The sequence below is a fragment of the Alligator mississippiensis genome, chromosome 4, assembly GCF_030867095.1.
Source record: "Alligator mississippiensis isolate rAllMis1 chromosome 4, rAllMis1, whole genome shotgun sequence".
Lineage (NCBI taxonomy): Eukaryota > Metazoa > Chordata > Crocodylia > Alligatoridae > Alligator > Alligator mississippiensis.
In genome coordinates this window covers 5,433,471-5,572,723 of record NC_081827.1, presented here as the reverse complement: position 1 = coordinate 5,572,723, position 139,253 = coordinate 5,433,471, and the positions used below count along the sequence as shown (strand labels likewise).

At 48.6% G+C, this 139,253-nt stretch overlaps 7 protein-coding genes and 2 non-coding genes across 15 annotated transcripts in view; 5 read left to right on the top strand and 4 right to left on the bottom strand.

The window, feature by feature from the left end:
- The window catches only part of LOC106737473 (carboxypeptidase A1), a 23,016-nt gene extending 22,378 nt beyond the window's left edge, over window positions 1–638 (bottom strand). For both annotated transcript variants that reach the window (XM_019487675.2, XM_019487676.2), the window contains exon 1: window positions 465–638. The gene's annotated coding sequence lies outside the window, so the exon portion shown is untranslated. The remainder of the gene's footprint in view (window positions 1–464) is intronic.
- Window positions 639–5,890: 5,252 nt separating this feature from the next.
- On the top strand, window positions 5,891–5,962 carry TRNAH-GUG (transfer RNA histidin (anticodon GUG)). The gene has a single exon. It is a non-coding gene; the product is annotated as a tRNA-His (tRNA).
- Window positions 5,963–11,918: 5,956 nt separating this feature from the next.
- Window positions 11,919–11,990, top strand: TRNAH-GUG (transfer RNA histidin (anticodon GUG)). Its single transcript has one exon. It is a non-coding gene; the product is annotated as a tRNA-His (tRNA).
- Window positions 11,991–12,740: 750 nt separating this feature from the next.
- On the bottom strand, window positions 12,741–28,222 carry LOC102563587 (carboxypeptidase A2). The gene is made up of 11 exons (XM_014607519.3): window positions 27,462–28,222; window positions 23,886–23,967; window positions 22,629–22,763; window positions 21,633–21,731; window positions 20,183–20,284; window positions 17,294–17,395; window positions 16,596–16,706; window positions 15,920–16,010; window positions 14,733–14,932; window positions 13,555–13,639; window positions 12,741–13,049 (listed from the first exon to the last, which is right to left on the bottom strand). Exons 1-11 carry the CDS (start codon window positions 27,524–27,526, stop codon window positions 12,862–12,864), a joined length of 1,260 nt encoding a protein of 419 aa, XP_014463005.1. The 5' UTR covers window positions 27,527–28,222; the 3' UTR covers window positions 12,741–12,861.
- Window positions 28,223–28,273: 51 nt separating this feature from the next.
- On the bottom strand, window positions 28,274–36,132 carry SSMEM1 (serine rich single-pass membrane protein 1). The gene is made up of 3 exons (XM_019487639.2): window positions 31,735–36,132; window positions 30,572–30,632; window positions 28,274–28,889 (listed from the first exon to the last, which is right to left on the bottom strand). The coding sequence occupies exons 1-3, from the start codon at window positions 31,927–31,929 to the stop codon at window positions 28,423–28,425; spliced, it is 723 nt and encodes a 240-aa protein (XP_019343184.1). The 5' UTR covers window positions 31,930–36,132; the 3' UTR covers window positions 28,274–28,422.
- Window positions 36,132–58,796, top strand: TMEM209 (transmembrane protein 209). Of its 2 annotated transcripts, none has more exons than XM_006265135.4 (15): window positions 36,132–36,424; window positions 38,367–38,506; window positions 38,622–38,680; window positions 39,949–40,080; window positions 42,636–42,871; window positions 43,493–43,697; window positions 45,787–45,962; window positions 47,455–47,526; window positions 49,503–49,599; window positions 50,799–50,924; window positions 51,442–51,539; window positions 54,037–54,151; window positions 54,261–54,358; window positions 55,739–55,812; window positions 56,680–58,796. In XM_006265135.4, the coding sequence occupies exons 2-15, from the start codon at window positions 38,370–38,372 to the stop codon at window positions 56,732–56,734; spliced, it is 1,680 nt and encodes a 559-aa protein (XP_006265197.1). In that variant the 5' UTR covers window positions 36,132–36,424; window positions 38,367–38,369; the 3' UTR covers window positions 56,735–58,796. The 2 variants fall into 2 exon arrangements, with proteins under 2 accessions (XP_006265197.1, XP_059581699.1); XM_059725716.1 differs by lacking the exon at window positions 36,132–36,424 and adding an exon at window positions 37,006–37,228.
- A 4,558-nt stretch (window positions 58,797–63,354) lies between these two features.
- On the top strand, window positions 63,355–78,452 carry LOC102566137 (uncharacterized). Of its 4 annotated transcripts, none has more exons than XM_006265144.4 (20): window positions 63,355–63,468; window positions 64,294–64,449; window positions 65,439–65,566; window positions 67,267–67,375; window positions 68,478–68,594; window positions 68,934–69,001; window positions 69,172–69,318; window positions 69,604–69,789; window positions 69,964–70,066; window positions 70,686–70,827; window positions 71,207–71,390; window positions 71,656–71,755; window positions 72,691–72,809; window positions 72,885–72,922; window positions 73,491–73,603; window positions 74,196–74,344; window positions 74,658–74,752; window positions 75,609–75,687; window positions 77,189–77,297; window positions 77,837–78,452. In XM_006265144.4, the coding sequence occupies exons 1-20, from the start codon at window positions 63,414–63,416 to the stop codon at window positions 77,908–77,910; spliced, it is 2,271 nt and encodes a 756-aa protein (XP_006265206.2). In that variant the 5' UTR covers window positions 63,355–63,413; the 3' UTR covers window positions 77,911–78,452. The 4 variants fall into 4 exon arrangements, with proteins under 4 accessions (XP_006265206.2, XP_059581696.1, XP_059581697.1 ...); XM_059725713.1 differs by having other exon boundaries at window positions 74,154–74,344; XM_059725714.1 differs by having other exon boundaries at window positions 74,154–74,344; window positions 75,589–75,687; window positions 77,837–77,925.
- Window positions 78,453–82,399: 3,947 nt separating this feature from the next.
- Window positions 82,400–118,930, bottom strand: KLHDC10 (kelch domain containing 10). 2 transcript variants are annotated; one of them, XR_002090284.2, is made up of 10 exons: window positions 118,705–118,930; window positions 97,599–97,820; window positions 96,765–96,919; window positions 94,873–95,021; window positions 93,213–93,297; window positions 92,221–92,287; window positions 91,373–91,420; window positions 89,109–89,248; window positions 86,844–87,728; window positions 82,400–86,386 (listed from the first exon to the last, which is right to left on the bottom strand). XR_002090284.2 is itself a non-coding variant. In XM_019487640.2 (9 exons), exons 1-9 carry the CDS (start codon window positions 118,853–118,855, stop codon window positions 87,519–87,521), a joined length of 1,227 nt encoding a protein of 408 aa, XP_019343185.1. In that variant the 5' UTR covers window positions 118,856–118,930; the 3' UTR covers window positions 82,400–87,518. The 2 variants fall into 2 exon arrangements, 1 of the variants encoding a protein (XP_019343185.1); XM_019487640.2 differs by having other exon boundaries at window positions 82,400–87,728.
- A 50-nt stretch (window positions 118,931–118,980) lies between these two features.
- ZC3HC1 (zinc finger C3HC-type containing 1) lies at window positions 118,981–137,515 on the top strand. Its single transcript, XM_014607573.3, has 10 exons — window positions 118,981–120,766; window positions 124,657–124,768; window positions 124,987–125,137; window positions 128,628–128,711; window positions 129,540–129,667; window positions 131,107–131,264; window positions 133,071–133,314; window positions 134,839–135,045; window positions 135,921–136,127; window positions 137,051–137,515. Exons 1-10 carry the CDS (start codon window positions 120,525–120,527, stop codon window positions 137,114–137,116), a joined length of 1,599 nt encoding a protein of 532 aa, XP_014463059.2. The 5' UTR covers window positions 118,981–120,524; the 3' UTR covers window positions 137,117–137,515.
- The last annotated feature ends 1,738 nt before the right edge of the window (window positions 137,516–139,253 follow it).

Here is a 139,253-nt window from a genome sequence, read left to right as displayed (position 1 = left end):
GAGACAGATACACTTGATGAATAGAGACAGGTTTGGAGAATGCAGTAAAAGCCAAGTAGAGAGACAGATATAGGGAAGTCTTGTCTTGTTAGACAAAAAAAATCTTTGATCTAGTAGTGAATGCCCCTGTATACCTAATGTCCCACCTGCATCCTATGTAAGCACCATCCTAATGTTCCTCAAGTCTGAAAAAATATTTTGTTCTTCCTTAAGATCTGAATCTACCTTTCAGTCCAACCTGGAGACAGAGTAAGTAACCCGCAGCTGCTGGGAGCCCTGGAGGATGCAGAAATAAGTCTGTTCAATGTTGATTTATGCAAATAAGACCTTCTTTGATTTAGCAGTGAATGTACTTATCTACCAAATGTGCCACCTGCTTCCTATCCAGGCACCAGCCTAATGTCCTTCAAATGTGAAACAAAATATTTTACCTTTCAGTCCAATCTGGAGACAGAGAAACTCACCAGCTGCTGAAGCCCTGGCGGATGCAGAGATAAGCCTGTTCAATGTTGATTGATGAACATGGGTAGGAAACATGCACCCTTGATCCTTTGGTGCCTCTGGTCCATGACCGTGAGCTCCCCTCAGAAATGTTCTTGGCCCTGGAGAAACCAGTTCGCTGATTAATAAAACAGGCAATGCCTTTGATGTACTTACTAGTCCTCCTAGGAATGCAGTGTGTCCAGGAAGTGTAGCACCTGAAGAGGCAGCCTGGGTGGGGTCAGGAGGAACTTCCTAGTGTGGGAGCCAAGCAACAAAGCTAGACCCTATAGACCCTTGTGAGGACAGTATAGTACATTTACTGTAAATAGTTCTTAAAGTGTTGTTTCCATGTGGCAAGCTTCGCCAAGATATTACACTGCCCACCAGTGGTGCTGGGAGACTGGTTTTATGTTCACAGGTGTGTGGGAACAGGGCAGGCTGCCTGCCAGCCAGGTATCTTCATTTTATAATTGCTTTCTGGACTAAGGGGAAACATGATGACCACTAAGGTGGTTTTCCTAGTCGCTGGGGATATCCACTTTTCTGGCAAGGGGCAGTACCCGGGTGGAGGTAATGCATAGTTAACCTCCCACTTTCATTTCCAGTGGGAAGATCTTGGTTTTACTCCCACTTTATGGAAATGGCAGACTCCTCCCTAGCTTGCTCCCGTGGCCGTAAGGCTGAGGGCAAGCAAAACTCGGGGTCATCTGAACCCTAAGCCTCTGGCCTTGGGCTTGCACATAGGATGCTTGCCAAAGGAAGCATCCTAAGCCCCAGGTGCGGGTGGAGGATGTTTGCTGGTAGCAGGGCCACATACGCTTCTTGAATGACTCATGGATTTGGACTTGATTTGGCTGATTTGGCTTGGAACATGAACAATTTTCCTTAATTAAAAAAAAAAAAATCGGGACTAAATTCAGTTCTGGTGCAAAGGATGACAACTTCATTGGACCTAGGCTGGGAGTTGGTCCTTTGTTTTTCAGTCCTCCAGGAGGGTTGAAGGTACGCTGTAATGTGTGACATTATTTAAAAATACCATCCTTACCCACCTTTCTAATATCTTTGGAAAAGTATAAAAGCAGGACTACATTTTTAATTTGAATGGACGTTTCCCTGTCTATGCCCTGTGCTTAGTTGTCACTTCCAGGCTCCCGTGCCTCAGCACAATACTAAGACTTATATGCAGAGATAGGCAGCTAGCAAGGCATCTCAAGGCATCTTTAACATCAAAAAAGGCACAAGGTCCTGACGCTTGAGCTGAAGGAGTGGGGAAGACGACCTGTTTCTACTGACTTTCTTTAAATTACACCTTGGCTATTGATCCCTTTGACATCAAGCCTCTTATAAAGGTTTGACTTTATGCATTTAAGTCTGGGGCCTACTTTGCGGTGGGTGGTGTTTTATACCCAGCTCTCAAAAGGGATGAGAATGCAGGCTGCAAAATGAAGATTTCCCACCTGTTTTTCTCCTGTTTAAACGTTTTGTTCGGGTGACTGTGGAAACAAAACATCAACACAAGAGGAATACACAGCAATTGCATCTACTTGAAGCAATTACATCTTTACAAAGGAAATAATGTATAAGAATTGTGGTAGATTATCACCTCTACTATCAGCATAGTGGTAAAGGTAAATATAATATTCAGTAATATTCATATAGGTAAATATAACATTCAGTTATATTCATATAGGTAAATACAATATTCATATAGGTAAATACAATATTCAGTAATATGAATTAATGGTCAAAGAATCTGGACAGAGCTTCCAGCTTACAGGCTGGTGAATTTTTAACCTCTGCATCAGTCAGGAATAAAACCCATATTTTTTAAATATTTATCCCTCTTTGGCATGGCAGCATTTTTCTAGTAATCTGACCTGATTGTGGGACATCAGTTAGCACGCAACAATTTCAGTGGTATGGGAGAGGGTATGTGATTCCTTCTACCTTTGACCAACTATCTATCAACTCAAACAAGACGGATATTAACTTTTCATGCTGCACAAAGTAAACTTCCTTTTCTGGGGCATCCAATAGACATTGCCAATGGATCCACAGTGATATCATCACAAAAGTTATTATTCTGGTCACTTTGCTCGAGGCACCTGTCTTTCCCCTGACTCATGAAACGACCCTGCAGCCAGAAGTCAGTTAAAATCCTTTCTAAAAGAGTACAGATGTTGACATCAGTGTCCTACCGTGTGTCAGTGGAGGGTGCGCCAACAGGTACATCCTTTTGGAGACAGATTTGCCCGGGCATCTCTAGAGGCAGGCTGGGGGTCAGGTTAGCCTGTCCTCTCTGGTGTGGCCCCATTTGGAACAAGGGCTGAGTTCCCAGGCTCCTATGCAGAGCTATGGTAAGACACATGCATCATTTCTGGAAATAGCTGTTTAGGAAATGTCCCTGTGCTTCAGAAAGAGTTATCTGCACTACACTGCACATTGGTTAGACGCTGCAGAGGATATTTGCATTCTGGCCTCCTGCCATTTTGCTTGTAGAAGCTGTCGTCCTACCTTCACTGATGTGCAGCATGGCCAGAGCTGGCAAGCATGTGAATCACTCCAAACCAAAAGCAGCTGCATTTCTGGTTTAGATGCAGTCTGTGAAGTCTTACTCTGGTCAGTAGCAGCCTTAGGGGAGGGCAGACCAGGAGACCACCTGGGGCCCTGCACTTTAGTGGGCCCCAATATTCTCCGCTCCAGTTGCAATAAAAAATTAATTACACTGAATATTTGTGGGGTGTAGGTTGTGGGGTGTAGGTTGTATACACTGAATATTTGTATTATTCATATTGTATTAAGATACTTTCATTGCAGTTTCATGGAGAGGGCAAAGTGAAAATGAAATCAAAAATCTTTGACTTGTTTCTAGGTCATCCAAATGAAGCCTCGAAGGGGCCCCAAATGACTCTCTTGCCCCAGGTCCCAACAGCCCTAAGGCCACCACTGCATATGGTGATTTCTTCTGGGTGAAGGGCTTTATTGGAATGGAAGAAAATATTCTGCAGACAGGTTATGCTTAACTCCAACTGTCTGTAAGCACATGGAGGGACCCCAAAAACTTGGCATAATGGTAGTGTATTTTTTTCAGCAGTGAACATGCGGGTTCCTGAGTGCTGATCTGGGCTGCATGTTGTATCCTAGCTCTTTGAAAGTTCAGAAGAGATCTGCACGTTTTTGTTTCCTGTATTGCATTTCTTTCTGTAGGAGGGCTGAGAGAGGCTGTTAGCCATGCAAAGCAGCGATCAGGCAGAAGGCAGGGCAGGGAGGCACTTTGTAGACTAACTTAGGAAGAACTTTCTGATGTGGAGGGTGGTCATGCATCAGGACAGGCTAACTTGAGAAGTTGGGGAATTTCAATCCCTGGGAATTTTCAAGAATAAGTTAGACACTTGGCTGGGATGAGCTCGGGATGTTTTTAATTAGGGAAGATTCTGCCTTTAGCAAGAGGCTGGACTACATGACCTGATCTGATCCCTTCCAGCCCTACTTTCCTATGATCCCTATGATTATTGATGCCAGACAGAGTCTAGATTATTCTAGACGTACCTTGTTCATGTATTTGGAGAGTCCAGCAGAAGGCATCAAAAGTGGTGGGGGGCTGGGGGGCATGACGGGTGAGGAGAGGCTGAGGGAACTGGTCTAATTTAGTCTGGAGAAGAGAAGACGGAGGGGGATTGAACAGCAGCCTTCAGCTCCCTGCAGGGGGGCTTCAAAGAGGATGGAGCTGGACTGTTCTCAGTGGGGGCAGATGACAGGACAAGGAGCAATGGGCTCAAGTTGCAGGAAGGGAAACTGAGGTTGGATATTAGGAAGAATTTTCTCACTAGGAGGGTGGTAAAGGACTGGAGCAGGCTCCCCAGAGAGGTGGTGGCATCTCCATCCTTGGAGGTTTTGAAGACCCAGATAAACAAAGCCTTGGCTGGGATGATGTAGTTGGGGCTGGTTCTGCTTGGAGCAGGGCATTGGACCAGATGTGACCTCCAGAGGACCCTTCCAGCCCTCATTTTCTATGATTTTTCTTAAAGCATCCACTGCTTACTGCTGCTGGAGATGGGCTATTGTGGTAGATGTAACTATGGTCTGACCCCATATGTTCTTAGTTGACAATGCAGGTACTCAACAGCACTGGAAACAAGTCAGTGTTGCAACAGGATATCCACATTTAGAAAACACTTGTAAATAGGGGCTATAACCACTCCATGCTTCAGTTTTCCTATCTGTAACAAGAGTTTTGTGTGAACCGATTAGTGCTGGTTGCAGGGAGTTTTGTATGTGTTAGAGTAACTGCTAACTTGTCATTCTGTTGAATTAAAAGGGCCTCGTTAGTCCCTATCTGAAACAGTGCCTGCGGAGTCGATTATTAGCACATTTGAGAAATAGTCCTGCCCTGGCACAAGAGATGGTGCTACATCAGCGAAGTCATAGTTCTGAAGCGAGGGTAGAGACATTTTATTATATTTATTTATTAGAAGAAGGAGGAACTCAAGAAAACCTAACTAGGATCAGAGAGAAAGTACAAACCAGAGCTCCTAGCATAGTTAGAAATACTTTTTTCCTATTAGCGATGGGTATTTAACAGTTGGGGAGGACAAAACTAAAAATCTGGGTGCAGGGTTGCCAATAGAGAGGTTAGTTGATATTATCCTTTGTGGAAGTGGCTTGGCTGGTCACTTATGCTGTAAGTACAGGTTACATGATAGACACTCCCTTCTCTCCAAAGCAAATCTTTCCCAACCACTATGAATAGTTAGTAGCGCCCTCCTGTCACGTAGCAATGCTCTCACAACCCTTGCCTCTATCCTAATGCAGATCCTTCGACTGGTCTCCTCAGCTGTTTGGTAAAGGGCCTGGATTTTTTTCATAGAATCGTAGAAAACTAGGACTGGAAGGGAACTCAGGAGATCATCTAATGTAACCCCTTGCTCCAGGCAGGAGCATCCCTGACTAAGCCATCCCAGGCAAGTGTCTGTCTTACCTGCTCTTAAAAGCTTCCAAGGTGAAAGATTTCACAGATCTCTGGGTAGCTTGTTCCAATGCTTGACCACCATCATAATCAGAAAGTTCTTGCTAATATTCAACTTAAATTTCCCTTGCTGCGATTTAAGACAATTGGTCCTTGTCCTATCTCCTGTGGTCATAGAGAATACTCTATCCCCATCTTCCATGTAACCATGCTTCCGGTACTTGAAGAAAGTTAACAAATCCCCTTTTCAGTCTTTTTTTCCAGACTAAACAATCCACATTTTCAGCCTTTCCTCATAAGTCATGTTTCCCAGGTCTCAACTCATTTTTGTTGCTCTCCACTAGATTCTTTCGAATTTTTCCACATCTTTCTTGAAGCCCGGAGCCCAAAACTGGTCACAATACTCCAGATGAGACTTCACCAGCGTGGCCCCAGTAGCTTGCCGTGATCGTATAGTGGTTAGTACTCTGCGTTGTGGCCGCAGCAACCTCGGTTCGAATCCGAGTCACGGCATCTCCTTGCAAGCAGTAGTACGGCAGGGGGTTGAGCTTTTCCTTCTGACCCTAGAATCTATGAATCTATGAATGGAGTGGGAGAATCACTTCCCTTGATTTGCAAGTGATACCCAGTACGCTATTGGCTTTTTTGCAGCAAAAGCATACTGTTGGCTCTTGTTCTGCTTTTCATCCACTGTAACCCCTGGTCTCTTTCTGCAGTACTTCAGCCTAGTTGGTCTATCCCCAGTCTGTACTTGTGCATGTGATACCTCCGTCCCAAGTACAGGACTTTGCACATGTCCTTATTGAATTTCATTTGAATGATTTCAGACCAGTTCATCTAGGTTATTCTGAGTCCTATCCCACCCTCCAGTGTCTACAATTCCTCACAACTTGGTATCATCTGGAAATGTGGTAAGCACACACGCAGGCCCATCATGCTATAATTAATAAAGATATTAAACAAGACCCAGGGCACACCTCGGGTAATGCCACTCAATACCTCATTGCAAATGAACATTGAGCCATTGATGACTACTTGTTGAACATAACCAACCACTTATGTATCTACCTTACAGTCCTTTCACATAGACTGTATTTCCTTAGCTTACTAATAAGAACGTTGTGGGAGACAATGCCTTGCTGAAAAGAAGGTATGTGACATCCACTGATGGCCTAGTCCTAAAATTTGTGTCACTGTGTAAGAAAGTTTATAGGTACAAATGCCAAAGTCAGGACAAAATGATGTGCAACTAGAGATCTTTATGTACCGACGCAGTAGTTTGAATGTACAAAGCGTTTAATACCATTTTGACTACAATGCTATATCCGTACAGATTTCTCTAACATATCAAAGGACTAAGATTTTTGGGTTCCCTTCCCTTCTTCTAATACGGATGGTCTCTCACATGTTCCATGATAGACTTCAGACCCAGCCAGGTCTCTTCTGCAGTTGGGATGATTTGATCAGCTGGCAGAAGGAAACCATAACGACCTGTGTCTCGCAACTCAAAGGCAAAAGAATACTTGATGCCAAAATCGTAGCTCCAGTCAATGCTGCCTCCACTGGCTTGATCTGAGAGCGAGAGAGAGAGAGAGTGAGAGAGAGAAACCTCAATGAGTAGATACTATATTGAAATGGTCTGTATCTGTGTCCACCTCTACCAACTAATGAGTGATATCTATCTGAGCTGAGAGTGCTTAGTACCATGTCTGGCCCTATACAAAGAAGTGAAACAGTTTAGTAGGTTTGCATGTGCATGGCAGCTACTGTACTATCATCAGCTTCATGATGGTAACACAGATATGGAACAGGCATTAGGTCTACCTGAGGTGGATCAAGTCAGGTTGATCGGTCAAAGACTCAAGAGTAGCATTCTTACATTAGTGTAGGGGGTTGGACCAGATGATCCTTGAGATCCCTTTCAACACCATGATTCTGTCTGACTGATGGTGTGATCCATTCAATGCACCGTTACACAGGGGGACCTTTTAGTGTGTTGAAGTCCCCACCTGAAGGAGTGGGGAGTGGACCCTTCCCTCAGCATAACCCAGCAAACCCTGAATTGCTAAATACTTACAGATAGTTGAGCATATGGTCCCCACTTTAAAGCTGGTGCCATGCAGGGAAGTCAGAGCATTGGCAGCAGCTTTCCCCACGGTATCCTAGAGGGGAAGAAGCATGGATGATTAAGAGAGAAGGTTTACTAAAAAGATGAAATGTTCAAACTAAAAAAAGGAAGTGTTTCACCATCCTGAACATCATTTAAAGAAGATCCAAACTGATTGATAGCCTACCCCCAGCCCACCAAAACATACTTATTTCTTAACTGCTGTCTAGCTGAATAGTAAAGCACTCACAACACCTATCATATATTAGGATTCGAGTTGCAGGCAGACTGAATCATAGGAATGACCATATTCGATCTTTCGGTAGTTCATCCAGTTCAATATGCAGTTAGCAGTGGCTTTAGAAGGAGATGCAACAAAGCCCCATAGTCAGTTATGGAATAATCTGAAGTTTCTTCCTCACTTCCAACAGCTATTGCTCAGTTTATGTGAGAAACACAATTTCTTCAACTACAAAAAGGATTTGTTCAAGTACAAAAAAGGTTTGTTGTGAAGAGGAGGGTGATCGACTATTCTTTGTGTCCACACAGGACAGGAAAAGAAGTAATGGTCTTAAATTGCTGCAAGGGAAATTAATGTTAGATATTAGGAAGAACTTTCTACCTCTAAGGGTGGCTCAGCACTGGAACAGATTACCTAGAGAGGCTGCAGAATCTCCATTCTTGGACGTTTTTAAGTGCAGGTTAGACAACTGCTTCTCTGGGATGGTTTAAACAGGGGTGATTCTGCCTTGAACAGGAGATGGGACTAGATGACCTCCACAGGTCCCTCCCAGCCCTAGTTTTCTATGATTATGTGATTAATTGATATTCACTTGATTAACAAAATTAATATTATTTTTATCCTTTTTATAATGGTCAGTGTTTTTGTAATGCAGGAAGATGAGACAGGAAGGAAGTGTGGACTAGATCAGGAATGTGTTACTGTACTGGGTGGGAATGCTTCCTATTTATATATGACTAAGAATTTCTAGACATTGCCAATGGATCCACAGTGATATCATCACAAAAGTTATTATTCTGGTCACTTTGCTCGAGGCACCTGTCTTTCCCCTGACTCATGAAACGACCCTGCAGCCAGAAGTCAGTTAAAATCCTTTCTAAAAGAGTACAGATGTTGACATCAGTGTCCTACCGTGTGTCAGTGGAGGGTGCGCCATGGGGTACATCCTTTTGGAGACAGATTTGCCCGGGCATCTCTAGAGGCAGGCTGGGGGTCGGGTTAGCCTATCCTCTCTGGTGTGGCCCCATTTGGAACAAGGGCTGAGTTCCCAGGCTCCTATGCAGAGCTATGGTAAGACACATGCATCATTTCTGGAAATAGCTGTTTAGGAAATGTCCCTGTGCTTCAGAAAGAGTTATCTGCACTACACTGCACATTGGTTAGACACTGCAGAGGATATTTGCATTCTGGCCTCCTGCCATTTTGCTTGTAGAAGCTGTCGTCCTACCTTCACTGATGTGCAGCATGGCCAGAGCTGGCAAGCATGTGAATCACTCCAAACCAAAAGCAGCTGCATTTCTGGTTTAGATGCAGTCTGTGAAGTCTTACTCTGGTCAGTAGCAGCCTTAGGGGAGGGCAGACCAGGAGACCACCTGGGGCCCTGCACTTTAGTGGGCCCCAATATTCTCCGCTCCAGTTGCAATAAAAAATTAATTACACTGAATATTTGTGGGGTGTAGGTTGTGGGGTGTAGGTTGTATACACTGAATATTTGTATTATTCATATTGTATTAAGATACTTTCATTGCAGTTTCATGGAGAGGGCAAAGTGAAAATGAAATCAAAAATCTTTGACTTGTTTCTAGGTCATCCAAATGAAGCCTCGAAGGGGCCCCAAATGACTCTCTTGCCCCAGGTCCCAACAGCCCTAAGGCCACCACTGCATATGGTGATTTCTTCTGGGTGAAGGGCTTTATTGGAATGGAAGAAAATATTCTGCAGACAGGTTATGCTTAACTCCAACTGTCTGTAAGCACATGGAGGGACCCCAAAAACTTGGCATAATGGTAGTGTATTTTTTTCAGCAGTGAACATGCGGGTTCCTGAGTGCTGATCTGGGCTGCATGTTGTATCCTAGCTCTTTGAAAGTTCAGAAGAGATCTGCACGTTTTTGTTTCCTGTATTGCATTTCTTTCTGTAGGAGGGCTGAGAGAGGCTGTTAGCCATGCAAAGCAGCGATCAGGCAGAAGGCAGGGCAGGGAGGCACTTTGTAGACTAACTTAGGAAGAACTTTCTGATGTGGAGGGTGGTCATGCATCAGGACAGGCTAACTTGAGAAGTTGGGGAATTTCAATCCCTGGGAATTTTCAAGAATAAGTTAGACACTTGGCTGGGATGAGCTCGGGATGTTTTTAATTAGGGAAGATTCTGCCTTTAGCAAGAGGCTGGACTACATGACCTGATCTGATCCCTTCCAGCCCTACTTTCCTATGATCCCTATGATTATTGATGCCAGACAGAGTCTAGATTATTCTAGACGTACCTTGTTCATGTATTTGGAGAGTCCAGCAGAAGGCATCAAAAGTGGTGGGGGGCTGGGGGGCATGACGGGTGAGGAGAGGCTGAGGGAACTGGTCTAATTTAGTCTGGAGAAGAGAAGACGGAGGGGGATTGAACAGCAGCCTTCAGCTCCCTGCAGGGGGGCTTCAAAGAGGATGGAGCTGGACTGTTCTCAGTGGGGGCAGATGACAGGACAAGGAGCAATGGGCTCAAGTTGCAGGAAGGGAAACTGAGGTTGGATATTAGGAAGAATTTTCTCACTAGGAGGGTGGTAAAGGACTGGAGCAGGCTCCCCAGAGAGGTGGTGGCATCTCCATCCTTGGAGGTTTTGAAGACCCAGATAAACAAAGCCTTGGCTGGGATGATGTAGTTGGGGCTGGTTCTGCTTGGAGCAGGGCATTGGACCAGATGTGACCTCCAGAGGACCCTTCCAGCCCTCATTTTCTATGATTTTTCTTAAAGCATCCACTGCTTACTGCTGCTGGAGATGGGCTATTGTGGTAGATGTAACTATGGTCTGACCCCATATGTTCTTAGTTGACAATGCAGGTACTCAACAGCACTGGAAACAAGTCAGTGTTGCAACAGGATATCCACATTTAGAAAACACTTGTAAATAGGGGCTATAACCACTCCATGCTTCAGTTTTCCTATCTGTAACAAGAGTTTTGTGTGAACCGATTAGTGCTGGTTGCAGGGAGTTTTGTATGTGTTAGAGTAACTGCTAACTTGTCATTCTGTTGAATTAAAAGGGCCTCGTTAGTCCCTATCTGAAACAGTGCCTGCGGAGTCGATTATTAGCACATTTGAGAAATAGTCCTGCCCTGGCACAAGAGATGGTGCTACATCAGCGAAGTCATAGTTCTGAAGCGAGGGTAGAGACATTTTATTATATTTATTTATTAGAAGAAGGAGGAACTCAAGAAAACCTAACTAGGATCAGAGAGAAAGTACAAACCAGAGCTCCTAGCATAGTTAGAAATACTTTTTTCCTATTAGCGATGGGTATTTAACAGTTGGGGAGGACAAAACTAAAAATCTGGGTGCAGGGTTGCCAATAGAGAGGTTAGTTGATATTATCCTTTGTGGAAGTGGCTTGGCTGGTCACTTATGCTGTAAGTACAGGTTACATGATAGACACTCCCTTCTCTCCAAAGCAAATCTTTCCCAACCACTATGAATAGTTAGTAGCGCCCTCCTGTCACGTAGCAATGCTCTCACAACCCTTGCCTCTATCCTAATGCAGATCCTTCGACTGGTCTCCTCAGCTGTTTGGTAAAGGGCCTGGATTTTTTTCATAGAATCGTAGAAAACTAGGACTGGAAGGGAACTCAGGAGATCATCTAATGTAACCCCTTGCTCCAGGCAGGAGCATCCCTGACTAAGCCATCCCAGGCAAGTGTCTGTCTTACCTGCTCTTAAAAGCTTCCAAGGTGAAAGATTTCACAGATCTCTGGGTAGCTTGTTCCAATGCTTGACCACCATCATAATCAGAAAGTTCTTGCTAATATTCAACTTAAATTTCCCTTGCTGCGATTTAAGACAATTGGTCCTTGTCCTATCTCCTGTGGTCATAGAGAATACTCTATCCCCATCTTCCATGTAACCATGCTTCCGGTACTTGAAGAAAGTTAACAAATCCCCTTTTCAGTCTTTTTTTCCAGACTAAACAATCCACATTTTCAGCCTTTCCTCATAAGTCATGTTTCCCAGGTCTCAACTCATTTTTGTTGCTCTCCACTAGATTCTTTCGAATTTTTCCACATCTTTCTTGAAGCCCGGAGCCCAAAACTGGTCACAATACTCCAGATGAGACTTCACCAGCGTGGCCCCAGTAGCTTGCCGTGATCGTATAGTGGTTAGTACTCTGCGTTGTGGCCGCAGCAACCTCGGTTCGAATCCGAGTCACGGCATCACCTTGCAACCAGTAGTACGGCAGGGGGTTGAGCTTTTCCTTCTGACCCTAAAATCTATGAATCTATGAATGGAGTGGGAGAATCACTTCCCTTGATTTGCAAGTGATGCCCAGTACGCTATTGGCTTTTTTGCAGCAAAAGCATACTGTTGGCTCTTGTTCTGCTTTTCATCCACTGTAACCCCTGGTCTCTTTCTGCAGTACTTCAGCCTAGTTGGTCTATCCCCAGTCTGTACTTGTGCATGTGATACCTCCGTCCCAAGTACAGGACTTTGCATATGTCCTTATTGAATTTCATTTGAATGATTTCAGACCAGTTCATCTAGGTTATTCTGAGTCCTATCCCACCCTCCAGTGTCTACAATTCCTCACAACTTGGTATCATCTGGAAATGTGGTAAGCACACACGCAGGCCCATCATGCTATAATTAATAAAGATATTAAACAAGACCCAGGGCACACCTCGGGTAATGCCACTCAATACCTCATTGCAAATGAACATTGAGCCATTGATGACTACTTGTTGAACATAACCAACCACTTATGTATCTACCTTACAGTCCTTTCACATAGACTGTATTTCCTTAGCTTACTAATAAGAACGTTGTGGGAGACAATGCCTTGCTGAAAAGAAGGTATGTGACATCCACTGATGGCCTAGTCCTAAAATTTGTGTCACTGTGTAAGAAAGTTTATAGGTACAAATGCCAAAGTCAGGACAAAATGATGTGCAACTAGAGATCTTTATGTACCGACGCAGTAGTTTGAATGTACAAAGGGTTTAATACCATTTTGACTACAATGCTATATCCGTACAGATTTCTCTAACATATCAAAGGACTAAGATTTTTGGGTTCCCTTCCCTTCTTCTAATATGGATGGTCTCTCACATGTTCCATGATAGACTTCAGACCCAGCCAGGTCTCTTCTGCAGTTGGGATGATTTGATCAGCTGGCAGAAGGAAACCATAACGACCTGTGTCTCGCAACTCAAAGGCAAAAGAGTACTTGATGCCAAAATCGTAGCTCCAGTCAATGCTGCCTCCACTGGCTTGATCTGAGAGCGAGAGAGAGAGAGAGTGAGAGAGAGAAACCTCACTGAGTAGATACTATATTGAAATAGTCTGTATCTGTGTCCACCTCTACCAACTAATGAGTGATATCTATCTGAGCTGAGAGTGCTTAGTACCATGTCTGGCCCTATACAAAGAAGTGAAACAGTTTAGCAGGTTTGCATGTGCATGGCAGCTACTGTACTATCATCAGCTTCATGATGGTAACACAGATATGGAACAGGCATTAGGTCTACCTGAGGTGGATCAAGTCAGGTTGATCGGTCAAAGACTCAAGAGTAGCATTCTTACATTAGTGTAGGGGGTTGGACCAGATGATCCTTGAGATCCCTTTCAACACCATGATTCTGTCTGACTGATGGTGTGATCCATTCAATGCACCGTTACACAGGGGGACCTTTTAGTGTGTTGAAGTCCCCACCTGAAGGAGTGGGGAGTGGACCCTTCCCTCAGCATAACCCAGCAAACCCTGAATTGCTAAATACTTACAGATAGTTGAGCATATGGTCCCCACTTTAAAGCTGGTGCCATGCAGGGAAGTCAGAGCATTGGCAGCAGCTTTCCCCACAGTATCCTAGAGGGGAAGAAGCAAGGATGATTAAGAGAGAAGGTTTATTAAAAAGATGAAATGTTCAAACTAAAAAAAGGGAGTGTTTCACCATCCTGAACATCATTTAAAGAAGATCCAAACTGATTGATAGCCTACCCCCAGCCCACCAAAACATACTTATTTCTTAACTGCTGTCTAGCTGAATAGTAAAGCACTCACAACACCTATCATATATTAGGATTCGAGTTGCAGGCAGACTGAATCATAGGAATGACCATATTCGATCTTTCGGTAGTTCATCCAGTTCAATATGCAGTTAGCAGTGGCTTTAGAAGGAGATGCAACAAAGCCCCATAGTCAGTTATGGAATAATCTGAAGTTTCTTCCTCACTTCCAAAAGCTATTGCTCAGTTTATGTGAGAAACACAATTTCTTCAACTACAAAAAGGATTTGTTCAAGTACAAAAAAGGTTTGTTGTGAAGAGGAGGGTGATCGACTATTCTTTGTGTCCACACAGGACAGGAAAAGAAGTAATGGTCTTAAATTGCTGCAAGGGAAATTAATGTTAGATATTAGGAAGAACTTTCTACCTCTAAGGGTGGCTCAGCACTGGAACAGATTACCTAGAGAGGCTGCAGAATCTCCATTCTTGGACGTTTTTAAGTGCAGGTTAGACAACTGCTTCTCTGGGATGGTTTAAACAGGGGTGATTCTGCCTTGAACAGGAGATGGGACTAGATGACCTCCACAGGTCCCTCCCAGCCCTAGTTTTCTATGATTATGTGATTAATTGATATTCACTTGATTAACAAAATTAATATTATTTTTATCCTTTTTATAATGGTCAGTGTTTTTGTAATGCAGGAAGATGAGACAGGAAGGAAGTGTGGACTAGATCAGGAATGTGTTACTGTACTGGGTGGGAATGCTTCCTATTTATATATGACTAAGAATTTCCTTTTTTAAAGACATTTTGTGGTGCGACATTTTCATTTCAGTTATATTTTCAGCCCATACTTTCTGTTTTGATGACTTCACATTAGCACTTGATTAACACTTATATGTACAGAACGATATAAGAGGAAGGCTTAGGATCAAGAAGCGGTTGTATCTCACCAGCTCTCTGTAATCAGCTGGTTCGGTGCACTTATACCCATAGGGATACATCAGGAGCTGGGAGTAACTGTGGATGGTGAGGAAGGCTTTGATGTTTCCATGGTTCTTGATAAAATCTACAATAGATTTTACTTCCACTTCAGAGTTGGCATGGGGTCCACGGTAGGAGTCAGAACAGCGTTGATCACTGGATCCCGGACCTGTTGGTGAAAGAAGGAGCCAAAAGGCTAACTTGTAAAACCAGAATGCAAGGGGATTCAAAACAGACTGACACAAAGCTGGAGTTTGCCAGGTATCTTCAGCAAGATAGCTAAAATCAGGTCTGCTGTAGAGGAAATACAGAGTATACTGGTAGTTGCTACAAAAACATTTACACAGAGTAAGAGTGAGTTAGAGACATATGGTTATAACTCACGGATAATTCAAACACACTTTTTCTCATGGCCAATCAAGCAATAAGAAATTCCTTTTATGAGATAGCTATCACATTTTAAAATGTTTATTTCTGCCTTCTTTATGATGTTGACTCGGCTTCTCATCTCAGTTACATAACTGTATACCTGGAATACTTCCACTGGCTTCAGCAAAATCACCTTGGATTTATACTAGTATAATAAAGATTAGCATGTGATCCACTAACTTTTAAGCAAGCAGCAACATATGATTTGCTAATTTTCCCTGTCACAGTGGGTGCAGAAATACAAATAGAAAAATAAATACATTTGGAAATACTTGATCTTATCCATCTAATTGTATTTAAAAAATAACAATAGAAACCCTCCAAGTCAATATATTCAGTACTAAAAATAATGTATTCACCTGAATCCCTATTGGCCATGCTAATGGGATCAGCAACTTGTGAATATGCAGCAGAACTCAAGCTGGATTGCACTGAAGCAGAGTTGGACCACACTAAGTAAACCCCCTAAACCTAGTAGATTTGTTAAATGCTCTTCCTAGCCTGGCATACTCAAAACATTCAGCTGTATGATTTTTTATTTCTGGGATTGCCTTCCTGTGAGATGAGGAATCTATTTAAAAGGAAGGGAAGTAGCTTCCATAGTAAAAACTGGGGCTGATCCTGCTTGGGGCAGGGGGTTGGACTAGATGTGACCTCCTGAGGTCCCTTCAACCCTCATTTTCTATGATTCTGTGATTCTGTCTGTAAAAGAAAATTCTGCTTCTACCTCCAAAGCCTGCATCCCAATTCCTGTTTGGATCAACTCCAACACAAAAACTCCCAGCAGCCTTGGAGCGTGTCTTCCGCCACATACGGTTCTAAAACAGAGACACCCTGATTTCAAAAGGAGCAACAGGTGTCAATTATATCACATTTTCTAATCAGAAATAGTTGTCATTCATCTATAAGGGATGGGCCAAAGGAAACAGTGGAAGCACTAGTGAATGTATGGTAGGACACAATGGTGGGTTTTTTTTTGTGACCCCCCTCTTGTGTGATTCATAATAAAATATGTGTTCGCTGAACGTGTTTTCCTACATGGAAACTTTATATTTATGAGGAGGCTTAGGAGATCGTCTCACAGCCCCCCAAATCACCCCATTCACTTTGGAGATGGAAATACAGTTACACTGGGTGCGTCCACACATTCATTAATAAGCCATAGTTACTGCGCATTAAGTATAGTACTTGGATAACCAAGTACTAAATCAATTTGCAGTAACTGGTGCTATTGCACAGTAGTGCTGGTCCATGGGTTTTTACAGATGTTAACTGCACAGTAGCCTAATACTACTGTACAGTAGAGTATTAGCATGGGGTTTACCTGGCACACTACTGTGCAGCATTATTAGGGTATTGCACAGTTAGCGTCTTATGTAGATGCACCTACTGTGATTACTCACCTTGGTATGAGAGTAAACATATCCATCAGGGTTTGTGACAACCAACAGGAAAATATCCATTGTGTCTAGCAGAGAGGTGATAGATGGATCAGTCCCATACTCAGATGCAATCTAAGTGGAGACAAAAGTACATTCCAATATGATTATAACACTAGTTTCTTCTCCTTTATGTATACCCAGTCAAAATTATGTACCAGGGCTGGACTGCACAGGGTTGGAGTTGTGAACTCAGCAACATTTCATCGGGGCCTTAGAAATTTTTAGCAGAATTCAGGCTGTTGTTTAAAACAAATTGGATTTTTTTGGCCTTTCTTTTAGCAAAGATAACTGTCCCAGTGCAAGGCTCTTTCCATGAGTCTTCAGGCTGAAACAAAGACTCTGAGAGATGTGAACTTTCCCCATTCACCTCAGTGAAACCTGATGATGACAAATAAGGAGAAGCACTTGAAAAGTCATTCTCTCATTCGCAGTACCCAATCTCCAGTATTTTGTTCTGACTGTGTCTATTGTCTATGTCCTACAAATGTGAAGAGGTAGTACTTCAAATGGAGAAATGAGAATCAAGATTCCAGGATAATATTCCTACACTCTTGCTTGAAAGATGGGTACAAGTAAGTTTTTCTTTCAAACATAGGTATCAATGGGTAGTAGTCAGCACCCCTTCCAAACAAAACAAAGTCAATTGTGTCGGAAATGACCTTTTGAGCTGTCCACAGTGCTGTGGCCTGGGTGACCCACTCTCGGGCATGGATACCAGCATCAAGCCAAATAGCGGGACGGTCAGGTCCTCCAGTGCTGAACTGCCAAATGAAAGTAAACTTTAAGATCATTCACTAGCATGTGTCCTCCATCCCCCACAGTAACATTCTTTCTTTCTTTTTGTATCTGAACTATTTGAAATGACTGACAACAAACAGGTCTGACTGGAGTTGCATGGTATTAGATTAAGGTAATAGAATAAAGAATCAGACTCAGTGATGTCACTTTATACCACTAATGTTTAATTTGCCACATTTTAGAAGTTCACTCTCATTACATCAGCTTTCTGTCCTCTTCTATGCCTGTAGATCAGTGATTCTCAACCTATTTGCCATAGTGGGCCACATTTGCAGCTCTCAATGTCTTATGTGGGCCACACCCACACAACTTAGTTCCTGGGTGTGTCTACACGTGCATTAGACCCGGGAGCAGTTTACTCCCCAGCAGGCATCTACATGTGTAGAGAAGCGGGAGCAGATTTGCTGCTAATGGCAGCAAACAGCTCTCACTTCCTGGGGCCCTGCAATGGGCTCCTGCTACTGCCAGGGGGAGCTCTACCTGCCCCTTCGGTGCTCACCCAGGGGCTGGCAGGGAGAACGGGGCCAGGAGACAGCTATCTCCTAGCCAGGGCTGAGACATTGCTCCCTGCCCTGGGGGGCTGCCTGCTGCAGAGGAGGGGACAATGTCCCTGGGCCCCAGCAGCAGGGAGCTCCCAGCCCCAGCTTCCTGAATGGGACAGGGGACTTGGAAAGAGCTGCAGGGGCGGGGCAGGTCCCAGCCCCCTGCCTTGATCTGCTGGTGGAGCAGCTAGCAGGGATTCCCCACCCAGCTGAGGGCTCACTACTATCATCCGATCAGGCCATGGGGCTGGGACCTGCCCCTGACTGGAACAGTTCCCAGCTCCCACTCTGCAATCGCGGGGCAGGGGCTGGAGAGCTTGTTCCCTGCTCAGCTCCATGATGACACAGCTGGGTGGGGAACAGACTAGAGAACCTGTTCCCCGCCCAGCTCCGCAATCATGGGCCAGAGTAGGGAACAGGATCCCCATCCCCTGCCAGCAGGGAGCTCCCAGTGCCAGCTCTGTGACCATGGACCCAGCGCTGGGAGATAAGGATAAAGATCCTGAGAGATAGGGATAAGGAGATAGGGATCTCCCAGCACTGGCCCCATGACATTGGAACTGGTGCTGTGAGATAAGGATCTCCCAGCCCCCGATCACGATCTTGGAGCAGGGGGGCTTCGAGCTCCCTGCTGCAAGGGCAGAGGGACATAGTCCTTTCCCAGGCTCTGATGGCGGAGCCCACCCTAGCAGCAGGCAGCTCCGGAGGGCAGGGAGCAATCTCCCACCCCCTGGTGGCCAGCTGACTGGGAGCAGATTTACTCCCAGCCTACAAGAGCACTACTGCACAGTTAGTAATTGCAAGTAAATTTGCTACTTGCATTTGCAGGTAGCAAATTTACTTGTGATTAGCAAGGTTTACTGCGCAGTAAGCACGTGTAGACACACATATTTACAGTCAACTACGCTACTGTACTTTGCAGTAAAGTGTCTTGTGTAGATGCATCCCCTGTGCATCTATTTAAAAATTGTTTTAATAGGATGCCACATGGGCCGCAGCAGAGGGCTGATTGGGCCACATGCAGCCCATGGTCTGTGGGTTGAGAAGCACTGCTGTAGATGAACATATTGGCTAAGTACAGAAAGTCAAAAAGCTTGAGGCTGACTTGATTCAATCCTTGCAGGTTAATCTAAACTGCATAAATTGAACTGATAAGCAAGTAAACAGACATGCATTTTTGATTCTGGAAATGGAGCCACATGCCTGCAATGGCCCAGGCCAGAAGCCAGGGTGCGCTAGAGCATGCTTACCTGCTTGGATGGAGCAGACAGTTTGGGCCAAGCTGTGAATGGGACTTTGCAGGGGAGATGCAAAGCATCCTGGGATGCTGGGGGACTGAGAGTTAACTTGACTCTGGAGAGCATTTCAATAAACTGATTTAACCTAAATCAGTTAAGTCTGATACTGAATCTATCCAGGTTCATCTTAAACCAGTTTCAGCCATTTTGAAAGTGGTTTATATGCACTGAATTTCTGTTGTGTTACAGACTTGAACGGGTTTCTGATCACTTATACTGATTTATGTGTCATTTCTGTCCCTAGCCACCTTCATCAATCCAAAATGGCTGCATTATTAATAATTGTTATTAGGCATCCATAATCCTCCAAAAATTGAAAGTATGCATAATTGCTCTAAATGATGGTATGTGGTTGGTTATGTGCCACATAAGAACTAAGCAAGCAGCTCTGTCTCAGGCACTGCAGTGGCTTTCCCTTTTGGGCTTGGGTAAACTGGGAAAGCTCATTTGTTAGTTTAACCTGACAAATAATTAGTCTGGTTCTTTCCTGTTTGGTGCAAACCAAGCATCATATTTTTCATAGTGCTGCAAACCCTGACGTATAAAATCATTTACAGATTCCAGAGCATATTTTTACCAGAATCAGAGTCTTGGCATAGTGTCTTAGCCAAATTTCAGCACAAGTAATCCAGTTTAATCTCCCTAAGTCTCTCTGCACTAGCAGTGGGCAAAAGTTATTCTTAACTTCTTATCTCAGAAAGTATCAGTGAGTGTTGCTTATCTCTGCCAAAGAACTGCCTCATTTATTTTCTGAGGTGGCTTCAGTTTAGGAGTGGGTGAAGTGATCTCTCTCATACATAAAAATATACAGAGATGGACAGAGGCAGACATGCGCTTTGGGGAAGTTTTGGATTGCACGGGATTAAAGGAGTGTAATAACATTATTATTATCTCTGCATAGGAAAAGTACCTTGAGCACATACAAGGGCCGCTTTTCATAAGACTCTCCAATCTGGAGTTTGCTCACAAGACCGTGGTACTCAGCTGCAAGATCATCCATTGCTGTGTAAATCTAAAATGGAAAGGAACAGTAAAGTAATCAAGAGAGTTGTATTGTACGGATGCCTCTTAAAATACTTTTTCACCTTTGGCCTTCATCATTCAGGCCAGCTTCCAGTCTCATACCCCTGACTTCAGTGCAGCCAGTGCTGCTGCTCATTCCTACATCCAAAAAACAATGCCACGTCCTCAAACTCTGTTTACTTCAGGTACTAGTTCAAAATTGCTCTTCCCATTTCTTAGAACTTCCTGATGATTCAAGAGCTTTGTCTCCACTGCACTTGCTGCTTTCTGCCTCTGGATATTTCTCCATTCACTTTCTACTCTCTTCTGGAAACACCTCTCCTGTTCCTTATATGGCTGCATTTTTTCTTTCCTTCTGTTGATTGTCTATCATCTTTGATGCCAACATTTTCTAATTCTTCAGAGCATTTTGAGATGTAGTTTATCTTGAATAATCCACATAAAAAGCACTTTGCTCTGTGTACTTTTGAGAAGGGGATCCCCTCATTATCAACCCCTTTGCTTTTCCACTTCTGCCCTCCAAAGCTCTGTTTCACAAGAGGCATCCTCCTTAGCTGAGAAAGACTAGGATCAGCTCCTCCAGAGCTCAACAGCGTCACTCTTTGTTAGCCAGAGTGAGGTTCCTGTATGGTACTGTATGGTGTCACGTGTCCCAAGCCAAAGGTGTAAGCCTTCATTCCTGGGGTAGTGTGCCAGCTCTAGATTGATCATTAAAGCAATTTAAGTCAGTGTCACAGAAGAAAACTGTACGAAGTCATTTTTCTCACGCACTTAGTGGGTCTAATGCTAATCTCAGTCATGCCAAGATAAAGCTGCAGTTATTCTACAAATCATTGGAGCTACACTGGTGAAAAAACAGCTCAAGTGAGATCAAAATGAACCCCTTTGTAACTGGAAGAGAATGTATACCTAGAGTTCAAACTGTATAAAATAAGGGTGGGTTATATGCCACTTAATAGCTGTCTATCACAAAACAAATCTAATACAGGAGCCCACTTTTGCATACTGTAGCCACACAGTAACTGCAGCAACAGGTTAGGCCACATTTACCCAGGAATCCAGGTTCCTGCAGCACCAGAAGAGAGCACTTAATGGGATTAGTCCTAGCCTAATAGTGTAGGAGCCCAGGTCATAAAAAAAATCCTGCAAGCCTGAATTAAGATGCTCTGATAGAAGTAAGTGGAAACCAGAGGCTGGAATAACAAGGGTTCTTCAGGTCAGCAATGAGGATTACTGGCAGAGGTTGTGAAGCAGATAAAACATGTCTGAGTGGAATAGCTGGCAAAAGGAGGAGAGAATACACGCTCTTCCCAAAAGGGTGAACTTGAACTACTTACGGATTCTAAGGAATGATAAGCTCCATAGTTGAAATTACTGTTACTACGTTCCCTTCGTTGGTTGGAGATCATCTCTTGCTTTTCTTCATTTAGTATACCCTAAAACAAACCATCCAAATTTAGGAAAAAAGCTGGGGGTTTTGGCAGGAATATAATCAAGTGTCAACCTTGGGACATTCCACAAAACCTCTTATCAACAATCCCAGGTACTACCCACAACTGCAGAATAGCTGTTTCTGCTGAATTCATCTATAAAACAGATAACATCATTGGTGTTTAAATCACGAGTTTAGGTTTTAGACCCACATTCACGATGAATGAAGTTAGTGTTGGCAGGTCTGGAAAAGCAGCATGTTGCTACTGCAGAGAGTTAATAGCTAGTTAGATCTTAGGTTGGAACTGCTCCTTTAGGAGTTAGGGTTGTCAGCCCTCCAGGTTTGCCCTGCAGTCTCCAAGACTTAGATATAAATCTCCGGGAGATTGCTGAGGGTCAGCTGGGAGATAAATGATAGGGCATTCATTAAAATAAACATTAAATGTTATACAGTAGTCATGGGGATTTTAAAATGTAATAATAATATACATTTGCCTTCCTGACATAAAGTCGGCGCACCATGATTGGTATACCCAAGCATGTGGGCACGTTCACATTGTGTGTTGCGGCCACACTGGCGTTCTGGAAACCTCCCAGAATAGATCCAGAGTTGGCAATCCTATTACAGGTCCCTCAGTTCTGTCCCCAATGAAGAGATTTTTTTTCATATGCTGCTGTTGGGCTGTCATGGTTTGACAGGTGCCAACATCATTCTTAAGAAAACTGGTTAAGTTATGAATAACCTAGTGCATAGTCTACAAAGAACAGGAAAGGGACAGCTGTCCGTATGAAGGTAAGAACTTTGACCAGATCCTGCAGTACACAGAGCTACAGGTTGTGAGATCAGGAGTTGTTTTTTACAAGATTTCAGGATAAATCATGCATCAATGAAGTTTTTCTACCTGCACATCTTCAATCAGAATAGAGTACTTGATATCGTGGTACCCCAGGAAGGCTCTGACTGCTTGGAGGCTGCCAAAGGGGACTCGGATATCCACAGGAAGCGCTGGGTTCGAGGGGTGCAGCCAGAAATCAAGCTGAAGAGAATAAAAAACAGTCAGGCAGTCATTTTTCTTAAATATTTCTTAAAGCCTTCAAGACTGACAAGGTTCTTCGGGTAAATCTGATCTCTTTTATTAGACCAACTCAAATAGTTGGAAAAAATTTTCTTTGCAAGCTTTTGGGAACAAAAACCCTTCGTCAGGTTGATGAAGAGTGTTTGTATCCGAAAGCTTGCAAAGAATTTTTTTTCCAACTATATGAATTGGTCTAATAAAATATATTGGATTTACCCAAAGAAACTTGCCTACCCATGTCCTTAGACCAACACAGCTACAACCTATACCCCTTAAAGCCTTGAATGCATTTGACTCTTAGTTAGCTTGTATCATTCCACATTTACAGCATAATCCATTATCTGCCTCTCAAATGATTATATAAATAATAGTTCATTTGGCCTCACAACACCCTTGTTACAGGTTAATGTTCTTGTCTTCATGTCACATGGAGAAGAAAGCTTCAAAGAGAAATTAAAGCCAGCATTTTAATTAACTTCCACCGCATATAAGAAATATTGAATCCCAAATCTGACTACTCTATTTTCTCCTTCCCAGCACCAGCTTTAAAAAAGCTCCATATATACTATGCAACACGAAACACTTTACTTTTGCTTCTTTTACGTTCCTGCATGCTTTATTTTGCATATATACTATGCCAATTAATGCACTAGACTGAGTTTAAATAAATAATGGTGATAATTTGTCAATGGTGATGAAATCTATAAACCTTATTATTTTATGCTGGACTTGCTTTTTTTCAAAACACAAAAAAGATAACTAATTCAATCTCATGACACCACTAAGAGACAAAGAAATTATTATTACTCTCATTTAAAAATGAGGGAACTGAAGCATAGGGGCTTAAAGTGACTTGCTTAAGGTTAGGGGAGATGTGACATAGTCTTATTCCTGGTTCCCAAGCAGGTGCGATGAGGACTACATTGAACCTCTTCTAGTTCAATACTTATTACTTTTTTATTTTTTTGGCAATGCAGCCCATATTATGGTATGCCCTTTCCAAACCTAAAAGGAAGCACAGTCATGCTCTGCAGAACATATTTTGTAACATTAAAAATGCCTGGGGCAGATCTAATGACACACCTGAAGATGTTCCAGTGTTTCCAGCAGCTGTAACTTGTCAATCTGGTCATCACTGCTTGCCCTAATTCGAAGAACCTGGTCTCTATTTAAAAAAAAAACAAACAGAAAAAACCACCATATTCATAGTTTATGGGAAACAGACAAAATTTAACTAACTTGATATCATTCTTTATGAGATTATATGGCAAAAGCATTGATATACCTCGCTATCCTAAAAGCAACCAGGACTTGTGGTAGAGGTGATATCTTTTATTAGACCAAATAGATTTTTGCAAAAAAAAAAAAAATCTTTAATTGCAAGCTTTTTTTTTTTTTTTTTGCAAAAATTGAGTTGGTCTAATAAAAGATATCACCTCTACCACAAGTCCTGGTTGCTTTTTTCCTCTAGACTAATACGGTTACAATATGGATATATAGCTTTTTAAGAGGCATTTGACAGTACCACACAATAGCTTGATTTAAAATACTACAAAACTGACATGACTCCTCTTAAATGGATTAAAAAGGAGGCAACTAATAGGTCTCTTAATTGTAAAGGAGGAATAGTCATTGGACAGGTGTGTTTTTAGTGATGTTCTTCAGGAATCAATTTTTTTTGGCCCTCCACTATTTACAATTTTTATCAATGACCTGAAAGCAAGTATTTAAATAATTCCTGATAAAATTCACAGATGAAACAAGCACAGGGAAGAGTGTTATATTAAGAAGAATGCAAATCACTGAAATAGAGTGGTCTGAATTACCTAATACGTTTGGCACAAGCAAACAAGATATTTTTCAATGTAGAAAAATGTACAATGAATCACAATAGAAATAGAAAATGTCAGCCATACTTACAGGGTAAGGAACTCGGTTCTGGAAAGCAGCAGCCTTCAGAAAAACTGAAGGATCAGTATGAAAGTGAGTTCCAAGCATACTGCTATAGCCTTATTTCTGATTTGATAGCTATTGGGACAATTTACCAAGGGCTGTGATGGATTCACCACCCCTGGAAATGTTTCTATCCAGATCAGATCTTTATTGAAAGGCATAATCCAGTTTAATCACAGCTACTGGATGTGAAGCAGGAATCAATTCAAGGAAGTCCCGTGGGCTGTGCTATGCAGAAGCCAGACTTGAGCTCTTCTGACCTTAAAAATCTATTAAAATCAGCTCTCAGGTATGCTGCTACATATATTGTAGTCCTTTATTATTTTGAGGGAGGTATTTGTTATATGTGGAGGTTTGTTCACTGGCCTCTGGTGTCTATGTCCCACATCCTAGTGAACAAATACCACATTTTCCACCATATTCTATTCAGGTTCCTATGTACTCAGAGAGATTTTGGAGCAATACACCTGGAGAAGATACATTTTAATTTACATTTTAATTTATTCACACATTTTCTATGTGAATACATCTATTAAACTTAGTTTCATGAGATTATTGTCGTTGCTGCCCTCACTGGGTGTTATTGATGTGTTGTCAGGGCTGAAATTTCAGGGACTGCTGTACTGGCAAAAAGTCATGGCCAGGAGATCCCAACACCAGTCTTGTCTTAAAGAATGACCACAGGCTCAGCTTGGTGGCAAAGGCACAGCCCTAATACACTTGTGATCTGACACACTGCGTGTATGCCCGTGACAAGGTATTGGCACACCACCATGTAGGCTTTCCTAGGCCAGTGCAAAGTTCCCATAATTTCTAATGATCCTTTTATACAGTGATCAAAACAAATGACATATTACATTCCACTAATATCTTGAATATCTTGAACCGCTTTGTACCATGGGCTTGTTCAACATCCAGACCTTGTGTTCCTGTTTCAGGTTTATCATCCCAGTACTGGACTATTCTATACCTTGTACAGCCATCTCCTCCTCATCTCCCGACAGGAGTGCACATCTGGCCCACATGCCAAATTTTGCTTATGTGAGGAGTTCAGGCATTAGTCAGGTCCACTGATCAGGCCTACTCTGGCCAAAGTCTTTAGCAGAGCCTTTGTGTGAGCAATATGCATACTGATGATCAACATTTCAGTGAAGCCTACAGAGATATTTTCAATACAAATTGCTTAGTACATTCCTAAAAAAAGATTAAAGATTGATACAAAAAAAAAGATTCTTCAATGAAACTAGCAAGAAAAAAAATGAACTGGTTATGCAATCTTCATGCTTGAAAAATGTGGCTAAATCTGAATTTTGCAAAGGTCTGGGACTGAAAGGAACAGGCAGGTAGCAGACTGAGTGCAAACACAGACTGGTTTTTGTTAAAAGTTTTGCTCAAAGATCACAAACCTTCAGCTCAATCCTGGGGGCAAGTTTGAGTGAGCTTGAGACAGATCATAATTTTTTGTTAAAACGACATGAAACTTGGTAGATTCAATTAAGTTTAACGTTTTTTCTCTGCCTTACTAGAATTTCAACCCCCACTCCCTTCCCCCCTCCCCTCCAAATAACCAAAACTCAAGGGGCTGTGAATAAGAGATGGTCCTGGATCAATAAACTGAACCTTAACACCCCTGTGCACTGAAATGAAATTCTAATTGCTTCATTGGAAATTGCTTCTGTTTCTAGAAAGAGCTGGGTCAAATACACAGAACTGAACGTTATGCGTTGTTGTGTTGTTCAGATCCAGGTCCAGATCCAGCCTTTTGAGGCTTATCCCTCCATGCAGTAAGGTAAAGCAAAAGCCTTAGCAAGCTTGAAAGTTCAGGAAATTTGGATCCGTACCCAAACTCTATGGACTACACCCATTTCTCTTGTGAACTCTGATTAAAACAAAATAAAAGCTTTCTTTCAGACTCTTAAACACCAAAACCATCATGTTTTCTAGTGTGTATCTAAATACATTATATGGCTTTTAGTCCTTTTGAAAAACTGGGAGCATGTCCACACATTCATGAATGCGCCTTAGCTACTGTGCATTAAGTTTAGCACCTCTACTATGAGGTACTACATAAAGCTGCATTAACCTGTGCTCATGCACAGTAGCAAAGGCGAATGAGTTTTTTGTGACATTTAATACCCAGTAGACTAATTCTACTGCGCATTAGCATGGTTTCTGCTGTGACATTAATGCACAATAGAATAGTCCATTGTGCATTAAGGTATCTCATGTAGACGTGCCCTGGGTGTCACAACTGTTTCATGATCCCAGTGGAAGTGTTTACATGTCGCCGTACAGCAACATAGCGATGTGCTACATCGCCATATGGCGTGCTACAGTGACATAGCAATCACGTGGGTCTACACATGATCGCCAGCTATGTCACCGTTGTGGTAACGTAGCTGGTAAATCTAACCGTGTGCCACCCGTACACTGCAATACAGGCGGCTACTGCACCATGTTTTAGTACTTCCCCCAAGCGAGTACAGCACAGTACAAACATCGCCATACAGCGATGTGTAGACATGCCCTCGGAGTAAAAGGTGAGGTGCGCAGGAAGGACGGAGATGATATTTTGCAAAAGCTGATCAATAATGAAAAGCAAAGCACGTGCCCTAAACTGACTGCATTAACTAAGAGTCTGGAACAAGGAAAAAATTCTGAAAAACATGTCCTCTGAAACAGATCTTCTACTAAAATATAACTCACCCAGAAAATGTTTCCATGCACCCTGCAGCCCCAAGGAGAGCGCTGACGAACAACAGCAGCCTCATGTTAGAAGGACTAACCAGAAACAGGAGATTGGTGGTCTAGAAAGCTTGTATTTATATGGGCTTCTCTTCCCGGAAAGTGATATCTGAATCCCCATATGAATAAATTCCCACATATATCATAACTCTCAAGGTCATGCACAGATAGGGACGTAATTTCTCCTCTCAGGATATTTACCATTCTGTCACGCTGAGCTAAAGTGACCCCAGTGGACGCCCACAAAGGTCCCTCCTCCCCAAGAAGAGATTCACATTGGCAGAAGGAGATTTCCACGAATGAAGCTGAGAGCAGCTTAACTCCTATTGGAGATACACAGGAGCTCCACCAGCAGGCTCGGCAAGAACTGCTCACTTCTGGCATTGTATTGGTATCTAACAGCCCCCTAGGGTGGCATTTTAACAGTATAAACTGTTCAATTTGCCCAGGCCCCCCACCCCCTGTCCATTGCCGTAATGTTTAATGGGGTTGTCCAATGAAGAATAGGAGTATTAACCTCTGTACAAGGTCCCCAAAAGTCAAATTCCACTGCCATGGTCCTCTATCAGTGACAGAGGTTGCAGCCAACGTGCCCCACTTTACTCAGGTACATCAGCAGAGCCTCTGCCATCACCTTTGCTCCACAATTAATATGTCCCATTGTATTTAAGATGGAGGAACTCTGTTCTTCCCACTGTGGAAAGAGATGTATTTAACCAAGCCATGCCTAGTAAAGCCATTTATATTTTTAAATAAATGCCCTTACACATACATCAGTCAGTATATTGTGCTGGGCACATTTATTGTCTGTAGCCAAATTTTATTGAAATGACTCCCTCAGTGTTATGTTTTCACCTAGATTCTGTCCCTCTAATGGATTCAATCAAGTAAGGGCCCAAATAAAACTCAGAAATTAAGCATATCATGTGCTAATTCCCCAGTAGCAGTTCTCTTCTCGTGGGTTACCCTTCCCAGGAAGAGATGAGACAGGATGGAAGAAATGTTGGGACAGCCATTGCCTTGTCCTCTTGGCTTTGCAGTGAAGACAGGGCTGTTCCCTGATCCAAGGGTCCCCCACATTCCTTTGCTTCTGCCCTGTCTTTTTCTGCCGACGGCTGTCGGTGCTGGGGATGTTTTCCGTCTCACTCTCCTTCCAGGAGGATGCACCTGAGTTCCAGTCCTCGCTGTCTGTGTCCGAGGAGTGGCTGTCAGGGATGTTCAGCTGGCTGAGCTTTGTGAAAAACCTCTCTGGCCTCCCTTCTAAGGGGTACCCGGCTGTAGGTACCTCTGAAAACAGGGCAGGCTTTTTGTTCTTCCAGCTGAAAAACTTGCTGACAAAGTCCCAGAGGCTGAACTTGCAGTGACGCATACAGCTGGATTCCCTGGGAACTAACGCGAGACAGAAAAAAACAGCTTAACTGCACTGTAACCATCACTGACCCTTACTTGTAATGTCTTCAGTTTTCCTACCTTTGAAGGCATAGCGAAGCATGGGGGAAGGCAAAACTGATGCAAAAATATGTCCTCAGAGACAACAGTAGGTACACAGGGTGAGAACAACATCCCGATAGCTCAGAACACATTAGACAGTGCTTCCCTTGAGAAGCCTTGAGATCTAATCCTAATTTGTCCTGCTTTGCTTTAAAGCCGCTGCTTTCTGTGATGGGTCTTCAGGCAGCTTCAAATAGGTCTTCTCCCATTGATACGACCCAATGCTACCCATCACTTTCACACTAAAAGGAAGGCGAAGGTATGGATGGATCCTATCTGTATTGATGTGCAACAATTGCCCCATTGGTATGAACCATCTCCTTCAAACCCCTACACCACAATTTATAAGAGTACAGCAAAGACGCACAATGCAACACACAGACTACACATTGATGGCCCTGGACTTTATGGATTTTGGGGGCTAAACCCATGCTGTTCTATGGGAAGCAAACTCTCCTCCTCTTCTTTTTGAAAGAGTCAGGCATCATGAACTTCTGGTAGAAAGCGGACAACATCACAAGAGAATTTGCAGTTTTCAGTGTGGAAAATAACCCAGGTAGAGAGGACAATTTGGCCTAGAGTTTATATTCTTCAACGTTTTTCTACTGAATTTTTAAAATGATTAACCCTCCTCTTGCTTTATTGCTTTATGACACACAAAAAATAAGAGCAATGCTGCAGCTCCCTTCATCATTTGTGGTATACATCTTGAGGATTCAGAGATTGCTAACCTGTGCTGGCAGACATCAACTAGTCTCAGGGCAGGCCGGCCAGGGGCCGCTTGTTCTGTATTAGTAAAGATGATGCACATGAGTCCAGGGGAAGAAGGAAGGACACAGAGTCCACACACAATCCTCACTGTGGCAAAATGGCAGAAGAAAGGTGTCTCAAATGAGAACCATGAAGAAGCAGCATTGCCGTGTAAAAAGTAAAGCTTTGTATGCATCTTGCAAACCAAATTTAAATAGTTTGTTGCATCTTTCGGAGTCCCTTCTCTATCTGCAGACAGCCTGGAGGTGTATAACCCAATACAGTCAATGGTATCTGCAGGTAAATTTGGCAAGTTCTATATGAGCGAATTGGTGTCTAACCCAGAGGAAGGTATTGTGGAGGCTATAGGATGACCAACAACCCATCTGTAAGAAAACAACGAGTCCTACGCAAGCAGTCTCGTGTAGTCTAATTCTCTTTTCCAGGAACGAGACTAGTACATTCATATAACCCCTGCTTTAAGATTAAGTTCCTGTAACCACAATTGCTTTTACATTGACCTTCCTTTTCTTATCATTGTTGCTCTTATTTGGACTCTTTCTGTTTTATCACAACTTTTCAATAGTGAGATGCCCACATCTGCATGCACTGAGGAAAATTCTCCTCTTATCATGCCAGTGAAAATGAGGGGCATTACTTTTGGGGTTTAAATGAGAGATTTCACCTATTATTTCAAATGGGGCCTCAGTGATGCAGCATACATTACTCTTTAAAGATTAAAAGCACCTCTCTAGAGATCACATTTACTTCTTAAGCATTAGTCCCCTTGTTTCAAACACTTTTGGAAGCTTTGTAGAATGCGTATTTACCATCTGGGTTGCTAGTCCACTTGTCAGAAGACAGTTCTTCATCTTCATTTCTCTCGCTAATCTGTTTCACGAAAACATGAATAAATGTCATGGATTTATAAATGGTGCCTACTTGGTAGATAATGTATAACGCCGTTTCTAAAAATATTTGCAAGCTAGTGACAAGTGCCATCCTGATTTCCCACGGGATTGAATTCTACTGTCCATAGAATTGGTTAGCTCCGGCAGCAGTGGCACAAAAAACATTGCCTGATGGCTGTACCTCAATTGTGTCTGCCATGGCTGTTCCTCTATGACACACTGTGGCATTTGCCCTCTTGGAGGGGCACAAAAGGTTCCTGGGGGAGAGGGCGTGCAAGGAAGGGCAATATGAGCAGTGTGATTGTTGTGTGTGCACAAAAGCATCAAATTAAATTTAGCAGCTGGGGCACGGGGCACAAGAGCATGTAGGTTTACTACGGTGGGATATAAATCCAAAAAGTTGGGGAAACGCTGCTCTAGAAGAAGCTTGCCAGTAATAGGAAGAGAATTAAAAGGCTCTTTTCAGCTGAGACTTCCAATAAGAAGAATGATGAGTGCTCTGATCCTGTGAAACCCCAAACTCATTTTGTACAGGCTAGCAGATAATTTATGTCTTTTGTTCCAAAGCTGAGATAGACCTGAATCAGGTATGCAGGTGAAGGGCTGTCTCTCACTAATTCCTGGAGCCATCCAATTAAACTCCCCACTGTCACAACTCAATTTATTATTGGCTACCAATGATTAACTAATAATGATATAAACACATTAATTTTATAAGAAAAAATAAGAGCGTTTCAGCTATCCCTGATGCAGCTTTTATATATGTGTCCATTCTCTTTAGTGGCTTGTTGCAATGCCATTAGTATGGAAGGAGTAGAGATTTTGTCTATGATGTATAAAAATCATCAGCAGCACGTTGGGACTGGGATCCTCGTTCTGATCTCCCTTCACACCATGTGATAGGTGCCAGTCCTATACCATTGTATCAACAATAATAATATCTACTTAAGATTATTAGCTCTTTGGGCCTGGATAATCTCTTTGTGATCTGAGAGCATATGACCTTCAAAGGAGTCCTGATCCTTGGCTCAAGCCTATAGGAGTTTGCACAATAAAAATAGTGAATAAAATAATAACCTTACCCAAATATAAACACGGTAGATGAGAGTTATAACCACAATCCCAATGCAATAGGAAAGCAGGATTTGCCCTACAACTCCATAAAAGCCGTCAGCATCCTCGTCGTGCTCCTTGTAATCTTGTTCTTGGTTGGGGTTGGCATCTAGAGGGCTTTTATGCAAATAAAGCCACGAAAAAGAAAGAAATGAAAATCCCATTCAGTTTAGTTGATTAAAGCAGAGGACAGTAGTGTTCCTTCTCATAGGACAGGGGATTAAAGAGGTTAAGATGCAACGTAGTGCCTTGGTAACCTATTGTTGACACTGACTTGTCTTGGAAGCTGTAACAGGAAGTGGTCAGAATACGTTAATGACATCGTCCTCAGAACCATGGTAACATGGATGGCTGGTCTAAGCACAAAGAAAGCTTGCTGGACAATCTTGTGAAATTGCATGTTTCCCATACTTTATTTTTAGGTCTTTTTGGCCTGGACTGTATTAGGCTGAGCGCTCTCAGTTCCTCCTGGGGGCCCTGGGAGCACAAAGTATTCAGCATCTTATAAGACTGGACTCATCATTTTCCAGGCAAATTCTTTTTTCCATGTTGTGCTTCTGTTGCTTTAGTTGCAATGGTTGAGAAAGGGCCAAAAGGGCCAAAAGTTGTAATGGTTGGGAAAGGGCCAAAAGAGCCAAAACAACTGAAAACTTCTGATTACACAAGATACTGCCCAGTGAGCTGGTTTTACAGTTCTAGCCTTTGCCCACCACCTCTTCTCCTTCTTTCCTTACTTTGGGCCATGATGTCTTCTTACTATGTGCTTACTGTGGCCAGCCTTTTGTAAAGGCTCAGTTCAATGGACAGCTTCCTCCAGGTGCAAATTTGCTGCTGTCTTTACCTGCATCTCAAACAAACTGAGGAAAAGGACACTCAATAAATAAGCAGGAAGTAAGGGAAGAATTGAGCATGGTTCCATTCCATAATACTCCAGCTAAATCAGTTAATCCAATGATATTCACTCTGCTATGCAGCTGCTGCTCCTTTCTTTAGTTAAAGTCCTTTCTTTAGTAAGCTAGCACAGCTGTCCCTGCACAGTATGTGTACTCTGGCCAGGTGCTGTTCTGAATCCCTCTGCTCAGCTCTTCTGTAAGTTGTAGTCTTAGTCTTCCAGTTCTTAACCTGCATTTCTCACCTTAAAAATACTGCATTGTGTCAAGATATCACAATATCACTGTTAGGATAATACAACATTGTCAAAGCAGTACAATGTTGAACCAATGCATCATAAGGTCCCATCAGTGCTTCACTCTGCTGCATGGAAAGTCATGTTGTTTTAATAGCACCATACTGTACCATCAATACATCACCCGTTCATCCTGTCATATGGGAACATCCTTATATCACAGGGAATGATGATGCTATAAACTTATACAACTTTATCCTTGTATCAGTGCTTCAGTTCAAAACATGAAGTTGCACCAATGTAAAACAGCATCGAGTGTCTCTTCTTAGACCAACATGGCTACAACCAAAAACCCAGCACCAGTGGAGTTGCAATTCTGCGTGGTCAAAATGGCATGGATTCAGATGACCATGCTATTGTGTATTGTCCACGCCCTGTACCGAAATGGTGCTGGTATCACTGCTGGGTGGAAACAAGCATGCTACAAGCCAATGAGTAAAACTCGATTTGTTATATTCAAGGCCTAACTTACAATCCAGCAAACTCAAGAGGGCTAATGTCTCTATATATATAAAGGGCTTAGTCCATCTGTCTGTGTGTCTGCCTGTTCATAACACTCTTTAAATGTGAATAGCTTGAAAACTGTGAGAGAGAGAACATTTGTGTCTTCAGAGAAATTTCTTTGCTAAACCTTAGCATTTGTTTAGTGACCACGTCAGGACGATCCCAACTTCCAGAATTGGGAAAAAAGTCAGGGGCCAGGGCTGTTTCTACTGAGCTCCTCCTGGGAGGGTGCCAGGAGCCTGGCGAGGTAGGGACAGCTGAGGAAGGGGCCAGCTGAGGAAAAGCAGGAGCCGGGCAGAGGTGCAAGGCAGTGGGGAAGCAGCAGCAGCCCTGTCCTGAGCCCCAAGCAGGGAAGGAGGCACCCGGGGGCAGCATGGAGCCAGCACCAGGGTGTGGGCAGCTCTTGCGAGGCACGAAACTCACCTGCCCTTGCCCTTGCCCAGCAAAGAGGTGCTCAAGCGGTGGCAGCATAAGTGAGTACACCTCCAGCAAGTGCAGGAAGGGATTGGTATCTTCAAATGTTCAGCCTATTTTATTTAAGTTTTATAAATATTTAATTTATTTAATAAATATAAAAAGTAAAATCTATGTGTTTTTATTTGAAATCCATCCGTCATTCTCGACGGGCAATTCACCAGTACATCAAAAATGGTTAAAGTCAGATAAGACAAAAGCAAATTAAGTTACTTTTGAGATATAGGTGTCATAACCGATATTTTACTTCCTGTCTGAGACTTCCACTTGTTCCTATTTTTACTTTCCTTTATAATCTGACTTACATGTGAGCAATCCCTTCTCTTTGAGAGCTTTTTGCACTGTTCTGCATCATACAGCACTGAAACAATACACAACCCATGGCACCTAGAAGTGCAAGGATAACTTAAATATCACTTCTCAACAGGTGTATGGTCTGCTGCTTTGTGGCATGGTCACACTGGAGCTCTGCTGTATTCCTGATATCCGGCCAACCGGTCACGCTACGGCATAACAACATCAACAACATATCGCTAACTTCACAATGGTGTGTTACTTCATGGTGCGGGGGGATGACATGGTGGTGGTGTTCCAATGTATCATTAACATTATATTACATTATATACATATATAATGTAATAATGTAGAATGTATGTATCATGTATAATGTCTACTGATGGGACCTGATGATGCATTAAACTAACATAATGTATTAACATTATATACTGACTGGAACATCGATCAATATACAGATGGTCCTCGACTTACAACGTTTCGACTTACAACGTTTCGCACTTATGTTTCTAAATTGACACCGTTTCAACTTTCTGACGTCAGTTTCGACTTTACAACGCTTGATCCGACGCCACGCCACGTCAGCGAACAAGTTCGCTGCATCGCCCATCTCCCTGGAGAACATCTGTCCAAACTTCCTTGGACGCTTTCTTTAAGAAAGCGGATGATATTCCAGAGAAGACTCCAGCCAAGAAAAGTCCAGCCAAGAACCCTTCAAAAAGTCCAGCCAAGTCACCTCAAAGAAGTCCTTCCAAATCAATATGATTGCTATTTACAATATAAATATATTAATGTAGCTATATTACTCCTCTATAATTGACTGAGTACAAAATTCCTGGTTATTTTTGGTGAAAATAGGGTGTCAGGGCTTGGTTCAGGAACCAATCCCCCATTTATAACATTGTTTCCTATGGGAAAATCGGTTCCGAGTTGCAACGTGTCAACTGAAGACGCCGTTTTCAGGAACCGATTGCATCGTAAGTCCGAGGACTGCCTGTCTACTGCTCCCAAAGACTTGGCCAAAGCATCGGTCGGAGCAGGCCTGCCCTGCAAACCTGACCGATGCCGAACTCCTTACGTGTAGCAAAACTCGGCACGTGGGCCAGGTGGGCGCTCCTGCCGGAAGATGGAAGGAGGAGCTGGCCGTACAAGGTGTAGGACAGTCCCGTTTCAGGACGATAAGGCTGGAACGGAAACGCCCAGATCAGGACAGGAAACAAGCCCGTTGTACGGGACGCTTGGAGACGTTCGAGATCCAGGTGGACGGCGATAGGGAAGGTGTTTCGATCGCTGTGTCAAAGGAGGGCTGGAAACTGCGTGGTATTGCGCTGACCGCCTCGTCACAGGTACGCCGGGCCCGATGGACTTCTTTGGCCAAAATGTAGTAGAGTTGCGCTCGTGGACATCAAACCTGGCTGAATCTTTGCCTGCGGTTAAGACGAGATTGGCGGTGGGATCTCGTGGCCGCGACGTTCGCCGGCACGGCCGTTCCTGAGACTTCAACGCTGGCGGCACATCAACCGCGCGTGAGGAGGACGACAGCGACGAGGACACTGATAACACCCGGCGACACGGGGTAACGTGCCCCCACGCCAGCACGTCCTTCGTCAATGCGACTTGCCGTGCGAGGGGCGGTAATATCACAGCCTCCCACCACGCTACGTGGCGGGGGGGCCTCAGGGACCGATAACAGCCCGCCGATACGTTGGCCCGTGACATGATTACGTCATAGGGAGGCGGTCACGGATGTCACGTTGACGTATGGCACGGTGACATCACAGTCCGCGCCACGTTGCTGATGTCATGTCAACGCATGTGCTGGGCCACTGCAACAAGGCCGTTTCCCTACCACGTTGGCATGACCAGGTGCCACGGGAACGTCCCCGTCGCTGTCACCACGCCACTGACGTCACGTTGACGTCATCGCAACGACAGCTGTGTCCCTGAGGGAAAGCCGCCCCGCCCACCCAACTCTCCTCACGCCCATTCTCCCGCCAAAACGGCCAGGGGCAACGGTGAAAGGCGGAGACCAATGGCTTCCGCGCGACCTCATCGCCCGCCGCCCCGCCCCCGTCTCTATAGCTGCCAAGCCCCACCTCCCCGCTAGGCGTGATCGTCATTTCCGGCAGGCGCGAAAGTTCGCGCAGGCGCTGTGGCGGCGGGAGCCGGGCGCCGGCCGTTGGGCGCCTCACGTGGGCGGGGTGAGTGTTGGGGGGCTTCTGTCTGCCGCCCCCCCTTCCCCTGGCTGGGGGGGCCGTACCACTAGAGGGCGGGGTTGGGGCTGGATGGGCCGTACCAATAGTGGGGGCTGGGGCTGTACCAATAGTGGGGGCTGGGGCTGCGTGGGCCGTACCACTGGGGGAGCTGGGGCTGAATGGGCTGTACCAATAGTGGGGGCTGGGTGGGCCGTACCATTGGAGGGTCTGGCTCCCTCTGTGGGGGCTGGATGGGCTATACCAATGAAGGGTCTGGCTCTCTGGGGGTGGATGGGCCGTACCCATGAGGGGTCTGGCTCTCTTTGGGGGTGGATGGGCTGTACCAATGGGGAGGTCTGGCTCTTTCTGGGGGTGGATGGGCCGTACCCATGAGGGGGTCTGGCTCTCTTTAGGGGTGGATGGGCTGTACCAATGGGGGGGTCTGGCTCTCTTTGGGGATGGATGGGCCGTACCAATGGGGGGGTCTGGCTCTCTTTGGGGATGGATGGGCCGTACCAATGGGGGGGTCTGGCTCCCTCTGAGGTCAGTTGGCTGCTACCATAGCCCCCTCTCTTGGGGGTGTCCCCTGCTTGGCTTGGCAGCAGCTCGCAGGCAGGGCTGGGGGCTCCGAGCGCGAGTCCTGCCATGCACGCAGCCCCCGTGCCCTGTTCGGACGCCCAGGGCAGGGCATTCACATAGCTCCCGGGTCTGCACTGGCTGCACTTTAGAAGAGCAGGAGCGATCCTGGGCTCGCACTCAGCAACACCGCCCGTCTGACGAGCTCCCTGGCCACGGAAAGCAGGAGACGGGGTTAGAGGAAGCTGGGGCTGCCGTGCTAGGGTCCGGACTGCCCGCGAAGTGCCCAGAAGATACCGATAGTACTAAAAAAAAGGATCACCCCGATGCTGTGCGATGCTAGCATCCGGGGGTTTTGCAGCTGAGCTGCGACTAGCGCGATTCTGCGCGGCGGGCGCGCTCCCCGAGTCTTCTCCACCTCGGTGTAGGAGCCCGGCAAGCGTTTCGGGAGATGATGGTGGAGGAAGGGTGGTGACTGGTTCGGTGACGGGGGTAGCGACAATGACAATAATACTTGGAATAGAGAAATCCCATCCTTTGAAAAGGAAAAAACTGTTATCATCATAGACGCTATGAGCTACAGGTCAAGCTTTTGAGGGTATTGCAGCGATTTTAGGAGCGAAGTCTGCATTACAAACGTTTGCGTCCATTAAAGGGAAAGGGAACGCTTTGTGCAGGAGGGCTGCAGGGTCCTGCCAGGTCTCTCCTTTCCGTGACTCCCCAGGGGTTAGGGAATACAAAATCCTTGTCTTTCCCTCATGAAAGGATGCTGTCGTTTGGTCCCCGCTGTCTTTCCTGCCCACATGCAGGGGGGCTGGACCCGATGATCTGTAAGGTCCTATCCAGCCCCTAACGACTATGAAACTATCTGTCCAGTGTCCTGAACAGCTGCTTAATTCTTATGACTCCCCCCATCCCCATACTTTATTCCCTAAAAAACAGGGGAAGAACTTTTTATAAAGCAAGTCTGTGAAGCGGAAAGCAAATTTGTAGACGTTTGATACCGTGAGTCTCATTCTGCTATTTTACCCCAGTACAAATGGAGAATGACTGTCTCTTAATTGGGGTGAGATCGAAATCCAGCCCTCCATCCTGTTACGTAGCGTCTTTCTTTACAAGCAATTTGTGAAAGTAGCACCGTACTGCAGCCATAATGAGTAGGAAATGTTCACGGTAGGGACCACTTCAAAAAGATTTGATATTTTTAGCCCAAAAAGTAGGTACAGAGTTCAGTTTACCAGTTAACGTTTAGAAGGAAAATCTCTAAATGGGATTCGCCAAGGCATGTTTTTGTTTAATTGGGTATTGAAGGAGATGCTCTGCATACTTAGCTACACTCCTGTGGGCTTTCCTTGTGCTTCTCTTACTACAGACGATGAACAACGAACAAAGTCCAGCGACTTCCCTCATTGACAGAACCATCAAGATGAGAAGGGAGACAGAAGCCCGGAAAGTGGTCTTGGCCTGGGGGCTCCTTAATGTATCAGTTGCTGGCATGATTTATACTGAAATGTAAGTTTATTGCAACAGTTAATGCAAACAAATAAAGCAGTCATTATGTCTTCCTACATATTTCCATGTGGTTGGGCTCAAAGAAATTTTATCTCAATTTGTTTTTCTCTTTTAGGACTGGAAAACTGATAAGCTCATATTATAACATTACATACTGGCCACTGTGGTATATTGGTAAGGAATTACATTGTGGTTTCTTTCTTGTGTGGGAGAACAGTATCTAAATTGCGTTTTCACCCTTTATCTTCAGCTTTCCTGTCTGTATTTGTTGTGGGGGGGTTTTAAGCCAGCTTTTTTGGTTATATAGACACCTGACTGTGATCCACTGTGGACATGGAAAATAATCTGGGGTTCTCTCCCAACTCCTAAGTGGTGGATGACTGGACATGTATCAATTGTCTTTAGTGTGCCATGTAAAAATATGGCAGATTACAGCTGAAAAGGCTAATCTGGTAATTAATATTAAGTTAATGTGAGGTGAAGCTTTTGTGAAGCAAGAGACTAGAGTTGCGTTGCTGCTATTGTACTATAGGTATGGATAGTATTTCACAAGAGTAGCAAAACAAAGTTTCTGCCTTAAGACAATTAAAATATAAATTAGCCATCCAGAAGGGGAGCAGAGAATCAGATATTAGTGATAGACTATTTAACAAAATGTATGGTTTGAGAAGTATGATACCCAGAACGCACAATAACACACAGTAATCCACAGATGCATCACAAGCAGGTCCAGGGAGGTGATCCTCCCCATCTATATGACACTGGTCAGGCTGCAGTTGGAGTACTGCATCCAATTCTGGGCGCCGCACTTCAGGAGGGATGTGGACAGCATGGAGAGGGTCCAGAGGAGGCCACCCGCATGGTCAGGGGCAGCAGGGCAGGCCCTACGAGGAGAGGCGACGGGACCTGAACCTGTTCAGGCTCCACAAGAGGAGGCTGAGAGGGGATCTGGTGGCCGTCTGTAAACTGGCCAAGGGAGACCAGCAGGCAGTGGGAGAGTCCCTGTTCCCCCAAGCACTACTGGGAGTAACAAGGCATAATGGCCATAAGCTGACAGACAGCAGATTCAGGCTGGATATCAGGAAGCGATACTTCACAGTCAGGGCGGCTAGGATCTGGAACCAACTTCCAAGGGAAGTGGTGCTCGCTTCTACCCTGGGGGTCTTCAGAAGGAGGCTAAATAGACACCTTGCCAGGGTCGCTTGACCCCAGCATCCTTTCCTGCCCATGGCAGGGGGGTCAGACTTGATGATCTACTCAGATCTGCTTCCGACCCTACCAACTATGAAACTTTTGACATGGTAATGCCCCTAATAATGGAGCTGAAAAATAACATAGAACGTCAATAAAATGAGGACTTTTTTTCATGAACTGCATTTTCTAAAAGATGGAACTATTTTTTTCAAATAATATTTGGGTTTTTTTTTTAAATGTTGTTCCAGAACTTGCACTTGCATCTCTGTTCAGCTTGAATGCCCTGTTCGATTTCTGGAGGTATTTCAAATACACTGTGGCACCAACCAACTTGGTTATGAGTCCTGGGCAGCAAACCCTTCTTGGACTTCAGAATGCATGTAGGTATAACAGCTATGCTTTGCAATGGTATCTGCAAGTGAGTTTCTTAATGTTAGACCTTCTGAAAAGACTTGATTGTGGATCTCGGCTGACCACGGTCCTCTAAAACAAGCTTCACAAAAACATACGATAGCTAGAAGGGCAAAGCGATGCATTAAATACTCTCTCAAGTGCAGAAGTGCCAAGCTGAAATGCTGTTCTAGCTTCCCTCTCTGTGATAATCAGTAAAGTACATTAGGCGAAACAGAATGAAGATTCAAAACGTCAAGAAGTGCTTTGATTAGTTTATAGGTAACTTCAGGGGAAGAAAATACTAGGTACAAATGCTCTCTGTTATCTAGCAGAGAAAGGCCTAGCAAGAACTAATGACTAGAAATTGAAGCCAGGTAAATTCATACTAGAAATAAGGTACACTTTTAACAATGAGGCTGACCAGCCATTGGAACAAACTAGTGAGGGGGAGAGGTGCATCTCATGATGTCTTGAAATGGATTTCTTTCCAGATTGATATACCTTGTTTGTACACTCAAAATGGGAATAACGGAGTGAATATATGTAGCTTATATTATGCAGAGGTTAGACTAATTGATCGAATGATCTTTATTGCCTTAACATCTGTTAATTTATATTGGCGTGTCTAATGTCTACAAGCGAATGCATGTATTTCAGTGATTCATAATGTGTCTTCCAACTGGCCAGGGTTTTAGCAACGAGCAGGAGGATTATACGTAGTCAGGGTGAAGCAAAAAAGGCAAAAGAAGAGGTGGGTTTGTGTTGGGACATAGACAACCAATGAAAGATGCTCCAACTTTGTGATAGACGACGTGGGGCAGAGGTTGGGAATCTGTGGCCTGAACTGTCAGGTGATTGTATCTGGCCCACGAAGCCAAGAGGTTGGCAGCAATGTATGGGGAGGTGGCAGCAGTTTGACTGCAGTGTAGGGTGCAGAGGGGAGCAGCAGTGGCTGCCAGCTCAAATGTGGCAGTCTGCCTTTGATCTAGCGCCATTAATTTCGTCTGCTGTTACTAATAGGTTGCTGACCCCTACCCCAGTCTAGGGCATGGTAACAATTTGTGTGAAGCTGGAGGGAGTAGATTTAAATCATGGTAACTTGCCAGTAGGTAAAATACCCACTGCAGAAGGAAACCTTAATATTAAATTGTAAAACTGAAAATGTAAAAAGCAGTTTCTTTATAAAATATTTTTCAGTTTCTAAACAAACCTCTAAAATTAGAAGAACCTGATGAGAGAAGTTTAGTTAATGCAGAATGCTGGTTTTCCAGTCTGACTGGAAGGAACTCTTCACATTGAAAGGACTTCGTAGTAACAATTAGTATATACAGTTAAAAATAATGTAATTTGTATAACTTCTCTAAACCACAAAGAAAGCATGTTCCACATGTGTTTGAAACTTTTGGAGGTAGTGCATATAAATATTGTTATTAAGATGTCCTTAAAAAGGAAAATTTCCCGATAGTGAAATGTTCTGCCATTTCTTTGACAAACGTAACCTACAGTAGAGAAGTTTTAATACCAGATAGATTCTAAATTGGATCAGACAAAGTGGAATCTAAAACATCTTTTGCTGCTCATAGGCATAAAACAAGAGTTTTAAAAGAATAGGATTAGAACTGGCAGGTGAGAATGAGCAATACTCCTGTGTTGGCCAAAGGGAAGGACTGATTGTGGTCTCGTTATTTGTGGTGTTATTTATATATTCTGCTCTGTTTATAAAGTGCCGAGAAACCCCAGCTCAAACGGGACACTTGTAGACCTCGACTGTATTCTGACATTCAGTAGCATAGTTCCTGACTTGATTTTCTTTCAGTCTGAACAGATGTGATAAAGAGCAGAAGAGAAGTGTTTTCATCAACATTTTGCAGATAGGGAACTGACTGAGATGAAGTGTTTGCCCAAGGTTTTGTTTTGCAGGGAGTTCTGCAGAGCTTAGCCCAGGTCTCTCTCTACCTGACTCTATCCATTCTTTTCCCTGATTTCTTGGCTGGGGCTTTGCTACCCCCGTAGGGGCAAAGTATGACACTTTTAAATCTTGGTTTTTTTGGAGGGGTTGTTGTTGGGTTTTTTTGTTTTGGTTTGTTTTTTCTTTCGGGGGGGAGGTTGGCCCAGTCTCAATATTAAGTGGACTCTGGTCCAGAAGCTGCCCCTCCCCCAGCCCCATGTTCCTTAGTGCAGGAAACCCTCACTATTTGCGGGTTCAGCATTCGTGGTTTCAGATATTCGTGAATGCCAAACCTGCTTCCTAAATGCACTTAAGAGCTCCGCGCTTGCTGCTGCCGGGCTCCTGCCGTCGCCAGAGCAGCCGTGCCCCCCACCAGCCACCGGGAGCACCGAGTTCAAGAACGCAGACGGCATTCATGAGCACAGTGCCTGATTCATGGATTTCACCATTCATGGGGGATATGAGAATGTATCCCCCATGAATGGCAAGGGTCTCCGGAGGTATTGTGAAGAAATAACAACACTTAACTGAGACAAAAAAGGAATCCAGGCTGCTACTCCTTCCTTACTGATTCTGCTTTTCTTCTTACTGCAGCAGTACAAACAACTCCTCCACGAGAGCTGGTAGCAAAGAAAATCCCTCCTTCTACGCCTTCTCCTCCAATCCAGGGTCAGAGTGTGCTGAGTTACAGCCCATCCCGTTCACCCAGTGCCAGCCCAAAATTCACTGGTTGCATCACTGGATATAGTCCTCAGCTACATTCTCTGGCGGGCAGTAGCGGTTCCTACAGCGCTGTTGTGACCTACTCGCCAGGTAGCAACTATAGTAAGGTAATAACTATGAGGGCTCTTGTTGGAAGAAGTTGGAATTTACTTGTTAGACCAGGGGTGGGCAAAATGCAGCCTGCGGGCCAGATGCAGCCTGCCAGGCCATTCTATCCGGCCCATGGGGCCCTTAAAACATTTAGAAAATTAATATTTATTTTTATTAATATTAATACAATTATAATCCTGGGCTGCCTGTCATGTGGCCCTCAATGGCTTGGCACAACTCAGTAAGCGGCCCTCTACCCAAAATAATTGTCCACCCCTGTGTTAGATTCTTGTAATGTACACTGTGGAACATGATTTTTGAATTGCCTAGATCCTTGTATATTTACACATTTTGCAAGAATGGAAATAGTATTCTGAGTTGAGTCACCCATTCTTCTTGATAACATTTTATATGCTTTTACACCATCTAACATGAAGTATGGCTCAGAATTTAAAGAAAACACCTGAAACCTAAAAAAAAATATGGAAGCCAAAGTAGCATCTAGTTTAGTAGCAGTTACCACTGCAATGACAACTTAGATAAATGGATGTGTAGATCAATAACTTGAATTTCTAACCAAAGTTAATTAGGATTCCAATCTTGTAAAATGGCACAATCGTGCGTTCTGTTTCGTACAGGCATCTGGCTTCAGTCCCTCTCCTACTGGGTCGCCGTACCCCACCAGCATTGGACCAGTAGAAAGCAGTGGGCTGAGGTCTCGGTACCGTTCTTCACCAACACTATACAACTCCCCTACTGGCAAAGAAGACTACATGACAGAACTAAAATCATTAGACAGCTTCCTTCGAAGTGAAGAGGAGAAACAGCATCGAGTTCAGCTGGGTAAATAAATGACTGCAATGTTTCATAGATTCGCTCATAGATGTTAGGGGCTGGAAGGGACCTCTCTAGATCATCAGATCCAGCACCCCTGTGCTTGGGCAGGAAAGACTGCTGGGATCAGGTGACCCCAGCAAGGTGAGCATCGAGGCATTTTTTGAAGATATCCAGAGTAGGTGATTATACCACTTGGTGTGGCTCCCCAAATTCCATGGCACACCTGTTCACGTGTGACAGCATACATGGGGTTGGGAAACGCTGTTCTAGCAATTTATGACCATTAGTCCTAGTCTTCCCCTGGGGAGCCCTGGTAACCAGATGTTCTCCCAGTCCCTGATATGAGCCCTTTATATATTGATGGGCTGCCACCAAGTCCCCTCTGAGTCTTCTCTTCTCCATGCTAAACAGGCCCATGTGTCTCAGCCCCTCATTGTATGGCCTGCTGTCCATGCCTCTAACCATACGCATAGCCCTCCTTTGGACTTTTTCAAACTTCTCCATATCCTTCCTGAAGTGTGTGTGGTGCCCAGAACTGGACACAGTACTCCAGCTGTGGCCTCATCAAGACTGAGGAAAGTGGGAGGATGATCTCTTTCGTCTTGTGTGAGATGCATCAGTAGATGTATGCCAGTGTTTTGTTTGCTTTGCTGGCTACGGCATCATATTAGTGGCTCATGCTCATTGTATGGTCTGTCAAGACCCCCAGGTCTGTTTTGGTTGTGGTGCTGGTAAGTGTAGCACTGCTGAGCCTGTAAGTGTGTTGTGGGTTGTTTCTCCCCAGGTGGAGCACCTTACACTTTTAAGTGTTGAACGTCATCAGGTTTTGATCTTCCCACCTTGCAAACCTGTCCAGCCTGTATCCCCAGCTTATCCTCTAGTGTGACTGCAGTCCCCCATAATTTGGTGTCATCTGCCAACTTTGCCAGTCCACTTTTAACACCTGTGTCCAAATCATTAATGAACATGTTAAAAAGCACTGGTCCAAGTACTGAACCCTGAGGAATGCCACTAGTCACCAAGCGCCATGTTGACTCAGTTCCATCTATTATTACTTTCTGGGTCCTACCTTGGAGCCATCTCCCTAGCCACCAAACCATTGAGTTATCAAGGCTGCGGTTCTCCAATTTTACCATGAGCATGTCACGGGAGACCAAGTGAACGGCTTTTTTGAAGTCCCAAGTATATGATGTCAACCTCATCTCCCTTATCCAGGCGACGTGTTACCTGATCATAGAAGGAAATAAGGTTGGTCAGGCATGACCTGCCCACAACAGGGATTGAGGTCAAACTGATTGGCCTGTAATTCCCTGGATCCTCCTTCCTTCCCTTCTTGGACTTGGGCACCACACTGGCCCTCTTCCAGTCTTCTGGAACCTCTCCCAAGTGCCACAAATTCTCAAATAGTTTTGCCATGGGTCATGTGATGACGTTAGCCAATTCTTTCTGCACTCTTGGGTGCAATTCGTCCAGTCCTGCTGACATTTAAATGTCCAGCCTCTCTAGAAGTTCCCTCACGAGATCTTCATCAACTGTTGGTGGGTGATCACCTCCACCTGGATCATCCTGTATCCTGTCAAGCAGCGTAGCACCCTTGGATTGGTGGAACACTGACCACGAAGTAATCGTTTAGGAGTTTGGATTTCTCTTAGGTGTCAGTTGACAGCTGTCCCATTTTGTTCAGCAGGGGTCCAGTGTTTCCCTTATTTTTTCTCTGACTTCCTACGTATCTGAAGAAGGACTTTTTGTTGTTCTTAAACAGTATTTATTTAGTGGTGGAAAAAGACGTAAAGAGCTATGTCTAGTAGGTATTCCAGCTCTTCTCGTGTATATCAGATAGATGCCAGTATTAGCGCAATCAACTCAAGCCATTGATACATACCTGCCTTCTTAACAGCTCTCTCAGGGTGCTTTTTGAAGTCTGATGAAGAATGAAGTCTTCCACTGAATAGATTAGAGGTGAAGCAAAGCTCAGTGAATTCTGCAGCCCTCTGCAGTACAGAAACTTGGGGAAACTTTTCTAAAGAATTTCTCTTCGCAAAGTTTGTTTGGCAGTAAACAGTCACTAACTATTTGTTTCCGGGGATAATTTCAGGGAGTTCAGATTCCAGCTCTCCTTCAAGCAGTCCGACATTCTGGAACTACAGCCGTTCCATGGGAGATTATGCACAGATTCTGAGGAAGTTCCAGTACCAGCTGGCCTGCAGGTCTCAAGCTCCATCAGCACACAAAGATGAAGCCGACATGAGTTCTAAACAGGCTGCAGAAGAGGTATATAGAAAACTGAAGGGAACCAGTAGGGGAAAAGATACAATTATGAACTTTAAAATAAATATACAAAGGCTTGGATATAACTCACGTTTATGAGGTTGGAAAAATGCCATAGTACTGAACTGGCATTATATAGCTCAGGGTGTTGGTTGGATCCACCCTGCATAGCCATTCTGCAGGCCACTGGGTGTTTGGGGACATTGCCTGCTGCAGAATCTGGGACCCTTGGGGCCCAGTGGAAAGGGTAGATGACAACAGGAGGGTGAGCGAGGGCTGATGCAGCCCCATTTGCCACTGACCCCATTGCCACCCCGTGTTGCAGCAGCCACACCGTGCTCCATGTCCCATGCAGAGATAGCACAGAGAGCATGCAGTGGAAATTGTAGCTTTGGTTCTGGCATGAGAAGCATGGTAAAAACCATAGCTGCATCGCGGACCCTGTGCTGGACTCGGAGATGCTGCTGCTGTTTGCACCATGGTCCAGATCCTGGCCTATGGTGCAAGGTAAGTTTGCCACCCCGATACAATTCATAAGAAAGCTTTCTTTATGTGCACCAAACTCAAATGCGAGCAGCTTATTTTGGAAATATGTTTGCCAGTAGAAAGCAACGCTGCTTTATACGGGGTAAAGTAAATAAAAATGGACTCCTGACTTAGCACATCAGGATAACTGCCATGGGAAATTTATATTCATTTTGCAGGAAGTAGTGGAAGTCAGTAAACGCCCTTTGCCTTTTAACCCTTAACCATTTTGACCAGATCTTCACAAATATACTAACTGCATAGTAATATAAAATAAAACTTACTGCCTAGCTTTTTGAGACTAGCAGTTAAACGTCATCTTCATAATTCCTGTTGTTGAATAACTTTTGTCTGCCATTTTATACTATGGATAATTTTTTTGATTTATAAGTGTCCTCTTAACTGGTATGTAGTATCTGAAGAAGCTAAACGTACAGCAGAAGTCTTGCATACATATACACTCACAGAATTCTGAGAAACAAGTATACTGCACATAAGAAATTAATTTATAATTGGGTCAGATAATAAAATTGTCATCCCTTTTCTCTACTTCAAACATTGATTCCTTTCCATCAAGATGCATCGTTTAGAAATCCTACTAGCTTAGACCAATTTTATACTAATACGTGTAGCTAAAGGAATTGAAATAGTGCACTTAGATTTAGTACATTTAAGTTAGTTATACAATTCACATAATATATGAAATGTGTCTATATATCTATATCTATCTATAGATAATGCGTCTCTGATTTGAGTAGTCTATAAGGTGCATCTCTACCCTACCTTCTCCCTTACCATATATCCTGTGGTGTATGACCATTCTAAAACCTCCAAGGTTTAATGTTTGTTGTAATGAATTTTAAAGATTGCCTAGCTCCTTTAAAAAGACAAACAAACCCTTCTTGGTATTCAGTCATTTTTTGAGACCTTTGCAATAAGGCTTTTACATTCTGTAACTCTTTTTGCATAGGTTTGGGCAAGGGTAATGATGAATCGACAACTGCTTGATCACATGGACTCCTGGACGGCTAAATTCAGAAATGTAAGTATTAGCATTGCTCTTTAGAGACTAAAGCTTCAGTGCTTTTCCCTTGTTTCTACAGAACTCCCCTTTAGTAAAAGTGAGCAAATCAGCATTTGCACAATTTTAATAGGAATCAACTTGATAGATTTTAATAATAACTTAATGATCTTTGATTCTGAAGAAAACTATTGCTTTTGATTTGAATGTATTATATGAGAATAGGTACTGCAAAATGGAAAAATACCAAGCTGCCACAGATGCTAGGAATAATTCCAGAGTGTGTTTGAGGATTAGTCTGTGCTCACACAAGTACAGACTAACATGCAGCATACTTGCAAGACAGCTGCTAAGGCACACGTTCAACCTGAACTCGTGCACTTATGACTTCTCTGTTTTGATGACATCCTGAAAACTTCAGATTGTAAAGTTCAGCCACGTTTGAGTTACAAACAGAAAGATCTTAAAATGCAGTGAAAACGGTCAGACTTGTTTTTCCTCTTCCTCAACTCAAACCGATGACTCAGTTTTCCTCAAATATTACAAAATTGTTCACCTAGACTCACCATAAGCTTGGAAAATTCCAGCCCAAAGGTTGACTTTTTCCAAAAGTTCAAAACAGCTGAAAAATGCTAAAATCCAAATATAATAGCACAGTGCTGTAGCAAATGCAGATTTAGTTGCACTTTAATGTAAAATAAATAACCTACTGTCAGTTTGCAGCTTGTTGTAGATCACAGCATCCGTGAGGAATGTCGTTTTTAAGCCAGTTAGAAGAGCAGTAAAAACTAAGTAAACATTATTTGATGGAAGAATAGATTGAGTCAGGAGAAGACAGGGCTATGGGAGGATTTGATAGTCTTCAAAGACAGAAAGTGTTGTTTTAAAGAGGATGATGATCAACTATGGGTTTAAATTTCAACAAGAGAAATTGAGGTTGGATATTAGAAAGAATTTTCTCACTGTGTGGGTGGTTAAGCACTGGAACAGATTATATAGAGAAGTTGTGGAGTTCCCATCATTGGAAGTCTTTTAGATGCAGGTCATAACTATTTGGCTAGGATGGTTTACAAGCCGATGTTCCTGCTTTGAGGAGGAGATGGACTGAATGACTTCTGAGATCCCTTCCAGCCTTTTTTTTTCCATATTTTTATGATTATGATGAATATCCTCCATATTCAGTGGTGGATAATGACGTGCAGATGCTGAGGAAGTGTGGCTGATCCGTTGGTCTTGAATCCCATCAGCACGCAAGTATCATAAATGAAATTCCTTCAGAGCACTTCTTCCTTCAAAACAGATGTCAATTTATGCTTTCACATGTCCATAACTTACCTGTTCATGGATGACTTTCTGCATGTTCATAGCATCTGAGCTGTATTAATAAGAGCATCACTTGCAAACCAAGGGAAATGATCCTGCTGCTGCATTTGGTACTGAGGATGCCTCACTTGGAATACTGTGTCTAGTCTTAGGCACTGCAATTTACTTTGGATATTAGGAGGGACTGTCTCACTATGCGGGTGGTCAAGCATTGGAGCAGACTAACTAGAGAGCTTGTGGAATCTCCATTCTTGAAAGATTTAAGAGCAGCTTAGATAAACACTCATCTAGGATGATGCAGGGATGGTCCTGCCTTGAACAGGGAATTGACTAGATGGCCTCCAGAGGTCCCTTCCAGCCCTACTTTCTGTCGTTTTATGATCTCTTCCAGCTATCCAAAAAGCCTCTATCTTGATCTAGAGATGTTCTCTAGTCTAGATGTTTCTCGTTGAACTTGGACACTTTTTAGAAGGGACTAAATAGTTGTTCAAGCCCCTACCTTAAAGTGATGCTCCACTAATACAATAACATTATTTTTTGCCCTCTTAGTTGCATTTATTGTTCACCCTCTTACTTGCAGTCTTCCCAGTAATGAAGATACTGCTTTGAGTAAGCTAGCATCTCATAGGTATTCTTGTTGCTTCTGACCTTTTCACTGTCTCTGTTTCTCCTAGTGGATTAATGAGACTATCTTAGTGCCACTTGTACAAGAGATTGATTCTGTGAGCACTCAGCTGAGAAGAATGGGATGTCCAGAGTTGCAGATTGGAGGTATAGATATGCTGCAATTCACTTGGTTTGGCTTCCTTGATTACATGGGGTAAGAGCCACCCCACCCTCCCACAAAGCATCCTCCCATTGTACCATGCCACGCTGCACTACGGGCCCTGAAACCCCCAACTGCCAGCTCCCTGGCCCCTACAGAGTGGAAGCTGGAGGAAGATGGTGAGCCTGGAGCCCCTGGCAAAAGCAGCAGCTGGAACAGTTGGGGAATAGTGCCCAGGTGGGGGCCCATGGACCACAATTTAGCCCCTCAGGGGCTGTGCGTTGGACACCCGTGCCTTATAGTAGCTATATTTGGGGCAGTCTGCTTGTGTATATAGTCTTACTCTTTGGGCTCTTTGCAGGAAAGCTGCACTGTGCTTCATATAAGGCAGGAGTTGGCAACATATGGCGGTGGGCTGGATCTGGCCCACGGAGCCTGTATCCAGCTCATGGAGCCTCAGGGTTTTGCCTGTGTGCACACTGGGGCTGGGCAGCTTCCAGCTGTGTCAGGACTGCTACAGCTTCTCCCCCTTCCCCCAGCTGCAGCACAGGCATGGCTTCCAGCCAGCTGGGAGCTACTTGCAGCTGGGACGCAGAGGTGGGGGCAGGAGGGGAGCAGGGAGAAGTGGCAGAGGCATGGATGGATCCAGTTTGCAGCTGTTTGGCCCCAGAGCAGCTCCCCATCCAGCTGGAAGCTTTACGTGCAATGCAGCTGGGGAGCAGGGGGTGAGAGAAGGAGCAGCACAGCCCTGCCTCTAGCTGCCTGGCCCTGCCGCTGATGTGCTGCCAAGGCCACCCAGCCCATGTTTTAAATGTCAAACAGTCATCTCTTAACCAGTGGCTCCTTGTACTGTGTACTGGGCTGTACTTAGACTCTCCAAGCCCTTTGCAAAAGGCACCGTCTTCCTTTACATTCACAGTGTCTAGCAGTTTTTGTAAGCCATGAAAACATAAAGGACAACACAACAACAAATCTTGCTCCCATTGAAGTTAGTTCCCTGGGAACAGAATTGGGCATTCAGGTAACATGAGTAATCAGTCATACAGTGTGCCAGTTATTCTTGGGACCTGTCCCCACAGTGCAACAAGCAAGCTAGCTGAAGAAGATCCTGCCTCTTGGTAACTGTTATTACCTGGGTAAAGGAGCCTGTTCAGTGTTTTGCAGCAGCCAGAGATCACGTGTGCCGTCTCTTTTTGTCTTCCAGAAGCCAGCATTAGCAGTCTGAAACAAGCAGCTCTCGTTAAAGCTCCACTTATCCCCACACTGAACGCTATAGTGCCGTACCTGGACCTTACTCCAAACCAGGAGTATTTGGTAGAAAGGATCAAAGGTAATTTGTCATCGTGCAGACTTAAAAATGTGCTTTGTCATAATTTCCCTGTGTCAAGTATTAGTGATTATCATGTCTGTCAGCAACATTTGAACTTGAGTCTCAGCAGGTAGATGAAAGAGGCTGCTTTTCTAATAGCAGAAGTAGGAAGTGGAAAATAAATTTCTACTTTTTTTTTATCCTGATTTAATGGCAGGCGATCTTCACGTAACTTTCAATATGCTCTAAAAACAGCTTTGCCTCATTCACCTTTTGCATGTGTGCTTTGAATACTTGTTGGATTTAATTTTTTTCATTACCTTTTCCTACCCTGCCTTAATTGCAAGTAAAATTAAGTTGCCAATTTATGTGTCTTTGAAAATCTAGTGAAGACTTTTAAAAATCTTACTGTACAAGTGTGGTAGTTGTTTGTATTGTTGTACAGGACCATAGGTGGTGCATGGTATCTAATACTGACATCAGAGGTTGCTTCCTTTAACTTCTTGCCCTGTGATAACTTCATACCTTTTTCCTTTAGAGCTTTCTCAAGGAGGCTGCATGAGTTCATTTTGTTGGAATAGAGGTGGGGACTTCAAAGGCCGTAAATGGGATACAGATTTGCCCACGGACTCTGCTGTAAGTTTGCACAGTTTGGCTTGGTATGATGTTAGCTGTTAAAATGCATTATTTTGCGGCGCCAGTGGTAAGAATAGGAGGCAGAGATGCAGTATGCAGATCCTAAATCCCACTTGCTTTGTGTGGCTAGTCCCATTGCACTCCATGGGATTACATAGGAGAATAATGTAAACTGGATGTAGCCCCAGATAGACCATGAAAATGCTATTGCATATCTTAATCCAGTGTCAATTCCTTATTTAGATGCAGCTGAAAATCCAGTCAGAGAGTTGTGTGGGGTCCAAGCCTGACTCATTCTGTCTCCAGTACAGCAGCTGTTTTACCACACTGAGAAACAATTAATGATTAAGTAAAACTTCTGCATTCAAATAACTCCTGGTACAAGGAAAGCCCTTCATCTTGATTAAATGACTAATTCCCTTCACCAGAGCAGGTGGCAAATTAAACAGAGTTGAGAAAATAATAAATGTGGATTAAGTGGACTCTCTGCCTCATGGCCATTAGTTGAATTGTTTGCTGTGAAAATCTGTGAGAACAGCTCAGAGAAGGAATACATCTCCTAGTGAAAGAAGGACTTGGAGTGCTGCTCCGCCCAGTCGTCTGAAACATTTTTCATCATAAATGACACGTACACGAAAATTCAAATGAAGCAGCTCAAAGGTGGGAGAGGGGCACCAAATACTCTAAGACGTAGAAAATAAGGTTTACAGGATGAGATTTTAAGGTGCTCAACTTCTTCAGCATGTTGAGTAGAAGGCTATGAAATGATTTTAATCACTTTGTAGAGGTACCCACACCTGGAGCAGAGATGAGGTAGCAGGAGGCTTTTTCACCTCGCTGAGAAAAGCATGAAATATATGTTTGAATGCTGGACAGAGTCATCCCAGGGAAAGGGCTGGATTTCTTAGCTACACAGGTTATTAAGCAGCGGAACAGCCATGACTTTCTAAGTCTTTCAACCGAATTTATAGATAGCTTTTTAAAAGATACACCTTAATCCATCTTCTGGGAGAAATTCACAGCCAGAGTGTACAAGGGAAGCAGGCCACATGGCTGTGATTGCCAGAAAGGACCAGCTGTCAGTCTTGTTCTTGATGGGCCTTGAGAAAAGAGTAGTGTGCATTGCCCAGTGTGCTTATTAATGCCTGGAGCTTTGCAATAGGACGGCAATTAATAACGGATTCCAGGTTTTCCGGGTGTTAAACCGCTCTCTGCAGGGGGAAAGAAAATTCATCCCTCCACCCCATTACACAACAGGCCAGATATGTTCTGCTACTTTTTTTCTTTCTTTGAAGCATCAGGGTTTGACCACATTTTGCTTATGAATTCAGGGTCATACAGATCATCTTGGAGATGTTTTGCCTTCCTCTAACATGGGGGATGGGTCACATGCTGGGATCATCTGGCATACCCTGCCGTTGCCGGAGCACCTTGATGGCACTTTGGTTTCTCCTATCCTCTGCCTCTGGGAGGCAGTTCAGTCGGCTGAGGATTGAATTGCTTTTGTCTGACTGAAGCCTTTTAGCTTAATATAGGTCTATATAGGTGAAATGTAAGCATCCAACTAGATGCTGCAGTGGTCCCTTCTGACCTTAAACCCCTGTGGCAGTGAGTTAAAAATACTTGTCAGAGAATTGACCCACTGAATACAACCTGAATACAAAAAATCACTACTAGCTCTCTGACCCGAATCTGCAAGGGAAGATGCTTTACACCCATGCCCTGAACCAAGTGGGAATCTGCCAGCTATCAAGGGGAAGCCCTCGTTGACACAAGGCCAGAAGAATCCTGGAACTCAGCCTGTCTTTTCTTTCCAATACAAATCAGAGGAGATTTGCATTGAAGAGACTGTCATGAAGTCCTAAATATCTTGTCAGTCTAAACATCTCGCTTCATATGTAGACACCCAAACGAGTTACTAGTCTAAAAATATAGTGAAAATTTAAAAAGGAAGGAGCCACTGGTTCTAGTAATCTTCCTCGGGGAAAGGGTAGAGTTGATCAGATTGCCAGGCTTTTTTTTGCAAAACACTTGCCTCCAGGAGTTTACAGAAGTGCAGTTGTTTTAGCTCTGTCTGCGTAAAGGACACCCTGACAAACGGTGATGGAAGGGGGTTGAAATAAATGAGTGATTTGTGGTCAGTATTTGCTACTGAGTTTTGAGATGCCAATATGAAAACACCGTACACGTGAACCTGGGCGTAGCACCTGACATACAGAAGTGATCTGTCCCCATTGTGACCGATATTTCGTTCAGAAGGCAAATGAAACTCAACATCTTGCTTCAATATTCAGCCCCATGCAGTACCTTGGTTTAAATGCTAGATTGTCTTGCCCCTTTGAAATTTGCCTGGTTAAATCACAATTGCAGTAAAGCCACCCACTGGCAGATTCTTTAATTAGTAAATGAGCCTATTAAAGATTAATCACTTTGTTGTTGCACTTAGCTCTACAGTCTCATGGGCGCAACATTGTGTATTTTTGCTTTTTCCTCCCAGATCATTATGCACGTATTCTGCACTTACCTTGACTCCAGGCTGCCACCTCATCCTAAGTATCCTGATGGCAAAACGTTTACCTCTCAACACTTCGTTCAAACACCAGATAAGCCAGGTATTGGCGTTCTTGTATGGCTTGTATCCATTTGCATAGGTGGCATTTACTGCTTGAAGCATGATGTAACGCTCAAGTCCATGTTTTCTCTCAAACTTTTCCTTCACAGACATTTCCAATGAGAATGTGTTTTGCATCTACCAAAGCAGCATCAACCCTCCCCACTATGAGCTTATCTACCAGCGCCATGTCTACAACCTGCCCAAGGTCTGAACATGTTGGCTTTCTTCTGATACTCAAGAAGACCATGCGCTAGCTGAACACCGGCTCAGGGATTGGCAACCCCTTGCACACATGCCAGAGCATGGTGCGCACAGGCATTTTGGTTGGCACGTGCGCCTTGGGGCAGACTGCAAGGAAGAGGCCGGGGCTGCAGTGCCACAACAAGGATTGGGCCCCTTGTAGCTCCCCCACCATCCTCTTGGAGGCACGCGTACCCCCACTGCTGGCAACAAGAAGAGCTGGGGCTCTGCAAACCCCAGAGCAGCTGCTTGCACCCTTGCTGCCACCTGCCACGAGCAGCCTGGGATCCATGGCAAGCAGCAGGGGCCTGTCCAGAGCCACACCAGCTGTGGCAGATAGCTGGGATGCTGCAAGCTTCTGCCCCAGGGTCCATGGAGCCCTGGCCCAGTTTGTTGCTAGCAGCAGGTGCATGCATATCTGGTTCAGATGGGAGGGAGCTGTGAGGGGCCTGATGCTTGTTGTGGCAGCACAGTCCTGCATGCACCCTGAGGCATGCACCCACCGCTGGCAATGAGCCAGGCCAGGGCTTCACGGCCCCTGGTGCAGCTGCTTGTACCTCCCAGCTGCCTGCTGGAGCCAGCCCCAGGCTCTGGGCAGGCCCCTACATCTTCAAGTAGTGGTTGCGGGTGTTACTGGCACTCTGGCCAAAAATGTTGCCACCCCTTGCTCTAGCTGATCTTAGCTACTATATTTTATTGATTAGTCAATTTTATTGAGTAGGGAACTTGTCTTTGGACTATCTGAGAGCTTAGCACAGAACAAAAATATGACCATGATCTAATGCTAGCATGTGGCTTATTACTAAAATGTGCTATTAACATGAAGTGCCTGAGTAAAGTACCTGAGTGATACCTTCCCCTGTTACACATAGATTATTAAAGGAATATGTTTAAAACAGGTAGCTAAACCAGTGTTCTGTTCTGATTCCCTGGTGGCTGCCTCTTAATTGCAGGGGCTAGCGCTGGGGAAACGTCTCGTTAAGCTGAACCTCTGCTACATGTTCATAAATGCAGTCTGACCAAACCTGGGACCCTTGTAGAAAGGAATGAAAATTGTTTCAGCCTTTAAAATAAATGAAGGTCATAATCCTCCCTACAAGATAATTTCATGTGGTGTTTACCTAAGTGGAACAAGTGAACAGCATCTCAAAACTAACTTGATTCCTGGAGGTTTGCTTTGACAAAGATACCCCAAATGCCATTTTGTAACAGTGCAGGGCACCGCTATGCCGAAACTTCGGACAGGAAACGAAAGTTGTTAAATTAGAAATTAGGCAGAGTGCTCAGGCTGAATATTTTATATGTGACATAATCTTCACCCTCTCTTCTCCTTCTGTGGATTCAGGGCAGAAACAATATGTTCCATACCTTGCTAATGTTCCTGTACATCATAAAGACAAAAGAATCTGGAATGCTTGGGTAGGTATTGAGTGCTGTTTCCCTGCATCTCATGCAGACTCTGAACAGAAACTTTTCAAGCTCCCAAAAAGCAGTTTAGCTCAAGCTCCTGCATCAGCAATCTGTAATCATCATTGACTCCAGTCAGAGAACACTGAGCATCCGTTTTCTTTCTGCCTCTCCCGACATTGCTGGCTATCCCCCCCGAGCTTATGTTATAAAGCTCAACCTAATTTAAAATGTGCATTTCTAACAGTAATACAGATATTTTGTTCTTCTTTTCCAAGCATCAGATTAAGACAAGGGCCTCCTTTGATCTTGGGTCTAAATCTGTACCTCCAGAGCCTGCCTCCATTTTCACTTAGTTTCCAGCGACTGTTAAAAGTTTGCCGTTCAGGATGACCTCTTCAAACACAAGAGCTCTGAACTGAACTGCCATGGAGAAAATTCAGCTTCTTTCTTCCAGAAAAGATTAATTCATGGCAGAGACTGAAATATGCTACTTAGAAGCATAAGGGAGCTGGTTTTTACCAAGCAAGTTAACTTCCTACAGAAATCTGGGATAGGAAATCTTAAGTTTGGGGAGTCCTAAAGAGTGCCAAATGGATTAAGCAAGGACAATTAGCTCCTCTTTGAAATAAAAGTAGACTTTTTACTTAAAAACTTCTTAAATTCATGCAGGCATTCATGTGCATAACAAAAAAAACCGAGTTTTCTGCTGCTTCAGTGTATGGTGGAGCCTGCTAGGGAACGCTGTCTTCTGCGTACTAAATGACCGGCTACCTCTGCCCTGAAATAAATGTAATTTATAGATAAGCATGGTTATTGTCATTGCTCAGGTATCTCTGTTTTTGGATTTATATCTTTTATTATCATCTCTCTTTACAGGCGAGTAAACCTTGGCTTATCAGGAGTGAATGTTTTGTGGATTTTTGGGGAATAATACCTCTGTTTGCTGTAGCTGGCCTCCAGCTTAAATGTAAGAAACACCTCTGCCTCTGCGAAGATAACTGAGCAGCTGAAATACACTCGTTGCCTTGAACATAGACTTGCTGTGGGACAAAATTCTTACTTATCTCTGCTTTGTGGACAGAGGAGATGTTTACATTTCATATTTTGTTCTTGTGAGAATATACTTTTTTTTTTTTTTTTAAATAATTTGAGCGTGGAAGTGCTCCAAGTCGCTGTGATTCCACATCCGATGCCTCGATACCAGTTCCTGCCTTGAAGAAACACACTTGACAAGCCTCAACCGTTCTTTTAACTGAGGTGCTTTTCAGAGCTCATTGCTGTGGCTACTTCAGTTAGATACAGCCTCCACACCAGCAATTACACCGTGTGAAGGCAGGATCCTGCAGTGCGCCTGGGACCGCCCAGCTACGGGTGTACATTGCTGCTGATTTCTACGACGGTGCAAATGCAAGATCCACGAGCTCCAGGGGAGGCCGCATGGTAACCAGATTTCTCACGTGCTCAAGATGTTCAGAGAATCTGTTTGTTAATTAACATCTTTATCATATCTTATCAGAGAGGTTCATGGCCACCCTCGCAGGTGCCCCCGTATGCAGGATTTTTCTAAGACCGCCACATTTCTAAGGTGACTGCCCTGGAGAGAGAAATGAAAGGAAGCCTCACACCTAACTCACTAGTCAGGCTTCACTGGTTTGGATTGCTCTCAAAAGAACTGAGGTGCCTTTTAAACTTGACTTTTTTTTTTTTTTCTTTTGAGTGCAGTGACACCTGACTTGAGCGCAGATGCTGTGGTACCCCAGCTTCGTTTACTTTTTTTAAACTTTTTTTAAAATTTTTTTTTTTTTTTTTAAAGCTCTCACACTGGGGTTTCGGCTACTAATCCTTGATTTTTTTTTTCAAGGATATTTCTCTGAGATGTAAAAACCAGTCTGGAATGGAAAGGGGTCTCTTACGTGCTTCAGGGCACTTTAGGATGCTTACATGAGGATATTCCTAGGAGCTCAGGTGCACATTCTGGTCCCAGTTGATCTTCGTTGCTGGGAATTTCTCTTTAACCGACAGAAATGGGCACAGCTTGGCTGGGAAATGGTCACAAAGCCTCCTGGTGTTCCCTCCTCTGGTGCTGAGAGTGATCGCCTACAAGCAAGAATCAAACTGGCGACTTGATCTCCTGTCTTGCTTTTGGGTGCCACATCACCTGGTTGGATCATCAAATCAGCACCCATGTCATGTGCAAGATCTGCTCCCTTTAGAAGCTTATATGATGATGGATGGGGATATCCTGGCTTTGGACATAACCCAACGTGGTGTTCAACAGTTATCTAAGCAGTTGTGCATAATGCAAGCTAATTGCTTGTTAGAAAACCAGTTTGGAAAAACAACAGGTGCTTAAATGTGTGTCATGGTGTGTTCCTAAAGCCATTGAAATTCCTGGTGAAACAGGAAGTTTTAAAAATGTGTAGTTTTTAACTCTTTTTATATTAGGGAGGATGTATTTCAGAAACCCTCTGGGAGGGGTCTTCATTCACTCCTCTGAAGTGCGAGTTTATAACAGGTGTGCCCGCTTAGTTTTACCCATCAGCTCACGCTGGCCAGGAAATCCGGGCATTTTAATGTCACTCCAAAGTGCAAAAACACTGAAATCCTGCCAAAAATATTCATCCAGGGTTCATTAAATGTGCTGCCTGGATAGACATGTGCAGAGCATACAAAACCTGAATGAGCTGTACTGTGACTTCATGTTCCTTGTACCATGTTTCCATTTTTGTATGAACTGGATTGCCTGCGTACACAAGCAGTTAGAAAGAACAGCGTTGGCATTTTCCCAGTGCTCAGTCTTGTTACCGTTCACTTATTGTTTTGGGCAGACACCTGGCGTTTTTTGGCATCAGCTGGATCCCTGTTTGTTGTGGGGCCTACAAGTTGTTGCACACAATACTTTTGCCAAAAAGTTAGGATCATTACTTGGAGATCAGACTGTTAAGAAAATGTTTGATTCAGTGCCTATATTAAACGGGGCTGCCTTGTTTAAACACTTGTGTGGTTTTTGTGCGTGTTGATGAATTGTGGACTTATTCCCCCTGTCATGCCATTTACTGTCAGATTTGCATGAGAGTTGATCTGCAGTAACAAACCATTGACCTTCAGTGCGATGGGCTGCATGGCTCCAGTACCGGAGTGCGGGTAGCACATTTTAGTTAGGACCGATAACAGAACTGATGAAATTTGGGGCCTATGTATTGGAAACCTTTTGCAAAGGTTTTGTACAAAGCGAAGGGGGTATATTGTAGTGAGTTGAACCAGTAAAGTGACTTCATGTAGCCCACTTTGCTTCCTGGTTTAACTTAATAAAATAAAGGCCTCATGCAGTAACATGCATCTGAGGGTAGAGAGTAGTTTTAACATTCACCTTCCATCCTGGAGGATGGCACAGCCAGCAGCATTCGGTGGCTGCAGTTTTAAAGCATCTAGTGTAAAAACATTTGGTGGGTTCCTTTGAACCTGGAGATTATTTCTGCTCCTCCTATGGCTACTGAATAGTTTTGTACAAGGGCTACGCTGCTGAAAGCAGAACTCCTCAGTCGTTCAGGTTTTAAACCCAAATAAAACAACTTCACCCAAACAAGTTCTTTACACAGGTATATCAGGGCTGACACCTTGTCCCTGAGATGTCTTCTTGAAGGCAAGAAAACAAACTAGTGTGAAAAAATACAGAAAATAAAGGACGTTTGTGATCCAAGGTGTAAGGGAAGATGCCCCGGTTTTTATAACACTTGCCACTGGTCCCCTGGAAGTGCCTGCTACCTGCAGAACAGTGACTGCTCTAACACTAGCGCTTGGTTTTGTCAGTAAAGGTTTCCTGCTGCAAGGTGCAGCACTGAACATAAAGAGCTTAAACTACTGTAGTGACTTGCAGCCGCAAACTTGATTTGAAGGCAAGAGGGTGTGGCCATCCTCCGAGTCCATCTCCCCCCTCCCCATGTTAAATGGGGGGAAAAAAACCCTTGCCTTGGAACTGAGCAAATACAATATGAACAGGACATCGTCTTAGTTACACACGTGGTTCCCCTCCAGTTCCTAGTGAATGGGTGTCCAGCCCCAAAGTAAATGCATCTTGGCTCTTTGGCAGTCACCTCAGGAAAAGAAGGCCAACACAAGAATGGCTTTGGGACAAATTTACGTCCTTTGCGTGGTCTCCTTCACCTCGCGTCTCAAGATCTTTGCCCATGATGCAGCTGTAGCCACCTGCTATCTAACACAGGCTCGGGTTGTATTAAGCACTGCTGCTGTATTAAACACTGCATGCGTTAAACACTGCTCGTCTTCCTAGGCTGAGCTGCCTGGAGGGCTGGCTCTGTCTCGTACGTTTGAAAAACACCTTGCCTTGGAAAGCCAAACAACCAGACATCCCCGTGACCTAAGATGGAGCGGGGTTCTGCGCTGTTTAGTGCCTTTGCTGTGAATAAAGCCTCCAACTCCAGTAGGAGAAACACATCTCACGTGCACGCTGACTGCTTCATTCAAAATGTATCTCACTGCGTCCTGACAGCCTGTCCCAACGGTTGGCCCGCACTTAAAATACTTTGTTCACCTCTTACTGAGCCATGTTCAAAACCTTTGCTCCTGTCTTCCCTTCGCATTGGGAAGAGACAGTATTCCTGCTATCCGCTCGCGCAAAGTTAAAGAAGGGAAACAGTGGGTGCATCTACACGTTCAGTAATGCGCAGTGCCTGTTGGGCATTCAATGTACTTGCAAAAAGAAGTAATAAATGCGCAGTAGGCTGCCCTACTGCACATTAGTGCGGTCATGTTTTGTTTGTAATGGTTAATGCGCAGTAGACTAATGCGCATTAGTGTAATAGTTTTTGCTGTGCTGTGCAGCCAACCAGTCTATGTGCATTAAGTGTCTCATAGTTTCTAGGATCAGAAGGGACCTGAACAGATCTTTAAGTCTGACCCCCTGCCCTGGGCAGGAACAAGTGCTGGGATCATAATACCCCAGCCAGATATCTACCCAACCTCCTCTCGAAGACCCCCAAGGTCATGTAGAGTGACCCCTACACTCACCTACAGTGTTTTGTCTTTGTCCAGGATTTAATCCCTTTGAAAGGAAAACATCTGCTAATAATACACCTGTTTTTTCACTCTAAACATGTTTCCTTCTAAGAAAGTCTATCTAGATGGTCTTATTCACCAGCCAATTTCTGGTATCACTACTGGACTTACTAGACAGTATTCAGTGGGCACGTCTACAAGAGACACTAAATGCGCAGTAGGCTCATTCTAGTGCGCATTAGTGCATCATGGCAAAAGCTGTGCTATTGCACTAATGTGCAGTAGAATGAGTCTAGTGTGCACTAGCATCACTACAAAGGTGTGCACCAGTGCTACTGTGCAGTAGTTCAGTAGAGTTAGTCCCTGTTTTATCCCAGAGTTAGTACCTGTTATCACAGGTACTAAATGTGCCATAATTATGGCACATTAATGCACATGTAGACATGCCCAGTGTCCCATGCTTATACTACCTGTAAATGTTTTCCCCCAAATCATTCATTTTTTTCCTGACTCAGCAGTGGCATCCACACGCAGTCTGGATTGCACATGGAAAGCCGTTCTGTTTTTTCGAGAGGGCTGTAGCATACGTTGGAATAGAAAAATTGAATCTGTCCCTGTAAATGTGAGGACAATCAACCCTGGTTGGAGCCATGAAATACTCTTAGTAATATGCAGCCGCGGTGTAGAGCTATACATGCCTCTCCACGGATTGCATGGACCAAACGTATCCCTTGCTTTGAGTCACACTACTGATGAGCTTGCCCCCGCCTGCTCCATCAGAGCTGTGACCAGAGGAAGGAGTGACGGCAACAGGGATCCCTGGCTGCCTGCGGCCCCCTCTGTAGTGCTGCTAAGCCGTGATACGGCATTACAGCCAGCCCCAAAAGAGCTGCCATATCCCAGCCGGTCTATAGTCTGACACTGCTTAGCATCCATAGCTCGCGTGTTGGAAGCAGCAGGCCCCGTTGGCCCTGTGAAATTCCAGGTGGCAGAAGAGTAAAAAATCATAACCTTCTCGATGGCCACAGATTTGCTACGGTACAGGCTCCACCTGCTGAAACCCAGAGGCAAGATGATGTCGCCACCGCTGCATCGACCGCTCTGCTCTTGCGTTGTCCCTTTCTTCTTGTCTGGCCACATTGGGAACGATCCCTCTTTGCTCGGCGCATCGCGTAGGGCTCTGGTTGGACGGTAGCAGCGTGATTATTAACAATCAAGTCTCACGTTTCAATAAGATGAAGGAGTTGAGACCTGAATCATGGCTCTGCTTCCCTCCTTTTTCCTCCGCATGGCAGACCTTGCATTTATTTTCTGTCTCCCCCCACATTTTGCACCAGGATTTGGAACTAGGTAACATCTGAGTTGGCTCATACCCCACCCGACATGCGCTGTTGGCAACCCAGGTGAAGGAGGTGTTTAAAATCCAGGGTACGTGTCTGCTCTGTTCCCTCTTGTAGTTCAGCACGCTCAAGTCTCATCCCAAAGACCAGAGACAGGAAAGAGGGGTATCCTTTGATCCTCTGCCACTGATCCCCATTGCAAAGAAGGAGGAAACAGATATTTTTATGATCAGCAAAACAGTGGAGAGAGACACTGTGGCATGAATCCTGCATGTTGATTTGTAGGTTAAAATGGCTGGAGGATTTTATGGCTCAATGGGTGTGCCTACAGGAGATGTTTAATGTGCAGTAGCCTAATAACACTGTGCAGTAGTGTGCTGGACAAAAACCGTGCTAATGCACTACTGCACAATAGTATTAGGTTACTGCACAGTAGGTGTCACTAAAAACCGTGCACCAGTGCTACTGCTCAGTAACCGGACTTACTGTGTATTCAGTTAGTACTTCATTACACAAGCACTAAATTAAATGCACAGTAACGACAGCGCATTAACGAACGCGTAGCCGTGCTCACTGCGCATTCATGAACGTCAGGTGCTCGCTGCGATCAGACGTGAGCGTGTTAGGAGTTCGGGCCAATGCTGCACCAGACCGAAATGCATCCCCACCCTGCCTGGGAGAAGCACGCAAGGTTAGCATGATCTAACATGCTATCCATGAGTATTGTTAAAGAGTCAGACCTGGGAGCCTGGTTTTCATGGCCTCTTCTGCAGCAGACGCAGGTGACCCAAGCCCGGGGTAGCAAGGGGCTGCTGGGCTGGTGGGGGCTGCCCCCGCTGTCCTGTAATCCCTTTCCTGCTTGTCCTCCCAGTTGTTTCCCCCACGGACTCCCAGCCCTGGCAGCTCCAGCATTTAGAAACATCCAACGCCCAGCCCGAGCTCCTTCATCACCAGTCACGTCCTTTTGCTCGGCCCAGAGACCTGGTGGGGGGGTGCTCATTGCCCCCCTCCCCCGCTGCTGCCTCCCCAGCCCGGTGTCTGCATCACGCATGCGGTGGCTGGCGTGCAGACACCCCCTTGCAGCGGGGACGCGCGCCCTGGCTCTCCCCGGCGCGGCGCTGCGGAGCGGAGCGGAGCGGAGGACGCGCCCCAGCTGTGCGGGCCAGGGCGGGATGCGCCGCCTTTAAAGCGCGCCGCGCGCCCGCCTGCCCGTCTCGTGTATCGCGGTGCGGAGCGGAGCGGAGCGGAGCAGCCATGGGCAGCGCAGCAGAGCCCGGGCGGCGGCGGCGCTACACGCACGGGGCTTTCGGTGAGTGCGGGCCCGGGGCAGCCCCGCTCCGCTCCGCTCCCGGGGCAAGGCGGGCTCTTGCAACCTGGCAGTGTCCCCGGGGCTGGGAGCCGCACGGGTGCTGCCCGGCCCCTGGGGAGAGAGGGGGTGCCAGGCGTGGGGCTCGGGGGTGAGCACCAGCAGTGCTTGGGCTTGCTGGGCAAGCCGGGCTTGAGCCCCCCTGCAGAAAAAACCCCGTCGGGTTGTGCTCCCTTTGTCTACAGGGGGATAAGAGCGGTCTCTCTGCTGCAAGGATGATGCCAGCTGTGTGAGGTCTCTGGGGTCACCCAGACTCGGTGGCACTGCCTGGAAGGGGGCTCGGGGCACCCCGGCGGACAGGCCCCACTTGCTCTAGGCCGTTCCTGCCGGTTTCTAACTGTGCGCTCCTCCTCCTCTCACCCCCCTGCAAGGCATCCCAAACAAACCAGGGGGATTTCACTTACTTGGTAGTGGTTTGAGCAGCTCGGGTCCTCCCTGCTTGGACTGCCAGCCGGCCCCGGACTAGATGGACGGGGAAACTCCTGCTGGAAGCAGGGTCGGCCTTGTCCGGACCAGCCGAAGCATTGCTTCCACGCTCCCCTTCTGGCCGGAGGCATCTGCTTGGATGCTATAAGCAGGCAGGGTTATAAAAACAGGGCTCGAGCCCTAGTGCAGTGAAGTAGGTGCTTGGTCAGGAGTAGCAGCCAGGTGTTTGGCTTGTCTTCCTTCCAGCTACAGGTCGGACCGCGGCTGGGGTGGAAGAGGCTGTAACCGCCACATCCCTGTCGCGGTGCGGGGGTGACTCTCCCTCGCTGTGTCCTTTTGCAGACTTCCCGAGGGAATTTGACCACAAGCCTGATGACCACCGGAGGGGGTCACTCTGCGACCGGCAGTGTGCGGCCATCAACAACATGCAGGGCGACCTTGGGGACATGCACTCGGGGTCTCATCAGCACAGCATCATGACGCCCAGGATCCTGCCAGGTACGCGGAGGAGGGAGTGGGCTACAGGTGCCTCATGTGCCATGCTGGGGGGACACGGTCCCTGCTCCGGTCACTGCTGACTGTCCAGAGCCCACCGTGGGACTTGTTGGAAGCGGAGAGGGCTCCGTCTCTTCTGCTGGGGTCACACCAAGAAGCAGCCTGGGTGCTTGGGTCTTTGGTTTGGCCGCTGCCTGGCAGGTGTGGCCCCTGGGAGCCCAAGCCAGGAGATCCTGTGGTGGTAGTGGCAGCAGTGCTAGCATGGCAAGGCTTCCTTGTGATCGTGGCTCTACTGGGGATTACGCTATGACCCTTCAGCAGGACAGTGATGAAGTGCAGTTCAGTAGGTGCCAGGGCCGTGCCCCCACCTCCTCTCTCTGCTACTCCTTTGTGGGATTGCTGCCCTCCTCGGTGTGGATGAAGGGGGCATTGATCTAACAAGCTAGAAATGCATGTGGTGGTGATGCCCTTCCTCCACCCATTTCTCTTTCCCCTCTGGATTATGTTACCGTTTGACTTAAACCGTGGCTCTCGGGTGTCCTCGGTTCAATGCTCTTTCCCCATCTGGCGGGCACCCAGAAGGGGACCCAAGCCATCCTGCCCTGCTCCGGAGGCCCCAAAGCCGGTTGCTCCATCAGGTGTGAGCTGTTAGCAAGGCTGTTGTCTTGCCAACCCGAAGGAGGGTGATTCTCAGACTTTGCTATGGTGCAGACCTTGTTTCCATGAGAAACCTGGGTCTTGTAGGAACCACAGGACTGTTCGCAGTAGTTTGTTTTCCCAAAAGCCTGCCCTCCGTCCCTCTCCCGGGTCTGTGGAGAGGGCTGGTTCCACTCCTGCCTTCCTCCACCTCTCTGACGTGGAGCCAGGACGGGGCTGTTTTGTGCTGTCGGTGGGATCCCAAGTACTGCAAAACCACTGGGTTGCAAGGTGTGGCTGTGCAATCCTGGCTAGCCAGGGGTAGGTCATAACTGGGTACCTTTTCTCCCCCGCAGTGATCTCCACGCCAGCCTGCTGCCAGCAGCTATCGGACGAGTTGCCCATCTGCGACAGCTGCCCCTTGAAAACGACCATCACGGCAGAAAATGAGGTGGAAGCCGCCAAGCTCTCCAACAACTACAAGGTCAGCTTGGGCTCGTGGCTGCTGGTCCCACTGTCCTGACCCATCCTTTCTGACTTGGATGTGCCTGTGCACCTCTGCTCTCTGGGGCAGGGCCCTTTCCTTGCTGCACCGTTGTTGCTCTGATCCTCTGCAGGGGGGTAGCACTGGGTGCCCGGAGCCTTGGTTTTTTTTAAGCAAATGCTTTGCCCCAGAGGTGAGAGCAGACTCTGGGTCTGCACTAGATACTCAGGACCAGTGACGGGGCTTGGCTTTGCAGTATAACCTGGGCACAGTTGCTACCAGTGTTTTGCACTCCAGCTGGATGTAGTGATGACAGGGCTGTAACACACTGAACCTGGCCCCTGCTATGCTGTGAAGATTAGCAGATGGGTGATGGGTATCTGGCTACAAACACAGGTGCCAATAATCAACCTGATTGAGCTTGGGGCATTACACTAACGCACCTCTGGGTTGTCCTTGTGTGGCCCTCCTAATGTCTTGCTTCATGTGGAGTTGGACTCCTTAACTTCTACAAGCTGCTGCCTGGTTTAATTGGTGGGATGTGGCAGAGGAAGCTGCTGGCAAATAGATGAGCTGCTTTGATGGGAGAAGTGCAAACATTTGAAGTGATCAAGCTGGGATGGGAGACCAAATAAGCTGGGGACTGGAGCCTGGGACTGGAGAACTGAATACCAGCTGTTGCCCATGTTTTGTGCCCATAGTAGAGTCCCTCTTGCAGTCTGATTTGTAGCTAGCTCCCTGGGGGGGTGTGAGAGGCTGGGATGGGCCAGGAAGTGCTGTTAACCCTCCTGCAGGTGGGAAAATCTGAGGTCCCAAAGGACTAAGCAACTTCCCCAGGTGCTCTTGGAAACTGAGCTTGTTTCAGACCTCTCACTGGCTTTGTTTTACCCAAACCAAGATGCAAATTGCTGATCCTTTGAAGCGGAACAGCCTGAGCACTTTTGCAGGGAAAGCTCCTTCCCGGGGTCCTGGAAGGAGATAACACTTCACTCCAGCCTGTGAGGCAGGGCTGCTCCTGCTTTCTGAGCATTAGCTGGCTTTCAAATTGCAGTTTCCTCTTAACCATGAAGAGGATGTGAAGAGATGGCCTCTCATCCAGGCTGAGTAGGAAAGAAACCTGAGGCTTCCTGTGGGAGAGGTGGAGTTGCTCCAATCTGATGCAATGGGGACTTCATAAAACCACTCCTGATAGCTGGCTGCTGATGGTCATTGGGCCTCTTGCTGTCTCCACAATCCTTGGAGTTGCATGGGCCAGCTGCAAGCTCTGCTTTTAATCCCAGCTGTATCCCCATCTCTCTAAAGCAGGCCTGGAGGTCCAAGACCCAGACTCAAAATAGCTCGAGCAGCTCCTCCACTACCTGCTGCATGCATGCATGCATGCATGCATGTCTGAGCAGCCCTTAGCTGGACAACCCTGCACTGTTCATGCACAAACCCTGAGGAGCAGCACCCCATGGCATGGTTGATGCCTGGCCTCCTTCCCCTGCTCTGTCCCTATAGGTAGGACATGTCCTAGGTGGGGGGTACCAGTGGTGACACCCCATGTGCTGAACTTGGGGCTTTGCTTGGTGGCACAAATGCTGTCCCCCTGCCGTGAAGCCATGTGCCAGACTCCTGCCTAGTGCTAAAGCAGTGACAGGTGTGGCCTGCAATCGCACGGACCTGACTGCATGTTGTGTGACCCACTGTCTCCCGAACAGTTTGGCTTCAAGAAGTGGAAGAGTCACGTGACGGCCCGGCCCTGGGCAGACCGCTCGGAGATCGTGAAGGAGCTCTACTCGGACCTGAATGTCATCAAGAGCTCGAGAGGTATGCAGTATTGTAGCTGGGGCTGGTCCTGCTTGGAGCAGGGGGCTGGACTAGATGTGACCTCCTGTGGTCCCTTCCCACCCTTGTTTTTTCTGATTGGTTTAGAAAAAAAAAAAAAAAAAAAAAAGACTGGGTTGCCACTGATCTGCCCAGCATGCAGCAAGCTTTCTGGCATGGTGGGTGGGAGAAGTCCTAAATCTGCCCCCCAGGATTACTAGAAGCCTAGAGACTTGAGGGAGAAGGGGATCCCTGTGTACCAGCCAGGGGGACTGAGCTGCCTGGCCTGCACATGTGTGGTCTGTCATCCCTCCCTGGAAAGGGAGGGAAGGGAGAAGTACTCTTCTCCCCCCACAAAGGAGGCTTGAAACTAAAGGTGTCTCTTGCATGATGGAAAATGAAGATTGCAAAGAAGTGACTGAACAGCAAAGCGGATGTACTTCCCAGGGTCTTGTCTATTGGCAACCCACCGCTTGGGCACAGCAGTTATCATTTGTGGATGTAACAGGCAGCTTGAACTAAGTGTGGGTCTTGGCCCAGCTTCCAGCAGGTCCTAGACCTGGAGCAGAGATGTATGGGTGGAGAGGCTGGGTAGAAACTTGGCCCATGGGGATCTTGCAGCGGTGGTAGGGGCTGCTAGGGGCTTGGAGCATGCTTGATGCCTACTAGGCTAGGATGGGACCAGGGGAGCTCTCCTCCTACGTCCTGACTCCTTGCAAGGCTGAGAGCCTTCCTCCCTTGCTGCCCATGGCTGCAGGGAGCATTGCTCCACCTGGCAGTGGAAGAGCTTTGAGCAGCTGCAAATGCTAGAGCTGGCTGTCTTCCCTCAAGACGACCCTGCACTGGGATCGCATCGGGACCCCTCTTAGCTCTGTAGCTAGAAGCATCTTAAACAGTGACTGTCCTGCAGAGGTGGCTCCTTCCTTCCACAGGGGATGGGTCTTGTGTGGGTGCAGAGCACGCTTCTGGGTCCCCCAGCCCAGCAGCATGCGCGCTGTGTGCACGTTGCACTCTGGTCTCTGGGGCTACGACCATCCTGAAATGCAGCCTGCTCCCAAACCAGCCAGGATGGGTGTCCTCACCCCCTCATGTCCCTTCTCACCAGGCTCCACAGTCACCTGTGGGAACATCTTCTACCTGCTGCTGTTTGGATGGTGGCTGTCTCTCGTCTACCTCCTGGTTGCTGCTGTGATGTTCCTCTCTGTGGTTGCAGCTCCATACGGTATGGCCTGCAGAGACTCGTGATAATGGTCTGGGTCCTAGTTTTTACCCCACAGCCAGGGCACATCTGACATGCTGACCTCCAGCCAGCAAAGGAAACGATAGTGGATTCCAGCAACCCTCGTGTTGTTGGTTTTTCCCCCTTCTCCAAGTTCCTCCCATAGAGGTGGGAAGTCCCAACGCCAGACCTCTGCTAGCTGCAGAAGCTCTTTGAATTGCAGCTCTGGCCCCTGCCCTGCTCCCCCAAGCAGCAGCATCAACTGCAGGGGTGCCGAGCCCACAGCTTAGCCCTTCCTGATGCTGGAGCAGTCCCAGGGCTGACTGCTGTCTCTCCCTGTAGGAAAGCTGTGCTGGGACCTGGCGGGCTATTTCTTCTGGCCCTTTGGGAAAGTGATCCAGAAAGTGGAGGTGAGTTGGATGAGAGCTGCCTGCTCTGGGGCAGGGTCCTTTTGGCCCAGCCCCTGACTTCTTTAGGTCTTTATTCCGACTCCCCTGGGTGCAGCAGCCGAGTCCTCTCCCATGCGGGCCCTCCTGTGTGCGGCTCTTTCTGAGCGGCCCTGCTGTCCTCCCATCTCCAGGCTGACCCCCCTCTGAGGAAGTGCAACACCCTGTTCAACAAGTGCACGGTCATCTCGGAAGTGAGCAACCCCAAGGAGAGCACCCCCTTGCTCCCCCAGCACAACGTGGGGCAGGGGCTGGCAGGCGACGCTGATGCCACATACTGGGTAAGGCTCCTGCCTGGCTGGGCACTGTCCCTGCATCATGCTGGAGGGAGAAGATGACCCTTGGGAGTGGTTGGGGAGTCTGTTTTTGGGGGGGCCACCAGCACAAACCCAAATGAGGACTGTGGTGGTCAACAGTGTCCTCTGGCTACAGCCTCCCCGTTGCAGGGGCCAGGCTGTATCGCACTGCTATAAGCTGTGCCGGCTGTCTTTAGCTGGGAGGAATATGGGGTGCTGAGCTGTCCCCTGGGTACCGGTATGGACCGGCCTTGCTCTGCTCTTCCCCAGCATCGTACCGACACCTACGTCTGGCTCTTGCTGGGCTACCCATTCCTCGCCGTCGCCCACAGTCTGGTCTGCTTCATCTCCTGGCTCCTCGTGTTCATCATCCCCATCGCCAAGATGAATGCACGGACAGTGACTCGGATCCTGCTCCTGCCCCCAGAGCAGGTGCACGTCCAGCGCGTGAGGAAGGTGGGTCGCTCCAGCCTGCCCCTCCTAAGGGGACCGGGTGAGGGCTGGTGTCCAGAGGCAGTGTCCCGTTGGGTGCCAGCACTCCCAGTACTCTGCTTCTCCCTTGTACTGGAGGGGTTGGGCAGGAAGGACTTGGAGCAAAGAAATGACCCAAAGGCTTCTGCCCCCACTCAGACTGAGGTGCCGCTGGATGCAGAAGTGATTCTGTGCTGCTACCGTGCCGTGAACGCTTACTACTACAAATATGCCGTGGACGGGATCAACGTCTTCGCTGTCAGTATCCTTGAACCGGCGGCTGCCCCTGGCTCGGGGCAGTGTCACGGGTTGGGCGGCTCTGAGCTGAGATGACGGCGCGGGGGAGAGAGAAGATGCTGGGAACAAATGCAGGAATCATCCCTAAGGCAGGGCGAGTTGAGCTTTCTTGGTCCTTGGTGGCTGCTGGGCATCGGTCACTGGCTCCCGGTCCTTGTTCTCGACCTGGCAGGGAGCTCGTGGACAATGGACCCACTGATTGCTGCTTAACCAGGCTGGTCGGGGATCTTCCAGCATCTCTGAACTAATTGGTGGAGGGCAGGCAGGGTATGATGGGGCGGTGGGGGTAGATCCCTAGGTGGGGGAAATGCGAATGGGGTTTATCTGAAGCATCCTCTTCTGCCAGTGCTGGAGATCAGGTTTGACCCCGTACAGCACTTAAAGGGAATTTCACCCCACTGAAGGTCTGTAGGAGCATAAAACGCCTCACCAGGGGCCTAGGCCAAGTGCACCAGGACATGGCAAGGTAAAGCAGGGACATGGCTTGCAGGCTGGGAGGGGTGGGTGGAGATCGAACCTCCTCGAGCTGGAGGCTGTCCAGCACTTGCCAGCAGCAGGCTGCCCCTTGACCAGCTCTGCTGCAGACCTGCTGCCCCTGGTGATCGTGACCCTGGTGCTGGGCTACGTCGACAGCCACAACCGCTTCATCAGCTCCCCTGTGAAGTTCACGCTCTCGCTGCTCTCCATCATGCCCCTCTCCTACTACATCGGCATGGCCATTGCCAGGTAAGCAAGACCGTCCTTGCTGCTCTGATGGGTTGAGGGCAGCCACGATTCCTGCATCACCCTGAACCACTGTAGTAGTGTAATAGTTAAGTCTTAAGGCTCCTGACTTTTTTGTGTGTTGGTATTTCTCCCCTCCCCTACTGGACACGGCGGGTCTAGATTGGCTTGGGATGGAAAGGCCAGTTGCATTGCTGTCGACCATGATGGGCAAGCGGCTCCCAAAACCAAATGGGACTTTGCCCTTCAGTACGAGGGGTGGGATCCACATGGCTGTTGCCCTTGAAGGTGGGCAGAAACTTCTCACCTGGGTGCAGCGGTCCTCCCAGAGCCCATCCTGGCACAGCCTCTCCAAGCTGAGGTCCGTCTCTGTGTGCTTCAGTATTTCAGCGCAGAGTAACTTTGCAGTGGGGGCCGTGGTGAACGCCACGTTCGGCTCCATCACCGAGCTGACCTTCTACATCACGGCCCTTATCAAGGGCACCCGCGAGGGGAACAAGTGCTACGAGGAGATCGTGAAGGCGGCCTTGACGGGGACCCTGGTGGGCTGTGTCCTCTTTGTCCCGGTGAGTCTGGCTGGAAGCCCCGCGGCTCAGTCCTGTTCTCCGCTTGCTCTGTGTCCGTCTGATCCTCGTGACGTCTGCTTCTGCCTCAGTGTAAATCTCTCCCACTTGCCTTCCTTGGTCTCCTCCTCGTGGGAATGGTCTCCCATCCCAGTGACAACTTGGGGGCAGGGGGAGAAGGACTCTCTAGGCCACGAGCTTTCAAGGGACTTGGCTTACTATGACCCAAGAGCTCGGTAGTGATAACACATCCTCTGTTTCCTCCCAGGGCTTGTGCATGGTGATTGGGGGCATCAAACACCAGGAGCAGAAATTCAACAGCAGGTCGGCAGGCGTCAGCTCAGCCCTGCTCTTCCTCTCTGTGGGAGGTAAGGTGTGGAAACCTGGTGCAGGAAGGAGGGGGCAATGGCTTGGATATCTTGGCTGTACCAGGTCGTGGCCTTCGCGATGACCCATGGGTCTTGCAAGACCCATCGCAGGGTGGGAGCAGCACTTGAGCATCTATTAACAGCCTCTCTTTTGTAGAAGCAGGGTGTTGGCTGCTGAGGTCCCCTGCTTTTTACCTGGGGCAGGGGCAGGTGCAATGTCTTGTGTTGTATCGGGATTGACAGTAGCTTTGGGAAGACTACATGGACTTCCACAGGATGGTGTGGACAGGGCTGATGCTGTCAGGCAGGGGTTTAGACCAAATGGGATCTCTGGAGGTCCCTTCCAGCTGACTTGTCCATGAAGCCCATCATGGGACCCTTCCCTGGTGTGTTCAGGCTGGCTCTAGGTCCTCCTCTACATCAGATCTGTTCCTGTCCCCATGTCGAGAGGCTCAGGGGTGCCTCCTTGGTGGTACCATTCGCTATTGCAGGAGCCTCCCTGCATCTCTGGAAACGACTTAGATTTAGGAACAGCATTCAGTCCATGCCATGGGGGAATGCAGCACCTGACCGTGACGGGGCATGGGGATGGGCAGACTCCCAGCGCCCAACTTCCCTGCAGGCCAGATGCTTGAAAGGAGTGTGGCTTTACCTTGGTGCTCGGAGTAACCCCAGCAGCCGGGCTGAGGAGGCCTCTTCCCGCAGCTCGCTGCTCTGCAGGGACTCGAGGAAAAGCCCTGTGCCTGCTGGAGGCCCTGAGGGCTCTCGCTGGGCTCAAACTGGTGTAGCCGGATAGCCGTAGGCAAACCTGTGTTAACCAAGAAGCTGAGCAGAGGCCAGCAGGCCACGGGGCCCCTTGCCCACGGTGCTGGGGTTGGGTTGGGGGGTCTCTGCCTCGGATGAGCACCCTTCTGACCCTTGCGCTGCCACCACAGGTGTCTTTGCCCCGACGCTCTTCTCCAAAGTCTATGGGAGGCTGGTTTGCGGTGAATGCCAGAACATCACACACAACCCCCTGGGGCACTACCTGTGCCAGAACTGCCACTTCGACCTGGTAAGTCGAATGGGGAGCAGCAAGGTGCGTTGTCGTGTCGTTTCCACCTCCCCTGACTCCTGGTCTTTCTTGCAGATGGCAAACAACGGCACCCTCTACTACAGCCACGTTCAGTAAGTGCCCACGAGCATGGAGGACCTGGTGGGCAGGGGGGAGGGCAGTCCTACCAGATCCAGGAGGCAGCTGCTTGCGCAGCTCTGCTCCAAGGCTTGTCGCACCACCAGCAACACTGGGCTCCCCCCTTGGGCTTAGTGCCCTGGAGAAGACCCCATGGGCTTTGCATGGACCCATGGTTTCCACAGGACTGCCCCCTTCCTTGCACTGCTGTGGATGGTGCTGGCTGCCCCTACACACTTGCCTTTGTTGCTGCTGTGCCCAGCACTGGCCTGCAGCATCCCCTTGCTGGGCCCGCTCTGAGCCGTGTGCTCCCCGTGATGCTGCAGTCCTGCTGCATCCGGTACCAGCCTTGCCTTGACGGCCGAGTCGTCTGGGGGACTCTGAAGGACCAGTGATGGGTCCAGCCTGTGACCTCCCCTTGCTGCCAAGATGGGTCTGGGGTGAAAGGGATGCTCGTAGCCCACAATGAAGCCGAGGCTCTGGTTTAGGATGCTGGGAGCCGGCTGCCCCCACCCCGGAGCGGTTTGTTTTTTGGGGCTCTGTCTAGCCTGTGATGTGTTGCAGGCCCCTGGTGTACACGGTGTCACTCCTGCTCCCGGTCGCCTACCTCATTGGTCTCTGCTTCACTCTGAAGACTCACTGCCACATCTACGACATTCACATCAGCGACTGCCACAGTAAGTCCCTGCCGGGGTGGTCTGGGCAGAGGGGGCCGTGTGCTCCCGGGACTGGCTGGTGCCTGGGGACAAGACTGGTTCTTGGCTCGGTCCACGGGTGAGATGCTTAACCCTGTTAGCCAAGTAGAGCCCCTCTATAGGGAGGGGAAATGGATGGCTCCCCTCCTTCTGCAGCTAATGATGGGGGTAAAACTAGCTGGCCTGGGCTGAGGGGGCACTAGAGGATATAATGCATGAGCTGCGGGGGGGGATTCTTCTGCCCTCCTTCCCCTCCCACCCCAGCAGCAAGAAACAGGAAACTTGGCATGAACCAGCTTGGATAGAAGGGATTTGACTGGCATCCCTGTGCCGAGAGCCTGGGTAGGGCATGGGTGATCAGCTCCTGGAGCAGAAATCTAGCTGCCCCATCCAGGCCTGACCCTGGGGTACAAGCTGGTACTGATGGGGCTGCTGGCTGGGTGTGCGCACTCCCACGGCCAAAGGGAGGTGAGCAGATAGATGCCACCATGACACAATATCCTGGCTGAGCCCAGGGGTGACTCTTTTTGAGACCCATCCTGGATCACTTGCTTCCTTGCTCTTTTTCCCCCAGTGCCTGGTCACCATCACAGTGCTGTGGTCCACTGGTCCCGCTGGAGGGCCCTGGTCATCCTCCTGCTCTCCACCTTGTGCATGTCTGCCTGCGCCGACCTGGCCACGGAGCACATCAGCCCCATCCTCACCAGTTCCACCGTCTCTCAGGTAAGGAGCCGTCTGGCACCGAACAACCCTCTGTGGATCCCAGTTGGAGGATGCTGTGATACTCAGGCTTGAGGCTTGCACCAAATCTTGCCTCCAACAACCAGGCTGCTGCTGCTGCTGTCCCAAGGGGTGCACACAATGAGCCTTGCAAGGCTGGAATCAAGCAGTGTCCCTGTCACGAACCAGCTGCCAGATCTGCGGTGGCTCTTCCCCCATCAGGAATATATTCGGAGCTCTATCGAGTGCGCGGGAGGGGACGGGTACCTGCTGGCTCTGTCTTGGCTAACTCTCTCGCTCTGTCCCCTCTCCACAGTACTTCATTGGGGTGACTGTCCTGGCCATGGTGCCAGAGCTCCCAGAGATAGTCAACGGGATCCAGTTTGCCCTGCAGAACAACCTGAGCTTGAGGTGAGTGCCCAAGGCTGACCCTGGTCTGGCTCTTGCAGCCTGTATGAAATAGCTGAGACCTGTCTGCTACTAGACAAGCAGAGGCTGAACCACGCACCCTAGATGGATGCCCACCTCTCTCGGAAGTACGGCATAGTGCTGGATGCTCCTAGCTTGGGTTGAAGTGGGGGCATCAATCTGCCCCAACTCATCCCTTCCTGCTTGACTGTATGTTGGAGGTATTTAGCTCTCTACATGGGGCACCTGCTTTGGATAAGCTTCTTGAGGAGCTATCTGCTTTGCATGGGCCTGGTTCAGCAGGGTGGCTGCCGTCTTCCTCGAGTGCTAATAGGCAGTACGTGGATGCTGGGTCGAAGAACAGGCTCAGCGGCAGTCTTGGAGAGGATCTGGGAAGGACCCATGGGCCTGGCATGAGGCACTACTGAGCACATTGCCAGAGCCACGTTGGGGTGGGGAGGGCATCTTTGGGCACTTGCCTTTGCTGGGAGGAAGGTGCTTGGAGTTCAGCACTTGCATGGCTAAGGTGCCTGTGTTGATGGGTCCTGTGCCCAGAGATGTGGCCACTACAGCATCCAGGGAATGGGACAAGTGCAGTCTCCTGCTGCTGGGCTCTGTCAAACCCTTGTGCTGTCCCATACAGGAAGGGAATGAAGCTTTGTGGATTTGGGGCCCTCTTCTCTCGTTCTCCGTAGCTGTCATGGACTGCCTAAAGCAAACGAGACATGACCCAAAGCTGGTCTGTGCTCAAGACCAGTGAAATGCCAGCACCCTAGTCCAACAGTGTGGAGGGGGGGAAGGTAGCAGGGGTGTACAGACTTGTGTACATTCATGTGTAGTGACGGTCTTCTCTGCCTAGCATCGAGATTGGGAACTGCATCGCTGTCCAGGTCTGCATGCTCCAGATCCCCATCCTGGTGCTCTTCACAATCTTCTATGTGAGTCATGAAGCTGGAGCCAGAGCAGGGCACTAGACTGTCGTGGTGCTGAGTGGTGTCACCTGCTCTGCACAGGCCATGGAGCCTGGGGGCAAAGCCCCTGAGGCTGCAGGTGCCCATGGGACAACTGGCCAGTGGTGTTGTCTAGCACTGGTGAAAGATACTGGGCTGCATGCTCTCTTGTAGAGCAGCATCAGGTGAGGGCAAGGTGGGGCTCCCCACTGACACCTCTGTTGGAGGGATGACTGCTGTTCTCCAGTCTCCCACACAACTGTCTAGCTGGACAACACAATTGGAGGACTTGCTAACTTTAATGCCCTCAAATTGTTTTAAAGGGCCTCAGCTAGAATGCAGACGGGTGATGCTTGTAGCTGCAGGCACCTCGTCCTCCGAATCAGGGTGGAAAAAGTCTCTTCCTTGGCCTTCTTGAGACCTGAGGAAACCAGGCTGCAGGAGCTCATGTCGAACGCTGAGGGGTTTGGGTTGGAGATCTCAACCCAAACCCCTCTTGCAGTGGGCAGAAAACAACAGGATGCAGTTCAGCAAGGAGAGATGCAAAGTGCTGCACCTAGGGAGGAAAAATGTCCAGCACACCTACAGCCTAGGGAATGACCTGCTTGGTGGCACAGAGGTGGAAAGGGATGTTGGAGTCCTAGTGGACTCCAAGATGAACACGAGTCGGCAGTGTGACGAAGCCATCAGAAACGCCAATGGCACTTTATCGTGCATCAGCAGATGCATGACGAATAGGTCCAAGGAGGTGATACTTCCCCTCTATCGGGCGCTGGTCAGACCGCAGTTGGAGTACTGTGTGCAATTCTGGGCGCCGCACTTCAAAAAGGATGCGGATAACCTGGAGAGGGTCCAGAGAAGGGCAACTCGTATAGTCAAGGGCCTGCAGACCAAGCCCTACGAGGAGAGACTAGAGAACCTGGACCTTTTCAGCCTCCGCAAGAGAAGGTTGAGAGGCGACCTTGTGGCTGCCTATAAGTTCATCACGGGGGTACAGAAGGGAATTGGTGAGGATTTATTCACCAAGGCACCCCCGGGGGTTACAAGAAACAATGGCCACAAGCTAGCAGAGAGCAGATTTAGATTGGACATTAGGAAGAACTTCTTCACAGTTCGAGTGGCCAAGGTCTGGAACGGGCTCCCAAGGGAGGTGGTGCTCTTCCCTACCCTGGGGGTCTTCAAGAGGAGGTTAGACGAGTATCTAGCTGGGGTCATCTAGACGCAGCACTCTTTCCTGCTTATGCAGGGGGTCAGACTCGATGATCTATTGAGGTCCCTTCCGACCCTAACATCTATGAATCTCCTCCTCCACTGTGCCCAGCTCTGCTCATCTGTCATCTTCCACTTGCCGTGGGTGGGCAGAGAACGGAGACGGGCTGGGTTTGTTCCTCTGAACTTGCAGTGATGCTGACTTTTTTTTTTTTTAATCCTTGCTGAGCACACCATTGCTGGCAGCCAAGGAGACTAACTGCTCTCTGCCCTCCCACAGCCCACTGGTTTCATACTGGTCTTCAGTGACCTCCACGTCTATGCCAGCATGTTCAGTGTGGTCCTCATGAACTACATCTTCATGGATGGCAAGTGTGACTACTTCCAAGGTAACAGCCCTCTCCTCCATGGTGTCCTAGTGCTTCCAGCTCCTTTTCAGCCTTTTTTACTATTACTCAAGACTTCCTTCAGTGCCCCAGGCCTGATAACACAATGCTGTACTTGTTTGGGGTTTTTTTGAAGATTTAACCTACAAATGCTCCTTGATCTAAACTGATTTTGGCTTTTCTTGCTTGCTAAAAGATGAATTGGATTACCCAGCTACAAACCAGATCTGCCTCCTTTTTAAATCGGTAGACTGCAGAACTTTAATCCCAGCTAACCATGTCAATCATGGTAGAGAGCAGCTCTTTCAGCAGACGGGTACCATCTGACCTGGTATCATCTACCTCGCAAATGGGCTTTCACTGGTACTTGTAGATACAAGGCACAAAAGTTAGTGATCCAGGTCTGGATCCTACACCAAGCAAACTGGCTTGTCCATCTAGTGAAATAATATATCAGCCTGTCGGAGGCACAGGCTTTCCCCAGGGAAGGATGGGATCCTGTCACCTTCCACTCCTAACCATTGCTGTTCTCTCTTCCCTAGGTACAGTCCTGGTGATGGTCTACTTCATCCTCCTAGCCGTGTATTTCTTTGCTCCGTCCCCTGCTGGCTGCTGAGGCCTGTCTCCACTGGACCTTGTCTCCAGATCTCCTGGAGTTGGCTTCTCTCCAAAAGTTTGCTCAGGGATTTTCCTGGTCTGGTTTTAACTAAAACAGAGGAAAGCTGAAGAACCTGCCACCGGAGGTTTTAGTCTCTACTGGGAAAAGGGCATTTTGAGTGCCCGAACTGCCCATCTTCTGAACCCAAGATGGAGCCTCAAAGCCCAAGCACTTGCATGTGGTATTGGTGGCGGCGGCAGCAGCAGCACATTTGAGTTGTGCATGGAGAAACGCACATGAGCTCAAGTTCCTAAAACCCAGAAGATGTCTACCTTTTTAGGCTCTTGAGGATGGACTGCTCCCTGCTCAGGGCTGTGCTCTCCAAGGAGATGTCTGGAAAGACCCAAATGTCCTAGCAGGACAAAGGTGGCATCGCGGACATGGGGACCTGAAACTAACACTGGCCTGTGGAAATGACGCACAAGGGTGTTTTGTTACTTTGAAAAGCACCGAGTGGTTTTTTTCCAACTGTTCTCATTAAAGCAATTTTGTACGAACAAGGAATAGGTCTGCTCCTTTCGAACGAGGGCTCTGCAAGTGGCTGCCTCCAGGGGCCAGGGCTCTAGCCGGCGACTTATCTTATGGAGGTTTTTCTTCCATAATTGCTCTGTGGAAATACTGGTCCTTGTGCATCTGGCAGGCTACAGCCATGCTGGGGGAGTGATGAACACTGGAGGTGATGCACTCTGCACAGAGTGGTGGAGTAGATGGAGATACTGGGAGACTCCGTCTGGATCCCTAATATTTGAAGAAGGTGGAATAGGGAAGGGAACAGTGTGGGAGGGGGAGGCTTTTATCCAAAAGTCCTCGCCTTGTTGCCAGCCTCCAAGTCACTGCTCCCTGCACACCCTGCGCTGAGAGCTATTTGGAGCGTGTGCTACTACTGGCTAGTAAAGAGTAGTCGAGAGCTACTGGGCTACTGAACCGCCCACTTGCTGTAGCACTAAAAATTTAAACCATTGACTCTCTTGTCTCTGCTGACTCCAAGAGGAGGTTGTACCTGGCTTGTAACTTGTAGCTGTTAGGGTCGGAAGGGACCTTCGATAGATCGAGTCCAACCCCTGCCCTGGGCAGAGAAGAGCACTGGGGTCAGATGACTCCTCTGTAATGTGCTCCTTTGTATTGGACAAGTATCAGAAACCAGGCTATGTCCTCACATTAGGCACTGAGTTGAAGCATCTGTTATCTAGCTACTCCCATGTCTCCCTGCAGCTTACAATAAGCTTGTTCCACTAGAGTCATACTGTCCCTGGATCTGACTCTCTCTGCTCTTGCTTGTAAATCCAGGCAACCAAAAACTGGCTGGTGTTCTTAGGACCTGGCTGTCCTTAAGGAAACGTTTTTTGGTGCCCAATTAATAGCTGCAGTTGCTTAACTAAAGGAGCTTCTGTGTGCTGAAGAGCTCCAATACATGTGGCAAAGCTGCTCCTTCCAGAAACAGGCTGCCTCTTCCCCAGAGCATAAGTCTTCCTTGTAGAAGTTCAGCATGTAGTAAAAGGGAGGTGGGGTAAGGCAGCATTCAACCAGGCGGAGCAGGAGGGGGAGAAGGTGGGTGGTGACTAGAACTAGATGGTGGACAAGTGACCAAAAGTAGCCATCGGTGACAGGTTGCATGTGTTCAGCACTAAGTGCCCAAGATGATGCAAGTATTTTGGGCTTGCAATCTGCTAACGCTGTCTCAAATCTGCAGAATGCTCTTAACTTGTCCTACATCCCCCCAAAAATGGGGATGGGGTGCATCTTGCTTGTGGATGGGCAATGATTTGGGTATCTTGGCTGTACCTGCCCATCCTACTGCAGTGCACAGCTTGTTTCTGGGTCATGGCTTTTTTGTGACAACCCATAGGTCATCTAGACCATTGAGCCTTGATCTCCAGCTTGGTCTCCCAGTCCTCAGGTCAACAGATGCTGCTTAAAGTTTAATTCCTACAGTAGTGGTTTTTTTTTTTTTTTTTTTTCTTTTTTGCTGTAGCACTGAGACAGTAATGACAGCAAGGCTAGCTTCTGACTGCACAGTCACTGTGCAAGTGCCTAAAGATCCTGCTTTCACTGACTTGTAGTATCTTCTAAGGGTGGTGCTAGCAGCCCTACCTTGAGATTGGGCTAGAAGGGAGGCTTATAGCACTAAACCTGGTATCTGAGTGCAAGGGCTTCTATGTTGCAGGGCCCAGGAGGATGGTACTTGCTTCCCATGCTGTGGGGTACCTCAACTCCCCCACTAACGGCAAAAATAGCATGAGGCACAGCATGTAAGTGACTGCAGGAGTGGAAATGCCAAATGGTGCATACAAGGCCACAGGCTCCTCTAAGGGGAGTTCCCTATCTGGTACTGATAGTTGGGTTAATCCTTGTCCTGGTCAAGCTAAGGCTGAGATGGGTCAAGGTATAGCTGAGATCCCCATGGAGGCTCTGGGCATCCTAGTTAGACCTTGCCGTCCAAGCTAATCCATCCAGGTCCTGCTGAGTGGCTGGGGAGTACCAGCTTTGAGCTTGGAAAGGCCAGTCACAAAGTGGAATAAATTATCCCAGCAGCAAGCTCTGCTCAGGATAAAAATGTGCCTGCTTCCACACCACCTTCTCTCCTTGCTTTTTGCTAACAACCCCAAGATGTTCAAACAGCAGCCAGTACCTCCCAGGACTACCTTCTCTAAGCAAGCACAAGCCTGCACCCAGCTTAAATGCACTGCTCTGCAGCTGTGTAGCTTGCTAGCTCTCCTGAGCCAGGAGGAAATCTGGAGTGAGCACAAAGCTGGGGTAGGTCCTGCTAGTTGCCCTGATGGAAAAGCTAAACCTGTACAAGGGGGGGAACATTAGAAGTCCTGAGTGAAACTCCAGCTTTGTTCATGCCTATCAGCTCGACTAAAGGGTGAAGGGCTCAGGTAGCCCTTTTAGACTAACCCAAGTGACTGGGAGATGGAAGCTCTTGTAGCCAACAACCTACTTCATCAGATAAATGTCTGACACCGTAGGTTGTTACTTCTTAAAAGTTCAGGACCTTCTGAACCAGTTATTCTGGAAAAGGCCACCCTGCCCTACAGCCTACCCTTGCTAACCCCTTCTGCCTTCTGTGCCTAGAGGCTCAGGCAAGAGCATAAGCAGGGTAAGGGCAAGATCAAATATTTCCCAAAATCAGGCCAGGACTTGCCTTTAGTGAGCTTGAGCTCCCCTCTTGGAAAGGAGCCAACAGCATCTGCAATCCAGGAACTGTCCCCAGGCCAGACTAACGAGCTCTGCCTGTTTCCCTTATGGAAAATGGATGCATTCACAACTTACAGGAGCATTGGAGGTGTGAGAACTGCTTGCTCCCTCAGCAGTAACATGGTGGTTGAAGATGGACTACCTGTGTTTATTTGCATACCACACAGCTTTCTCCCAAAAAATAGCCTTCCAGAACAGGGCTTCTCTCAAATGGGGAAGCTGAATTTTTCTACTCAGAATAGAAGCATGGAGACACTGCAAGATGCCTGCTGCTGCTTTCTCTCCTCTTCCCTCCAGCAGCTACATGGAGGGAGGGACTGAGTTGAGCAGGGCTGGAGCAAGGGTGGGGTACAGGGGTGTGATCGCCTAGTTTAAAAACTACTGGCAACAGCAGTGGCATTCTTATCCATGCCATCCTGAGAGTCAATTAGCTTCATGACTCATAATCTACCTGAATCCTGCTACTTGTTCTTTACTCCAGAGGTGGTAATAACCTACTAATCAAACTATCCTTTTTTCAGCAATTTTGCTGTTATCTACCCTGTGTCTCCTCCTCTTTCACAATCCTAGTAACTAGTTTTAGCTCATCTCAAAATCCTAGCTCCACCCATGGAGTCCAGTATTCTCTCAGTAGCCACAGGGGACAGATAAGGAGCAATGGTCTTAAACAGTACTACGTGAAACTTAGTTGGAGACATAGGCACCAACTTCTATTTTTGCCAGGGAGGCTTAAGATGATGGGCATGTGGAAAGTTTTATGCATTTCAGGTGACAGCTCTCTTTCCAAGGAGGCCCTCGCATACTCAGCTCTTCTAGCTGCAGATTAGGAAGAAGTTTCTCAGCATGAGGGTGGTCAGGCATTTGAACAGACCACTTGGAGAGGCTGTGGAATGGCCATCCTTGGATGTGTTTAAGAGCACATTGGACAGACACAAGGCTGGGATGGTTTAATTAGGGATGATCTGGTCCTTAGCAGTAGGTTGGCTTACAGGTGTGACCTCCTGGGTCACCTGTAAGGGGATGGCAGGGTCCCTTCCAATGCTACCATCTTATAATACTTGCTCAGGTGTGATCTGGCAGCTGTGGGCTTCTGTATCACTCAGTAAGTGGGTTTAGAAACTTCCTCTTCTCATTAAACACAGCTGCTCTGTTACTATGAGGCTGTTGGGTTGACCAACAGCCTTGGTAGAGACCAAACCTCCACACCACAAAGGACCAGAGGCAAGGGAAGAGGTGAAGAAACAAGGTATGTGATCTGGACAGGTTTATTCATCAGAGCTTTAAAAAAACAAAAAAACCAAAAAAAAAAAAAGGGGGAACAGCCAAAAACACTGACAAGGTACATAAATACAGGCCAGCACATGTGTGCAGCTCGCAGCCCTCCGCCCACCCCTGCACGGCTCCACACAGGATTCAGTCGCACAAAAAAAAGAGAGAGAGAGAGAGAGAGAGAAGCAGATCGAGAAAGGACATCCACCAGCGACGGCATGCACAGACTCCCACACCACGCATGTGCACAGGACGTGACTTACGGACCGAAAGTAAGGCAAGCATGGAGTTTCACCCCACCCCCTCCCCACCTCCTAAAAAAAGGGCACCCACTGGCTCTCGCAGAGCAGGCTTTTCCTATTATCCAAGCAAGCTTCTGCTCGGACTTTGTATCCCTACGTGAATAGCACTAGAGCGTTGTCCCATGCATCTGCCCGCGGCTTCCAGGGACTAGACCGAATGCTGTAGTAGAGGACCTGAACTTGAGTCTGGGAAGCACCCTGGCACCAAGCTGAGCTGTTCTTGCCTCACCCATGAACCATATTCACATTAGAGGGTCAATACATGGTGACCAGCCCTTGAAAGGGCTAGAAATGGCTGTGGCTGGGATGTTTCATCCACAGGGCAGGGTCAGAGGTGAGATTTGAATCGGCTGCTGCTCTGAACTTAGGCAGGAAAAGGGCGTTTGGGTTGGTACAGTGATCCCTTCACAGCTGCACGTGAGATGACTGCCCTCCCCGTCCAGCACAGTGACTTGAGGGCATGGGCATGAGAGGAGCAAAGAAACAGCTGCTAGTGGATCTGCGCTGGATCTGAAACCACCCGGCTGGAGTCTGAAGGGATGGCACATGCGAGGCATTACTCCCTGGTCCCCAGGGAGCCCCCGGCAGAGTGTACAGGGCATGGGGAGACAGCTCTGAGAACTGGCTGGCCATGCTGTTGCTCCAGCACCATTTCTTGCAGAATTAATTTAGTCACCGAAAAAGGCAAAATGCTGCAGTCGTTACTTAGCACCTCAGAGAAGGTGAGGGGGAAAGAAGAGATGTGATATTGTTTTCTTCGGCAACAGCAAAGCTAAGGAGCCTCTTGGCGATGTGCTGCCGCAAGCTGAAATTGGTAAGGAGCCAACTCATCTGCTGAGGTTACGCCTCCCAGCAGCAGCAAAACCAGGCTCTGAAACAAGAAAATGGGGAAAGGCACTTCCCTAGGAAGGAGAGGTAAAGCTTAGGCTCTGTTCTCCGCAGCATGTAGCAGTGACGTGAGCCCCCCTCTGTGCGACGCCCAGCCTGCAGAGCCTGCAGCCTTCAGCATCAGTCTCTTCCCTAAGGCGATGAGACTCACTGCTCTGCCTTTCATCGGGTACCCCACACGTATCCAAAAGCAGTTCTGTGACCAGCAGCAGCAGGTGGGTCCTTAAAAGAGGTGCTATGAGCCAAAGAGGCACAATTTCCAAACGGAGTTGAGAAAGTTTGTTCAGCCACGAAGCCGGAGAGTTCAAGCCTCTGTTTGCCTTGTAACAGGGGCAGCGGAGTGGAAGAGCAGCTATCCAGGGAGCCGAGTGATGATGTGAATTCAGGGCATCCTCTCTTCCTGAGCCAGCCTGCATGCAGGGAGGCTTTGCTGTTTAAACACACACCTCACCCCCCCAAAAAAGCTGCGTGCTGAGAGGCCATGGGGAGCCGGAGCAGGGAAAAGAACGGGTAGAAGCAAACAGATGTTTTCTGCCCATTGAAATTGGGTCAGAAGACACCCAAGAATATCACACACCCCGCAAAGGATCAGAGGGGTGGCCAACTGAAGACAATCACTATGAAGCTCTTATGCTGCCTGTCAGATCACATATATATAGTGATATTTGATGTTTAGTCTTGGGATTATGATTAAAGCTTGCTGGATGCCAAATCGGGCAAGCGGCCATGTTGAATCCCGAGATGCCCCGGTAAATAATCATACTGGTAACGGGGGTGGGAGGGGACGCTGCTGGAGCTCTTGGAGACAGACTGGTATTTCAGCCATTAACCGTTACAACCAGGAGAGGTTTCCCTGCCAGGAGCTTGATTTTCCACAAGCCCCCTTTTATCAGAGAGACAAAAGCAGCTCATCTGAGCCATTCTCTTGCCTTTTCTTCTCCCTCAGAAGTGGGACAGCAGTGAGGTAATCCCATTGCTGTCCACAGTGTGTCCCAGAGCTCAGTAACACAAGATAGCACAGATCAGGAGGCCAGTTCCTTGATTTCACCAACTCAGAGACAAGTTTGTTTTCACGTGCAGAATTGTTCCTGCTTCACTTGATCCGAGGGCTGAGGAGATGCAGGGAGAGCGACCGAAGTGTAAGGCGAGCAGACACAGCTGATGAAGGAAAGGATGAAACCAGTTCAATCCTGGAGTGGCTGAGCACACTCAGTTCCCACTGAAGTCTCTGGAAGGGACAGATACTCAGCCATTAGCAGGACTGGCCCCATGCTAGTGCAGGAGCACGCAATGAACCTAACTGTGCATCCAAGGGGCAGCGAGGACTTCCAACCCACTTCAACATAAAGCCATGTTTCACGCTCCACCTGGACACGATTAAGGCATCGCGCTTACAGTAGGGCACAGGCACTGGCAGCAAAGGCTTTTGCAAGGCTGCACAAATGTGTTGCCTGAAGGATCAAGGCATGAATGACCCCCCCTTGCAAACACTGGAATGAATGAATTCCAACCTAGAGAGTGCCCAAGAGGCCACTTCAGCCAAGAAGAGATTTGAGCAGGCGAGCACTGATGTAGAGCTCCTCCTCACCATTTATCCCCAAAAGATGCAGCCCAGCGCTTGAGCAGCGAGGGGATGCGGGATGGAAGAGGCTGCACTTTTGTAAGTTAGCCACTCATGCAAGACGGCCCCGGTTACACTGGAGGCCAAAAGGCACAGGTTCAGTGTGGACGTTGCACCAAGAGAGAAGACTGTAGCTATTAGATTAAGGCCAACAGGGAACCATCGGATGGCTGAGAGCAGCTAAGCGTCTCTCTAGCTCTCCAGCCTGAGGATCACGCTACACACAGTGAGCAGACTTGCTCGTTAGAAAACCCACCAGAAGCTCAGGAACTGAGGGCTCACCTGACTCCTAGCTGTACACACACTCTCAGCAGACATCAGCAGCATCTGGCAGACACTTCGGATGCTGTAGCTTAGATTAGAACCAAGAGAGAGGCTAGAAAATGTAAAGAAGCAGCCATGCGGATGTGCCCTCCACCCACGAACACTGCCCACTGAGGGCCTCCTCTCACCACTGAACAGAGGAGGCGAGAAAGAAACGTGGAAACATTCTGGGTCTAAATGCCGATCGTCATCGTCACACAACACTAGCACGGTCCACTATCACCACAAGTGAGAAGCACATGGGAGACATCAAGCCTGTCATGGCTGACCAGCCTTCAAGTGGCACTGAACTTTTCCTTGCTAGTATAATGGAAGGGACAGGGACAACACAAAAACAAAGAGCAAGCTGCAGCAGGCTTTGGAGTTGCAAGGGCCCAAAGGACAACGGGGCTGAAAAGGAGCCATCCTTTGTTTTGCCTTGGAAAGAAGAAGCTATATTATATATTTAAAACTGACCATGGGAAAGAGCTTGGTACCTCTGGCATGCCGGGCAATAAGTGACCCCTAATGAGCAAAGCTGGGAGCCTGATGCAGATCAACTGTATGAATTTGCTACTACGATTTATTTGCCTCTACAGTAACATCTTAAAAGGAAAATATAAAAGCGCCCCATTCCACTCTCAGGGGGAGGGAAGGGGTGGGTGGCAGGGAGTTATTTGGGAAAGCTAATTAAAAAGGCACTTAAAAATGGTCGAAAATTGTTTTGTTCAAACCCAGGATCCGCCAAACTCAGGTGCTCCAGTTTCGAGGGCCGGGCGTTTGCATTCTCTAGAGCCAGGTTCCACGGTGAGGTCGGAACAAGAGACCCAGAAGAGCGACGTTTCTTCCTTTCCTGCATTTGGAGGAAGGCAAACACGATTCACAGCAAAGGACAAACAATATCTCTCCCCACCAATTTTGAAAACAGCATTACATTTCCTGGGAAGGCAGATGCGCTGATTTCCTAGCTCTTCAGAAAATGGACATCCACGGGAATGGGTCATCAAAAACCCACAGATGAGTAAAACAGGCAACTGCCAAGCTACTGAGAGAAAAATCCAACGCTGAAGGGGAAAAGACAGGCAACTGATGCAAAGTTGGCACAGCTGGACCATGTCCTGGCCACCGAGGGCAGGAAAACACTTCGGTTACATGGGTGTTAAAATCCATACGGTTAAGTTTCCTAAGAACGCGCCACCCCTTCCCACCCAGCGAGAGAACTTTGCAGTCATCTGAACGAGCAGAAATCTCTAGCTTCCCCACTCCCTGCTAAGCAGATGTTTCAACATGAAAAGACAAGGAGCAATTACCCTTCCTCAACGCCACTACAAACAGCAGTGGGAGTTCAAAAGCAGTGTGGACGATCTCCGTTCCCTGCCTCTACTGCAATGCTCCAGCCATCTCCTAGAACTCAGAAGAGGATGAGGACGTGCCTCTAACACATGCAAGTCTTTGGGGAGGAGGGGGGTGGACATTTTGCAGAGGCAAGGCCAGTTCGGGTATCAGGAGGCCGAATGCCGCCAGAAGCCAAGGGCACGGACTGCGACTGTTCCTTCAGGATGCGGTTGCGCTGCAGCGGTTCCTGTCCTCTGCTTGGTTAAATATGTCTCAAGAAACAATAAGTTAAAAAACACCATGGGTAAGCGTAAGCCGCGGCATTTCCTAAGCCCCTCCCCCACCCCCGACGAGGCTACAAGCGTTATGCAAAGAGCATCCTAGTGGCTGCAACACGACGAATGAATCGGGCAAAGCATCTTCATTCCTGGTGGATTTATACAGATCCATAAATAAAAGGCCGGTTTCCATCCACTTAAAATAAGAGTTTGCAGACGAGGCATCCGAGAGATTTGCCGAGCGAAGCATCAAGCACGTCCTCCCGTCTTCTTGGCCCGTCTTCATCTGTGGTACCCACAAATAGAGAGGGGAGGGGAACGGCCTCTCTCTCGTAGTGTTTCTAGGGCAGAGGGCGAACAAGCAAGGAGGTCTCATTTCAACCGCTCAATGAGTCCCTGTGTGAGTCCCAGGTGCAAGAGCTGAGACCTGGAGAGCTTTGCTAGATGAGGGAAGTAGCCCAGCAGCTTTTCCCATGACAGTTCCAGCAGACTGGGTACTACCAGCCACATCTTAAATAAGGAGCCAGTCCGTTTGTTCTCGTGGATGTTGACTACCCCGCCATGGACGTACATGCAGCCAGCCTATAGGGGAACAGGGCAAGAAAGGTGTTACTCCAGGTCATGTAAGGAGCTAAATACACAGTGGGTTGAGGGCTGGGGCTGCACTTTGGAAGAGCAGGCCCTTCTCGGAAGAGCACTGCTGCCAGGGTTTGCGGGGGAAATGCAAAGCATCCTGGGATGCTGGGGGACTGTGGCTTAACTTGAAACTGGAGGGGATCTGAGACAGAAGTCAATAAAGCAATTTAACCTAAATCAGTTAAGTCTGATACTACATCCATCAGGTTTATCTTAAACCGGTTTTGGCCTTTTGAAAGCGGTTCCTGTGCACTGAACTTCTGTTACGTTACAGATTTGAACTGGCTTCCAACCATTTATACTGGTTTGTGTGTCATTTCCGTCCCTAGCCAAGGAGTCGTTCTGAGTTTGTTACAATGATGTGCTGTGCTACTGATCAGCCAGTGGAGGGAGCACAACTTTCTCTCCCAGGAATACAGCTGACATAAAAGAACAATTTAAATGACAACCCTTATAATGGCAGTGCATGGGATTACAAACAGGGATTACAACCCTATAATAACCACCCCGGGATTACACATAGCCCACAATCCTTAATCTCAAGTGTCCCACTGGAGTCCCTCAGATTTCTAGAAGGACTTTCTAACTGCAATGATGGTTAAACCCAGGAGCAGCTTCCCTAGAGAAGCTGTGGACTTTCCATCCCTGCATGCTGTTTAGTGCTGGTTAGACCAATCCTTGTCTCCAGTAATTCAAACAAGGATGGTCCTGTGTTGAGCAGGGGATGTGGAGGGCAAGATGACCTTCTGAGGACCCATCCAACCTTATTTTCCAAGACCACGAAGTAGATGGTTATGCTACAGATCCTATGGCTGACCCACCATGCCTGCTCAACTCAGTAAGCTTGGAGCCTGCTTTGTACAGCCTGCTTCCAGAGCACAGTGAATGTACCATCAAGACAACATTAACCTAATTCTTCAAATCCGTGATCTCTCTCCAGGGGGAGGCCTTAGCAACAGGATTGGTTTTCTTGTTTAATACTAGATGCCTGAGGCTCACATAAGAATTCTTATCTAGTATGACAGCAAGAAGAGCCCCCTGCTCTCAGTATTGCAGGCCATATGCTGTGACAGCCAGTGACTGCTGTGCTTCAGGTATAATGTCAGCAAAAACGGGAACTCAGAAAGCAATGGCTTGTGCCTGGCCTCGGTCTCCACCACCTGCTGAATCATTTCTGCATTGAGATCAACTGCTCAACACCCTGCAGCCTAAAGCCACAATCCTGTCCAGGCTGCCAAATGCACCTGGTTCACGTGGACTGCAGAACAGTTCAGTGAATGAGTTAATCTAGGTCTAGGTTGGGAAGAGAGAGACCAGAAGACTTACTGGCGTAACGGCAGCGCAGTGAAAATAGACTGGTTCGGGCATGACAGCTGGGAGCTTCACCCACTGGAACGTCTGCAAGTTCAGCTTCCAGATGTCTCCCAAGATCACTTCTCCATTGTAGCCGCCACAGACGAACACGTCTGTAAGAAGGGACAACAAACCCGCAGTGTTTAAAAGACTAACCCAGAGGGAGTAGCTATCGCCAGCTCATCTAAGAGCTATAGCACATCCTGTTACTAAAGCTGTTCTAGAAAAGTCAGAATTAAAATAAATGCCCCTTTTAGACCAATGCGAGAACAGTCTCTTAAATTCTCACCATGGTATAGGCTACCTCACAAGGACTCATCCCCCACTCTTATATGTACAGACCATTTAAGCCTTCATAAAAATCCATATGGCGATCCAGCAGTGACAAACACCTGAGTACTTTGAACCACCTCCCCTCACTGGGAAGTGGGAACATAGCAGCCATGTTTAGTGTTCCTCCTTTTTAAGAGACAGTCACTCTTAAATTAGTATGCGTTTTACATATGCTGCCCTCTGCCCCTGAGATGCATTTCACACTGTGCAGTGGATCCAAGAAAGAGATGTGTAGCAAGATAATTTGAAGAAGGCAGGAAGGAGACAGCAATATGTCCACACACACACACACACACACACACACACACACACACACACGCATGCACGTACACGCTTCCCAAGAGCAGCTGTGCTCCTGCCTCTGGATCCAAGTCACATGCAGCTCCGAGATCCGTACACCACCAGGACAAGCCTCCTGCACAGATAATCCCCAATGACACTGCTTCTAAAACATTTCCAGTGCAAAGCACTGGCTGTGCTTCCTTTCATGTAGCAGGCAGTAAAGCTGACTGATCAATGACAGGTGTGAAGGAGGGAAGTCATTTGTGCATATGCTGGCTAGATTGTGAAGTGCATTCATGGCAGACATGTGTTGTTCTACATCGAGGTGACTGCACGTTCAAGCATAAATCATTTCAGACAGTCGGTTATACAGCTGCAATTATACAACATTTTTAACCGGTCTGACTTGCATTGGTTTAGCACATAGACATAAATTAGAAGGTGATCCAGAGCAGACAGGAGCATCTATCCCTGGGACCCTGCACCTTGCCACTAGGTGACCGGAGAACAGGACCCAACTAACTTGCCCTGAATGAACAACTAGGCAAGGATTAGCCACAGACACGACACACACACACACACACACACACAGGTGCACTGGTATCATTTTACAGTTGATTTTTCCTCATGGTCATCCTATAACATATTCAAGCCAGTCATACTGGAGTAAGGGATCATGTTCTCAGTGGTGAGAGATGACAGAACAAGGAGAAACAGTCTCAAGTTGCAGCAAGGGAAGTTTAGGTTGGATATTAGGAAAAACTCTCTCACTAGGAGGGTGGTGAAGCACCGGAACAGGTCACCCAGAGAGGTGATGGAGTCTCCAATCTTGAAGGTTTTGAAGACCTAGCTAGATGAAGCCTAGGCTGGGATGATGTAGCTGGGGCTGGTCCTGCTCTGAGCAGGGGGCTGGACTAGATGTGACCTCCTGAGGTCCCTGCCAACCTGAATTTTCTATGACTCTATAATCACAGGCCCACACCTTTCTTATGTTGGTGTGTTGTCACATGCCCATGGCCTCATGTTAATTCAGGATTTTCTAGAATAACACAGTAAATGAAGTCCTGTGTGTTCCAGAAACCTGATGGTGTAAAACTGGAGTTGGCAAACTACAGCCAGCCAAGCACATCTGCACAAGAATGCACCATCTAGTGCCCGCTTCTGGCCTGAAGAGCACAGAGCTGTGTTAATTCGGCCTGCTGAAAGGTTACCAACCCCTGGCTGGGACCTCTTGTCCCATCGGCACAAGGACAATTCAGAGAACAGCTCAACTTTTCAGGCAGTTTAGTTGCTATGGGTATTGCAGACTCCTGCTTAAAGCAGCTGGTTTCAACAACGTGACCCATGAAGGTTTCATCCTCCTCTGAGCTGGCTGATAAGACTCGGGGACTAATCCCACAAGGTGCTACATCCTCAACTCCACTGAAGTCAGTGTGAGTGAAGGATGCCAAGTAACTTGTGGGATTGTTCCTTCATTTGCAGTTGAACAGATTAAGATCCAAAACACAGCTCTTTGGATCACCTGCCAGGGAGCCTGAACCCTTGTGCTATTTCACACTACTACTGGCATATGTACTCAATGTACATGTGGCTTCAGAAGGCAGATCCACCGCTGTCCTTACCATTTTTTATTTGTACACAACTGTGGCATCTTCTAGCTGCTGGGAAACCTTAAAAAACAAAAAACAGAATTGGTTTGCATCAATTCCATCTGATAATTGTGGTACTCAGTTAAACCGCTCAAGGGCCAGTCAGGACACAAGCCAGTTGAAGAATAATTCTACTTTTTCTTTCAGAGAAAACGATCCCGTAATTAAAATTATGATCACACCATCTAAAGTCACTTATTTATTCCTCCACTAGATCTGAGTAATTGTAACTCTCCTCCTTTTCCAAGAGTCAACATAATTAAATTTTAACTCTGATCTGCATGCTAGAGTTGAAGTGTTGTTGTAACCTCAATGGTACAGGGAATACGTGAGAAGTAAGGGTTTTTTCTCCCAATTATACAGTTGATCCAATAAAATGATTTCACCAAAAAACCTCCTACACTCTAATGATAGGGGAGAAGGGGGCCTCACAGAACCACATCTCAGTTTGGGCCACTACAGGATAACACAGCTCCTTACCCTTACTCTGCAGGCTTCCCTAGTAACTAATAGCCTGACTGTTCTGAAGGGAATTAGGAAGTGACAGACATGTCCAACTCGCTCCCCAGGGAGGGTCTGACCGCGACAAAGCTGCCAATTTGAAAAAGGTGAGATGTTAAACTACTAATCTGTCTGATACAATTTATTTGTAGCTGTTGGGGTCAAACCAGCTGGGTTTCTCAAGCAGTGCAGGCCTTCTAGCACACAGCAGGTATTAAGAAGGCTTTAAAGCATCCTGGCCTTGTCTCTTGATAGGACACAATCTTACCTGCTGCCTGGGTTTTTATAGGAGTGGAAGCGTTGTGCAATTCCAAACTCACCTATTTTTTCATGGGGTTTTGTTGCAATTTCCTCCCAGGTGTTTGTTTCAAGGTTGTACGCATGGATCTAAGAGGGACAGAGGGGACGCATTAGCCCTGGCGGCTCTTACTGTACCAGGTATGGCGGTGACCAACAGGAAGAGATGCTGGCCTGGTTCTGAGCCCCCTTTGATCTCATCGCTGTTGGGCAGAGTTGAGGGGGCCCTTATAAAAAACAAACCCTGCCTTGTGCTTGGACAAAAGACCAAGATATCAAACCGTTGCCCACATCATCAGAAAACCACCTTCCAACCTATAATGGTTACACTGAAAACTACTGTTAGCATCCCACAGCTGAAGGGAAAAAGCACACCCAGTCTGTTCATACAAGTCTTGATTTAAAAATAAAACAAACGATCCCCTCTCCAGCCCTCAACAATAGTTAGAAAGCAAGATTTTATTTGGGGAAAGAGATACATAACGTAAAGACCAGAGTGTTAAGAACAGGTTTGAGTGGCGTTAGACTTTTCTTTTTTAATAGGCAGCATCATTTCAAGCCCTTTTCTTTACTATTTTGGCATCTAAAAATTGATTTCCTTCCCCCAACAAAAGGAAACCTTGACTATAAAAATATATATATTTTAAGGGGGTAGGAGACAAAACCCGCAGACACTGGAAACCCAATTCCATTAAATTCCCTTTCTTGGCAATTCGCACAGATGGTGCACCCGCAGAGATGCCCTGAGGAAAATAATCTTTTCTTTTAGTTATGTTGAGAAGCTGATTTCTGTCACTGGGGCCACCAGAAATAAGTTTCTCTAGGAGAAAGCAGTGGTCACCGAGGAACCACGTGAGCTTGTAACAAGTAGGCTTTTGTAATACGCTCTTCTGATCACCCAATTCCAATCAACTTCCCCAAGCAGACTCGGATGCTATGTTGGCAAAGGAGACAGGGCTGGTTGTGTCCTGTCCTGCACCATCCCTTGCACTGCAATATGTCCAAATCTATTTACCTTATCTAAGGAATAAGCTGTCCAGGAAGTTCCACCTCCCAAGATATAAATTCTTTGGCCATCATGTGCGATTTCATGTCTATACCTGAGGGTGCAAAGCCAGAGACACTTAGTACCACAGGATGTTAATGCAAGCAAGTTACTAAGAAGTATTCTGGAAAGCGATTAGCTTCAGGGGTTTAGGCTGATACTCCTGAGCTCTGAGATCCTAAAAATTAGCCTCCCAAGTCAGGAGTTTGAAAGCACTCATCAAGCAGAGGGAGAAACTGCAAAATTCACAGGTCACACCCTCTAGGAGAATAAGTTAAAGAGGACCATGATGTGTTAAATCAGCCACAAGTCATCAAGGTAGGAACATGGGACTGGAGGGAACATCCTAATGCCATAGGCAACCACGTCATATAATCCTGTTTGTTAATTTACCTGGTTTTCATCTTAAACTAATTGGAAGTGAGGCAACAGAATAGACAACCTAGGGAAGCTGTGGACTCTCCATCACTGAAAGTGTTCAAGAAGAGGTTGGACAGCTGGGGATGATCTAGGCGCAGTGATGCCTATGTTGTACCATGGGTAGTTCCCATGCTTCTGGGTTTCATTGGTTGCCTCTGCCCTTGTTTCTGCTACATGTGCCAGGTGTTATTAAGCCTTCCCAGGGGCAGTGGGTGTTGGCTGCAGCCAAGACTGAGGACTTTGACTGGGCTGTGCCAATGGTCCTGCTGGGCCTTAAAGCCAGAGGTTCCTGGCTAGAGGGTCTTGCCCCTCCACTCAGGATCAGACTGATGCCAGTCTGGGGTTGGGAAGGCATTTTACACCATGGTCAGATTGATATGGATTAGGGGGGATGGGGGGGGGGGGTTGCCTTCCTCTGTAGTTGGGGGCATGGCCCTCTACCAGGGATCTTGAGTATATATTGACAACATTTCATAGAAGCAGGACGTTGGCTACCATGGTTCCCCTATTTACGTGTGAAAGGTTGCTGTGTTAGGTTTATGTTGGGCCAGGGGTGACAGCAGTCTTATGTAGAGTTTAGATTATGGATTTATATGGAATAGTTTGGATAGGGATGATACTGCCTCAGGCAGGGGGTTGGACTAGAAGGGACCTCCAGAGGTCCCTTCCAGCCCCACTTCTCTAGGATTTTATGATCAGCTAGAAAGGGCTCAAGGTATTGTTGCAACTGTCTTGTGTAAAGCTGGCATGGTCCCATACTGAACTTCGATCCCACCCCTCATTACAGAACATGACAGGGATAAAGTCCGGTTGAGGAATAGGCTATTTCCTCCCCCGGCAGCTCACCAGCCAGGACAAATCCCTGCTGCTGTTTAGTAATCCACAGTTTAGTTAAATAAGACTTCTCTCTTTGTCCCAGCTGGGACCCAAACAGCTGGAGGTCCTGGAGCTCTAGCTATGAAAATTTCAAATCTCACAACACTCATGGGACTGGTGCCAATAAACAGACCTTTTAGCTCTTTCAGTTCCTCTCCCTTACAACAAATGCAGCCTGTTCCCTACTGGGAAGGCTCTCTTGAAACAACACATTTTCTGCCAGAGCTGAGAGCCAGGGTTTAGTTTTCAAACAAAACCTTGGAAACATCCATTCAACACGTGGATCTTGGAACACAGACCACACAGGAAGTATTAAAACAAGTCCATGTCTCACCTCTCCTCTGGCATGTCACAGGACATGTTGTTTGGTTTTAGTTGTATCCATTCCCTGGTGTTAAGGTCTAATTTATGAAGATCCGTGCTGTAAATATAGCCAGTTGTTCCTCCAAAGACATACAGAGATCCATTAATGATGGCCATTGCCTGGGAAGGAAGGAAAGGAAAGCCACTTAGGAGGCATCAGGTCAATGTATTCAAGGAAGTCAAATTTCCCATCTTCCCCAACCCATTCCGCTGCTCTAGGATGCTGGCACAGAAGAGATGCTGGTGAAGGGAGAAAAGGCTTGGCTGGTGGGTACTCCATATAGCCTAGTGATGTCCTGGCAGAGGTGGACAAGCAGACACTTCCAATAAGATAGGAGATATGAAACAGCAGGTAGGAGGTGGCCCCCCAGCCCAAGGGCAAGTACATGGGCCCCAATGTGCCATGGAAAAAGGCAGAGGTCAGAGTCTCTAAACCCAGCATGTCATGTGCTCAGTACCCCTTATAGTTTCCATGGGCAGAGAATGCAGCACAGGTGTCAACAGCAACACCCACACAGAGCCCCCAAAATCCAAAAGGGAGAGCTCTGTTTAAGAAAAGCCTTTTCATTTTATAGCAGAGGTAAGCTCCTCCACACTATCCCAGTTGGTCACCAATGTACCAAAACCTGAACACGATAGATCCCATTATCCACAAGAAGCAGTTCACATGTTAAACAGGTCACTCACAGTGCACTGGGAGACCCAAAGGAGAGAGTCATGCTGGTGTTCGGTGAAAGGTGGGGTGGCCTAGGCAGGCTTTACGGATGCAGGGATTTTTACAAGGCACAGGACTGCTGCAATAAAGGAAATCCCAAGCCTACAGGAGGGGGAGACTAAGGCAAACAAAGGGGAGACAAGACAGGATTCCCTGGAAAAGCAGAGCATAGTGCAGCAGGAATGCAGTAGGATGCAACAGGGTAGAGCCTGAAGGGAAGGGTGCCCAGCTTAAATGGGATGGGGTCTGCCAGGGGAGGGATTCAGAGAAGGAAACCTGAGATGCGAGCTGCCAGATGGAAAAAGGTGAATCAGTGCAGCAGGGACCAAGAAGTCAAAGCACAATTAACAATCCTCCGGAGCAGCTGATAAGTGGCCAGAATGGCAAGTCTCAACAGATGATTCTCTGATCATTAGCAAACGCTGTGCACAGTAAACAGGCTGCTTCTCCCCTCTCCCTGCCCCCCAAGTCTTGCACAGCCTTTATAACTCAAGTGCATCTGAAGGGTTCACCCATCCATGGTTTTGGCCATGGGCGCAGGCAGGAAGCAGCAAAAGTCATCAGGGGCAGTTGGAGAGAAAGAGAGATGGACACTTCTGCTTCCCACCCCCTGACAAAGCCCAGCAAGCACTGAGGATCCCCTCCTCTTGAGTCCAGAGCCTAGACAAAGAGCATATGCACAAGCAAGAAGCTTGTGGGGCTCCCATTAGGGCTGGAAGTGGAAGGAACCTCACGAGGCCACTCAGTCCAGCCTCCTGCTCAAGGCAGGATTATCCCTGACTAAACCAGCCCAGCCATTACCTGCACTACTAACAACATTGGTAGAGCGCTGCTGGATGGCACATGAAAATCTTGTGGATTTTCATGACAAATTGTCAAGCTGTTTGTCCCCAGAGTGCAGGATGCATTCACTGCTACAGGGCTGATCAATGTAAGGCTTCATTAGTGACTTTGCAACAGGAGTTTTCAACACGGAAAAAAAATCAGGTGGATTAAAAACAGCTCTGTTATTACAGCCAGTGTCTAAAGCTGTCATTGCACTGAGAACTGCTCAAGCGGGTGACAAAAGGGAGTTAGGAACACATGCATCTTCCAAGCTGAGCAGAGCTGAGCTGGGCACTGCACCTAGCCAGGGTTTCACTGGGTACCTGTCCATATATGCGATTCGGTTTCTTCCCTCGACAGCTGAGCAGGGCCCATCGCTTGTACTTCACGTTGCAGACATGGACGTCGTTGCCATTACTCTCACCGAACGGGATCCCAGTGCCGCCAAACACCAGCAGGTTGTTACCATGCAATACAACTAAGTGGGGGGAAGAAAAAGCACAGGTCTGGGCTACGTGCAGTGCTACGTGCCACTCTGCAGGAAGGAAAGGGACTGCGTGGCTCTGCCTCTGCTAAAGCACTGAGGCCAGACAGGTGACACTCGGTAGGCTGCACTCCGTGCTTGGCATTAGGATCATGCCGTTCTGGACAAAAGGTGAGTTCAGGTTAAGTGCTCAGATACCATGGAAACAGGGCCCTGCACTTCCAGACAACTAGTGCATTTGGGAGGCTTTGGGATCCCTGAGATGCTGGAAAAGGGGCTGATTTGTAGAAAGGGCTGTGCACTGGCCCTCTGAGACAAATTAAAGCCTTTCAGGGTGTCGGGCTCGGCACCCAAAATCCCTATTGAAAAATCTGGACTGGACTTGGAAAACGCTGGTTTGAGCTGGTAAACAGAGAGAGAGACAGACAGACAGAAAGGGAGAAAGAGAGAGAAAGAGCAGAAGAGAAGAAAAGACTGAGAGAAGGAGAGAGCAAAAGAAAATGAGCCAAAGAAAATGAGCGAGAGAGAAAGAGAAAACAGGGCCAGGGTAATAAGTGATTTGTCAGCAGACACACAGGAGTCAGACTGGAGCCCAGAACCCCCATCTTCACTCCTCGCCCCCACGCGAGTGATTCACAACCTGGCCTCAGGGTAATGGCGTTCCTGTACTCACGTGACATGGAGGCGAGTTCCCTGGGCATGTAGCCTTCTGTGCCCATTTGATGCCATGTGCCTGTGGCAAAGTTGTAGCGCCAAAGCTCCCTGAACAGCGGGTAGTCTTCATTCTCCGGCCCCCCAGACTCATCATAGTCTGGATTATACCCTCCAAACACATACAGGTTGGCATTGTCTGCTACGCACCGATGGCCGCTCCTTGCTGGCGGGGCTCTGTAACCTGGATGGGGAAGAAGTCGTTTCGACTTGGTTACGCCCAGAAGAGGGAAAGCAGGTCCAGTAGGGAAGGAGACGCTTGTGGGCCCCAGAGGCTCAGAAGGAAGCCAATTAGAGCGATCGAAATGCGAGTTTCTGTCCAGAACGGCTGGAGGCCGAGATAAGAGGCAGTTTGCATTAATGAGCTGATAGTCAGGATTTCCCTAATGAGACACCCACCTCTACACACACCCCTTATCTTGCATTCGTGCATCCAACATTGCATCCTCTCTAAGAACATAAGCGCCATCCTGGGTCAAACCAGTGCTCCACCTAGTCCAGTATCCTGCTTCCAACAGAGGCAGGAGCGGACGCTCTGCAAGGACACCATCCGACCAGATATCTCTAGAGTGATCTATCCTTTATTCCCTGGATTCCACCATTTACTGGGCTAGAGATGCCAGAGGAAACATCTCCAACATCTCAAGATTTGTGTTCAGTTTCCAAGCATTTCATGCTATAACATGGAAGGGAAATGAATACAGCTCTTGCTTTGGCCTGTCTCTTCCTCTGCCCCCCTTTATTGCTAACTCCGGCTGAGTCACATCTGGATTGCAAGCTCGCTCAGGTGCCTCTGGAAAGCACCTCATGCACCTGTGAACTTGTCCACTTAGCAACACAGCTCCCAAACAGTCCCACAGCAAGTTCCTGACAGGCAGAAATGAAGGTTTTAGCACTCCCAGGCCTGCTAAGAGTGTAACAGGGAGCCCAGGTGAGAACAGAAGCTGAGCAGGATTAAGCTATTCATGAGTACTTCAAATAGGACAGGTGATCCAAGAACACAAGCTGAAGCTGACAGCAAGCCCCCATCGGTCTCTCTCCCATCAGCAGGCAGCAAAAACCTGGATAGGAGTATCCTGCAGCTCTACCTTCCTTAACACAGGACCAGACTTGCTTCCCCTGCGTCTCTTCTCGACTTCCCCGAGAGATTGAGGCCATGAGGAAAGAAGTGAGTTCTTGTTGGACAGAAGCATATGAAGTCTCAGGCAACAAACAAGCGAGCGATAAAAATACTTCCCAGCTTATGAGAACATACAAGGAGAGTCTGGCAGTCACATGGCAGGATGCTTCGTGACTCAGAGCCAGAGAGGAAAGGGCTAGAGCAGAGCAGGCAACCTTTTGCCTGAGCCACCACCACTAGGCTGAAATGCCCCCCGAAAAGCTCTACCTCTACCTGGGATCTCTTGAGTATATATTAACAACCTTTTGCAGCAGCAGGTTGCTGGCTGCCGTGGTCCCCCTGCTTTCCCTGCGGTAGGTTCAGGTGTTGCGCTGCATCAGGGTTGAGTAGTTTTACTAAGAGGTTAGATTATGGATTTGTACAGAATGGTTTGGACAGGGATGATCCTGCGTCAGGCAGGGGGTTGGACTAGATTGGGGTGAGTGATTATTCGGGCTGGAGGGCCCTTAAGCAGTTTTGGTGAGCTGTTGTGGCCTGCGTGGGAGGAAGGGCAGGTGATGGCCCAGCTCAGTGCAGTGGCCGGGGGGAGGAGGGGCAATTGATGCTATCTGGCCCCAGGCCTGTCCATGCCATCACCGGGGGCACCAAACAGAGCGGGCAGGGTGCGCGGGCTGGGGCTGCGGGCAGGCAGGGAGCGGCACGCGGTAGCAGGAACAGGCAGGGCTGGCAGAGCTGCAATCCACTCCCCGCATGTCCCTGAGATGGGCACTGGTTCTGCAGGCAGGACATAAGGGGAGTGGATTGCAACTTGGCCCCAGCCCCACGCTGTCACCACCCTGAGATCCTGGTTTTAGCCCTGGCCCAGCCTGCTCCCAGATACTGCTACCTGCCCACTCGCAGCTCCATCCCATCCCCTTGGCTGAGGAAGACCCTGCCTGCCCACCCACTCCATCCGGTGCCCCTGGAGGTGGCTGCAGGGCAGGCTGCCAGTGGCAGCTGCCACAGGCCAGATGAAATCCCTTGGCAGGCTGGATCTGGCCCGCGGGCCATAGTTTGCCCGCTCCTGGACTAGATGACCTATGAAGGTCCCTTCCCACCCTCCTCCGCTAGGATTCTATTTATGATTACAAAAGGGAGATCAAAGCCCCTAAGTGGTGACTCTGCTGGGTAGCATACATAGCACTACTTATCTTTGCCTGGCTTCCCTTTACTAGCACAGCAGAAACCAAATCCCCTGGCTCCCAGCGTTAGATGCCATGCCGATACACACCTGATAAGCTACAAGAACATCCTGGTCTCAGCTTCCCACACTTCATTAGCACTCATCATAGCCCTACTCAGAGCCTGAGCTCTGCAGTTGACACCTCATTAAGGCTGTTTATACCACTACTCAGAGAGCCCTGCCTCTAAGAGTAGGCTTTTGCGTAGCTGCTAACAGCACTGCACTGACAGCGGTGGAGATGGGCTAGAACAGGGACGTCGGAGATACAGAGCCCTCTCTGAGCAGTCTGGGACCATACTGCATGCATCTCACATCCCTGACCAGCCAGAGCAGGTGCCACGCATACTGGATCCAGTATGGAGGGTGGTGGGGTCCGTGGGCCTGATCCAGCTTGCGGGGTCAGCCTCACACCATTCAGCCAGCCCACGGACCAGTCCTGCACCACTCCTCTGCTCCACAACGCCAGATGAGTTTGACAGCCCTGGGTTAAAAGGATCCACCTCCCCAAGAAAGTAGGCAATTTTCTGACGGATGAAGGTGCCTGCTATGTGCACTTTAGACTGGAACAGAGAACAGGGTTTTTTAGCCTTGCCACATAACCAATTTAGGTTGAAACATCAGGCCCCTCTCAGGCAGATTTTAAGGTCTCTGATCTAACAGTTCAGTCACTTGAGCAACACATTGCTGGACACTTGGTAAAGAAATTCTTCCAATATTTTGTTGAGAGGCCCTGGCAAAGACATGTGGCAGGAGGGTGACCTGGTGTCTGGGAGGTGCCTTTGGCTGTCCTGGAGAAAGCTCACCCAAATATGGCAAATGTCATAAGCCTTTATTTTTGCTTGGCAGTTATCTTCAACACATTTTATGCTCCAGCCCAGAAATGCAGAAGCTGAGCAGAAAGTCCCTGTAACTTTGTCTCTCCCAGCAGTCACGGCACTGGGCATCAACACAGAGATCAGGCAATGTACCCCCAATGTCCTTTATATCCCACCAGGGAAGCCTGCAAGGTTATGGGACCAGTGATGATCACCAGTAAATACTCCCCTCCTGAACATGGCATTGGACTCTGAAATCTCAAGTCTCTAAATGCCTCTGTTGTCAGCAAATAGCCGTGGAACCTCCTGGCAAAATATATCTACATCTATCTCAGACCTCATCCCGCAACTGGTCCCTAGGAAAGATAAAAGCCCAGCTCAGGTGACATGGTGGAGAGTGGGATGGTATGCCCCCTGTCAATGACCCACACTGGGCATCAATAAAATAGATGCCCTCAAGTGGAACTGTAGCCGGTTGATTTTTAATGAATAAAGGAAATCTCATGAAAAGCTGACATAGCATTAAGCTTGCGAAGTCAGATGCCCGAGAATCAGCAAGAGCCAAAATTAACATTACTGTTGTGCATAGGCATGATGCAGTCAGTAAGCACGCAACTATTCCCCACTCCTGACGGACCTCTGCCTCACTCGGTGAAGAGGACAGACAGTCTGGGAAAGAATCGGGGTCGCATAAAGAAATGAGGCTGTTTTCTGTTGCATGCCTGTCTCATTTGCTGCCGAAGCTAAAAGATATGTAATGCATGGGAACAATGTGAAGAGCGAGGCTGGGCTCGCAGTTAGGGAAACCAACTATTACCCGGAGAACTGGATTCTACTCCCATCACCACTGCAGAGTTATACGACGTCCCAGACAGCCCCCAAACTATGGGTCAAGGGTCACTGATACCAGACTTTTCAAAGAGCATCAGTTGTCTTCTTTATTCCCTGGATGCCCAATCTAAGACAGCCAGGAGACGACGATTTGCCCAAGTGCTGAATGCTCCTAGCTACAGTGGAAGTCAACTGGAGCTCAGCATGCTGAAAAGCCAAAGCCCAAGGCATGTCAAGTTTGGCACCTGACAGTTTTGATCATAATCTCTCTCTGATTGCCCCAGCTGGGCAAAAAAATCTCAGCACGTCTGACCCCCGTCATCTGTAGGCCAAAGAGCTGTAGTCAGCGTCCAATTACATTTTCCACCTCTCCACCCTCCTCCACCACAATAAGTAGCAAGGGCTGAACTTACTGTTAAGTTGCAGAAACTTATCAAGGTCCTATTGAGTCAGCTTATCAACTGTTTGCTCTAGATCTGCAGGCCTGGTTAAAAAGGTCATGATGATCAGGGATCCTGGCTTTCTCTGATTAAAAAAAAATCCCAATTTTCAGATAGAAAAAAAATAACCCCAAATCCACATTTTTCCAGGATTAAATGATGCCCATCTTGCTGGAGTCATCTGATCCCAGCAATCTTTCCTGCCCACGTGTAGGGGAGCTGGACCCAACGATCTGTAAGCTCCCTTTCAGCCCCTAACAACTATGAAACACCTCTAACACACAGACATACATATATATATTGTAGCATTTCATTTTAATCATGGAAAAAATGTAGATTTGGGGTAGCTTTTTTTCCCCATCTGAAAATTGGGGATTTTTTTAAAATCAGAGAAAACCAGGATCCTGATGATGACTAAGGTTAAATTAAAACTTGCAATTCTGTTTTGGGGGAGAAAGAGGTAGCAAACGTCACCTTGTAGAGGCATGAGTGAAGTGTAATCAGAAACGTAAAGGGAGGGTTTTAAGCCAACAGGTATTGGGAAATTATCATAAAGCATGCTCAAGCAGTAGAGTAGGCAAGCTAATAAAAGATAAGGGTGTAGAGAGAGCTGTCAGACCGCCTTCAAGATTGCCGAGGCAATCTGCTGCCCTGTGGACCCCGAGAGCTGTCTGACCAACTCTCTCTGGGATAGAACATCTGCTTAGTAAGGTAACTAATTCTTTGCTCGTTAATCTCTTAATAAATATGCTTTAAAGAAGTCCCTTCCAGCCCCTAACAACTATGAAACTATGAGCGGAACATGTGTCTCTCCTCATACGTCTGAGCCCTGACCATGTGTCAAACACAACTTTTCAGGTAACACGTTCCACGCTGATAAAACTCACGGTCCGGTGAGAGCGCCATGGAGTCCTCCCCAGAAGGTGAATTCTGTATTCAGAGTGGGGTTCAGCTCCTATGCAATAAGTAAGGCCTGTGGTGATGAATGAGTAAAATAAGAGTAGCACTAACTACCTGTGGGCTGAGAGAGGCTGGCACCCTGAGGAACACATAGCAGGCCGCGTGCTGGACCAAGCGCATTTCAACGATGGGTTCGCTATACAGTGCATCGCACACAGCGTGATCTAACAGGCATACCAGAGTGCCCTTTTCCTGATGAGGCACGTTAAAAGGTTTCCCGTGCTCTGAAATTCAGATGAACAAGAGATTAACTATGATGGATCCAGCACCCCTTTGAGCACCCGTGCTCAGACACCCCCCAGTTAAGACAGCATTGCAAGGAGCAGTCTAGAACAGAAGCCCACCACCCACCTACATTGGTGACAGTCTGGGAATGGCACTACCCACCTGCTCTCAAAGCCCAACTACAGATCTTTAGCATAGGCCGAGACAGAGGGAAGCATCTACTTGGAATCAGTCGAATTTTCTTCTCAGAATCTGCTACCACAACAACCAGCAATGAGTCAGACACACACAGTGACCACAGGAACAGCAGCAAGCTCTGCTAAGGTGGAAGAAGAGGAGGGAAGGTGAGCCTCCTTCCTCCAAGGCAAGACAGGTAAGTTTTTAGACCAGAACGGTTGACGTTTTAACCGGATGTGCTTCAGCTGGTTCCCAGCTGGCTAGACCCAGCCACGCCAATCGTGCAAAACCCAGCCACGCAAGCAATTCAGCAATCAAAAGGGGAATGCTACCATCTTATGGCTAAGACTCGGCTGGAAGTTGCGTCTGCGTGGCTGCACAGCAGTGACCGCTCGAGGTGGTAAGCAGCAAGCGGGGAGGGGAGAAAGCTAAGAACTACTGAGGAGTCTTCAGCCTTTAGCTCCACCTGCCCACACGTGCACATACTACACGATGGATGAGAGGAAGGCTCCACACGATGCTTAAATCCGTTCATGATTTTCAGTTATCATCTACACCGGGGTGGCCAACATGGGGCATGGGCGCCTATAACAGAAGCGCACCTACCTAAAAGGTTGGCCGCCCCACTGATCTACACTGTAGGGAGCAGCTTCAGCGAGAATCAGTTGAAATGGAGTTGCTGATTCATGAATAAAAGTATAAATGTGAGATAGAAATGGTGTGGATATGATTAACTACAACTACTGGAAGATAGCACTTCAAGAACAGTTTAGCTACAGCAAGTGGTAGTGCATGACAAACATTATCAGTATAATGTCAGTAGCTCAAAGGTAACCACCTTCGAAGCCAGGCTAATTTGTTTAAGATTATCAGATGTAACAGAACTGTAAGATAAAAGGAAATACCCTTTTTTTAAAAAAAAGTATGATGAACAGGAGTAGGGATGGGTTTGTTCATTTGTCTTTAACCTCTGAAGAACCAGGAATATAGTCTTCACTTCCTCACTTTTCTCCTGGAGGTTTCTTTGTAGGACAAGGAACTGAAATGAAAGTTCAGTGCTCAAATGGAAAGTCAAGGGCGCTGAATCTGTAACAAAAATTGTTTTTCTCCTAGATGTCTGTCAAACACCAAATTAAAAAGATGTTAAAGTTAAGAGCTTGACAACTGCTTTTCCTTCACTTCTCTGTTATTTGTGATGTGCTATGCCCACCAGCTCTCCCCCTGTCCACTTACTTTTTCCAAAGGGGGGGGGGGGGGAAGAAAAAGTAAGACAAACCTGAATTTTGATGTGGGGAGAAGCAAAAAACAAGATATTTCAATAACAAATCAGACCTTTTTGCATCAAAGGTAAGCAGCAAACTATTGTTTCATGCAGCTAAGATGAAAGTCACTTTACTCCACTAAAAAAGTCTCCAGAAAATAACTGCATGTCAGCTAGGTTACAAATTGGGGTCTAAGTTCTAACCCTGGATAATTATGTGAAGCACCTAATGGCTTGAAGGGGAATCGTTCATAAATAAGAAACCACAGGGCTTGACCCTTATTGATAAGCCAGGCCAAGACCAATCTTTCCCTTATGAAAGATTAATAAACCTGAAAAGGTTATTTGCTGTGATGCACAGAAAAGGAAGCCCAAAGCCAGGTTACTACCAGCCAGGTTCTTGCTGGTCTGCAATTACTGTAGCAGCTGCAGACAACACCCGAACTCACGATTTTCACCTTTAAATAAATCTCGTGTACACACTGCTAGCCAACTACCTGTGCACTCCTGTTTCCATTAACTAGGGTGATCATAAGTAAAACGGAGACATGTGTGGCACTGCCTACCCCTGCAGTCAGTGGCACCGCTGCAGGCAGTGGCAGAGCCCGGAGGGCAGGGGCGCAGGCGGAGTAGCCCGGCACACTATGCCACTCCACCTGCCCACCAGGCTGCACCCCACACCCCTGCCATTCAGGGAACATCGTTTGCATTTTCACCAACCAGCCAGGACTGGCCTATGAAATCAGGGACCATCCTGGCCAGACCAGGATGTGTAGTCACCCTACCGTTAACCATCCTCCCCCACCCTCGCAATGATGTACAACACTGACCTATTCCTTTAAACCAGGGGTGTCCCAACACCTGGCCTGCTGGCCAGATCCAGCCCACAGAGCCGTCTTTCATAAAATCATAAAAAGTGAGGGTGGAAGGGACCTCAGGTCACATCCAGTCCAACCCCCTGCTTAAAGCAGGATCATCCCCAAATGCATCATCCCAGCCAAGGCTTTGTCTTGCCGGGTCTTCAAAACCTCCAAGGACAGAGACTCCACCACCTCTCTGGGTAACCTGTCCCAGTGCTTCACTACCCTCCTAGTGAGAAAATTCTTCCTAATATCCAACCTAAACGTCCTTTGCTGCAACTTGAGACTGTTGCTCCTTGTTTTGTCATGTCATCACTGAGAACAGTCTAGATGCATCCTCTTTCAAGCACCAATTCAGGGAGTTGAAGGCTGCTATTAAATCCCGTCTTAGTCTTCTCTTCTGCAGACTAAGCTAGCCCAGCGCCCTCAGCCTCTCCTCACAAGTCACATCCCCCAGCCCCTGAACCATTTTCATTGCCCTCCACTGGACTCTTTTCAATTTGTCCACATCCTCTCTGTCATTGGGGGACCCAAAACTGGACACAGGACTCCAGATGTGGCCTCACCAGTGCTGAAAAGAGGGGAAGAATCACTGCCCTTGACCTGCTGGCAACGTTCCTATCAATGCAGCCCAGGATGCCATTAGCCTTCAGCCCACTGGGCTTCTCACAGGTCCAAAAATTTGGCAGTTGTCACTCCCCTACTGCCCAAATTTCTACACCTGTGGCCAGCCCAGCAGAAGGCATGTTAGAGCAGGCATGTGGGGCTGGAGTAGTGTGGAGCCAGACCCTGGCACGCAGGGTCAAGGCAAGGAGGCACAAGGCCTGATCCCAGCATGGAGCCCCATTCTGGGCACATGGGACCTGGCCAGGACCACCTGGGGCTCAAACCTGCATACCAACCTAAGGGATCCAGCCTGGTCCTATGCATTCATCTGGCCTGCAGGCCCAAAAGGTTGAGCACTGCTGCTTTAAACTAGTTAGCTCTATATAGCAGAGAGCTGTTAGCAGAGTCCACTCTCATTAGAGTTACCATATGTCTGGGTTTTCTCAAGCATCTCCTCTTTTTTGGATCCTCCGATCTCTGTCTGGGTGGTTTTTAAAAATATGAACAAATGTCCGGGATTTTGCTCTGCTCAGCATCAAAGTTTCTCCTGGTACTTCCTGGCTTGCCTTAGCAAGCAGCTGCTTGGGGCTGGGAAGAGTGCAGGGAGGGCAACTGGGGGTAGAGGGTGCCACACACATGCATGTAGTCGGCATGCAGCCAGGCAGGGTGGTGGGAGCAGCCCCAGCAGCCGGATGCAGGCAAGTCTATGGGGGGGGCAGAGGTTGGAGAACCATGGCTTGGGGGACTGTGGGGATGGGTGGGGAGGGCATTTCTTGCTGGCACTGGGGGAAGTTGCCTGGAGGCTGGGGCTGCAGCAGCGGCGGGGAGGGGGGCACCTGCCCCTCCAGTGGAGGTAGGGGAGGGGGGCCCTTTTGGGGGCTGTATGGCTGGGCCAACAGCAACAGAGCCGGTGCTCTTGCTTGCAAGGATGGGGCAGTCGGGAGATGCTGCAGGGAGCAGGGGGCTGCAGATCAGGGTGAAGGGCACCAGCAGGGATGGGGGGTGGGGTACTGTGGCTTGGGAGTGAGGGGCAATGGCAGGGGCAGAGACAGGGCACTGGCATATCACCACCTCCCCCATAATCATATACCCCTCCACAAGTGTCCTCTTTTTTGAAAGGGGACAGATGGTAACCCTAACTCTCATAAGATGCTCAGTTTGAACTGGGACCTCTGGGCACCACAAGAACATGACCACTTCCCCATCCAACTACAATAACTCCTGGCTTTAGGCTGAGAGGGTCACTAACGCCTCTTCTGTTCCCGTCAGTGACTATGATACAGAAAGCAGTGCTCTCGAAAGTGAAACACGGTTATTTCCATTTGTACAAATTGATAAAGCTTATGGTACACACAGCCCCTCTTATGCTGCTTAGTAGTGCCTGCCAAATGTGTGTGAAGCCCAGGCTTTCAGAGAGAGGATTGTTTCCAGGTTGGGCCGCTTAGGTGACTGTTCTTTGCATCGGGAGCAGAAGGCGCTTATACAAACACCTGGGAAGAGGTGGAACGACACATCCTGTTGTAATAAGACATGGCATAACCATGCTGTGCAGGGGAGAAATCAGCCCTCTTTGGGCTCACATATACAGGAATGTTTCTGAAAGGCAACACAAACCAACTCAAAGGTGCGACTATAGAGCCAAATAGCATTAAGCCTTTGTTTAGATAAAATGGACCTTAATTCACTTAACCTTCAAATCACTTTGGAAGCATGAAGCTTAATTTAATAAAGGCCACTTTGGGTCTGAATAAAAGAGCATCTACACAGGGCTGAATGTAGTTTAACTAGTTAACTTCCAGTGCCTCCCTGTAGACAGGCCATTAGAAATACCTGTACTGGTCAGAGGACACATTACTAGTGTTGCTGCAGTTAATATGATCATAGGAAGCAAAGCAAGCTAGGAAGTAAAAGAAGAGAGAAACTCCCAAGTGTGGCAGGAAACTTGTATTTGGCAGCACTCTCCCCTCTCTCCACATTAGTAAAACCAGTTGTTTAAACATCTGCATCTACTATAGACAGAATAGGAGTTATGTACTAAGAAAAAAAAAACCTCTTGCAACTTCAGAGCTTGGCCAAATTCTGTGAATACTCAAGGGATTTTTCAGGTTTGGCTTCCCAGTCCTAAACCTCCAAAGCAAGTTTCGTTTTGCTTAAATAAAAGTATCAAATAAAATAAATACAATACAAATAAAAATATTATTTGCCGAAATAAAATAAAAGCAATTAGCTTTCAAAGGATCAGAGGCCAGACAGGCAAGCCAATGCCGAGACGCTGCCACGTGGACAAACTGCTGAAGGCTTCCAAGCTGGGACTAATCGGGTCCCTTTGCCGCGATGCACAGCCACCATGAGAAGCTGGCTGGATTTCCTTCCTTGCGCTTCAAGTGATCTCTGTAATTTTCCCTTCAAACCTGACTAAACTTCAAGATGCAAAGCTCTCGACTCAACCACCGAACGCAGGCCAGGAAAAACTGCAGCAAGGAAAACTTCAAGAGCAGCAGCAAACAAAGTCATTTCCCATTTTATTGCCCTCTCTCTCAATGCCAGGGTAGAAATGCTAGCACCCTGATTTATACGTAGGGCAGGAACTGCCGTCCAAGCCAACAACCTCCCCACAACTGGAGCAGCAGTAACGGAGGTTGCTTGCTCGGAAGTACCTGAACTCAGAGGCTCCCAACCTGGTTCTTGCACACACTGTGGACGCTCCCACGCTGCTTGCAGCCAGAGAAAGATTTGTTTTCTGGTGACATGTATTTCTCAAGCTTCACGGGGAGAAGAGAATAGCATTGCCCAGAGTGTGTTGTTATCCAAGGACTGTGGAAGGTTGGGGGCAAGTGCCCTAGCCCAGTCATTTATTTCTTGTTGTAAAGAAAAGCTTAAAGAATACTGTCATTTTGACATTGAAGCCCTGATATCCATTCAGCGTCCCATTCAGGGGCACGGCCTACCCAAAAGGAATAAACCAGGCATTAACTCACACGAAGTGAGAAGTCTAAACCAATCATTTAAAAAAATTAAATAAAATAAAATGGTACAGAAATTAAATCACCCGACCTGGAAAGGGCTCTCAGAGCAGAGAGAGGAATCAAATTGGGGCCGATTTTCTTTTGAGCACAGCAGCAAAGGACACATTTAAAGGAGATCCATTCTTATTCTCCCCAGGGTTAAAGCAATAAAGTTTTCCCCAGCATAGGATCATATCGCTTTGGATTGCAGTGTCCATTCGAGTTTACCTTACACTCCTTTGGGGGGTATGATACTCATCTATGGACCTTGAAAGCAGTGGTACAGAAGCATCTTCTGAAACTGGAAACTCAGTTCTGAGGTGTCCCCCATCAGTCCCCAACCTTTAGACTCAAGACCCCTTAGACTTTAGATCCCTCATTAGACTCAAGGCCCGGCTCAGAAAATGCCAGCTTTTATTTTGACTGGGTTTTTTTGACTACTGAGAAAAGAGCAATTTTTCTGTTGCAAAGAACTCAGGAAGACATCAGGTCAGAACGTTTTTGACACTATTTGAAATCTCTGGGTGCGTCCAGGTGAGTGGACACTTGTGTCACCCCAAGGACAAATAGCAGCGGCACATAGTTACACCGCTGCCACTTGTCCCCAGGAAATGCCCGTGCATGCGTGCTCTGGCATGCAGCAAGTTGCCCCATGTGGGGTAAGGGAGGCTGGGGCTAACACCTGGATGGCCCCAGCAGCCTTACCTGGGGACCTGTCAGGGCTGCAGTGGTGCACGGAGCCTGGCCAGGCTCGATTTCGTGTGCCACATACTGCCGCCATGTGCGCCACCCTACCTTTGTCAGGCATTTTTTTTTATACCAGGATCTCCTGCTGCAAAACAGCAGCACGGTGATGCCTGCATGTGCAGCACGTGCAGCTTGCGGTGCCGCGGACAGATCTGCAGCGTTGCATCCCACATATGCACACTCTTCTAGACATCCTCTTGTGAATCATGTTTGCACACCTAACAGCCAACATGGTGCAGCATCCTGCAACACCCTTAAAAGGATCTCAAAGCACCCATAACACCAACTGAGAATCACTGTTCTCTGTACTAGACACCGACACCTGCGTGTGGCTTGCTTTCTGTCGATTGTGTGCATGTTTCAGACAATTCAATGTGCAAAATGAAAAGACTATAGGAAACATGAGTTGGCTGCAGCCTCTAAGAACTGCTGGGAGGGGAGGCAAGGTGGGGATATTTTCCAGTCCAACAGTGGTTAGCACTTAGTGCAGGGGCTGGCAATTATTTTGGGCAGAGGGCCACTTACTGAGTTTTGGTAAGCTATCGAGGGCCGCATGACAGGCAGTCCAGGGCAGATAAATATTAATTTTTTAGGGGCCCCGCGGGCCAGACAGAATGGCTTGGCTGGCCATATCCGGCCCCTGGGCCACATTTTGCTCACCCCTGACCTAGTGGCTGTGAAAGATCTTTCCCATGAGATGCGACTTCGTGGCAATAGGATCCTTCAGAGCGCCTGGCTTCACAGCTGACTTGACTCAAGGTGGCCTAGTTCCAGCCACAGCAGCCATCCTGCAGTGCAATTCTCCACCTCCTGCATCCACAGTGAACGTGCATTTACTCTTGTGGTGTACACTTCTAGGCGGCAAAACCTAGAGCTCTCAGTACTGCAGCAAGCAGAGCTGCTGAACAAAAACTTCCCCATTAAGCTGGGGGAACTCTGCCTTTTCTGGGCAACTGGGGGGAAATGTTGGGAGTACACCAAGAGACGGGCATGCATGTGACACTGGGCCTTGTCTATGCTACCATGATCAACTCAGCAGCTCACAGGTTTTAGCCTATACCCCACCACAAGCCGGCCGATTCAGATGAAAAGCACTACCAGAACAAGATGAGACAAGTTAAGGACAGTACTTGATTTAAAAATCTACGCAGCATAAGCTGCCCTTGTCTTTAACGCTCAAGGAGAATGAGAGGTGATATCCATGTTCTTCAAATACTGACCCTACCTAGAAATTAAGCGTATGAGCGCAGCTTGCTATTCTCTACCAGTTTTTCAAGCCTCAAATACTTGAGAAGGGAGGATGGCACCGTAAATATGGAGAACCCTGGAAAGTTACTGGAAAATAAGTGCCAACGCACAGTTCAGAGATCCATGAGTAATTACTGCCAAATTATAAATAGAAAGGAAAAAAAACCCTCTTCAGAAATGAGTAGAAGGTACATAAAGCTTCTGTGGTCTTGGTACTCATTAAAAGATCATGATAGGCATCTAAAACTTTTACAGCTGATGAAATTAATAAACCATTTCCTAACCAGTTGTCCAGCCCCATGTAATCTAGCCCCGCTCTACTGAGTGGCTTGTTCAACCAGGATAACAAAGCGGCAGTTATGCAATGTGTTATCTTGATGATTGCTATCAGACAACACCACGCACAGGGAAACAGCTGTGTTTTAATATCTGCTAGATGTTCGTCCCAAATAAGCAATGCAAAGCAGAGCCGCACACAGGCGTGGGCAAACCGGACAGTCGCTGAGGCCCAGACAGAAAGGGGGCCCAAAAATGGTACTTATTTTTCATTGTCCGATGACATTATCATTATCTCTGGCAAAGGGAGGGCTGATAATAAAAGTTCACCTAGGTCCGTCAGGAGTCTAGCTACAGCCCCAATGCAAAGCAATGTAAGAAACGGACCCAGTGGCGTAAAACCTGTAACAAGTTTCTGAAGTTCAGGTGCTGCCCTGTAACATTCGTTTACACCAGTGTCTATCCTTTCTCTGTTGTTATTGGGAAATGAAGGGTTTCTTAGGCAAACCAAGAAAATTGCGATGAAACAAAGGCCTGGAAATGCAGCCCTCCAATGGAGAAGCCACACAGGTGCAGGCTCCTGAGACTGTATTTGGCAAATGAAACCATTTTGAGAGCTCTGAACAAAGCCAGCAATGTTTCCTCCTCGGTCGGATGGAATGGAGATTCCCACGCATTTGAACTGACCTGAAAGGGATCAATAGCCAGGCTCTATTCCAGTTTAAGCATTCAGTGCTGGCAGTGAAATAAAAGTGGGGTTCACATCTTGCCAGTCTAGAATAGGACGACTCTGCCAAAACAGAGCGCCAGAATTTAAAAACAGGCTGCTGGACGGCGCTGAAAGGCTGCGTGTACTGACAGGGAGCATTCACGCTCAATTCCAGGCCTAGAAAGCATTTCACATCTTGCAAATCTTTCCAGCAGTCCCATTTCATCCTCTATAACCATTTATCTCGAGCTGAATCTAAGATAACAAGGAATACGGACCATTAAGGGAACTTGAAAACGTGCCATGGTAGGGCCCATGCAGATAGGTTCAGGACGCTACCCCGACTCCTGGCAGCCCCAGGCAAACGTTTAGTATTGGGCCAGTGAAATAATGATAATAATAATAAAAAAAATTACCCTTTTCGGGTCCCCTTTCTGTCCAGGCGCCAGGCGGCCCATGCTTGTGTCTGGCTCTGGGTAGGTTTCAGGACAACCTGAATGCAGTTCTGCAATTACATTCCATGTGGTTAATAAGCCATTTCTAAGCACAGCCAGAAATCCTGTCCAAATTGCACGCAAGTCTCAAAGTCATTTGGATTGAAAGAAGCCTCAACAGGATCATTTCAAAATCAACCCCCTGCAGTGGAACAGGATTTGGTTATTTCTGGAGTGTGACAGAGCTGTCCGGGTCTGGCCACGAGGGGATGGCACTTCCACCCGTTCCTTCTTTCTGGGTTCTCCACGTTATATAAAGATACCCTCATTACTCCTTTCTTCCCCCACCCCATTTCTCAGTGCTCGCAACGCCAGGTTCCAGCTTCCTCCCCATGCTGAAGGACTTCACTACAATCTTTGCAAGGGGACTGTTTCGGAGGCTAAGACCAAAGCTCCCACAACCCCAGCTACAGGGTAAGTCAATCCTGACTTCTGGGGTCTTTCTTCAGTAGCTAGGACAATTTCTTCAACAGTAGACAGACAACATCTATTTGAAACTGATAGTTCAAATTCATTACAAGGGATCCAGAAATGCCCACAGTGGGATCTTGAACATGGCCTAACACTCAGCTCTGTTCTCCACCCACTCCCTTTCACATCATTGAATGGTCTCCTCTGTCCACAGCATGTGTAAGGTGTCAATCACTGTCATATCTGATCAGCAGATCTCTGAATTTTGCCTCTCTAGACCACAGAAATAAGCCTATTCAGTCTGCTTCCCAAAGGTCTTCATTTTCCAAGCCTTCTATCACAACCAGCTATCTTAGTACCACGATTTTAAAAAACATATATATGCAGGAACTTCACATGACGAGCAGAACAATGACATGATTATAGCTACGTAGAGGACAATATCCCAATGTCCAGACTAAACAAAACCTGTCAAAATAAGGCTGATAAACTATTTGGCTTGGCAATAGCCACGCACGAAAAGCTTCCCAATACAGTATTTGGAACAAAAGTCTCTTTTTGTCTAAATTGCAGCTTTCAGATAGCAGCGCAAGAGGGAGGAGAACTTCCAGCTCAGAAGTTCATCTCATAGGTTTTATTTTATTATTAGACATGCAATACTGTCTACATTTTAAAACATGCACAGAATAAATTACACAGCCCCAATCCACCTGCAAAAAGAAAAAAGAAAGAAAAAAAAAAAAGCAAGAAACAATGAATAAGGGACACTGCTTGCTTGCATACTGTCACAAAACAGATGAGGAAAGTGTGTGATGCTTAGCTGCAAAAGAGGTGACCCCTACCCCAGAATAAATATACCAAAAATATGCAGGACTAAGTTAGAATTTGTAGAGAGAGTCAAATAATGTGTATAGTGAATGTTAAACCTATCATGCAAACAGAGATGGGATTATAAACCCAGTTTTCCTTTTGGCACAGAAAGAAGCCATGAAAGATTGTGAAAATATTTCTGGCTTGTTATTTCTTTTGGTTATTTGTGGTTTGTTTTTGTTGGGGGTTTTTTTTTGGTTTTTTGGGGGGGGCGGGGGGGGGGGGGTTGGGGTTGTCAACCTATTAGAAATTCAGCTCTTGTCTGCCCTGGAAGGCTACCATGACCGATAAATTAGCAGAATGACATCACAAGAGAATGAGAGCTGAGCAATGGAGAGGGGAAGATAATTTTAGGTTAGACCATTTAAGTGTCTGGTGCATTAATTTCCATTCACCTCCAAAGCCCGGTGAAAGCACAAATGGAAGTGTCAGCTCAAGATGTATTCCTACACCCAAGCAGTTTAGATGCAAGACCTCGCCTTCCCCAAAACCCAGCCGAGAAATCATTGGACACGGGGGAGAATGTCACTGCCACTGCCAAACCTTGACATCCTTGATGCTGCTAAAGCAGTGGTTTTCCATCTCCTTAAACTCAGGCTCAAGGCACCCTTCAGAAAATGCCGTCTCTGAGCTTTCACGCATTTCGCGACTACAGAAAAACAACAGAGCAATTCTTCTGTAGCAAAGAACTGAGAGAGACCACAACCGGTCTAAGCATTTGTGACACTGGATTCCTGTTTGAAACCTCTGGGTTTATCTTATGAATCATGTGTAGGTGTTTGCACACCCACCAGCTCAAATACTGTATACCCTTAAAAGGATCTCTCAGTATCCCCCAGGTGCTGGAACCCCGGTTGAGAATCACTGTGCTAAAGCCTATCCTCCTCAAGCACATGCTGGAAGCCCTTGGCTCTTCTTTGTACATCACGGCACAGCCAAAAGATATATGAAGTTTATCATTTCTTTCCCAAGACACCATTCCTTGTTAAAGCCATCAATGCAACTTTTTACTATTCTCATATCAACTGAAACACTTGCTTTCTTAATGTGAGGACATAGGCTTGAATCTGGCAAGACATCCTCAAACAGCTTGTCTATTTTTTTAAATGATATATTCCCCTGCCCACAAGTCATTTTAAGTTTCAGTGCATGTTACATCAAAGACTTCTTTTCCTCACTGAACAATTTATTTTAGTCAGAGAAGGCTTGAAGTAGCACCTATGCAAGATGATGTTAGGAAAGAATATTATTCCATTTTCCATGGGAAGAAACTGTCAGTGAGAGACAGTTAGTCAGATAACTAGTTAGTCTCCAAGGTGCCACTCTGCCCTACTTTCTTCCCGAGTTCAGACTAACATGCTTCATCTGGGGAGAAGTAAACAGCAACATGAATACAGGTTAGGAGCAGATGTCTTGGCCAGCACGGTGGCTGAAAGGGACCTCGGGGTTATGGTTGATCACAGGATGAACATAACCCGCCAGCACAATGCTGTAGTCAACAGAGCTAAGCACACTGGGATGCATTAGCCAGTGCGTTACGAGCAGGGCTAAGGAAGTGATGCTTCCTCTCTGTTCGGCGTTAGTGAGACCCCAGCTGCTGTACTGTGTCCAGTTCTGGGCGCTGCACTTCAAAAAAGATGTGGAGAATCTTGCAAGGGTGCAGAGGGGGGCCATGAAAATTATTAGGGGCCTAGAGGACAACCCTTGAGGCAAGACTAAGGGATCTGGGATTGTTCAGCCTGGGGAACAGAAGACTGAAGGGGGACTTGGTGGCTATCTGTAAATATGTAAGGGGTGAATATTGGGAGCTGGGAGAAAAACTGTTCACTAGGGCAGCCCAGGAGCATTGGCCATACACTGAGAGGATGGTTTCAGGTTTGATGCAAGGAAGAACTTCTTTACAGAACGGGTGACCAGAATCTGGAATAGACTCCCCAAGGAGGTGGTGCAGTCTCCAACCTTGGAAGTCTTCAAGAGGAGACTGGACAGATGCCTTGCTGGGATCATTTGATCTCTGCAGTATTCCTGCCCAGAGCAGGGGGGTTGGACTCGATGATCTTTCGAGGTCCCTTCCAGCCCTTAAATTCTATGATTCTATGAACATGGCTAATCACCTCTATGACAGGGAGAAATTAATTCAGTTTACCATGATCGTATCAGGAATGGCAGAAGGGGTTATAATCGGTGGTAAGAGGAGGAAAAGAACCATGCCAAGTATCAGAGCACATTCACCTTTGTCATCTTAATCTCATATCCTGCAGTTTACCAGAGGAAAATAAAAAGGAAAACCCTCACTGACTCCTGGAAGTAGCACAAGGTTTCCCTGAGAGTGAAGAAGAGTTTGGGACCTCTATCAAACACACCAGGTCCCAAATAGTGCTAAGAACCCTTTGGCAGAGTTTCATATCAAGGATCACAGCACAAAAAATTTAAAAAGGATCATATTGCATTCTTTGGAAAGACGCCAGGACAATTATACTGGGAGGGGGCTGGAATTTAAGGGCAGAGAGGAAAAGAGCCAGCTAGGTGGATAGGGAAGCACCCCAAGCAATAGTGACATACCAGACATGATAGGCTGCAAAACACTATAGTAACCTACTCAGACTGCACCTACAATCACCAGATATTTATGCAAGCCCAAGCAACAACAAAACAGCCCCACATGTATTATCGTCACACAAAAGTAAGATGGCATTGAGCAAACTGCGAGAGAGCACAGCCCTCAGTCACCTAGCCGGTCTTTCCACAGGCTCTAGGAGACAAAATCCAGCAGCTTGCATTCAGGTTTTCATCAGATATTTAAAAGCTTAACTTCAACATCAACAACAATCAATGGGCCCAGCAGAAACGCGCCAGGAGGGCGTACTGCCAGCCATCAGATAGAGCTGACTTAGCATTTGGAAAAGAAAGGATAAAGCTAGCACTGCACAGCTGCGCAGCAGGGGGCCTTGTTAAGGAACAGCGGAAAGATGGCAAATCTCCTTTATAAAAAATATAGGGGAGGCCTCCAGAGGAGGGAGGAGGAAGGAAAGTCTCTTACAATCATGTAGTGGCTCTGAGGAGCAGATCCAGGCAGATGCAGTAGTGCAACTGCACCCCGCTTTGATTCCTGCTCCACCCAGACTTTAAAACCAACTGCCTGGGAGGGGCAACAGCATTTCTATTCAGGCAGCGGGGAGGGAGTCACTTGACTTCAGGTCTCATCCTCATCCCTCCATGTCCCCCATTCCTGCTGATCTGTCCACTTCACAGGTGTTACCAACCCTCTCTCCAAGGGCTTAATGTTCCACTATCAAACTACCCTTTCCTCTGCAAGGTAGCTGTTTGTTAGCCATTCCCAGGAACGCCCCTCTTGTTTCACAGCCCTACAGCCTGTCTCTGGCTCTCGCTAAAAACCCTCAACTCGGGTATAGTCAAATTAACTCAAGGTGTAGAAATGACCGACAGTGAAGTATTGGAGGCATGGTCACCACACTCAAGAAGGTGAGATTCTGTTTTATGAGATATACATTTAACTGTAATGACTAGGGGACTGATAGCACAACTTCTTTTTGACTATTTTGACTCTTATTGTGCCTGGTGTGCGTGGGTTTTTTTAATTAATAGCTATGCTAGTAAACTGGCACGCATTCCAATAGTTATTGCGGTTTTGCTTTGATCTTCAACTGAATGACAAAGCGCTGCCGCCCCCCCCCCCATGAATAACGCTTCTAGTTTCTCTTTCATTAGAGGAAAAATGTCTTGTGTTTTAGGCGGCCATGGGACACACCGTCTGCACTGCCTTTTCCCAAATCCTAGCTCCGCCTGTGGCGGCTTCACATTAGCCTGGGTCTTGGCATCAGCTGAAGGACGAAGGAGCCTTGCCGGCCTTGTCCTACAAGGTGCTGCATCCTGGGGGCGTATTTGTAGCCTCTCGTCTCCCCCAGGATCCTGCTGGTCCGGCGCCTGCAGCGCAGCCCACGGGGCCTGGGCTCAGGGCATTGCCACAGCTCTACCCGCCTGGGCTCACGGGCCCTGGAGCTGTGGCAGCTGCTCCAGAGCACATCCCTGGTACCTGCAGGGCAGCGCCTGGGAGCGGCAGGGACGGGGGCAGACCCCCACAGGTGATGCCCCTCCGCCACCAGCACCTCCCCCATGTTGGGGGTGCAGCAGGGGCATCGCCTGCTCACGAGGCGATCCAGGACCTACACCCCCAGCATTTGGGCTGCCCTAGTGGGGGGCTGGGAAGTCCAAGGACCCCCCCACTTGCAGGAGCTCAGATGCCCTAAGGAGGGGGATCCAGGATCCTCCCCAGGGCCTGATGTGCCCCATTAAGGGGGTTATCCAGGGGCCCCCACCCCCATGCAAGGGGCAAGGAGGAGCTGAGATGCCCTCTGTGCAGGGAAGCGAAGAGCACGTGGCCCCCCCAAAACTTCCCTAGCAAAGGCCAGACTGCGCATGCGCAACACTGGAGCGCACCCCCACGGGGATGAAATGCGCATGCGCCCTCTAGTGGGAGAGGCGCGCACCACCTGCAGCACAGGGCAAGTGGTGATGTGCGCATGCGCCCCCTAGTGGGAGGGGAGCACACCACTTATGGCAGAGGGGGTGTGGTGGAGTGCGCATGCGCCCCTGTGGGCAGAGGGAGTGCGCCCCCTGTGGGAGGGGGGAAGTGAGCATGCGCCGTCGTGTGGGTCAGGGAGAGGACCCCGTGGGGGGGAGCGAGTGCGCATGCGCCCTGCTGTGGGAGGGGGAGGGAGGGACCCCGTGAAGGAGAGGGGAAAGGCGCCGCCCCGCGCCGCCGGCACCCACCTGCGAGCTGGGGCCTGCCCGGCAGCTGCACGAAGCGGTTGAGGAGCCCCCCGGGCGGCCCGGGCCCGTCCCCGCTGCACCCGCCCGCTCCGCTGCCGCCGGCGCCCCCCCGCCGCCGGTTGCCGTCCCAGCCGCCCTCCGCCGCCGACATGGCCCAGCCGCTCGCACCCCTTTTCGCCCGGCAGCTCCCTGCGCCGGGCCGGGCACGGCAGTGCCAAAGGGCTCTCGCGGCCGCCAGCCAATCCACAGCCGCCGTCCATGGCCCCAGCCAATAGGAGGCCGGCTTCTTGGCGGGTGGGACGGAGGGGTGACGACGTCACCATAGGAAGGGCCGGGACAGGTCTGATAAATCGCTGACCGACACTTTCGAACCGCCGCTCTCGCCGCCACTGCGGTATTAGACCAGAGCAATCGGGAGCCGATCCGAAGCATTCATCGATCGAGCAACTCAAGCTGGCCTGTAGTGGGGGCAGGGGGGTCCCCCTCTTATCCCAGATGGGAGTTTGTCCTGTTAGCGCCCTGTGTAGCCTTGCTGCAGGCTGAGCCCGGCGCAGGACCCATCTATGCCTCACCTTGCCTCATGGGGCGTAAGATGCTATCACAACTGCAGGCATAAAGTGTGAAGGGGGAGATGGGCTCCAGCAGTTCCTGCCACCATGTCCCACCTCCTCTGCACTGCCACCTCCTTCCTTGCCTGCCTCCTCTGACCGGTCCTTGCTTTTGCAACACACTCACCACTCAAAAAGCAGAGCATCTCTCTTCTCCACTTGCCTCAGTTGCCTCTACTAATCCACAGGCAGGCCAAGCTGTCAGGTTACTTCCAGCCTCGTAAGGATTTCCATGCATGGAGGCCCCCATGCCTGCAGAAAGCCCCATTGCAAGCTCTCTGCCAGGGAGAGATTCATTCACTTGACAATGATGGTATAAAGAGTGGCAGAAGGGGTACAAGCAGTGGTGGGCGAAAGAACAGAGCCACAACCGGTATCAGAGTAGCAAGGACCCCTTGTGCTACTTCCAGGAGTCTGTGGGCACGTCTACACGTTCATTAAGGCACCCTAGTTACTGTGCATTAAGAATAACCAAGCTAAATCAATGCGCAGTAACTTGTGCTACTGTGCAGTAGCACCGATGCAGACTTTTCCAGTGACGCTAACTGTGCAGTAGCCTAATAACACTGCACAGTAGCAGGACAGGCAAAAACTATGCTAATACAGTGGTGTTCGGTTACTAAGCGCAGTGTCACTCATAAACCATGCACCGATGCTACTGCCCGTTGATTATCCAAGTACTAAATTGAATGCATGTTGACTACAGGGGTGTCGGTCGTAGCCGTGTCGGTCGGATATAGGCAGACAAGGTTCTTTGGGTGAATCTGGTATCTTTTATTAGACCAAATTAAATCATTCGCTTCAGTGTGTTAATGAACGTGTAGACCCACCCACCGGCTCCTGGAAGTAGCACAGGGTACCTTGAGAGTGAAAAAGATGTCGCTCTCAAGGGAACGGGGGGGCTAGGTGTCTGGCCTGGCTGGATGTGGGCCGGGTCTCTCTCCTGTGCAATAACACCTCATGTACAGCCCATCAGTGTGGAGCCTGGCTTATGGTTTTCAGTGCTCAATCCTTGCTTTCCTGTTACATCTTCCATCTGCTTCTTCCCGCTGACTCCTGCATGCTAAGGCTGGCTGTAGGTCCATCGAGGAGCGCTAGGGCTGAGGTCCATCCTAATCTGACCTTCATTTAGGGCTCTGTACTGGATGCGGGATATGATTTTACACATCAGTGAGGACACGTGCCCAGCTCCCGCAAGTCTCTCCCTTGAGGATGTGCAAGTCACGAATGACAAGCTCTTGTTGGGGACGCGCGTGGCCGGAACCTTCCTGCCGCCGCCGCCTGCTTCCGGCCGGCGCGGGGGGCGCTGCGCAGCGACGCACCAAGATGGCGGCGCCCAGCGCGGCCGTGGCCCCGGCCTCGGGGGGCGCCGCGCAGCCGCCCGCCATGACCCCGCAGAAGATCCGCGAGCTCATCGACGGCGGCATCGCCCCCGAGGAGCCCGGCGCCGAGGGGTGACTGCGGGGGGGGGGGGCTCGTCTCTCGTCCCCTGGCGGAGCAGGGGGCCGGGCCGGGCTGTGCTGGGGGGGAGTCTCAGGCCCCCGGGCCTTGTGGGTGCCCCCGCTCCGTGGGCAGGGAGTTCAGGCCTCCCTCAGAGGCGGGGGAGGGGGCCAAGGAAGGGTCCGACATAGCGTCATGTTTGGGATCAGGAGGAAAATTTACCCCCTGGTCAGGTTGGAGTAGACTGGAGACGGGGTGGGGTGGGGTGGGGGGAGAGGATGGAGGGGGGGGATGGAGAGGGGCAGAAGGGAGGGGGGATAGGGTGGGGGAGGGGGGCAGAGGGGGAATAGAGTGGGGGAGGGGGCGGAAGGGAAGGGAGAGGGGATAGAGTGGGGGAGGGGTGGGGCAGAGGAGGGATAGAGTGGGGGAGGGGAGGGGAGGGGCAGAGGGAGGATAGAGTGGGGGAGGTGGGAAGGGAGAGGGGGGTTGCCTCTTGGGTGGGGGGAGAGGATAGAGGGTGGAAAGGGAGGGGGAGGGGAGGGAGGATAGAGTGGGGGAGGGGAGAGGGGCAGAAGGGAAGGGAGAGAGGGGGGATAGAGTGGGGGAGGAGAGCGGGCAGAAGGGAAGGGAGAGGGGCATAGGGTGCAGGAGGGAGAGGGGGGTTGCCTCTTGTGGGGTGGGACCTTTATTTGGGGTCACTTGAGTGCATGTTAACAGCCTTTTATAGAGGTCAGATTCTGGATTTCAATGGGGGGTCTGTTTGCGGAGAGGTTGGATTAGCACTGGTTGGGAATGATCTAGGACGGGGGTGTCAGACTCGATCTGGACTGGGAGGCTCCTCTCAAGCTGGATCCTGGGCCCGTGTTCGGATCAAGCAGCACAGACTCGTGGAGATGCAGGGCTGCAAGGGATCGTTTTGGTCGCTGGCTTAGCGGCCAAAACGCTGGCTTGCATCCATAGATGCTTCTCAAGCAAATCCCGGGACGTCATTCTCCCCCTGTACTCGGCCTTGGTGAGGCCGCAGCTGGAGTACTGTGTCCAGTTTTGGGCTCCACAATTCAAAAAGGATGTGGAGAAGCTTGAGAGAGTCCAGAGAAGAGCCACGCGCATGATCAGGGGTCAGGGAAGCAGACCCTACGATGACAGGCTGAGAGCCCTGGGGCTCTTTAGCCTGGAAAAGCGCAGGCTCAGGGGTGATCTGGTGGCCACCTACAAGTTTATCAGGGGTGACCACCAGTATCTGGGGGAACGTTTGTTCACCAGAGCACCCCAAGGGATGACGAGGTCGAATGGTCACAAACTACTACAAGACCGTTTCAGGCTGGACATAAGGAAGAATTTCTTTCCTGTCCGAGCCCCCAAGGTCTGGAACAGCCTGCCACCGGAGGTTGTTCAAGCGCCTTCATTGAACACCTTCAAGATGAAACTGGATGCTCATCTTGCTGGGATCCTATGACCCCAGCTGACTTCCTACCCTTTGGGCGGGGGGCTGGACTCGATGATCTTCCGAGGTCCCTTCCAGCCCTGATGTCTATGAAATCTATGAAATCTCTGTAGGCCACCTAGTGCTACCCCCTGCCCGATTCCTGTCCAGACCAGCAGATACAAATCCATTCTCTAACCCAGCGGTTCTTAAACTCTGAAAGATTGTGCACCCCCAGTTTAAAACAAAACAACCTTGAGTACCACCAGCACATTTTTGTCATATAAAGTAATTATAATACATCTGTTAACATGTACCACTGACAGGTTGTCTGCGTACCACTGGTGGTACTCATACCACAGATTGAGAACCGCTGGTCTAGCCTGTTCATAAAACTGCCATCAACTCTCACACAACGTCAGATGTCATGCCCAAATCGGCCACAGGTAAAGCAGGGGAAGTAGTGGCTATACCCCGTGCTCCAGAGAAGGTGAAACCCCCACAGTTCATATCAATTAGATATTGGCACAGCGCAATCGCAACCAGCCTCGGTTGCAGACAACACCTAATACAGTGTTGGGCCGGGGGTTTGCATCTGCAATGAGCTGGGGGTGTGTACCTATGCAGAGCTCTGGCTGGGCACCAGCACAGAGCTAGGGGCGTACAGCAGCGTGTAGCCGAATTTGGCGTGCCCCTGGCTCTGTGCTACCTGAACACCTCTCCATGCTACTGCTCTCTGCTGCGCACCCCTGGCAATGTTGCAAAGCTCTGGCCAGCCAGGGACCTGCAGCACTGTAGAGCTAAGGCCATGCACTTCCAGTAGCCCACTAAACAGCCAGATGCAACTTCCATTGGCTAGATCCAGCCTGCGGGCCATATGTTTGATGCTCCTGGTCTTGGCATAGTGATGCCTGTCTGCTATGGGAATTTCCCAGGCTTCTGGGCTTTGCTGGTTGCTGCATGGGGCTGGGGAGGGATTTTTTTCCCCCTCCTGCTTCTATAGGTGTCGAGGTGTTTTCAAGCCTTCCTCAGAGGCATTGGGTGTTGGCTGCCCAGCCTAGGGATGGTGACTGGACTGTGCCAAAGCTTCTGCTGGGACTCAAACCCAGAAGGTCCTGGCTAGAGGGTCTTGCCCCTCCGCTCAGGGTCAGACCGTTCACTCTATTTGGGATTAGGAAGGAATTTTATCCTATGATCAGATTGGTATGGACTGCAGGGGTGGAGGGGCTTTGCCTTCCTCTGTAATGAGTGGCATGGCCTCTTCCTGGGATCTCTTGAATGCATTTTAACAGCCCTTGTAGCAGCAGGATGTTGCCAGTCCTTGTCCCTCTGCGTTACCTGTGGGAGGTTCGGTTGATCTTGGTCTCTGGGCAACGGCCTTGTAATTGTGCAACTGGGTTGATTGTGTACTTTTAGGAATAGGTTAGACAAGGATTTGTATGGGATGGTTTAATCAGGGATGATCCTATCCTCTACAGAGGGCTAGACTAGGTGACCTCGAAAGGGCCTGTCCAGCCCTTCTTTTTTATGATTCAGTGTCTCCCTGCTAAAGTGCTTGTCCCAGAGCAAGTCTCATCAGCTTGTGATGGGAAACCTCTTGTTTTTGCTCCCTGTTTCAAGGCTCCAGGTAGCTACCACAGCGCACCCTGATTCAGCATGGCTCCTGGGCTCCTGACCACTTGTTAGTGTGGTCCACAGCTGGGCAGTTTTATTAATTCATTAGTTTAACACTGTTTGACCATCGGGGGATCTCTTCAAGTATATAAAAAGCATCAGTGACTGTCCTGCAGAGCCAGAATTAAGTATTCTTTAGATGCTAGTGGTGGAGAAGTGGTAGGAGTTGAAGATGGTTCCCAGATGGCTGGTTAGAGTGGGTAGAGTGGCTGGTTTGTAGTAGTTGGTTTGACAGCCAGGAGCTGGGGCAGACCGGATCAAGGAACAAGATCCAAGTCATCTTGCTCTTTGTGTTGTGCCCTGTCTACTAAACCAGCTGCTCTCAGAGCACAATGCTCTGATTTACCCTCAGCTTTGTGTATTGCTCCACCAGGTTTGGGGAAGATCTCATTTCCCCCCTCCTGTCTGTCACAGCAACCCTACAGCAGCATTTACTGTGGACTGGTGTCAGGAGATGAAAGATCAAGCTGTAATATTGCTTGTCTTAGTTTGATCCACTTTATCTTTTTAATTGGCCCAGCATCTAATGAAGCAGACCATTGCCTATGAAAGCTCATGCCTTTCTGAACCAGTTGGTCTCTAAGGTGCCACCCTGCCTTGCCCACTTCTTTAATTAGTGTTTGCTATTGCGTTTCAAAGCTGGGACCTCTAAGCCTTTGGAGAGAAATTTGTTCTGAGGGTTAGCTTTGAAAGATGAGGTGGCAGTGGGCTTGAAGAGCTCTTGCCATCGGTGGGTTTTGAAGATCTCTTGCCAGAGGATGCCAGTGAAAGGTTTGGCTTGCTGCTTGACTTGTCGCTTTATTTTAGAAAGGACACAACTGCCTGGTCAGAATCAGCCAACGGACCTTCACAACCCGATGCTCTCCCTTTTGAGACGACCAGCAGAGAAGCCTACTTCAGCAGAGTAGAGACGTTCACGATATCCTTTCTAGTGCTGAGCTTCCTGTAACAAAACCTGCTCTGCCTGCCACTGCCCTCAAAGCCCAGCAGCCCAGGCCTGCCCTGGCTCCTAAGTGATTCTCTCTACCCCCTTGCCCCGCATCACAAGATGGGGGCAGTGTCCTTGAGAAGAGCCTCTGGCATACTGTTGAGTTGGGCTCTGTGTGTGGCTCAGCGTCTGTTCCTTAACCCAAGCACCCGCTCAAGTGGGCTGGCAAACCCCATGAGCTTTCCCCCCTCATCTGTGCTAAGTACGGCTGGACCAATGTCGAATGTGACATGCTGAAGTGCTCCAGCTGCCAGGCTTTCCTCTGCGCGAGTCTGCAGCTAGCCTTTGACTTCGACAAGTGTGAGTATCCCGGCATCTCTCGCATCCTCCCTCTCCTGGAGCTGAGCTAAAGAAGGGACCAGAATTTTCAGAGTAAGCACTTGGCTCTAGATCTGGGTACTTTCTGTCCCTGAAAACGGAGCTGCTTGGGAGCATTGTCCACCTGGGCTCTGGGGGCCCTGCCCAGCTGATGTAGTGTGCAGAGCTATGCTCGCAGGACTCCCCACAGATCCCGGTCCTTGCAGATGACATGGTGCCAGGGGCTCAATCTGGTTTGCAGGCCAGGGGTTGAGCACCCGTGCTTTTAAAGAACAGATAATCTGCTTTGAGGCATCAGCAAATCTTTGGCTAATGGTGACTGGGGAAGGGTGGGAAAAATTTCCATGTGAGCAGGTTATTCCATACCTGCCTTTTGGGGGGGGTTTTTGCATCATCTTGCTGCAGTGGCAGATGCTGGACTTTGTCAGAGACAGGGTTTGGGATTAGATGGCTTCATCCTCTGTGCGGTTTCCCATGGAACATAGAGTTTGCAGGACACTAAGAGCATAGCAAGGGAAGGTATCTCCTGGCTCACTGGCTCCAGGCCTCCGCTATGGCGTGTGGCTACCCCATAGGGTGCTTTTCATCAGCTTAAGTGAAGTTAGGTTCACTAACCGCAAACCCCTCAGTTGTGCCGCTTGTACCTGGCCCCCTTTTTGCGATACCAAGGTGTCCCCCACCTTAGCTGTAGAGCAGAGGTCAGCAGCCTGTTGACTGAATCTTACCCACCGAGTCATTGGATCTGACCTGTGGAGTCAGGAGGCTTAGGTGGTGCTCCAGCAATGGGGGACTTGACTGGTGCCACAGTCGGGTGGCGGGAAGAAGTGGAGGTAGTAGCTGCATCCTAGTGTTGGCCCCTCCATGTGATAAGATTGGGTCCTGGGGGCCAGGCCCAGCCCCCTCCCACCCCCCATGCACGGGGATTGGGGACCCATATAAACCCAGAGACGTCCAGTAGGAATCTGGACCTGGTGCCACCCCTTCCCACAGCCCATGCTCCAGGATTGGTTCCCAAGGGCCAGGCACTTCCCCCTCTTGCTCCCCATATGCTGAGATTAGGGATTGGGGCCACCCTTGTCCAGCCCTACACTCCAGGATCAGGTCCCAGGGCTTCCCGGTGGGCGTTCAGAAATTTGACAGCACAGAAGTGGTACCACTGCTGCCCCATTGCCAAATTTCCAAACCAGTGGGGCGCCCCACAGGCTGGATGACAGGGCACCGTGGGCCGGAGGTTGAGTACCCCTGGTCTCTCTTCCCAGGAGTTCTCTGCTTGGAAACCTCCCAGCACTTAACGCCTGTCAGCAGGTGAATCAGCCGTGCTTTGAAGTGCGCTCATCCGCTAAAAGAGATTCCAGGTCTTGTTTTTGCTTTGTCCGCAGTGAAGATCATTGCGTGAGAGAGAGAGAGAACGTGTCTCTTCCTCTTTGCTTGAAGTAAGCCTCGGGATGTGTTGTCTCCTTGTCCGCCAGGGGGTGCAGCCTGGCTCGTCTCGCTTAGCTCCATCCCAATGACTGATTGGCGCAGTGACTCTCAGCCTGATACCGCAGCACCCTGGGGGGCCTCGAGACCCTTTCACGGGAGCTACAGGTGCCACACAGCGTTAGCCGTGTTGGGTGTGCAGATGTGATTCATCAGATAAACCCAGAGACGTCCAATAGGAATCCAGTGTGTCCCAACCTCTGCCCTGCTGTGATCATTTTGAGTTGTTTGCAACAGAAGAGCGGATCTACTGTTCTTTCTGTGCTCAGACAATGAGTGAAAGCTCAGAGCTGGCATTTTCCAAAGGGGGCCTTTGAGTCTAAAAAGGTTGAGAACCGGTGGATTAGTGGGTTTTGCATGGAGCTTCAGAAAAATCCCCCCTCTCCCTACCCTCTACCCCTCTGGCAAGTTTTACTGGGAATTTTGACCCCTCTTGTTAATTATAGTCTTAGTTTAGGGCAGTGTTGCCCAACCTTTTGGCCCCCATGGGCCAAATACGTGGCACAGGGCCCATCTACAGGCCAGATCCAGCCTTGGGGCCAGGTTGCTGCCTCCCTGCCTTGCATGCCAGGATTGGGTCCTGGTGATACCCTCTCCTGCCCCCCCTCCCCCCTGGCACTGCCCTCTCCCTGCCCCATATGCTGGGATTTGGCCCTGGGATTCTGGTGTTGTTCCCCACTGCCCTGGTGCACTGGGATTGGGTCCCACAGGCCCAGCGCCGCCACCTCTCAGCGCTGTGCACTGGATCCAGCATGCAAGGCCCTGGGCTCCCCTCAAGTCCAGTGATTTGACAGTAAGGGAGCAGTGGCATTGCTTTCCCACTGCCAAATTTCCGGACCCCCGGGGAGTCCCACAGGCTGGATGACACAAGGCCTCAGGATGGATCTGGTCCTTGGGCCAGAGGTTGAGCGCCCCTGGTTTAGGACAGCGGTGCCCAACCTTTTTCTTCCTGCAGACCAGATGAATGAAGCCAGGTCCATCTATGGGCCCAATCCAGCATGCAGGGAAGCACTGCCAGGGCTCAATCTGGCTGTGTAGAGCTTGGAAATTTGGCAGCAGGGAAGAGGTGGCAGGGTTAATTGTCACTGCTCCCCTACTACCACATTTCTGGCCCTGTGGGGGACCCTGCAAGCTGGATGATGCAGCTCTGTGGGGCAAGTACCCCTGGCTTAGGGAACTCCTGGTCTCATTAATTGCTATTGATAATTGCACTGTCTTAGTATGACCAGCAATGTGCAAAGCAAAGGGGAGTTTGCCTTTTTAGTTGTAACACCACAGGATTTCATTTTAGTCAAGGCAGGGGAAGAACAGACTGTCATTCAATGTTTAATTTCCAAGGGGGTTTCTGGGTTGCAGTTACAGTGACTGCAGTGCGGTGTAGTTCTGTCCAAGCCCTCAGGGTACTGAGCAAGGGGCTCAGCATTAGCTATAAAACCTACCTGGAAAACCAAGTAGTAGCCTGCACTGAACTCTGGGTTGCTACTGGCACCCATGCTGACTTTGGGGCATCAGTGCTGTGATGCAGTCACAGCCATGTGGGCATACCCTGAGTATCACCAAGCCACTGGCAGTCTCTGGGCTTCATGATTAGCATGAGAGAGGGCCTGTGTGCTGTGAAAGAGGGAAGCATTGGAGCAGGTCTTGCCACAGAGCAAATCCCATTGCCCTCAGCGCCCTCTGGGTTTGCTCTGCCTCCCATGGTCCCTGACCACGTGCCTGGACTGTGACCCATGTACAGGATCAGGTGTTTGCACTGAGGGGAGGGAGGAATCTGTGGGGAAGGGGAGCAAGTGGGGCAGGAGACCTTCTGCTCCCTGGGGATAGAGTTCTGCCCGAGGACTCTGGGTGAGGCTGGGAGGCGGGGTAAAGCCGAGAGCTGGCGAGCCGGAGCTCACAGCATCTCCTCCACAATGGTGCTCCGACTCTAGGCAAACCCCAGATGCTTCCTGGTGGGAAACATCCTCCTGCTACTAAAAACACACTTGCCTTTCAGACAAGGAGAGGTGTGCGGAGCTGAAGAGAGCCTTGTGCAGTGCCCATGAGAAGTTCTGCTTCTGGCCAATCAGCCCCTGCCCAGGTAGGTCTGACCAAGCCCAGCTGGAGCAGTGAGCTAAGATGGGTCGCCAGTCTGTAGCTTGTAGGCTGAAGACAGCTCATGGAGGGGTTTTATGTAGCTTACCAATACAGGGTGGTGATGGGAGGGCACCTGGGGGAGCCAGTGGCAATTGGCTGTTGCAGTGGTAGTGACTTCAGACAAAGCCATGTTAATTGGGGCCCACTGTTGCTCAAAGGTTGCTGATCCCTGGTCTGAGAAGCTTCCTTCATTTCATCCCCATCTGAAACCTCTGCTCTCATGCTAAGACCAATATTTAGTGCTTCTCTAGCACATTGCAGGCAGAGGTCCCTAAGCAGTCAATAGCCTTATCCCCATTTTGCACCTCAAAAGACTGAGGTACACGGTGGTGAAGTTCCTGGTGTGGCCAAGCCAGGAATCAAGCCCAGGCTCCTGAATGCCTTCCAGCACCTCCTCCACATGATGACACTTGCCTGGTGGCCATGGGGTAGCCTTGCCTCTAATTAATTATGCTGCCTCTCCACGGGGTGAGAGTCGCTGTGCCCAAGGAGAGGTGACAAACCGAGATGTTATTAGAGTGCAGGGGCAGCGTGGATGACTCGGGCTCCGTTCCCCTTTCACAAATGCCTCTGAAGTCCTGTCCATGCTAGGAAATCAGCTCTGTGTTCAGCAGCAGGTCAGGCGTAAAGGGACCCCCTTGCTCTGTGTTCTCTGATGGCAGGAAGATCCTTGCATTCACTAGCCACGCTCTGCCCCCTCTCTCCTGTGGAGCAGCATGTGACTTAGGGAGCTGGTCCACCCCCAAGCCTCTCGTGTGTGCTTTGCCCATAGATCGCTTTGCGGTTCTCCTGGTGGACGAACCCATCGCACTGCTTGGCGACTTCCTGGACCGCTTCCAGAGCCTGTGTCAGCTGGAGCTGCAGCTGCCCTCCCTCCGGCCGGAGGATCTGAAGAACATGGTGAGTTCAGTCACCCGCCTTCCCTGGAGAGGGAAGATGAACACAGGAAGGGGCACTATGGAAGACCATGGCAAGGTGGCAGGCTTAGCAGTCAGGAAGTGTTGGATTGCCTATGTAACCTTAACTCTGCCCCTTGGGCTTTCTGCCCTGCATGGAGGCTGCTGATGCCCCCTGCTATTGGAGCTGGTAACTTTAGACAGGTGACGTTCTTGTACCATTGCTTTCCAAGTCACTACATGAAAAATTCAGGGGTTGCACAGACTGCAGTCCCCAGATGCCAAAAGCTGTCAGGCCAGCGTGTCACAGCACGTATGCTCTACATAGTGCTCTCAACAGCGTCGGGTTCCCTTTATGCGGTGTGGAAACGCTCAGTGTAAAGGGGCTTCTCTCCCTGCAGAGGGACTGCAGCAGCCAGCAGGAGTCATGGTGGGGTCTGCCCATGTCTTCTGCAGCTGCTGGGCAGTGGTAGAAGATTTGATTTCTCAGCAAAAATGTGGGTGCTGCCATGCTGAGAACTGCTAAGTCTGGACCTGCTCGTGAGCGGCGTCTTATAACATGGGCTGGGCCTGAGCAGAATCCAGCCCTGTTTTCCCTACCGCATGAGGTGTTGAGACCTGTGGATCTCTCTGCTTGTAATGGTTAGCCCAGACCCTGGGTCCAGTGGCCTTCAGGCCATCTGCTATACTCGCATGCTGGCTTGTCTCTGTGGGACAGAAGTGAAGAGCTCTGTGGCTGGAGGCAGAGCCCAGTCTTCTGGGGTGTTAGGACTCACAGCGGAGCTGGTTGATTTAGCTCCCTTGTTCTTTGGCTGAGTTTCAGAAGCTGTGAGGGGGCTAAGGGCTGACCCCAGTTCTGTATCCCATCCCTCAGATGGGGGGAACATGCCAGCTGTGTCTGGTTCTGCTCTGGAAAGACGCTCTCTGGTAATGGCACCAGAAGATGCCTCCCACGCTACGTCTCTATCACACGTGCTCTTCTTGCAGGACCCCCTGCCTGCTTCCCCTGGGTTTTTTTCAGCCATGTGCTTCCTCACCAGTGATGAAGGATGTGCCAGTCCTGTTTTCTACCTCTGATCTCAATGGCTAGAGTTTGTTCCTTTGGGCAAAACCTATTTGCTTACTCTGATCACATGTGGGACAGAGAGGAAGCATCTCGTCCTCGGTGTTGGTTCTGCCCAACTAATTACACAAAAAACTTCTAAGGGTCGTTAGTTGGGAGTTCAGAAAGCGCATCAGAGGAGCTGCTTTTTTCCCACAATTTCCGATTGTAGCATTTTTCCTTATGCTACCATTAGCCTCGAGACCACAGCGCTGTAGCGTAGGGTGTTGTAACCCCCCTAAGAAGGGGGCAGTCCTTGCCCTCATGTGCCAGCTGCTTTTGGAACTCTGTTTGGGCTGGGAGGGTCTGGAGCCATCTCTGAATCGTGTGTGTCTTTGCAGTCCCTGACCGAGGAGAAGATCAGCCTTCTCCTACATCTGATTGAGGAGGAGCTGGAACGCAAGAGCCCAGGGGAGAAAATGCCAGTGAAATTGGGCTCGGACCTCCTGCAGGTGCACGTCCCCGCCTGTGTTTTGGCACTGTGTGGCTGGACCTGCAGGTCAGTGTGACTCATACTGGACAGCATATTTTAATATGCCTTGTTGATATCCCATGCACTGCAGAATGCCTGCACTTCGCTGTCTCTTGCTCTGAAACCTGCCTGGGGCTGAGCAGGGGATGGAGAGCAAGTGATTCCCTCAAGTGATCTTTCAGAACCTTGCTTTAAAATAGCAGATGCCATGGCTCTGCAGGCTGGAGGTTGAGCACCCCTGCTTCAAAAAACCTCGAGTTTTTAACAATCTCTAGCTGTTATGATGTCATATTACAATGGCAAAGAAAACCTCTGAAAACACCAGGGGAAACTGATGTGGAGAGAGGTGCCTGCATGAATTTGTAGAGCACCTGACATAGTATCTCTGACCTGTCCCCTTATATTTGTGGGTGGTGAATGAAAAACTTTCAAGGTCACCATCCCTGATTATTTCACTGCAATATCCTGGTGTGTAAGAAAGAACAGGAAGGTGCAGGGTCTGGAAAGCCAAGCTGGTATTACTCAGAAAGTGTGACTTAGCGTATTTATTTGCATGCTTAGCCATCCCAAATTGGGGTGCATGTGATAGGCCAATTAAGTGTGGTACCAGAATGGAGTTAGCAGAGGGGCTGTGCTGACCGCTCTGGCCAGGTGGAACAGGAGCAAAATCCTGTCTCCAGCATCACTCTCCCTCCTGCCGCTGCAAGGCCAGCAGAGGGTGTAGCCCTCTCAGATGCTGCCAATTCAGCTCCTAACAAAATGGAGGCAATTTGGCAGTAGCTCCGAGAGGATGAAGGCGAAGCAATGCTGGCGACTCTTGTTCCATGCGCCTCAACAGCCATCAAAAAGGCGAACAAAACGTTAGGGATGATGAAGAAGGGAATTGCGAACAAAATGTAAAGTGCTATGACGCCCCTTTATAAATCCATGGTGCATCCACATCTTGAATACAGCGCCCAGTTCTGGTCCCTGCACCTCAGAAAGGAGATAGAAAAACAGAAAAGGGCAACAAGGATGAGGAGTGCTATGGAGGGGCTTCCATATGAGGAGAGACTAAAGAGGCCAGGCCTGGTCAGTTTAGAGAAGAGACACTTGAGGCGGGGACATGAGAGGGGTTTACAACATACTAAATGGAAAAGAGAAAGTCCATAGGGATTTATGATTGACTGTTTCTCAGAATACAAGATCTAGGGGTCACAAAGTGAAAGTAGGAGGCAGTAAGTTTCAAACTAACACAAAAGGGACCGGGCACAGTCTTGGAGGAAAGGGGTATCAGGAGCTATTGAGCACTGGATTGAAGGGCACGGCCTCTGAATCAGAACTCCGGAGACCTTGAACGCTGGAGGCTGCAAGTGAGAAAAGAACAGGGGAAAACAAACCTAGTCAGACCCAGGTCACCTTCCCTTTCAGCCTCCGCTCTCTGCTGCTGTCTGACATGAGACTGGGCAAGATGGACCTATGGTCTGACCCAGCCAACGGCAGCTCTTATGTTCCTTAGATGGAGGCTCAGCCGGTGGATGAGCCGGTGCCACGGCAGATGAGACTGGAAAAATCCCTTTTCTTTCTTCTGCCTTCCCAAAACACAGCACCGGTGTTTATTCAGGAGGCACATGGTATGCAGATAAATACAGTTTGTGGTGAGCGAAGGGGGTGTCGCTTCAGGTGGGCATGTGCCTTCACTTCATGGAAGTGCCTGTAGTCTGGGGAGCAACAAACCTGATGCTTGGATCTATCGCGTGTTGGGTGCTTGTCCTGTAAACCTGGCTGTCTCAAAGGGCTGCCCAGCCTTCTCCCTGACTCTCTTCTTCCCCCCCACCCCCGCTCTGAATCCAGCCCTGCACCAGGGACCACGCACCTGCCTGTCATCACCTGCTCCCGCTGCATGAGGAAGGTTGGGCTGTGGGGTTTCCATCAGCTGGAGTCGGTTGCACCCGAGGCAGACCCTGCCCCCGGACAGGGCAGCACCCCCACCACGCCCACCGAGGGGCGGCCCGACCGCCTGCCCCTGGTGCCGACGTCCCCACACAGGATGGTCACCCGGAGCCGAGACACAACGTTCTCTCCTGGCCTGGAGCAGGTAGGGTGGCCTCCCTCTCTCCTGGGGAGAGGCTTCTGCTTACTGGGTTTTGGACAGAGATGGTGGAGGCCTTTAGGCTTGTAAGGTTAGTACAGGGACTTCTCGGCAGTGCCCATTCACTAGCTGAGCCCAGGCTGGGCTCTTCCCCATGTGGGAAGAGATGTGATGGCCAGCTCTCTGGGCTGGCAGTGGCACCATGTGTCCTACTTACAGGCCCTGGGTGGGCAGGACCAGGGGCCTGCTGTGGAGGAGAGGAAGAGGGTCAGTTGCTTTCCAGTGGCTGTTCCCCTCCTTGGTCCAGTGAAGCAGCCGTGCTGGCTGGCCATCATGATCAGCCCTGCATCTGCACCTTGCTGGGTGGAGCTCTCTGCCCAGCACCAAAATTAGACCACCCCCTCTCAGTAACGGGAGAGCAACACTGAACCGGGCCAGGCCTTGATTCTGGTAATGCAGGAGGAAGCTGCCGCCATGCACTGCCTCACAGGGCCAGCCAGGCAGTGGTTGTGAAAATGGAGGGTTTTAAGGAGACCCTACACCTATGAGATGGCTGTGACGCTGTCCCTTGTGATGGGGAGAGGCCTGTCCCAACATGGCTCTTGGATGGAGACAAAGTCCTTTGGTTCCCTCAGACTTCAGTAACTGAACCCAGCCCGTGTGCGTGCAGAGCGTGCTGCTGAGTGCCTGGCAGCACCATAATCTGGATTTGCCCCTATGTAGCAAGACCACCTCCCTTTGACCCCCTTGCAGGAAGACCTGAGGTCCATGCTTTGAAACGCAGCTGCTGAGAGCGGCAGTCCCACCAGCAAAGGTGATTCCTTCTGGGGCATTTCCCACCAAGCCTGGTCTCTCTTCTGGAGCATCAGGCATCTCTAGGAGCTGGTATCGTATGCTGCCATTCAGCACCAGTCCATGGAGCCCCACCAGCCTTTGAAGCTGAGGGCAAGGTAACCTCGCTTGCTGCCTTTAGGGGCACTGGACTCTGCACCAGTGAAAATCCCCTTCTTCTCCTGGACCTCAGAAACGGGGGTGCCAAAATGCATGGAAACAGCAACATCTGCTACTGCTGAACTCCCTGCTGGGTGCAACACTTCCTGCGAGGGAGGAGGCACCACCCCCAGGCACCAGGCAGCACTTATCTTCCTTGCCTGCTGTGCCAGAGAGGCCTCAGCCAGTGGTGTGGGCAGCTGGGAGGGCCTTGCTGCCGGAGCTGCACAAGGGAGTCCTTGTCCAGCACCGTGTCCAGGTCTAGTATTCCCAGAGCAGGGGGCTTCCCAGAAGGGCAGGGTGCCTTGGAGCTGTGTTTGCCTGGGCTGGTCTGACTTGTGGAAGAAGGGACAAAAGAGAAGTGTCTCTCCAGTCTGCTCCCTACTGGTTTCCAGAGCTGTTCCCAGAAGGACAGGGATGGGTGCAGCCGGGACCCCCTGCGCCACGGAGGGGTATGAGCTGTTTCCCTTGTGGCCAGAGGAACCCCGCTAGCTACTGCTATCTCTCAGGACCTGACCTCTTTGCCTGTCTCCCCCTCAGCATGAGAAGAGCCCTTCCCCCGTGATGTGCCGTGCGCGGAGCTGGGACAGCCTGAGCCCCATGGACCGGACTGAGCCGGAAGCAGCCAGCCCCACACCACGGAACCGCCCGGTGACCCGCAGCATGGGCCAGGGCGACAGCGTGGAGGTGCCGTCCAGCCCGCATCGCAGGGCCAAGCGGGCCCGGCTCTGCTCGTCCAGCAGCTCGGTGAGTGCCTCCTAAGACCTCTGGGACGAACAGCTCTGGGCATTCACTTCCTGCCCCCAGAGCTCCAGGATCAGGCTTGCAGGGGGGGTCCTGGCTGCCAGGCCACAAAATGACTGCCTCTGAGGAGATCATGCAGGCAGCTTCATGCTGTGGTGGATATTGGGCTGTGTCAGGGAAGAGGCCACATTGAGAAGGCACCTCCCTGGTTTTCCCCCTCCCCTCCCTGGATTTCCCCTGCCCCTTTCCTATCAGCCTGTCCTGTGTTGCCTAGTAGATAGGATGGCACAGATTGCTCCCTGCAGGCAAGCCCCCAGGCTCTTGTGGCCAGAGCCCAGCAAAGAGCTGGTCACTCACTGCCGTAGGGTTGCTCCCTTGTGGGTTTGTCTTTTGGACTGGATACGGTCATCATGTCCCCTCCTTGGGGAGTTCCTGTCTTAGGTGAGTCTCTAGGTAGACAGATCACTGTTAGAGGAAACTCCCTTCTCAGCCACAGGAGGGAGGTTATGGATATGGGAGCTCGCACCCTGGCTGGAGGGTCTGAGTCTGTACCAACCTGGCAGCTGTGGGAAGTCGCATTCCTGAAGACTGCTTTCAGCCTGCAGTGAATTGAGATCAAGAAGAACCAGGTCCCAGTGTCCCCATAGCAAAATCCCATCATTGTGGTTAGCACCAGCCCTGTTTGACTGTAGAGAGGCCAGAGTGGGGAGACAGTAATAGGAAGACCCCTGCTTGTCTCTAGATGACCTTCAAGGGGCCTCCTGGTAGCTGGAGGTGGGATGACTTCAGACCGTGTCCCCAACCCCACAGTCTAGTTAAAAACAAACAGTCACTCCACTTCTCCTGTCCTAAACCTCATCCTGCCTTTTTCCCTGCAGGACACTTCCACCAAGAGCTTCTTTGATCCCAGCTCCCAGCACCGTGACTGGTGCCCCTGGGTGAGTGTGGTGGAGAAGGCAACCCTGGAGGACTCCAGTGACGCATCAGAGCATACGCCAGCAAAGGCCGAGCCTGGCTGGAGGGCCATGCTGAGCGTTCTCCTCGCCACCCAGAAATCAGAGAGACCAACTGATACAGAGCCCGTGGTGAGAGCGCTAGAGATTGGTATCCTGCCCTGAGCCCTGCTCCGGTCTCTGAACCACCACCCCCTCCCAAGTGCCTGATCCAGTTTGCCCCAGACTGCTCCTTAAAGTTCTGCCTTGGTCTGAGTTCCTCTGTGCACAGGATGAAACCCTTCAAATGAATATGGGTGGAGACAGAAGCAGAAATGTCCAAGCTCAGTTGAAAGCTGGGTTTAACCCCAGAGACTTACCTCTTTCTCAAGCCAAGCCTATAGTCCTTGGACATGCCGCCCCTATATAGCATGCACTGAAATGACTGTAAATAGTACCAGCCATTCTGCAGTCCACCCCCTGGTTAACCCGGCTTCGCCCGGGTTCATCTCCCCGTGTTCCTGACACTGAAGCCCTTGGTTAACAGGCCTAATGCAGTCTGGGGCAGGAGCTTTGAGGAGCTGGAGAGGAGATGAGGCCCCAGGCACGTCCTGGCAATGTGCGACTGGCACTTACCATCAAACCCCTTGTGTCTGATGAGTCAATTAAGGGAGGCATCATTCAATTCTCCCTTCCACGTCTCCAGCTCTGGGGGCCTTGAACGTCCTTGGGAAGAGCCAGGGCATTGTGCTTCCCCCCAGTTCAGCCTTTTCCTTTCGTTCACAACAGGACCAGGAGCCCTGGGTGCCTGTTCCAGATGTGCTGCATGCATCTGTTACCCACAGCCAATGATCAGGATGCTTCAGTGTCAGAGCTGGAGCTCTGGGTTCCAGTCCTGGCTTTGCTGCCCATAGTCTGTGCCTCAGTGTCACCATCCATGCAATGGCCTTAGCTTAGGGGAAAGTCTGGGCAGCACTTGTCCCTCCCAGCTGGGAGCTCAGGGGGCACCATTTGGTAGCGTGTGTTTGTCCTTCCAAGATGCCACCCTTGTGTGACCCAGTGTCTCCTGCCTGCAGAGCCTCTCAGTGAAGTCCTGCAAGGTGTTCCGCATCTTCCGCCGCTGGGAAGCCATGTGCTCCTGAGCCGACCGCCCCTTCCCGCTCAGCCCCTCCTTCTGCCTCGCAAGAGACCTGCTTCCTGCTCCCCAGGAGATGTTTCGCAAGAGCCCGTGAGCAGCGGGAGCCCCTCCCCAGGGCCTGTGGGAGTCTGCTGGGCTGAACCTGGCCCTTGGGCTGAACCAAGGCCCACGGGCCTTCAAGCAGGAACCTAGTGGATCCACAGGCACTCCCTTCCCCTCCTCGCACACTGGCCTGTGGGAGTGAGGAGGCTTCTCCTGCCTCTTCTCAGCTGCGACATCCATGCAGCCCAGCCTTGCCCTTACTACGGACTGTGAGGCAAGCAGGGGTGTCCGAGTGCTGCTGGCACTGCCAGCCTGGGGCAGGGACACTGGCAATAAAACATTTCATGGGTTTTTTTTCTTACTAGACTGAGGCTCCTTCCTTCTGGCTGTGGAACATGCCAGGATCCTGCTCTTCTAGGGACCCAGGGCCATGCACAGGCACAGCCCCTCCACTCAGCACCCCCCACTCAGGGGAAAGGCCAGGGAGGTCTTGCCCGTGGGCTATGGGGACACCTGACAGGCCTGAGAGCTTGGGCCTGGTGTCTAGAAGAGGTAGGTTGGATCCCCAGAGCCACCTGCTAAAGGACCCCCTGAATCACAGTGCCTGGAGCTGAGCGCAGTCCTGGGGGGAGCAGAATTGGGCCCAAGGTGAGTGGCAACCAGCAGATGCCTCCAGGCTGGCACTTCCAATCCCGGCGAATGCCTGCATCTGCTGGCAACGGCTTTCTCTAGCTGTGCTCACGTAACCTGGGCTTGGCAGGCTCCCTGCATCCTGGGAAGGCCCCAGGTGCTTTCTGCTCACAGCCCTCAGTCCTGCTGCTGAGGCTCTTGTGTTGCTCTTTGAATCCCATTCAGCTCAGGCTGAGCCAGCAGTGGGCTGCGGCCTGGACCTCCAGCTCCCTGAGGGGCTGCCTGCCAGCACGGGCTCTGTAGAGCCCCCACCCGGCTTCTGTTTCCCACGTGCCCCTCGCTGTGGCGCAGCTCTCTGGTGGCGCCCTCAGGGTGCCAGCTCCTGCCTCTGGGGCTCTGGCACCTTTGTGTTGATCAGGAGTAGGGGGAAGTGGGTGGCAGGGGGAAGTGGGCAGCTGGCACAGCCCTTCCCTGCTGCGGATCTCAGCCATGCTTTTGCCATGTCCCGTCTCCTAGTGATAAATCCAGGCCGGGCAGCAGGAGGGGCTCTGTTGCACTTGGCCAGGATCTCAGGGAGCCCAGGCAGAAATTATTGGTTTGTCCACCAGCCCGCAGGGAACTGCATCCTAGTGCATCCCCTGCAGACACCCATCTTTGGCCTCTGCCCCAGAGGGAACTGTGGCCACACAACATGACTGAGGACTTGGGATCAAGGGTGATGGCACAGATCAGTGTCAGGCTAGGAGCAGAGCCTGACTCCCCTGAGGCCAGCCCTGTACCCTGGCATAAAGCATCTGGCCTGTTATGATTTCTGTAGCTGCAAGCATCCTTGTCGCGGGTGGGTGAGCAACGCAGTACTGTCCCACAGAGGCACAGGCTGGTACCTACCTCAGGTGTGGGCACGCAGCACGTTTCCCCCAAAGTAATTTAACCTGGCTTTTATTCCTGCTAAATTTACTCTGTGGGAAGGGATGGATGTGCCTGCTCACTCAACCTGGCTGGCCAAAGTGGGTGTTACAGCACCTCAGCAGTAGGTGGCAGGGCCCCTGGTGTGTGTGAAGCCAACGTGACAATGGCATTGAGAGCGGGCACCTGATACGTACGCTGGAGTAACTCTCCCCGGGTCAATTCCCATCAGACTTCCTCAGGAATAATTGCATGGGAGTCCAGTGTTTCCCCCAGTCTGCTCCATATTTCCTCCAGAGTAAATGGAGGCTGCTCTGGAGTCCATGTGTTTTATGTTGGTATCCCATGCTCCCTTCCCACCTTGCGGCTGGCAGCCCCTCTGTTCTGCTGGCCGTGCTCCTACAGAGATTGGGTGCCCGCTGTCCAGAGTAAGACATTATCAATCCAGAGCTTCCCCTGGCTGGGGGTCCCCTGTGAGGGCCCAGGAGGGGGGCCTCACCCCAGCCCCCCGGCCTGACCTCACCCACGTGGCACCACACTGGTTTTGTAGATGGTTGGCCCCA

What these genes read in the sequence shown, in the direction of transcription:
- LOC102563587 (XM_014607519.3), bottom strand. Translation starts at nt 27,526, where the DNA reads ATGAGGCTGCTGTTGTTCGTCAGCGCTCTCCTTGGGGCTGCAGGGTGC. An exon ending in CTTATCATTCCTTAGAATCC is followed by an intron (nt 20,285 to 21,632) that starts GTAAGTAGTTCA and finishes TTTCCATTTTAG; the next exon opens with ATTTACACAGCAATGGATGA. An exon ending in CACTGTGGACAGCTCAAAAG is followed by an intron (nt 16,707 to 17,293) that starts GTCATTTCCGAC and finishes GTCTCCACTTAG; the next exon opens with ATTGCATCTGAGTATGGGAC.
- SSMEM1 (XM_019487639.2), bottom strand. Translation starts at nt 31,929, where the DNA reads ATGGGATTTTCATTTCTTTCTTTTTCGTGGCTTTATTTGCATAAAAGC. An exon ending in TCTACCGTGTTTATATTTGG is followed by an intron (nt 30,633 to 31,734) that starts GTAAGGTTATTA and finishes TTCGTGAAACAG; the next exon opens with ATTAGCGAGAGAAATGAAGA. An exon ending in GTGGACTAGCAACCCAGATG is followed by an intron (nt 28,890 to 30,571) that starts GTAAATACGCAT and finishes GTCTCGCGTTAG; the next exon opens with TTCCCAGGGAATCCAGCTGT.
- TMEM209 (XM_006265135.4), top strand. Translation starts at nt 38,370, where the DNA reads ATGAACAACGAACAAAGTCCAGCGACTTCCCTCATTGACAGAACCATC. An exon ending in ACAGCATCGAGTTCAGCTGG is followed by an intron (nt 43,698 to 45,786) that starts GTAAATAAATGA and finishes GGATAATTTCAG; the next exon opens with GGAGTTCAGATTCCAGCTCT. An exon ending in TCAAACACCAGATAAGCCAG is followed by an intron (nt 54,152 to 54,260) that starts GTATTGGCGTTC and finishes TTTCCTTCACAG; the next exon opens with ACATTTCCAATGAGAATGTG.
- LOC102566137 (XM_059725713.1), top strand. Translation starts at nt 63,414, where the DNA reads ATGGGCAGCGCAGCAGAGCCCGGGCGGCGGCGGCGCTACACGCACGGG. An exon ending in TGTGGTTGCAGCTCCATACG is followed by an intron (nt 68,595 to 68,933) that starts GTATGGCCTGCA and finishes CTCTCCCTGTAG; the next exon opens with GAAAGCTGTGCTGGGACCTG. An exon ending in AAGTGATCCAGAAAGTGGAG is followed by an intron (nt 69,002 to 69,171) that starts GTGAGTTGGATG and finishes TCCCATCTCCAG; the next exon opens with GCTGACCCCCCTCTGAGGAA.
- KLHDC10 (XM_019487640.2), bottom strand. Translation starts at nt 118,855, where the DNA reads ATGTCGGCGGCGGAGGGCGGCTGGGACGGCAACCGGCGGCGGGGGGGC. An exon ending in GGAACTCGCCTCCATGTCAC is followed by an intron (nt 96,920 to 97,598) that starts GTGAGTACAGGA and finishes CCCCCCACTTAG; the next exon opens with TTGTATTGCATGGTAACAAC. An exon ending in ACTGCGCTGCCGTTACGCCA is followed by an intron (nt 87,729 to 89,108) that starts GTAAGTCTTCTG and finishes GTTCCCCTATAG; the next exon opens with GCTGGCTGCATGTACGTCCA.
- ZC3HC1 (XM_014607573.3), top strand. Translation starts at nt 120,525, where the DNA reads ATGTGCAAGTCACGAATGACAAGCTCTTGTTGGGGACGCGCGTGGCCG. An exon ending in AGCCTTTGACTTCGACAAGT is followed by an intron (nt 125,138 to 128,627) that starts GTGAGTATCCCG and finishes CTTGCCTTTCAG; the next exon opens with ACAAGGAGAGGTGTGCGGAG. An exon ending in GCCAATCAGCCCCTGCCCAG is followed by an intron (nt 128,712 to 129,539) that starts GTAGGTCTGACC and finishes CTTTGCCCATAG; the next exon opens with ATCGCTTTGCGGTTCTCCTG.